The sequence below is a fragment of the Lacerta agilis genome, chromosome 4 (genome assembly GCF_009819535.1).
Source record: "Lacerta agilis isolate rLacAgi1 chromosome 4, rLacAgi1.pri, whole genome shotgun sequence".
Lineage (NCBI taxonomy): Eukaryota > Metazoa > Chordata > Lepidosauria > Squamata > Lacertidae > Lacerta > Lacerta agilis.
The window spans coordinates 61,227,672-61,352,525 of record NC_046315.1 but is presented as its reverse complement, the minus strand read 5'-3'; the positions used below and the strand labels follow the sequence as shown (position 1 = coordinate 61,352,525).

General features: G+C 40.6%; 4 protein-coding genes and 2 long non-coding RNA genes across 7 annotated transcripts in view; 3 read left to right on the top strand and 3 right to left on the bottom strand.

The window, feature by feature from the left end:
* The first annotated feature begins 3,925 nt into the window (after positions 1-3,925).
* ZFX (zinc finger protein X-linked) lies at positions 3,926-18,088 on the top strand. Its single transcript, XM_033147232.1, has 8 exons — positions 3,926-4,312; positions 8,203-8,292; positions 8,998-9,567; positions 11,843-11,992; positions 12,413-12,556; positions 12,641-12,775; positions 13,195-13,335; positions 16,088-18,088. The coding sequence occupies exons 2-8, from the start codon at positions 8,232-8,234 to the stop codon at positions 17,272-17,274; spliced, it is 2,388 nt and encodes a 795-aa protein (XP_033003123.1). The 5' UTR covers positions 3,926-4,312; positions 8,203-8,231; the 3' UTR covers positions 17,275-18,088.
* A 14,517-nt stretch (positions 18,089-32,605) lies between these two features.
* Positions 32,606-47,097, top strand: LOC117045810 (organic solute transporter subunit alpha-like). The gene is made up of 9 exons (XM_033147231.1): positions 32,606-33,005; positions 34,966-35,117; positions 36,335-36,408; positions 37,632-37,790; positions 39,879-39,990; positions 40,872-41,018; positions 42,901-43,006; positions 43,276-43,444; positions 46,432-47,097. The coding sequence occupies exons 1-8, from the start codon at positions 32,924-32,926 to the stop codon at positions 43,440-43,442; spliced, it is 999 nt and encodes a 332-aa protein (XP_033003122.1). The 5' UTR covers positions 32,606-32,923; the 3' UTR covers positions 43,443-43,444; positions 46,432-47,097.
* On the bottom strand, positions 36,901-52,145 carry LOC117045811. The gene is made up of 5 exons (XR_004426472.1): positions 51,491-52,145; positions 48,290-48,396; positions 43,217-43,389; positions 38,051-38,195; positions 36,901-36,942 (listed from the first exon to the last, which is right to left on the bottom strand). It is a non-coding gene; the product is annotated as an uncharacterized LOC117045811 (long non-coding RNA).
* Positions 52,146-62,177: 10,032 nt separating this feature from the next.
* On the top strand, positions 62,178-103,620 carry PDK3 (pyruvate dehydrogenase kinase 3). The gene is made up of 11 exons (XM_033147230.1): positions 62,178-62,342; positions 79,968-80,109; positions 81,530-81,601; positions 90,437-90,621; positions 93,477-93,566; positions 94,952-95,029; positions 95,862-95,938; positions 97,179-97,280; positions 98,099-98,209; positions 100,803-100,916; positions 101,953-103,620. Exons 1-11 carry the CDS (start codon positions 62,237-62,239, stop codon positions 102,094-102,096), a joined length of 1,221 nt encoding a protein of 406 aa, XP_033003121.1. The 5' UTR covers positions 62,178-62,236; the 3' UTR covers positions 102,097-103,620.
* Positions 91,773-96,169, bottom strand: LOC117045809. The gene is made up of 3 exons (XR_004426471.1): positions 96,070-96,169; positions 95,673-95,744; positions 91,773-91,922 (listed from the first exon to the last, which is right to left on the bottom strand). It is a non-coding gene; the product is annotated as an uncharacterized LOC117045809 (long non-coding RNA).
* Positions 103,621-115,800: 12,180 nt separating the features above from the next.
* Positions 115,801-124,854, bottom strand: part of PCYT1B (phosphate cytidylyltransferase 1, choline, beta) — a 23,575-nt gene continuing 14,521 nt past the window's right edge. For both annotated transcript variants that reach the window (XM_033147228.1, XM_033147227.1), the window contains exons 2-8: positions 124,737-124,836; positions 123,599-123,715; positions 122,132-122,283; positions 120,615-120,693; positions 119,804-119,946; positions 118,645-118,833; positions 115,801-117,004 (exon numbers count right to left, since the gene is read on the bottom strand). In XM_033147228.1, the coding sequence (XP_033003119.1) occupies positions 116,792-117,004; positions 118,645-118,833; positions 119,804-119,946; positions 120,615-120,693; positions 122,132-122,283; positions 123,599-123,715; positions 124,737-124,836 (993 nt within the window). In that variant the 3' untranslated portion in view covers positions 115,801-116,791. The remainder of the gene's footprint in view (positions 117,005-118,644; positions 118,834-119,803; positions 119,947-120,614; positions 120,694-122,131; positions 122,284-123,598; positions 123,716-124,736; positions 124,837-124,854) is intronic.

Here is a 124,854-nt window from a genome sequence, read left to right as displayed (position 1 = left end):
GGGTTTGCCACGTTCGTAAGCTGAAAGTCCGTAACGAGCGGAACACAACACAAGGTATGACTATTAAAATTAAAATACATGGTACTTAGAAATCCATGTTTAGAATTGTCATATGAATATGTTTCCATCTACAATGGATCATCTGAGTTGGAAGAGCATGTGAATATCAGGGTTCACTTAAGAAATTGTGTTGTGGATAGAATTTGAACCCACTTACTGGTACAAAATTCATATAGCTCAATAGTTTGATCCTAAATTGTAGCAGGGAAAACCCTTAAGAATAAATTAACTATGCCATTGCATGTTGATTTTATTCCTGTTGTCTGCAGTGTTCCAAAGTGGATAGGACAAAGAATGGAAAGTTATTCTAACTTATGCTGTTTGGAGGCACAAAATCACCTAGGATTGTAGATGTTTGCTGTTGCTTTCCATTGTCCACACCCACAATCTTAGAGGATTTTGTGCCTCCAAACTCTCCTGTGCACAGAGATTTGAAATGCCTTTCCCTGATCCTTATCCTAAACTACATGTGCTAGAGTCTTCCCGCAGGAGGAAAATATATAAAGAACTCAAATTGCATTCTCGTGTGACTATTTTAAGCGCTTGATTCTTGTATTCTCCAGAACATCTAACACTGCAACAGCAAATAGTATTTTATACCCTATAGCAGGCACCAGTACTTTGGCCACCTCATGAGAAGAGAAGACTCCCTAGAAAAGACCCTGATGTTGGGAAAGATGGAGGGCACAAGGAGAAGGGGACGACAGAAGATGAGATGGTTGGACAGTGTTCTCAAAGCTACTAACATGAGTTTGGCCAAACTGCGAGAGGCAGTGAAGGATAGGTGTGCCTGGCGTGTTCTGGTCCATGGGGTCACGAAGAGTCGGACACGACTGAACAACAAGCAGGCACCCCCAAACTCGCCCCTCTGTATGTTTTGGGACTACAATTCCCATCATCCCTAGCTAACAGGACCAGTGGTCAAGGATTATGGGAATTGTAGTCCGAAAACATCTGGAGGACCGAGTTGGGGGATGCCTGCTCTAGAGCCTATAGACCCAGCATGAAATGAAATTTAAGCTCTCAGCCTTGCTTCCTGGGCAAAGCCCATTCTGTGCTCCTCTGATAGTGGTAAGGATACTCCCTCCCACTTTTAAACTACGGTATGTAGTGCAACTGGCAGCCCACAGCACAAAGCCCATGGCCCCAGGGTAAGACAGTTGGCAAGCCTACCAAATTTTAAACAAATTATAGTAACGTACCTTGACTCAAGCGACAGATTTAAAGGTTAGGCAAAACAATAAAAAAACCCTTCCAGTAGCACCTTAGAGACCAACTAAATTGGTTCTTGGTATGAGCTTTCGTGTGCATGCACACTTCTTCACAAACCAGGAAGCAGGGCAACTGTTTTAAGACTGGCTAAAAGTTGCATGATTAAGAGTTTGACTACTACAAAAGGGAATTGTTTCTGCAGCTAAATATGTTTATGGTCCTGAGAGCAGAGTCTGGAGCATAAAGTACCTTGGAAAATCAAGGTCTTGGCCATTCCTGCTCTTAACAAAACCAGAGAGAACAAAAAAGTGCACGAACAACTTTTTTTATATTATGCACACTATTAGCTAAGTTGGTTATTGTGGAATATAACATAGGTTGATGTACCACATTGGACTAAAAGCTCTACAACTTCCCCATTTTGTTGTTCTCCAGCTCAGGAATCTCAATAGCACTGATACACTGTATCTCCACAAATCCATCTAATCTTTAAAGATGGAGAGTTTCATAAATTATGTGGTATTTGAAACAGCACTTTAGACCAGGCCCATGCAGAGCTTATCTGAAGCCCAGGGCAAGATTCCCTGGTTGACTGGGGAGGCCTGGGACATTCTTGGCATAACAGCACTAGTCTGGCAGGCCCCTAGCACCCCATCCCACTAGCTTAGCCCTCCAAGGCCCGGGGCAAGTGTACCAGTCTGCCCCCTCCTGCACAGGGCAACTTTAGACAGAAAAGTACTTATCATTAAGTACAGTGAAAAATCCAATTCACAAAATAGTTTATTCAAACAAGAGCAATCCTGACAGGGCAGAAAGCTGCATCGGGACAGTGTGTAAACCTTCACCTTCTATCTTACCATTTACTCCTGTGGAGTGAAATTAGTTTCATCTGTGTTTTTGGTGGTGTGAAATAGGCAAAATTCCATGGGTGGGACCAGCAGATGGAGGTTTCAGGGTGCAGTGTAACTTCTTCCTTTATTCTGCCCTTGACATGCCCTGTTTTTTTACTTTTACACTAGCATAATTTCTGCATCTTAACTTACCCCAGCAGCAGAGCTCTCCCTCAGCTGGCAGGTGGGGAAATACTCTAGTTGGGAGGTTACTACGTGATGTAACTGGGGGCTAGGATTGCACTTTAGTACAGAAAAGCCCATAACAGTTGTGAAATACATTGCTAGTTAAGACTGAGGATTGTATGCTAAAATACTTCTCTGTTGAAATTAAGGTTTCTGATGGAAATAAGTGCATACTGAATATCTGCATAAATCTTTGGCGATCACTCGTAGCCGAGTAAGATTATCTTCCATAAACACGGTTTTAACAAAGACTCCGTGATTGTGGAGGCCAATTCTGGATCTAAAAGTCCTTCCACAGTGGGGACACTGGTTTCCGGGCAGGAGTTGATCACAGTGTGGATTTGCTAAGCGTGCCTTCCTCTTAGCACGTTTCTCCCTTGCGTACTATAGTATGAGCCGCACCAGCTTCGCTAATACCACCAAATCCCATAAAAAGGGTGGAATAAGTATTTTTTATTGTCTACAAGTAAAGGAAATGGACAAACACTGCTGTTAGACATGAGTATTTCTCAAAACAAAATATTGTATATACAGCACTGCACGCAGAGGTCCACTTACACAGTGGAACCACCTCTCCTTACACCCCCAAAATCTGTCCCAGACACCCACCCACCCACCCAACCCTTGAATCAGATTTTAAGAGGGGGGGGTGCAGGGGAGAGGAGAGGAAGTTTTGTTCCACAAGAGGATGTGTGTTGCACAAGTGGAATGACAGCGTCAACTAGAACTCTGCATTTAAAAGGAAGGAAAATGTTGTTTCTAAGAAGCACATATGGCATCACTGTCTAACCATGCGGTATACTATGGCTGGGGAGCTAGCCCTAATTGTGACAGACCAGCAACCCTCCATATCATGATCATTATTTCTTGTGTCTGAAAAGATACACACACTGGAAAACTAGTGTAACATATCTTCCTTCAAATTTTAAATAATTATAACATTTAATTAAGTTGTAGAGGTGCTTTACAACTTAAACCTGCAAGTGGGGAAATTATAAATTTATAACCTAATTTTTCCAACTGCTACAACAGAACACAAGCTATGGTGATACCTGAAATGCCCAATTATCACAAGAATTACATTGGCTGGCTAAACTCGTATTTATTTGAATCTTTTAAAACAACATTTTTAAAGAAAAACGGCACCATGGTTTTGTTTTGTTTTTTAGATTATGACCTTTAACAAACCGATTCTTGGTAAGTTTCTTGCATTTCCCGCATTGTATAGTTCAATATTTCTGGGCGATGCACACTTAAAAAGTCTCTCTTCATACCAAAACATGTACTGTTCGTGGGGTGCGGAGAGAAAAACGGGGCCTGGATAAGTAAATATTTTAATTCAAAAATGTCGTCATGCAATAAACGCTTTCTTTTTAACAAGGCGGTGAGCAGAATAAACTTCGGCGATCGAGGGGGGTAAAAGAGAAATCCGGGAGGCGGGGGTGCCCCCGGCAGTGCCTGCGGGGAAGCCACCCCAAAAAGTTGGGGATTTTCCAGGCCTAAACAACCCTCCGCTCCCCGGCGCCAAGTCTGAGCCCGGAGCGGAATTTTACCGCCGAGCTGGAACGGAGGCGGCGGCAGGAGCGGCAGCTGCAGCGGGAGGGGCTGGCAGAAATCCGCCGCCCTTGCACTTCCATCTTCCCGTCCCTGGCCCGGTTCTTTCTCCTCCGCCCGCCCGCTCGGCCCGGCCCGGCCCGGCCCGGCTCCTGGCCTGAAGAGCAGGCGGCTCAGGAGGCAGCAGTGCCGGCTTCTCCCTTCCGCATTTCCCTGGGTCTCTCTCGGGCAGTGACGTGACGTGCTGACGGCGGCCCGGCCCGGGGAGCTTGGCCGCTTCCACTCAGCTCCGAGCTCGGCCCCTCCCTCCCCTCCGCTCCCGCCCGCCCCGCCGCTGCGGCTCTACCACCGAGATCGGCCCAGCTACGCGCAGAAAGGCCGCGCAGAGGCCGCCGCCGCCGCCCCGCCCGGTAAGCAGCACGGGACAGGCCCCAGCTAGGCCCTTACCCCGCGCGGGACCAGGCCTCGGCGCCCGCCGACGTGCAGGCCCCGAGAAGGCCGCAGCTAGGCCGCGGGCCCGGGCTCCGTCCTGCAGGAGTGGGCCGTGAGGCCCTGCTCCGGGCCCTAGGCGGCCGCAGCTCCGCTTCCAGAAAGGGAAGAGGCGGCGGGATGGCGCGAGGCGCGCGGGGAGCAGGTCTGAGGCGCGGGGCTGAGGGGGCGAGAGGGGCCGGGGCGAGTCGGAGGGAGACGGTCTGCAAGGAGGAGGCAAGATGGCGGCGGCAAGGAAGGCTGAGGGAGAGTGCCGGCCGCCATCTTGAATTCTTCGCTCCTGGCCCCAGACAGTCCCCATTACGGGCAGGGCAGGGCGGAGACGGCGCCAGTGGGGGAGGCTCGCCCCTCCCCTCCTTCCCTTTTGTTGTGCCCAGTTGTCCTGCTCGGCTGCTCGTGGGCCAGCTCCAGCCCCGCAGCCTCCCGCTTTTGACGGACTGAGCGGCTTTTCCAGGCCGTTCCGCTTCCAACGATGCGGTTAAACGATGTCCCGTCTCCGCGGGGCACGAGCAGCGCACATAACCGCCCCCAGGCTCCTCTGCAAAGGGGGCCATGTTGCATTTAGCGCCAGAGTTTATTCAAGGGACTCTTTTTTTGTGGGAGTGGGAGGGGAACTATATATATATCTGTGTGTGTGTGTGTGTGTGTGTGTGTGTATAGTCCACCCCCCCACTCCCTAAAAAAAAAGATAATATATAAAAATACTTCATGCCAGGGAATATAGATGCCTGTCTCTGCATGCTGGGGAAGACCAACTGGCTTCATTGTGAAGGGGATGCAGGATCGCTTGACATCTTTCATGGGGTGTTAACACTTTCGCGGGGTAGAGGTGGCGCAACGCTAGAAACCAAATTAAAAATGCCACACTAGGCAGGCTTACTACATTTCTGCAGTCCAGCTCAAGCTCACCCAATTAAATAGGAAAAGGCAGTTTTCTCTAGGTAACCCACAGTGCAGCCTCTGGGAGTTTCACTCACATGTTAGGATGTCAGATGAAGTGCCCCAAGGTGTGGGATTAGTGGTTTTTGTATTTCTTAACTGTAGTATGTGAAGTACACAGGTTGGGTTACTGTGAATCGGGAAGGCCACTGAACGTCATCAGTATATCCGCTGAGTCTGAAACAATAAAAAGCTATTGCCAAATGAACGTCTGAAAAGCTAATGGGGATTGCATAAGGACAGCTTTCAGTTTTACAGACAATGGAAAAGGGCTTCTAATGTTGTACAACTTGCTTTAGGAAGGAAAAAAACATAATTTACTAAAGTCTCCTATGAAGTGCATATGAAACAATCAGGCAGGGAGATGAGACTAAAAAATGATTTTCTAGAGTATATTTGTGTGTGTGTGTGTGTGTGTGTGTGTCCACTTCCTGTGGAGTGAGTAGAAGCAGAAAATAATGTACGTGATAATTTCCTTAGATGCTTTAGTAATAAATTTCAGCTTATTTTGGACTCAACAGCATTTGTGCAATGAGCAAATCAAAAGCTTTTAACTGTCCCGAACTTCTGTGGGTATTTAAATGCATGTAGAGTAGTTTTGCTTGCGACTAAGGATGCAGTTCGAAAAACACAGTTTCTCTTTATTCCTTGCACATTAGCATCTCAATATTTAAAATTTTCATTATGAATAAATCATGGATTTACTTTAAAAAAGCAACTTATTGCTCATTAGTATCAAGAAATTTGCTAATGCTGCTACTCAGCTGCTTTTCATACCATTAATTACTATGACATACTTCTGCCCCTCCTGTCTGAGTTGGGGACACCATAGGTCCACTTCTTCCTGAATGGTCCAAGAAGGTGGTTTCTGCTCTACTTCATGACATACAAAATGCCTCAGGGTTCTATTTTATCTCAGTATTATCTTCAGTATTTAGAAGCCATGGGAGACAGTTGGGAGAAACCATTGGGAGGTCTGAGTCACAATATTTACAGTTGTCATGGACTGGCTGGATGCAGAGGAGTGGTGGGAGGCACCAGCTGGAAAACCACCCAGGGAAAGAAGGATCAGAGTCAGGGAATTGGTGGTGGGATAACGGGTGGTCAGAGGGAGAAGGCTGGGAGGAGGAGGTGTTGGAAGCTGAACAGGTAAGAGGGTTTGGTGAGCAGGAAGAGTCTGGCAGAGTCCAGAACCAGAGGCAGACGAGGAGGCTGGAGAGGAGAGGGGCCAAGAGTCAGAGATGAGTCTGGCTGCTGAAGAAGGCAAGGAATTTCCCCCTGCTGTGGCAAGCTCTTCCCCACCCCCCAGAACCCAACGAAGTGTGAAGAGGGAGGAGCAAAGACCGGCAAGCCGAAGAAGTCTCAGGTTGCTTGGGAAGGACCCTGAGGGGAAGAGACTACTTAGGGAGTTGTGGGAATGCCTCACAGCTGCCTCTTTGGGGCAAGACCTACTGGGAAGAGTTGCTGTGCTCACTACGCCTAAGCTGCTTTTATTTATTTCAATAAAGAGTTAAATTCACTGACACCTTCTGAGTTATTGCTGACCTGCTCCCAACTCCTGTCTTGACATCAGTATGCAGATGACACTCAGCTCAGTCTCTCTTTTCCACCTAAGTATCCCAAGAAGGCTGACCAGATATCGGGATGCATATTGGAAGGGATGAAATCGGGTGGGGAAGGCTGAAACCTAATTCAGATAAGAGGTTCTGTGGGTTGAGAAGTTGGCTGATCTAAATAGAGGTGTGAGACTTGTTCCAAATGGGGTTGCACTTTTGTTGAAAGAGCAGTTGTGCAGCTTGGGGGTGCTCTTGGATTCATTCCTGTCCAGAGATGCATATATAGTGGCAGTGGCCAGAAGTGCCTTCTACCAGCTCAGGATGGGTCAAACCCATGCACTCGTGACCTCCAAAGTGGACTACTGCAATGTTGTTTACATGGGGACTGCCTTTGATGATGGGTCAGAAAATTTAGTTGGTGCAAAATGTGGTATATAGATACAGATAGAGGTCATAAAGTTTTCTCATCTAACACTGTTTCTACACCAGCTGCAATAATTACCAGTATGGTTCTGGGCCCAATTCAAAGTGCTGTGTTTATCTTCCAGGTTTGCTTAAGGATTGCCTTTATCTGTACAGCCCAGCCTGTGCCCTAAAACACGAGGGGGAAAACTTTGGTTCTTCAGATGTTACTGGATTACAGCACCCATTATCCATGATTATTCAGCATGCTTGCCTTGGGGCCAATAGCCATTGTAGTTCTGAGGCATCAGGAGGGCAACAGGTTCCCCACCCTTGTCCTAAGATCTTTTTCAGAGGTCCTGTTTGTTTGTCTGCCAGTAAGATAAACTTGGCTATGGGGCACAAAAAACAAGACCTTCTTGGTGATGCCCCCACATTTTCAGTGTAATTGACCTTTTCAATTTTTTAAAATAGTTTTGAAAACCTCCTCAACACTGTCATTTCTTAAGATTGTAAATGAGCAGCTTTCTAATGCTAATGCAAACCTCTCTAATCTATCTCATACAGCTTTGTGTCATTCTTTTTCATATATGTTGCTTTCTGAGTGTCACAAAGATATTTTGAATGAACAGATATGAGGTAGGAGTCTTTTGCCCTGATCCAGCTGTGTCTTCCTGCCCCCACTGGATATGGCAAGCAGTGAGGGGATCAGCACAGCATATCAGCTGTGTCCCCCTTGTGAATGACAGGATGCTTCTCACTTTGCAGTCTTGGGGGCAGGTCCTGAGGAATTGACTCTTTACTTGACAATATTTTTCCCTGTTGGGATTTTTTCATCCATGAACTGAGTTCAATATGCATGCCACATAAATATTGGAAGACTAATCAAGAGCTTCTTCATTTTGATTTTATAGACATTTCTGACTGATGAGAGTTAAAGGCCATGGATGAAGATGGGCTTGAGCTACAGCCACATGACCCACATGCGTTTTTTGATCCTACAGGTATGACAATCTAAAATGGATTTATCTAAATGCAATTGGCATGATGTAGCCTATTTGGTCTTTACTGAATAACAACAGACTGGGTTTAAAAAAATAAAAATTCTCTACTCCCCTGCCTGAAAGTCTAAATTCATTCTGTTACATAGTTAACATGTTTTGAGAAGTACCTTGATGCTAAAACAACTACCAGCCACCACTAAAAATGCACTATATAATCTTTTAAGTATTTCTGTACTAATATTGTTGTTTACCATTTCTCTAGAATAGGACAAAAATAATTATTATTTTCTTTGGATACCAAGTATAATGTGGGTTGCGTAGGAGGTTGTTACAGAATGCTTGGGAAGGCCGAGATCGCTGACAACTGGGTTAGCACTTCCTAACCTTTACACACATTTTCAGTTTTCTGTTCTTTTTATCAGTTTTAACGTCTTCCAATACTTTCCATAAAGTCCTACCCACCTGACACTTTTTCTCAGTGAATTCTAGGTCTTTTCAACCCTCTTTGATTTAGAAGGCACAATAAGACCAGCAGGAGCTAACAATAAGCTTGTAAACTTTTTAACTGTATGGAATGTGACACATAGGGAATAATCCAAGAACTTGCATATGATGTGCGGGGAAAGAAGTCATAAATAGGTCTCATTTTCATGAAACCTGAAACTATACTGTCACAGTAAATTTGATTATTTTTATGTATTTCAGGAACTGATGGAACGCATTTGAATGGAAATGAGATTGTTGTTGAAATACAGGAAACAGTCTATGTCTCAGATGTGGAGGATTCTGACATAACAGTTCATAACTTTGTCCCAGAGGATCCTGATTCTGTAGTAATCCAGGATGTAATTGAGGACGTTGTTATAGAAGATGTTGAGTGTCCAGATATCATGGAAGATACTGATGTATCTCAAACTGTTATTATGCCTGAACCAGTGCTGGACACTGATGTCACTGAGGAAGTGTCTTTAGCACACTGCACTGTTCCAGAAGATGTTTTATCCTCTGAGATCACAGCTTCAGCAATGTCGATACCTGAGCATGTGCTCACAAGTGCGTCAATGCACGTACCTGATGTTGGACAATTGGAACATGTTGTTCATGATCATAGTAATGTTGTAGAAGCAGAAATTGCCACAGGTTCTCTGGGAGAAGATGTAGTTTCTGAAGTTTTGGTAGCAGATTGTGCCTCTGAAGCTGTAATTGATGCCAGTGGAATACCTGTGGAACATGATAATGACAAGGGCAACTGTGAAGACTACCTTATGATTTCCTGTAAGTGTCTGGGTGAAGTATTTCAAAAGCCACAAATTTATTTACAAATTCCTTAATCCAGAGTACTTCCATTGCTTCACTTTTAATCCCTTGGACTTCTGTGGTGTTAATCTATGCTGAGTACATTTGTAGTAATTTAAGTAGCCGCTGGTGAGTTGGGGGAGAGAGAATATGGTAACCATCATATTACTCAGTGGTCGTGAGTCTTGATTCCTCCCCACCACCACTCTGTTAAGAAGAACCGAGGACGAGCTGGACAAGAAGGGGTTGCAGGGTTTAGGATGGTTGCTGTAACATGAACTGACCCTGTATGTTAATGTCAGCACAGCACTATACCTTGGCAGTACTATGCTGACAAATGGCATTCATTTGTCAAATGCAACATAGCAGCAATGCACAAAGTCATTTGAAGGCGTGGCACTGAGCAGAGAAAGCATGTGGTGGGAATTGTTTGGGGAGAACTCTCAATTGTCAGGCTATTTAGCCAACATGATTCCACCAGTGTAATCCTGTATGATGCATAGTAGAATTTTTAGAACTTTCTAGAAGCATAGTAGGATGGGTGGGTTTGTTTATAGCCTAGGCACAGGATATCAATATAGTGCACTAGCATAGCTATAATATGCAACCTTATGTTACTCAGCTATAAAGATATAGATCCCACCTCTGTATCAATATTCTAAATTCTTCGTTCTAAAACTATATATACTTTTTATTCTCTTCAAAACAAAATATAAATCCACACCCTTTATAATTTGATGAGAATGCTTATACAATAATTGTGCTAAGTGAAAGTTTCCCTATTACCTCATACTTTGCTTTCAGCCTCCCAAACAAGCTCTACCAGTTTTTAAGTCATGAGTTTGATGCCTAATTTGGTGTTGCCTTGGCCAGTCTGTAGCAGTTTATCAAGCAAAATGAAAACATGCTTCTAAATTCAAATCTCCACTTTTTACATACGGTAATTCATGTATCTGTTCAATGTGCCATGTGACAAACTGTAGAAGGAGTGTTCTGAGGCTTCAGACTCACAGTGTCTCCATCCCATTCCCAGTAAAGTTGCAACCTAGTATTAGCAAAAACAAAAGATGTAGCAAGCAGGGTGGAATGAAAATGGATGAGACAGGCTGCATGAGCTTGCCTTGCATAGAATTCCATTTCAGCTGTTGTGGCACAAATAGAGGTGTGCACCACCTCATATATAGTTCTAGGTAGGATTGTGCTGTGCTGCATCATCGTCAGCATTTTCACTGTCTGTTGATAGATCATGAGAGCACAATTTATTCATTTTATTTCATAAAAATTATATACTGCTTGATTGTAGCAAAAACCTCAAATCATTTTTTTCTATTTATAATCACCCCGCTTTCCTCAAGGCAATTGCAGATTTATTGTTTCACAATTTGCTATTACCAAGGCAAACTACAAAGAAACTTGCATTTTACCTTTAACACGGCTATTCTGTGACTTTGGCATGTGGGAAGGGATCCTCCAGCCCCCAGGCCTAATTAGGCCCACCAGGCTTATCCATTTGACTTGCAAGACCAGTTTGGACAAGCTACAGTCACCTACTACCCTACTCCTGATTTTATCGGGTGTGGGGCAGATGAAGGCACAAGCCAAAAGGGCTTTGCATGCACATTGATCAGCTGATGTGTAAAGAGGGATTTGCAAGCACCCACAGTCAGCTGATTGGTGGGTCTTGCGAAGCCCATTGTATAGCGCTCACAAGGTTCTGACAATCAGGTTGTTGGGAATTGTGAGTACTATGCATATAAGTCTGCAGAATTCCCACAGTCAGCTGGTTGATTGGTCTAGTCCATAAACTGCAATCACTCAGCTGGTTGTTCAGGTCTTGTGAAATCCAATGTACGTGACTGAGCCAGCTAAGGATCCAACTCCAGTATGAGAACTTCTATGAAATGCTTGGTCCACCAGGGGTGGAAGAGATAATGATCCAGCCCACCAGCCTGTTCCAGTTCCCCACCCCGTGTTGCTTCCCTGATTTATTGCCATTTTTCAAGTTTGGTCACATGCTAATTAAGAGGAATGTTTTATTTCAGTTAGGCAGTGCAGAAGAGCATTTTGAATTTATCTTCTTAACATATCTCACTACTTTTCATGTAACTAGAATAACGAATTATAGAAACATTTCTTTCACTGTCATTTATAATTTTACCGCATTTTAAAATATTTGTACAATTGAAATGATAAACATTTGTCTTACTGCAATCAGTTTATGTTGGATTGACCATTTTATTGTTTTTCTCTGTAGTGGATGATGCTGTCAAGGCAGAAACTGATGATTCTGTTGACCTTACAAGAAAAACTCTGTCAGAAAATGATCCTTGTAAAATGGATGGCATTTGCCCAGAAGTCATCAAGGTGTATATTTTCAAAGCTGATCCAGGGGAAGATGACTTAGGTACAGCATTCTATTTTATTTTATTTTATTTTATAACTTAATCTAAACACCAGTAATTGGAGGTTGAAGGACCAAAGATGTGCTCTGGAGAGCTATCATTAAGACTCCTCCTTTCCCTCTAGTTGCCAAACTAGAAATAAAAATGGTGGAGAATGTGGCCTTTCTGACATGTTGGCTGGTAGCAATAGAAAGTGGAAGTTAAGGTTTAGGCCCACTCTCCCTTGTTCTTCTCAAAGTATCTCCAGGAAATTAGTTGCTGAGTCTTAACCTTTCATAGTATCTCCCTTTATTTGACTCAGGCTTCTTTCAGATGTTGTGTGGGGAAGGTGTAGATTATTTTCTATTGCTTATATTTAAACCATAATGTAGTAGAAACTTGCTTTTACAAAATACTTTGACCAACTTTTTTCCCCCACCCAGGAGGCACAGTAGATATTGTGGAAAGTGAATCTGAAAATGACAATGGAGACACATTAATGAATCAAAATAGCAGTGTTCGCATTCCAAGAGAAAAAATGGTTTATATGACAGTAAATGATTCCCAGCATGAAGATGAGGATTTAAGTAAGTATTTGACCTTTATTTAGGGTTAAGAATTTGTTTAAAATGATACAAAATTTGTATTATATTGTTTTTTTCTTTTCTTAGATGTTGCAGAAATTGCTGATGAGGTATATATGGAGGTAATTGTAGGAGAGGAAGATGCAGCAGCTGTTCACGAACAGCAAATTGATGAGAATGATATTAAAAGCTTTATGCCGATAGCTTGGGCAGCAGCTTATGGTATGTTGTAAATCAAAATACACTTCCCTGTAGTGTTAGCTCATGCCACATGAAATTGGCTCCCACTCCTATTTTGTGCAAACAAGCAGCCACATGGTGGCTGCTGGGTCGTGAGCAGTTTATGGGTAATGTTTGCTTTGGGCATCTTTTTATTATCCAACCATGTTGTTGGTTTGTGATAGGGTGATGAAATCCATAGTATGAGTCACGAACAAGTGTAGCAAGAGGCTCACTGTGTGGAGCAGCATTCAAAGGTTTCTATTTGAGTGTGAATATTATTTCATTCAGTGCCCAGGTTGACTGCAAAAAGGCATAGAACAACCATTTACTAACTTAATAATTTTATTACCATGTATAGATTCCGTATTTTGAATATTCCTTAGAGTGCTGATGATATGTAACCTTCCATCCTCCATTAGGTAATAACACAGATGCAGTTGAAAACCGAAATGGAACGGCTAGTGCTCTCTTGCACATAGATGAGTCTTCTGGTCTTGGAAGGCTAGCAAAACAAAAACCAAAGAAAAGGAGGAGGTTGGAATCCAGACAATATCAAACAGGTAAGTACCCAGCAACTCTAGTGACTCTTTCAAGAGAAAGAGAATAGAAATGCATTTTCCTTGAGCATTTTAAAGGTTTTAAAAGCACTACCATTTTGATGCATTCTTTTTGTGGTTTTGTGCTTTAACAATATCACAAGCTCACAAATTTAGAACTGTTAACAAAAAAAATGAATAAATTACATGAATAGTCAGGTTTCGGCAGAAAATTATTCATGGACACAGTGTACACCTGTTATATACTAATAGCAATGTAAATCACCAAGTACCAGTCTTTATATATAGCCCAAACAGCACTATTCACACACAAGAGGGAGATATCAGTAGGTTTTGGGAAACCCTGAAGTTTGTAAAACTATACACCCCCCCAAAAAAACAAACCTTTAAGGGGGGGAAAGCTTGAGTGGGCCAGAGCAAAAAACATCGCAGTGAGAACTGAACTAGAATGCTAACTAACTTTTGGTGGTGGAGTGCAGGGTGAACTGGAGTATCCTGGAAGACAACTTGGTTGGTTGGAACCTCAAAGGAGAGTAACCTGCACTCACTTAATTATAGTGGGAGATTATGTAGATTGCATATGTGGCTATGCTCTGTACAGGTGTAAATTACTTCAATACAGAGTACATTTTACCAAAAGAATGTTCAGTTTCTGGCATTTTGTTTTGGGGTGAGGATAAGGGTTAGACAAAAAGCTTGTAATTTTTAGAAACATCTCTAATGGACCCAGTGTAATGAATTACATCAACTTATAAATTACTTATAAATCCTCAAGATGTGACTCACTTCATTGTAAAGATGGGTTAACACAAGTGTTTTTGTCTTTAAGAATGCAAAAGTCCCTAGTAACCAAAATGCAAAGGAAATGAAATTGCACTAAGATACAGCACGTGGAGTCACTGAGGAAGGCAACAGTTAAAGTAAACCCTACCCAACACCTCCTATGAAGTCGTACTGATGCAAACATACCCCCAGCATTTTTAGGGAGAAAAGAAATTGTTAGATACATTATTCTCTTGCAACTACTGCCAGTGACTGATACATAAAATGTGAGAGGATATATGCATCTGTAAGGGTTCTGCTGTGGTTTCTCGCGAGTAAAGAGGCTCGACTCAGGTCCTGTATATTTACAGGTTTTATTGTGCAGATATGGACAGTGCAGAGCTCAAAAGTCCATGACCAGCTTAGTCACTTTCAGATCCTGGAAGTGGCGCTTTTCAGAAGTGCCCCTAACATAATAATTTGGGCACCCCCCTCCTCCTACCCTCCTTACGTTTTACACCCCCTACGTAATTGGGGTGACGGAACTGTCGTTGCTCCCTCTTGTCTGTGCCCGCTGAGTGGGTGTTGGGTCTCTGGAGCATCCCCCAGCCCCCTCTCCGTTGGGCTGCTTTCCTGCCTCTCGCTCCCACTGGAGATTCCCCTGCTATCCCCGCGGTGCTGAGGCTCTCTATCCCCTGACAGCCCCTGCACCACCCCACTGGGCGCTGCCTGTTCCCTGACGCATCTATTGTGCTCCCATTGCAAGCACAGACCTATTATAGCAGCTATGAGCACTGCCTTCCTGGCAGCCCCAACAGTTATGTAATACGCAAGCATGGTTCATAAGGAGGGGAGGGGAGGGATTACTACAACAGTTCTGCCCTTTTGGCATAGCTCCGGTGGTGGAAGCATGTTGTTGTTGTTGTTGTTGTATGCCACTGTTCAAAGATCACAGGATGGTTCACAACATAAAAATACAAAATGAAAATACATAATAAAACATTTCATCAAGATCCATGTATTCTGTGTCTGGATTAACTTGCTTCTCATATTTGTTTTGATTGCACAATGATTATATATAATTCTTATCTCATGCTACCTGTTTGCAACTGTTATTTTGGATTATAGTTAATATTAATATTTCTGGTAGCTTACTCACTTATCTGAGAGCCGTACAAAGCAACAGAGAACAAATAATTATCTTCAGTTTTAAAATTAGAAATTCCTGTACTGGTGGACTCTTTTGGAAACAGTTGTCCTAAAACCTGACAAACCTGATTCATTCACTGCAAAGACTCCTATTATTACAATGCACCTTTAAGAGATCTTGGGTTATGCAGTTACTGACATGTCAAGGTATTCCTTTAGGCAGGTTTAATTTGCTTAATTAAAGGATGTGTTAGCACTTGACATTGCTACCAAATACTGAAGTGCTGCAAGTCTTCTCCCATTTGTGTTGAATGATTTTGCTTTAGTTCTGACACATTATTGTGGCTAATTTAATTTAACAGAGCTATTATTGCCAGCCAATATTTAAATCCTATGGATTTCAGCGAGTGGGGCTGCAATCCTTTACCTACTTATCTGGGTATATGCCTTGTTAACTCAGTCAGACATATGTGCTTGACTGTGTCATTGAAATGAATAAGATTTTGAAGTGCATAACTTCAACTTACATAGCTGTTAATACATATACAGTGGTGCCCCGCTAGACGAAAAACTCGCTAGACGAAGGCATTCGTCTAGCGGAAGGCAGCCCCGCTAGACGAAAAAGTCTATGGGGCTGCCTCGCAAGACGAAAAATTTTCGTCTTTTTTTTTCGTCTAGCGGAAGTGCAGCTTGCATTGCTGCTTCGCTAGACAAAAAACCCGCTAGACGAAAATTTTCGCAGGACGAATTATTTTCGTCTAGCGGGGCACCACTGTATCAGCATATTTCCTTTCTGTTTAAGGAGTGCCATTTTCATGATCTGGTTTTTGCTTTTATTTTACAGCAATAATAATTGGACCCGATGGCCATCCTTTGACAGTCTACCCCTGTATGATTTGTGGGAAGAAGTTTAAATCTAGAGGCTTCTTGAAAAGGCACATGAAAAACCACCCTGAGCACCTTCTTGCTAAGAAAAAATATCGATGTACTGATTGTGATTACACTACAAATAAAAAGTTAAGTTTGCATAACCATCTAGAGAGCCACAAGCTTACTACCAAGACCGAGAAGCTAATTGAATGTGACGAATGTGGGAAAAGTTTCTCTCATGCAGGGGCTTTGTTTACACACAAGATGGTGCACAGGGACAAGGCAGCAAACAAAATGCACAAGTGCAAATTCTGCGAGTATGAGACAGCAGAGCAGGGATTACTGAATCGTCACCTTCTAGCTGTGCACAGCAAGAACTTTCCACACATTTGCGTGGAATGTGGCAAAGGATTTCGGCATCCGTCAGAGCTCAAGAAACACATGCGAATCCACACCGGTGAAAAGCCCTACCAGTGCCAATATTGTGAGTATAGATCGGCTGACTCTTCCAACCTGAAAACTCACGTAAAGACTAGACACAGTAAGGAAATGCCCTTCAAATGTGACATTTGTTTTCAGATATTTTCAGATACCAAAGAGCTGCAACAGCACCTCATTATGCATCAAGAAAGCAAAACACATCAGTGTCTGCACTGTGACCACAAAAGTTCAAACTCGAGTGATTTAAAGCGACACATAATTTCCGTTCACACAAAGGATTACCCCCATAAGTGTGACATGTGTGACAAAGGCTTTCACAGGCCCTCAGAACTGAAAAAACATGTTGCAGTGCACAAAGGCAAAAAATTGCACCAGTGTAGACATTGTGACTTTAAGATTGCAGATCCGTTTGTTCTAAGTCGCCATATTCTCTCAGTTCACACAAAGGATCTTCCGTTCAGGTGCAAGAGATGTAAGAAGGGCTTCAAGCTGCAAATGGAACTCAAAAAGCACATGAAAACACACAGTGGTAGAAAAGTTTATCAGTGTGAGTACTGTGAGTATAGCACTACAGATGCCTCAGGTTTCAAACGGCATGTTATTTCCATTCATACAAAAGACTACCCTCACCGTTGTGAGTTCTGCAAGAAAGGCTTCAGAAGGCCTTCAGAGAAGAACCAACACATTATGCGACATCATAAAGACATTGGGCTGCCTTGAGGACTCCTTATTCTGTGGATTTGAGAAGGGTGTGTGTAAAAGATTCGCTTTCTAGGCAGTCATTGTATTATAAAGCAGATCACACAAACAAACTAGCGTGCATTTGATTTAGTGCTGTATACAGATAGGATTATTGCTTCTAGTTGACTTTTATACATTTTGTTCATTAGTGTGTTCTGAATTCTCTTCCGTTTAATAAATGAGGAAGGATAGCAACAATAAAGTTGCATTTAATAAAGTAAACCCTGTCTCAAACTGAATTTTTCAACCACATTAGTTCTCTGAAATATTTACCTTAATGACATGGTTCATATTCAGTGACCATATTAACAGTTTTGTCATGAGTTAAAGATATATTTTTAATTTGCTCTTAATAAAGCAGTCATAAAGAGATTGTATAAAATAAACTGGAGGAAATTAATGTCAGAAGATAACATTGTACCATAGGACCCACTTATTGTTTCATCTGATATTTAAAGAATTTGTGACACAATCTTCATTTGAGTAGTTACTCATTACTATTCTCCATTATTTGGAGTTCTTTTTACATAATGTTTAATTCTTCCATGATAAGTAATAGTTGGTTGCTGGGAGCATTTATTTTCAGGAAGTGTGAATTTAAAACTTCAGGTATTTGTTCATACATATTAACTATCTGCTTCTCTGCCTTTTGGTTCTGTATTACAAATGCATTTGTGTTTTGAAACTTATTGCTGATTCATAGTGCATATGGATACATTTGTTTCAGTTGTTGGCAGGATCAATTGACTGTTGTTAAGGTTACCCCAAATTAAAAATCATTTTTGTTGCAAGACTCCATGAAATATTTGGTCCAATCATATTTTTAACTATCTACCAGCAGCCTTGGACAGCTTTTCAAAGAGTATAAACTGTATAAAGGGAGCACATTAGATGGAGCAATAAAGAATAGAAACAGATGCCATCTTCATGAAGAACTTGTTTTCCAGCAACTTTTTGTATATTTTCTCTATTATAAGGCAGTTTTTAGTGATGCCTCCTCCCCATTGCAGCCCCTCCAAAATCTACTGTGGAGAGTCCTCAAACTTCCAGTGCAGGTTTTGATGGAGCACAGAGAGCTGCAAGGAGGAGTAATTGTCTCCTTCCCCCTGTGAAACATTAGATGTCACAGCTTTTCTTAACAGAAGCGTTTCAGTAACAAGTGTGTAGTGGTCTTCAAATCAGTTTATTAAGTAGTAATTATCTAGAGTTCGTCTAGTTCTTCCTTACCTGTTTATACCCTTCTGGATAGATGTTGCAATGATCACCTGTGCTCTGCAAGCTAAGGCTGCCATAACCTGCTTCAAGGCAAACAATGTGCTCTTACAAATTTTCAAGTGCAGTAAAACGGGGTGGGGTGGGGACTCCAAAGCATGCTGTAAGGGATGACATAGTCTGGTGTGTCTGGCTTGTTGGCTTCTTCAACCCCTTCCCTTCTGTTTGGTCCCAAAAGTACACTGGTCAAATATAATGAGATGAGACGGAAGTTCCAAATGAACTGTTTTTGCCCTATGCTTCCTTCACCTCTCATCAGAAACACAATATCCCTATGGTATGTGGTCAGAAAATATGTCTGTACATTTCTTCAAATAGATACCTCAGTATTGCTGGGTTGATTGGTTTTGCTTAATGGAAACAAGAATTACTTGAGACAGCCATATGTAAACATGAACACTTGATGTGCTAACATAAAACGTTTTGTTTTATACAAACCTAAGTGTGTTTGATTTATGTGCAGCTATGTTTGTTTCTGACCTTTTGTGTTTGGACTGTTGCAATTGCATGTTCACCAAACTCCTGGAATAGATAGTGGGGACCTCTAGTAATCAGGCGCACACATGACTTTTGCTCCAAGATGCACATGGCTATTTCTTTATCTTTTAGTAGATTTAAGCAGCGCTTGTGTATAATACTGTAAAGATTCTAGGTGGTTTCTTTACTGTGGGATTTCGGCCTGAAAGCCTGGTCCTAAAAGCACTAGTACTCATTGATTCAGTGGAAACTTAGGTGCCTCAATTTTCATTGAAGTCCTGCCCAAATTTCCAAATAATTTGCAAACGTTATTTTCAAGCCTGTTAAAAAGCTATTAAATCTCAAATTCTCAGTCTGCTGCTGAAAAGTATTATCCATATTGAAAAACACTTTTCTTGGACAATTACTCAAATTAGGAACAAAAAAGTGACCCACTTCCTATTTTTTAAAAAACATCATCTGGAATCATAAATACTTGTTTTGAAGCATAATTTTGAAAACGTACGCAATTAAGAGTTTAGTGAAGTGGATTTTGTACAATGTATCTGTAAAAAGAGCAAATCAAAACTAGTTATTGTTAATGTAATAATAGTTACAGGCTAGTTTTATTTGATTAGCGAATGCTATAAAATTGATGTTTCAGTTCCATGTTTTAAATGGTACATTTAAAAAAACCAACTGAGAACATAATATAAATAATTGTTCTGTAAAAATGCTTGTTAAATACTATATGTCCCTCCCTGTGTACACTTTGTAAAAAAAGAAAAAGAAAAGAAATAGAGTCCTATATAGGGATGTGTAACGTTGTATTGTGTACTTGATGATAATGTGAAAAAAAATAAAAATCAGACTATTTTCCTGTTAATGAATATTCATTTGATAAGCTAACTCTTTCACATATTGCCACCAAAATTCATGTTGCTTCCTCTTACAATAAACTTGTTAGCTGAGCAGAACATTACTTCCCTGGAACATTCAGAGATGTCAGGGACTAAATCTGGGACATTCTTCAAGGGTACTGTGTACTATATGATGAAACTGATGTTGACACTAGGATTCCACCAGTTCCTTTCTCTAAATAGTGAATTTTGTTTTGTGAATTTTGTGTATTCCTTTTTTTAACTATTTTTCTAAAGCTCTTGATGTAAAGATAAGCTTAAAAGTGCCTAGGGACTGCCTCCAAAGTTGCAGAATTGGCAAAATTATGATTACATTGTCTACAGAATGGGATATTATTTAATGCTACAGTACTGCAGAGCCTGGAAGAGCTTGCAAAATCAAATAAAAACATAACTGAAATAGCCATGAAACATTAGAAACTAGCAGCCTTGTACCCAGTGTTGCTCAGAAATTCTAAAAAAAACAACACCCACAAATAATTGGTGAAATTTTGAAAGTCCACCCTCTTGATTTAAAATGGTGCCTAATTGCATCTAAACATACACAAAAACCTGCTCCTTGATCTCAAATTTTGGTGATGGTACCCTAAGAGGTGTCCAAATGCATAGTAGATTATAAATAAATACTGTAAGACAAAACAGAAAAATACGGGATTTTACTTTTTACTTCACCTTTAAAGTATAGGTTGGCAGTTCTCATACAAGGAAAAAACTAGCACAGCATCTGCAAAGATTTCTCAGGGGCAAAGTTCTAGTTACAACTGAAGGGGACCACTTCAGAATGATATGGAAAATAGGGAAGTTAAGAACATGCATTGGAAGAGACCCTCAAGTGCTGAGCACACTGGCCATTTCTGAAGCAGAGCTATAGGAGCCTTTACCAATCTGAGGCCTTCAGATCATGTTCTCAAATCACTGACTTGGCTCTTACAGGTTTATTGATGTTTTATTTATCTAGTTTTGATCTTCAACTGCATTGCAGTGGGCTATAGCATGCAGTGTTGAATGTTGCAGAATATGAATAACCAAGAAAATATAAAAGATAACGGTCCAGATCATCTGTACAGTAGGTTTCATCATTGTGGACTGAAACCTTCGCCAATAGGTGGCAATAAAGGATAAAAACTGAAGTAACATCTCTCCCACACCACTATTAAAAATAAAAGAAGTTTTCCAACTAATCCTAGCCAAAAACATAAGATACAGACAATATAATCTCTGTACTATAGGGCTGTGATGGGGCTGCTATTCATCACTTGTTTGTTTTTGTCTGGAAAGGCAGATATTGTCATAAGGCTATTTAAAGAGTTCCTTTCTACTTCATAACATTTTCACATGTCTCTGAACACAATGCAGTGTGTATCGGCACAGAAATGCGCACCAAGGGCCCTTTGCTCTTGTGCCAGATTCCTTTTATTTATTTATTTTTAAGTCATTGTGGACATTTTAGCATGCCCCTATCAAAACCTGCCCATTTCAGCTGCTGTTTGTGTGAAGAAGACTCGTTTGGCCTTCCCTGATGCCATTTATTTGAAACACGCTCCCAAATAACTGTTAGGATAATAGCATTTTATTATATAAAACCTAGGAGAGATTTCCATTTAACGATAGGGCATGCAGCAGAACCCTGTAGAAATAAATCCCATGGACTTAAATGGGACTTGCTGTATGTAGGGTGGCCATGCCGTAGCGAGCATGTTCTTCAGTGAAGGAATCTTCTGTTTGTAGGCCTGTCTGTCCAAGGTCTAGTTTAAAGCTAAAGAACCATACGAAGGGAGAACAAGAGGGGTGTTGAAGTTGCCCATCAACACAACACCACAGACTGAGGAGGCACACAGGGCCATTTTCCCCACAATGGTGTTTTTACATGAGTAGAATGTGTCTTTTTATTTAACATGCATCTCTGGGTTATTTGTGGGGCATAGGAATTTGTTCATTTCCCCCCCCCCCCAAAAAAATATATAGTCTGTCGTCTGCCCCCAAGGTCTGAGGGACAGTGGACCAGCCTCCTGCTGAAAACGTTTGCTGACTCCTGTCCTAGGTGATCTTGACTGTGCTGAGCTTTGACTATTTTCATGAGTGTGGCAGTAATTATCTTACTTGAGTCAGAAAATGTGGTCTGATGTGGACTGTGAATTATTGTGGCCAGTATTGGGCGGGAAAGTCCAGATTTGAAAACTAGTGCAGAAATAGCCAGCTCTTCTTTTTAAAAAAAGCATATATAAATCTTCCATGGCTACAGATAAAATTTGGGCATGGTCTAAAGAGATCTGAGCAGAGTTGGGAATGGGCAGGAAATCAAAGATAGAAGTGGGGATTTGTTGACTGTTCTGCATTATAATCTAACCACAGTAACCATTCCCCTTTGTTCCCTACTAAGTATTTGTTGCTTCTCAAATACCGGTATCTGATATAAATTCCAGTTTCTTTTAAAGCCTGTATACTGTTAGCACATTAAATTGATCAAACCACATGCAGTATATTCAAATATTGAATATGCATAATTGATTCTGAACACTTATTTTTTACCGGTAGCATTAATTAAATAAAATAGATGTGCAAATTGGATTTAAAGAACAGTTTTGTCTATGCCTATCCTGTGCCTTTCATTGCCCGTTATATGTTAATTTTCCTGACCTTGTTCATAGGATTCAGGCACATTACCCGTGTACCTAAAAAAATTATTGGATGCCTGATGGTTTCAGCTCATTCCAGGTCCACATGAAGTGGACTGTGCTGCCCGGCACAAGCATGGTAGTTAGCAAGGTGTCTGTGCTGTTCAGCAATCATAAAGGCCACAGTTGTACCACATATATATATATTTCGGTAGTTCCTGTAATATATATAACTACTGAAATATATCCAAGCTTGATACCAGAGCAAAATCTCAAGCTTGAGGGGACAGACACTATTTTTCTTAAGAGCTAAAAGTTCTACAGTGGAGCTCATTCCAACAGATGTGGTTGACATGTAGGAAGCTAGCTAAACTTTGGGATGAATGTTTAATGAAATCCACAAAATTGCTGGACTAAAGGTGGCTAAATTCCCAAAATTGGCTTTCTTAAATCTTTTTGGTGGGGAAAATGCAGGTGAGCGCTTTAAACCACCATCTTATTTTTTCACAGCAAAGATCCTTGTAACTAGGCACCGGAAATATATATGGAAGGAGCCTCCTTGACAAATTGGTATAATAAGGTCTGGAAATTGGCACTTGTTGAGAAACTCACCAATAAGTGCAGAATGGTACAAGGTATAAACGAAATGAATCCGTTACGGCAGAGTAGCATAGCTTCATTATGCATACAGTGAAGAACGGCTATAAAGGACTTCATACTTCATATAAGCATTTCTGATTGCTTTGGCAGCCAGCAGCAAAAATTCTGATGTGCTTGCACTGACTGCCTCTGCAAGAAGACAATGTTTCCTTGCACACCCTACTACTGTAAGACTTTTTCTGAAAATATAAACTATCTTGTGCCCCCATCTTACATTTCCTGCCATCCTGAATGGGAAATAGCAGGAGTGCCAACAAGTCTTTTAACAGTAGCTAAGCCAGACCTCAAGCAAATAAATGGCACAAACTGATACTACGGTATTTTATGTGCCAAGAAAAGGGGAGGGGTGAGAGAGCAATCCACTGAAAGGGAAAGCATGGGGCGGGGGTGGGAAAGTGCTGGCCAATGATCAGGTCTCCTCGCCCAAGAGTTAACTAGCCCAGAGCTACAATGGAATTAACAGTACAAGCAAATGAGTTCATCTTTGACTAATGGTATTATAGTCAAGAACAAAGGAATGACTAATTATTCATCGCTTAATTGCCCACTCCCACCTACCTTTTTCTTGAGCGTTAACAAACTGGTCTGGAGCCAACTGTAGCATCAGCTAGTAATAGTTTTAAGCACCATTAGGCCACTGTCATGGCAATTTAAATTGTCACTTTCTATTAAAAGGTCTAAACTCCAACGGGTTTCGGCGGAAAATGTGCTGTTCTTCCAGTGCTATTAAACAAAGACACCCTCTTCGTGCAATGTCAGTGGAACACATTTTAAATAAGGGTTCAGCTGCACCACACTAATTTAAACTACAGTATTGCTTTCTGCCAAAGAATAGAACCCTGATTTGGGCAAACACCCCCCTTAAGCTCTGTGACAGTTTCCGTGATTACCCTTAACACATTTAAGCCTGTGTGCGTGTGTGTGTGTGTGTGTGTGTGTGTGTGTGTTACAGTATCTCTAGGACTTTCACAGTAAAAGAGAATTGCATTTTAAAAGAATTTTTTAAAAAAATAATCTTGTGATTATGTTCTGTATTTAATGATCTTTTATTAATTGTAGAGTGTATGTGTGTGTATACAAACACATGCACACACACACACAATATGTTTGGCAAATTAAGGGGTGGACAAGGACAAAAAGCTGCAAAAGAGAGAGACACTGAGAGTTTGGGTGTGGCAGAACTAACTGAAACAGGTGATTAAACCAAAAGCAGTCCAATCTGGGGCTTTTCGAAATTGAAAAGCAGGACAACACTTTGGGCTTTTCCACAGGGACCAGGGAGAATCAGTCCTGTGAAGATGCTGAGGAGCTCACCAACAGAGCATCCTTAGGATCCTATGAGTTTAAAACCATTAACCTGAGCTGGAGGTTCAAGATGCAAGCACAGTAAGATGACTGAGAGCTGAGTTAATGGCTTCGATATGAAGGTGGCTTACCTTGCCAAGCCATCTCACCCCTTGCCTTTTCCTGTAAGACCAACTGCAGTCGTTTACAGTCATCAACAGGTTTTCCACACCCATCAGCCAATCACCCATTCCCACCACCCTTCTGAGCAATACCCCTTCCCCACCCTCTCACTATATATAAGGGTCTGGTGACTTCTGTTTCAGTGTAACTGAAGAAGTGTGCATGCACACGAAAGCTCATACCAAGAACAAACTTAGTTGGTCTCTAAGGTGCTACTGGAAGGAATTTTTTTTATTTTTTTATTTTGTCTTGCCAAGCAGAGTTAGCTTACATTGCCAGAGAAGGCACCATAGCTCAGTGGTAGAGCACCTACGATTTGCATGCAGAAACCCCCAGGTCCGATCTATGACATCTCCAGGTAGAAGGACCAAAAAGAAAGTGATGGGAAGGCTTTTTGCCTAAGACTCTGGGACAAGGGTCAGCAACCTTTTTCAGCCGTGGGCTGGTCCACCGTCCCTCAGACCATGTGATGGGCCGGGCTATATTTTGAAGGGGGGGAAATGAACAAATTCCTATGCCCCACAAATAACCCAGAGATGCATTTTAAATAAAAGCACACATGCTACTCATGTAAAAAACACACTGATTCCCAGACTGTCCATGGGCCGGACTAAGAAGGCGATTAGGCCAGATCCGGCCCCCGGGCCTTAGGTTGCCTACCCCTGCTCTGGGGAGAGCCACTGCGGGTAGCCAAACCAGACAATACTGGAGTACAAGGGCAAATCACCTGACCTCCATTAAGGCTGCTTTCTGTGTCCATTGCTGCTGTTTGGTTGTGTCCAGGGTGACCGCCGGTGGATGACACACCTGGGAGTATTGCACCTATTTCCAAGTACATACTGTAGTGAGAAAGAGAGAGACCCCCAATTTTAGGTTAATTAAGCTGTGTACCCTCTTCTGATTACTCTTCATCCAGTGCACTCCCACCACTGGTTTGGGAAGCGGAGTACATATGACATTAGCCCCAATCCATATCTATCAATGCTGCATTTTTGATGTGTTTCCCCCCAAAACCAGCTTTGATCCAAATTGAGAAAAAGAACAACCTATGCCGCCAATGTGTACACAGCATTAATTGTCCACCGCCTCCCCATTCACAAAGACATTCTGCACTGCGTCCTGAACGCCTTCCTCTGAATTCCCTCTGTCATAGTCAGAGGAAGCCATTACAGATATTTTTATGCATTTAAAGTGTGAACATTTTAACATCTTAAATGATATTGCAATAGTAATGTTGCACATGACAATAAAAAATAACATGTTTTATCAGCCTGGTTTATCTACCTCACTCCTCCTGGACAAAAGAGTGTGCAAAACATAGACATTTCTCTGAGCGACAAGGAATCAGAAAGAATAACGCAATTACAATCTTTGGTATTGGTGGCCTAATTTAGACACTGAAGAATATTTGAGCAGTAGTAATGGCTGGTATTTTATTTCAATGGCCTTTGAAGCTTGTTCCAGTATATCAGAGAGTCCCTTATGTCATGTGCAATACGTTTTCACTGAAGTGTATTAGACTTGTTAGAAGTAAATGAGTCATAACATTTCAGCTCCCTCTGTTATGTTCTCGGCTGTTGCAGTTATTGCTCTGAAGGACACTGAGACAGTCATCTTGAGATAAATATCTCTGTGATGGCTATAGATACAATTTTTATGTCTCCACAATTACATTTCTAACTTCAAAGCACTCCACATTTTACCACTTTACAGCCATGAAAAAAACCCACGTCAGAAATCGATTCACATCTGACCCTCACGAGAATAATATGCAAGGGAGGGGGATCGAAAGTCATTTTCTTGACAGAATTAGGAACACTTTCTGCTTCCAATTTTTTTTACAAGGGAGAAAAGAAGATACCTGCACTTATCAGATAGCATGTGAATTCAGTGGTAATCGGGGAACAAGTAAGCAGGAGAAGGACAACATTATGACTGAGAGGGTACAGATAAAGCAAAGAGGTTATTATAGGTGCCCCTGGAAAGAAAAGGCAATGGAAGACAGACAGAACAGGGCTTTTATCCCAGACACATTATGGGAGAGGGAACAAGGCACATATACACAAGCAGAAACCAAGGGTCATTGGGAATCTGCAAAGTGTTTAAATCAATGGGATATTTGCATTCACAACAGTGTTTTATGACCATGATAACAGCATGGAGCAAGTCACCCCAAGGGGCAAAATGATCAGGCAACAAAGCCATTTATTTATCTGCTCGTTCAGTTGCTAAACTGCCCTTCAGCGTAGAGATCCCATTGACATTTTTTGGATTTCAAATGTTCTGGCACTCTGGCAGAGTATAAGGCACTCATTTCCGCCACAGAGTAGAGTCAACCGTCACTGGCATCTCTGTTGTTTTCTGGCTTGCCTGAAGAGTCTACTGTAGGAAGCCACTCCAGAGGTAAAGCCAAGACAGAATGGCAATGGCAAGCGGCCTCCTTTTTGCATGGCCAGATGTCTAAATGAAGCCAACTAGATGCTCCAAAGCAATCACACAGTACCAAAGGTGGGGGGGGGGCTTTAATTTTTGTGGTTTCTGGCGAAACATCTCTACAATGTGTCTAGGAGAATAAAGCTGGAAGATTCAGGACAGACAAAAGGAACTACTTCTTTATGCAAAACGTAAAGGTAAAGGACCCCTGGATGTTTAAGTCCAGTTGAATTTGACTATGGGGTGCAGATTTCATCTCCATTTTCAGGCCAAGGGAGCCGGCATTTGTCAGCAAACAGCTTTTCTGGGGCATATGGCCAGCATGACTAAACTGTGGCAGCCCCGCAAGCCGCCTTTTCACTCTGCGGCTTGAAAGGTTGCCGTGGAAGCAGCAGCGGCTGTCCAGATAGAGTGCACCTGCGCAAAATGTCACGCGTGCACACTCCATCGTCGGGCCACTGCTGCTTCCGCGGTGACCTTTTGAGCTGCAGAGCTAAAAGGCAGCCCCACGAGCTGCCTTTTCGCTCTGCGGCTCGCAAGGTCGCGGCAGAAGCAGCGGCCCAGCACCAGAGTGCGCACACGCAACATTTCGCGCGGGCGCACTCCGTCTGGGTCGGCGCTGATGCTTCTGCGGCGACCTTGCAAGCCACAGAGCGAAAAGCAGCAGGGGCGGGGCATCCCCACGAGCCGCGGTGCCAGTGGGCAGGCCCCGGGCCGGAGCAACCTTGTTCCGCAGCTTGCTCGCAGGCCGCGGAGCAGGTTTGCAAGCAGGCTGCGGGGCGAGGCTGCCTCGCTCCATGGCTTGCCCGGGGCCCGCTGGTGGGGCCTGCTCAAGTGTCACCCCCTCCCCTTGAAACCGGGACAGACCACCCCCATCACGACACCACTGGGCTCTGCACACCTAACCTATTGGTTTCATACTTCTTTCTCATCCATTATTGCTGAAGAACAATTGCTTGCAACTCTGTGCATGACAGTTTTTCCGTCTTCCCATTCCAATTGCATGGTGTGATCTTCCAAAACAGCACATGACAATTTCCAGCAGATAATAAAATTTGAAAATTTCCTTCACATGTAAATTTCCTTCACATGTATAGAAATGCTATGCATGTGCTCACACGCCTTTGTGTATCTTGCAACAGGCACTGGCCTCATGCTAAAAGTCTGTTTTGCCTCCAGTTTGAGGGGCCAAGTCCCATGCTTAATGCATTTCTACATAATATTTTTGACAATGAGCATTTCAAGAAGATGAAATATTTTGAATGGCAACAAACAGAATAACTGAATGTAGTAGAAAATAGCTGCTTTGAGATACAATGGAATCTCAAAGGCTGATATGAAGGTCAATGCTTTTTCCAATTCAAATGATTTCCCATTACTTACTTTGTGGATTTCTACCCAGTTTACTTAATGCATCACTTTGGAGGGACCTTGTACATTAACGCTGCTGGCAGCATAATGGCAGTGTTCTAAGATTTACATTAGGATAAGGTAGAACTTATGCATTTGAAACCACTGCTATTAAGAGTCCTATTACAGGGTTGTGTGCATAGCCAGACACATAAGAAACACACAACTACAGATGTTGTATTTTGTGCAGTAAAAGTATTATGTATATTTTTTATAAAAAATACATGTGAAGTTGCTTATCGGGTATTAATCTTTTTATTTCTTGGTCCTGGAACTCCTATATTAATTCTCATTATTTCATGCTAAAATACAGACGTCTCCTATGGAATCCAGATTCCTAGGGTTTGATATGTTGATTAAAAACATTCCATTTGACATTAATGCATACCCTTTAAAATGAGTTAAGGGACTCAGATAGGCATTTGTGGCAATTTCCAGATAGAAGGGGAAAATACATTATCCATTAGGTAAAAATTAGGAACCAAAGGGTGGTATTCAACTAAGTTTTACTCAGAATAAACCCACTGAAATAATGAACATGACTAAGTCGGCCCATAAATTTCATTAAGTCTGCTGTGAGTAATACTTGGTTGACTACCATCCAAATAATGTCAAAACAGAGTTCCAATCAACTGAGGAACCAGTCACTTTGCTACTGTGTAAACAATACCTACTTCCCTCATTTTGACTAATTCAGTTTGAATAGAAGCATTTGGAAAATTCAGTCCTGCAGCTGTCTACCTGATGATGCCACCATAATTATCCATCACTACTCCTTGGAGTGATGGAACTCTGATTCGCCTCTTCAAAGGCCCTTTAAGCAGCCAAAATATTCTCTCCATGGCATATATTTCCCAGCCTGGAGAATTCCACAAGGACATAGATGCACTTCATAAGAGGCACCCGGAAATCTTTGATACAGAAAGAAAAATATTGAACTTATCTAAAGCTGGATTACTATCTAGAGACTGTACTTTGCTACATCAGATATGAGGACCATATAAATACCTAATGCTGCTAAGCACCTAAACCCAATCAGGAAAGGCTGCATAGTTGAAAAGGTCAATCACCACACACCAGAATAGCTTATCTGCTAACAGGTGGGTGGGTGTCTGTGTGTGTGTGTATATATATATATATATATAGGAACTAAAAAACACATCAAGTCAGAAGAAGTCCCTTTGATTCTAGAGGGAATTTTTTAAACGCATGCTTAATTATTTCATAGATCTAAATGAATTCTAATGTGGAAATCTTATAATCACTTGGTTGGAAGTCCCATTGAACACAATGGAGCATGCTTCAGAATACTTCCTCAAAGTAAGTCGCATTGAGTCCAATGGGACATACTCCGAGCCAGGTTTGTGTGTATACCATTGCAGCCTTATTTAGGCTTATTTGCCTCCTGTATTTATTTATTTTGTTCTTTATCTCATAAAAAATAAACTCCACTTGATTGTAGAAAACCTCAAAGCCTTTAACAAAAGATAAAACAGTAAAAACAAGAAAAATTCACAACCCTACTTTAAAAATACAAAAGTTAAAATACTAAAATAGATTCAAATTACCTCAACTTTCTAAGTAATATTCTAAGCATAGATGAAATTTGATGCTGGGTGCTAGATGAAAGGAATCATCTTATTCAGGCCTATGTGATCATGCATTGAAGTGGAACGTTTCTCTGTTATTGCTCTTCTATACAGAAATTTCACTATATAAGCCTTCTTTTTGTGTTTAGGTTTTACATGATAAGGGCATGATTCTCATGGAACATCTTATGCTCAGGTATGCCTGTCATGGATGAAGGGTGCACAGAGGTGTAGGAAGGTCAGGTGGTACCCGGCGCGGAATTTTTTTTTTGCAAACACCCCCCCACACACACATTTATTTATTTGCCTGCAAAAATGGTTTTACGTTATTTCATATTTTCTTACAAAGGAATAATAATAAACTTTTATTTATATCCCGCCCTTCCTGGCCGAATTCGGGCTTAGGGCGGCTAACATCAGATACATAACACTGGTATAAAAACAAACAATAATTAAATTACCTCCTAAAAACATGTCAAAATCAAATTAAAGTCTAATTAGATGGCTTTCCACAGGGTTAGGGTTGGGAACAGTAAGTGCTCCACTGAATTGAAATTTCAACCTTCACGACATAGGAAAACGGCCAAGTAAATAGCTATTTTCATGGAGGAGGGACAAGATATTAACTGATATGCATGAAATTTCATATATAGCTATATAATCCCTAGTGTAGTTTTTTTATGAACCACCCTAGTAGGGCAGTAATTGTTCCTTGATAATTTGTCACCCCCCTCCATGATGGCACCCAGGGCGACCCGCCCCCCTTCCTATGCCCCTGAGGGTGCATACCGGTACACACAAAACACTTATAAATCAAGACTTTCCCCTTCATAATACAGGCAGCAACTGTTTTAGGCATGTCTGATGGATAGTTGGGAATATAAATGCCAAAGAATTACAAATAAATGGGCATTATACAGGAATTGGATAGAAAGGGGTGAAGCCAAGCCAAACATACAAGCTCGAATGAACAGACTGTGTACATGGATAAAGATCTGAAGAACGAAGGTCTGTCCAGAGGGGAGGGTGGGAGGGCAGGGGGAAGGGGGGGAAAAGTCTCCTAAAAGCTTGGTTGTTTACTCAGGCCTACTGGAGATGTTTCAGAGCGCTACCTTGTTCAGTGGCTGTTTTAAATGTTGCATTTGAAATGTATTAATTGTATTCTGAACTTTGTTCCTATCTTATTGTACTTTGATTCTTTTTCTGTAAATCAGCAGCAGATTTTTGTTAAGCGGTATATACATTTTCTGAATAAATAGTAAGTGGCAAAAAAGGGGGGGGGAGAATGCCAGCTATTTATATGCTAGGAAAGTGAGTGCATGTGTGTCTAGTGCACCTTAGAAACTGCTGTAACATGCTTTTGTCAATAAAGATGCTTTTGTCAATTAAAAAAAAAAGGCATGTCTGATATGTGCGTGATTGCACACGTGCATATTGCACTGAACCCAGAAGTGACCTAAAAAACATCACAAAAAGTGGTGGAATAGGAGCGGGGCAGGATCAGAATGGGGTGTTTGCAGGCTTTTCCAGGTGTTTCAAATATATGCGATTTCACTTAAACATTTGGTGCCTTGGAACGTAACCCCCGCCCCCGTGTAAATTGGAAGTTGCCTGTGCTCACAGGCAGTGGCTGCGAAGAGTTAGGGTGGCGTGTATACAAACATTTTGATTTGACAAGTGGCCCTATTATGAATAGCTTGCTGTAGCAGGAAAGCTTCTCCACAAATGAACAGGCTGCCTTGCACATCAGGTGTACAACAGCCAAATCACTTTATCCATTTCCTTTAGCAAGAATTTGAACATTAAATTTATAGTGGCTAAAACAGTGCTTTTCAAACTGTGTTCTGGGGAAACCGCTGTGGTCCCTTATTGTTTCTCAGTGAAAAGAGCTATAATGGTGCGCAACTTTCCCTAAAATGCAACTTGTCTGACATTAGCCATTTCTCCCCTGGCACTGCATAGCTGGAGAAATGTTTAGGTGCATTCCAGTAAGAATGGAATATGGAACATATTCTAAGATTAGGGTCCTCTGCAATGTATCGGGATTATATTGTAGATGCGCAGGGATCCTATGGCAGACGTGCAGAAGGGTTGATGTGAAAAAGTGGGTTTCCTGGGCAGAGATTATCTGAAAACCACTTAATACACCTTTGATTTATTGCTCAGTCTTTCCCACTTACAACAACAAATAATGAAATAGTATCACTTGCAAAAACAACAACCAGCAACACCCTTCTGCATGGTACAGTATATTGTTCAATTGTTAAGGCTCAGCAAAAGGAAACGTTAGTAAAACAACAAAGGACAATGTCATCTTTTATACAGAACCATTTCACATGTTACTGTGTACCATGAGAACAGGTTGCGGTTTACAACTTTGCACCCTGCTGAGGGCAATGAAGCTGGTAACAGTTGGTGGAAAAGGTGTGGCATACCAAACATCCTGGCCAGAAGAGACAGCCCTTTCAGTCTCAGATCACCCTGTCTCTTTCTCTATTTGACCTCTTAGGACTTGGCTGCTATGCCAGATCTCTGTGTCTCACCTGACTATTGTTTTGCCGCTTCTTATCTTGTGGAACTATAGAAGCAAAGTAGCAGAGCATTTGGACAGTCAATGTTTCACTGTTTTAAGACGTGCCTGTCACAGACCTCAGCCAGCAGAGCTTGACTGGAAGAACAAAAGGGAACTAGCAGAAAGCTGGTCCCAGTCTTCCTTACAGCTGCTGCACTCAGAGAAAGAAAAGAATCTGAACAGGGAGGGCTAGAGAGAAAAGAAGGGAAAGTGTCCCTGAAGAAAGTTCCTAAAATGGAAGAAGCGGGAAATAATGGGACATTGGATCCTGTCTGTTCTGCAAATGAACGTCCACACTCCCAAGTAATATTAGAAAGTAAGTTTATTCACTGTTGAGAAAAACCTAAATCTGTGTGAATAAATCTTTTTGGGTTTTTTTTTTAAACCAGATTAATCAAGCTCGTGTGTGGGTGGGTGTGTTAATGAGAAGCTTTTTCTTTCACTGTTGTTCTGGACTGACCTACTTTTTAAATGGCATTTGAAATGAGGAGGAATCGTTAATGTTAATCAGAAAGGGTTAAAGGCAAACTTAATCTAGTGTTGATGAATGCTTAACGACTTTGAATGGCAAATACCATTCACCTGTAACTTTTAAATTAAAAAGAGTTTTAACCACAAAGACAGAAAGATGCACCTATTCAGCAGGGCTCGTGTGGGAAGAATTCCAAACAGATATATGATTGTTGTTGATGATTATGATGATGGTATTTATTTATTTATTTATTTAATTTAATTTCATAAAATGTATATACTGCTTGATAGTAAACAAAAAACCACCACTCAAAGCGATTTACAAAATGATAAAAGGATAAAATAAAATAAAAATTACAACCATACTTTAAAACATAAAACAAAAGTTAAAATACTAGAAGAGATTAAAATCACTTCAACTTTCTAAGCATCTGGGTAAGCTAGTTTAAACAGGAATATTTTTAGCAGGCACAAAAAAGTACAGTGAAGGTGCTTGATTGATTTCAACAGGCAAGGAGTTCCAGAGTGCAGGTGCTGCCGTACGAAACAAATGAGGAATGGGCAATATGTGTGATAACGCTATCTATTAGTCACTGTTCTCATGCAACTGACACAATACCCACTGATTAGAAATGGGGAACTTTAGGTGTGTGGATCAAAACAGGCACTTCCCACAGTGCCTCTGCCTTTGCATTGTATGAGCAGTTCCACCTGCTAGAAATTAAGTGTCAAAGCTTTCCTGCTGTTCTCAAGTATGGGGTCATGTGGACACAGAGAATGGCAAGGGAAAGGGAAAGTTTAAAACTTCTTGAACTATGATATAACAGTAGTACAGAAATGAATGTGTAGTTGTGTATAAATACCAAAGGCGCAACTAGCCTCAGTGCGGGACACCTGCACTTACTCGCCCACTTATTTATTTATTTATTTATGAGCTGAACTTATTAGGTTCTGCAATGCTGTGAGCAACACTGGGGTGGTGTCTGGGAGGGCTGCATTTGCCCAGGAAACAGTCCCCGCAGTTACAGCACTTGGTCTGTTTATCTGGAATCACAGTCACAGTTTACTGCCAATTAATCAGTATCAAAGCATTCTTTTTTTTAAAAGAAAAAAAGGTCATTCACAAAGCGTCGTATTAAAAAGATGTGGGATTGCCCTTTGGTTCTATTGCAATCTTGATGGGTGTTACTGACTAGGAAGAGATATCACAGATTAGGAGAGAGCCAATAGCTCATATTTTAGTGGTAGCAAAGTTCCAAACTGCAGCAAAATGGAAAAATAGAAAGCCCCTAGCAATGAAGGAAGAAGGTATGATTCGATTGATGCAAAAGCTTACCATGGATAAGAATTTGCATCAATGAATTTACAGATATCATACAGCAAATACCAGATATAATTATGACTGTGGATTCTAGATGTAATTGACACAGCTAACTAGCAATACAAGAGAACTATGATTCTCTTTGATAGCAGTTTATTGCATTCATCTCTTTCTGTCTTGCACACACACACACTGCCACTGTCTCTCAATTTCAAAATCCCAAACTATTTTTTTCTGCTCAACCTTAAGTCCCAGTGATGAAACTGACTGATCCAAGTAATTAACTAGCAATCGGTCTACTAAGGGAATACAGTAGTTAACTTGTAGCCACACCAATATGGATTCTAAGGCCCTGGATTGTGAATTAAGGATATGCTTACTTTATATTAAGCATACTTGGTTGCTTTTACTAGGCTTAAGTAGTACATTTCTTTATGTGCTGCAGCTTGTTGCTTAAATTTGCCACAACTCTTTATCCTTTCAGGCCTTGATTTGACAGGAATATTGCTCTTTGCTATCCTGACTTTAATGACACTGACTGCTGACCTGGTGTTTGTGGAGGAAGTCTTCTATATCTACCGCAAAATCCCACCCTCCAAAAGATCCATTTTTATTTGGATAAATGCAGCTGCTCCAGTAAGTTGAATAAATAAATTAGTATGGTTGGGGCAGCTGGCTAAAATGTTTTAAAATGTTTTAGAGTTCTAATTTTGGTTCCTCTGTTTTGTTTTTGTCGGGTTGGTGTGGGTTATATGTATAGCTGGGGTTGGCGGTTATTTCAATTTGAGTATAACAGCAAGCTGTTTGTTGTTTTTGTTATTGTTGTTTTCTATTGATTTATTGGTTTGTTTTTTGATTGTATAGGATATTTTGTTTTTTAATATTTAATGTTACGTTGTGTTTTTATATATGTTGTAAGCCACCCAGAGTGGCTGGGGAAACCCGGCCAGATGGGCAGGATATACATAATAATAATAATAATAATAATAATAATAATAATAATAATAATAATAATTATATTACACTAAGCATGGAAAACCCTCTTAGTACTCATGTAAGGGCATCCAGAGATGACCCTATTACTGGGTCTCTGGCTATGCCTTCCTCTTAGGGCCAGACAGTAGCATACGTTATTTGCATGCAGAAATTATCAGGTCCAATCCCTGGCATCTTTAGCTAAAACTGGAGTGGGGAACCATCAGACCCAGGGGCCAAATGTGACCCTCTACCCAGCTGTTAAGACTCTGCCCAAGCGACACACACCTAGGCAATATCTCTCACTGGAGCTGCTCTCAGCTCTCTTCCAGTGATTTCATGTGGCTGCAAAGTGTTCTTGAAGTGTGTTAGTATCTCTTGCTTGCTTGTCTGGATGGAAGATAGAGAATGGTGTGTCTGGCCACATCTACTTTTACCACACCCAACACTGGCATGCAGCACTCAGAAGCTTGCGCACATGGGAAGGTGGCCCTCAGGCTGAAATAGGCTTCCCACCCCTGAGTTAAAACAATGAGTAGCCAATGACTCTGGATTACTGCTGCCAGTCAGAGTAGACAATACTGGCCTACTTGGACAAATAGTACAATAACTTACAATGCCGCTTCGTATGATGCTACTTGGATACTGGACTACCCCAGGTAGGGCTTCTCTATCTGATGTTTTCTAAAGGAAAAGTTCTTTAGAAAGAGTTCTAATCTGATGTTCTGATTTGATGCCTAACTCGAGACTAGATAATATTGAATTGTGTCTAAATCTGAACTGAAGGGATATTCATTTAGAAGATAATAGATTCCCTCACCCCTGATCTACTTAGTTAATAAATAGGTTTTGCCCTGAATGTTCCTCTCTCTTTCCAGGTGATTGCCACTACATCATGTATTGGGATGTGGATTCCTCGTTCAACAATGTTTACAGATTTTACTGCAGCAGTGTATGTTTTCTCTATCTTTTTAGATATGCATTTACCCGTCTGTTTCCATTTTTAGGCAAAATGTTTCCAGCATTAAGGAAACAAATAGTTGTATATGTAGGAACAGCCCTTTGGTTAAAATAGAATCCTTTATCAGCTTTTTTGCATAAGGAGAATATACTGTTAACTCAGACTTTGATGATAGTGTAGAAACTAATAATGGCACCAACTAGATAAAAGAATGGAATGTTAAACGTGTGTGTGGGGGGGTGTATTCTTTAGTTTGTGCACTTTTGAAGTCCACAGACTCCTTTGGCTGGCAACTGGATTGAAACAGCAGAGCCCCTTTGATTTCTCAAACGTATTCTTTAGAGCAAGATTCTGACCTGTGAGTGGCATTTCATCAGTCTTTTCTAAATGGCATATTGCAGTTTCTATACACACACACACACACACACACACACACACACAAACTGCTGAAAAGAAGTACACCAATATAGGAAAATAACCTAAGCTGGAGATCTGTGTGATGAGGCTTGTCAGCTGTAGAACATACTGTAAAGGAAGAGAAAATAATTTGCATCCTTTGGCTTTTTGTTCTTTTTTTGAAGAAAACAACAACAACCCAAAAGCAGCTGTGGGGGATGCAAATTAGACTGATGCAGTGGCACTGAGGAAGGGGGTATTTAAATTGCCCTCCCCTTGCTATGTCTCCTAAAACAAAGTTGTCTCACCCCTTCAAAAACAAGCTAGGTTTTTCAGGGAATGGTAATTCAAGGCACCCCTGTAGTTACTGCACCATGGATAGCTCCAGGTGAACAACAACTTGTGCCAACAAAGGCTGGAGGTGAACTGAGGTCTTGTGAGTCCACCTCTTCCAGGCCCCACCCTTTAGGCCTGAAGACTGTGGCTCTTGAAGGGCAACTCTCTCTGTCTGTAACCTCCTGAGTGTTGCCCTCTTGAGCAGCTATGGTACTGTGAGAAGCACTGAATTCCCCTGGCAAGTCAAAACTGGGGGACAGCCCCTGTGAGGGTCCCTGCTCAGGCTCAGGCTCCGATCCACCAGCGTCAGCAGCCTTCTCCAATTCCTCAGCTAGCAGAAAAGCAGACCCGGGCTCAGCCAGCTCTTCCTCTTCTGAGCTCAAGCCTGCGGCCATGACAGTCATGTGTGACAAATGCATAAACAGGAGAGCAGCCGTGTAAATCTTAACATGTGGGTGCCTTTCCCTCCTTCCCTACCATAGATTTTTTGCTATCGTCATCCACAAGTTCCTGCTCATGATGATTAAAGAATGTGGGGGTCAAAAACTATTCCTCAGGCACTTCGAGAACGACCACTTCAAGATAAGCACAGGCCCTTGCTGCTGCTGCTGCCTTTGCCTCCCACATATACGCATCAATAGGTGAGTTTCTCTATATAACCTACCAGTTCTGAAGGTGAAGGGAGGGAAATCTGCAAAACATTTGAGTTGGAAAGGCTTTGGTATAATCAGAGTGTTGTTATTTAAGGGAAAAGGTGTGGTTTAAAGTCAGCACATTCATATCAGTTTTCTTACACCGACATACCACCTTCCTTCCACCCTGGAACCCAAGGTAGCATACCTCATTGGGCAGTGTTTTGGTTTCAATCATATACTTAAAGAAAGCTCAAAGCCAAATATACCTGCATATCTGGACCGATTGCTGCCTTGGAATTCTTCTAAGATGCAGAGATTGGACAGCCATCTTTTGCAGATGCTCTAGCTCTGGATTCTCTGCACTGAGCATGGGTTTGGAGTAGATGGACTGCAACATCCACTCTGTTGATCCTAAAACAAGAACAGACATTTGCAATAAGTTAGTGGAACCGGGGGGGGGGGGCAATAGACAGAAAGGCAACCTATCCTTCCCTCACTGATTACTTCTGTTTCCTCTCCATGTTTTTAGTCAGCATGAGTTAACATGTGACCGTGCTAACATATTGACTTCATATGGGCCACATGCAAAACCTTTGCTTAGAATGGAGGATCTAGACTGTGAAAAAAGATGTGGGAAGTAGGTGGAAAGTCAGCTTCAGCCCAAGGGCGGCATTCCCTTCTGGGCAACCTTCTGAGGGCCACATGCCAGCGGTGGGTGGAGCCAGAGTCAAATGTGGGCATGGCAATTAATGTAAATTGTACCTTTGTACAGCAGGCTAGTTTCTGCACACACCCACACACCCCTCTCTATCATCCATCCAGACCAACAAGAGGCACCATCAGAATTCAAGAACACATTTCAGTGAGGCAGAAACACCCAGGGTGTGATGCGGGGCCAGGGAGTGGGGTGGCCAGGGAAGAGCACTAGGTAGAAAGAACTGGAGGACCACATTTAGGCCCCAAGGCCTGAGGTTCCCCATCCCTCTTTTAGAACCACTTCCTTACTCTGATTCACCGTCTTTGCGCCTCAGGATGATTAAAATTTGAATAATCCATGGGAGATCTGATGACAGAAACCAAGCCTTATGAGCAATGGTGGACTTTGAGCTCTCAAATTTCTGACACTAAAATTCGGTGCTCCACTCTACAGTATTGTTGTGACACCCCTTGCAGTGTGGCACCCAGTGTGGCCGAACTGGTTACACTACACTAAATCTGTCTCTGAGGTAGCTGGGTATGTTTAGCCTAGAGGAGACTGAGAAGAGATACGATAGCCATCTTCAAATAGCTAAACAGCTGTCAAATGGAGAATGGAGCAAGCTTGTTTCCTCCTGCTCCAGAGGGTAGGATGAGAATCAATGGCTTCAAGTTACAAGAAAGGAGATTCAGACTAAACATTCTGATTGTAAGAACTTTCTGACAGTATGAGCTGTTTGACAATGAAACAGACTCCCACAAGAGGTGGTGGACTCTCCTTCCTTGGAGGTTTTTAAGCAGAGGTTGGATGGCCAACTGTCATGCATGATCTACTTGAGATTCCTGCATTGCAGGGGATTGGACTAGATTGGTCCCTTCCAACTCTACAATTCTATGATTCTATTTATTATTTGGTCCTTAGATTGACAGAGGGTAGAGATGTCACTGAAGCTTGCATGTTCTCAAACAGTTCTTTTGCTTCTTCAAGAAAGCAAAAAGAGGTGATCTGCCAGCTCATTTGTACACTCGTTTGTACTGTTTATAGTTCTGTAATTATTTGCAGGAGTAAAATTGCCACTATAATTATATCATTATTATGCAATTATGGCTGTATTAATTGAGCAATTATATTAAACCAAAGTTCATTAATATAGCACAGAGTACATTAAATAGCAGCTTGTCTTCATTAATGAGAGTGTCTGAGGTGGAAAGAGAAGGAGGTTGGATATCTGAATAAAGAGAGGAAGGAAAGATGTAATGGGGGGGCAGCGTCGGGTAGGGATATTTACTACTCAGATTGTCCAAGGCAAAAGCCCAATACGTGTCAATGGATCAAGATTACTACCTCAATCTCCTTTGAGATTATGAAATTGTCCTTCCCCCTTTTTTATTTGGCAGGCAAACACTATTTTTACTGAAGCTGGGGACTTTCCAGTTTGCATTCCTCCGCCCCGTGCTAATGTTTCTATCAATAGTACTTTGGACCAATGGAAACTACAGTCCCTCTGATGTAAGCAAAGGTTTGAAGAATTTATTGAAACTTAAAGGATGATAAGAAATATCTGTACACCTAAAACTGTTTGGAACTAAAAAGTAGCAGCCAGAATGTAGGCATAAATACACCATGGTCTTGCTATGCTATGACACAGAATACAAACATAGAATAAAAAGAACTAAAAAGCTGTAATAACAGTAGAAAACCAACTAAATATAGTTTTTTTAATAATTCAAAATAAATACCTAGGGCAGAGACCTTTCCATTCCACTGGAAAAGCTAATTGAAACAAACACGTATTTAGTTGACCTGCTTAGTTACTGGCAGACGCATGGAACAGAGCCAAACTACTGCAGGCAATGTTACATGTGCGATGGCATTTAATTGGGGGAAACCTCCAGGAGGCAAATGTGGCCTTCCTAGCTTCTCTCTCTGGCCCTTGGAACTCTCCTAAGGCACATCCCCTCTCCCAAGCCACACCCCTCACTGGCCTTGTGTGTGTTTTGGCTGGAATTGAACTCTGATAAAGCCTCTTGCTTGTCTGAACAGAGCACAGAGAGTGGTGCATGTGTCAAAACTACTTTACAAAGGTAAAATTTGTATTTGTTGCCATACCCACCTTTGCCCCCAGCCCCACTCACCACTCATATGTGAGCCCCAGAAGGTTCCCTACTCCAGAAATAGCAGCAGGGAGGAGGGAATTGGAGATGAAAGGTTTTTTAACCTTCCCCACCAACTTGAATGTATTGATTTCAATAGGTTTGGTCTGAGGGTGGTGTGGGTACTTTTGGTGCTGCTGAGTGTGCATATGAGTTATACAAATAAGTTTGTTCTGGAAGCAGAAAAGGAACTGCTGTGGAATATAATCTGTGTATCTGTTCAATGTATCTTTACAGTTATCTCCCAACGGAGCTGCCATATGGATTAACTGCTTCATAGGTGTCCTTACTATCATTGCCCTGTGGCCAATCGGAATCATGTTTCAACGAGTCCGCACTCTCCTTAACTGCAAGAAGATTATCCCTAAATTTGCACTTTATCAGGTGAGATAGTTAAGACTACATTGCAGGCCTTAATTTGAAATGCTTCTGGAAGACAGCTCTATAGTCAGGTGTTGCAAACCTAAAAGAGGAATTAAAGATCAAAGACTTTATTACTTAAAGCCTTTGAAGTATGAAAGGTTTTCTTTGTGGCTTACTCCTAATTTGTGATAGCTTCTTTCAACATTTGTGGGTGACAATGGAGAACTGAGCAATCTTTAGAGTTTTCAGTCTTCCTGAAATTTTGGATGGTAAAAATGCAGCGCACCAAGTTCCTTTTCCCTGTATGTAAGGAAGTGGTGTAGAACAAAGACATATCCTGTGATACAAGACTAAAGCCCAGGGCGTACTTCTAAAGACTATGGTAGGTACTGGTAAAAATGTGATTGTTTAAATGGTTTCAAAGCACCACAGTTTATTTTGTGCTGTTTCTCCTATATATGTCAACTTCAAACAGAGTAAATTCCACTGAGTTATATGGATCTACTCCCATGTCAGAGTGTGTAGGGATACTAATTTGTCCCATTGATGGAACCTAAATTCAACTTAGTTGGATCCAACCCACAATTTATTTTTAATTGGCCCAATATGCGAAGGAAAGAGCTGGTGTAAAGGGGTGGATTGGCGAGAAGGAGTTCAGATTCCTACTCTACTATAATACTTTCTGGGTGACCTGGTTTTAAGGCAATCAGTATCTTACTTCCCAAGAATGTTGGAATGATAAAACAAGCAGCAGGAAAGTCACGCATGCTGTCTTGAGCCACTAGGAGGAAGAACTGGGGAAGCAGGGGAACGTAACCAATAAATAAAAAACCTCTCTCTCTCTCACACACACACACACCTGTTTCATTGGCTCCTGACACTGTCTGTAGCATCCCAAACTGATCCATGCCCCATGCCCCATGGCTCTGACTCTGTTGGCTTTAAGCCTGGGCAGTCCATTGCTGAGTGTGCTCTTATAAGGGACTTTAGTTCTCCTTCTAGTCTACCCTTTTCCACTGCAAGGTGACCGCCATGGCAATCAGCCACACCTCCTCCTCCAGTGCCCCACCCAATAACATGGTGGACACAGGAGATGGCAGTTTCTGGGCTGCCTCTCTGCCTCTCAAGACAAATCTTCACAATTTGAATCAAATCCATAAAATTTGATAAGTGCAAGTACGTTCTTCCCACCAAGGTGGAAGAAGTCTACGCTGAGGGCATAATGCAGCTTTCTACAATCAGGTAGCCTTCAGATGTTTTGGTCCAACACATCTGGAAGGCACCCTATTAGGGAAGGCTGGAGAAACAACAAAACATTACATATAGGAATGTGCAACTTGCCCCTCTCTTGGCCCATCTATTCTCTAGTTCACTCTTCAGGATTCTTCTCCATGGGCACTATGTTCTTTCACCAAGAGAAAACACACAGTATGAGTACAGTAGTACCTTGCAAGATGAATGCCTTGCTAGACAAAAAACTCGCTAGACGAAAGGTATTTGCTAACGAAAGGGTGACTCACAAGACAAATTTTCCTATGGCCGCGACTCGCAAAACGAAAACATTTTGCGGTTCTTTTTCTTCATAAAACCGCGCTTCCTCCGACTGTGCTTCGCAAGATGAAATTTCCGCTATACGACAACACTCGCGGAACGAATTAATTTCGTCTTGCGAGGCACCACTGTATTCAACTTTCAACATCAGCCTAAATGCACAGCACCCTCCCCCTCATGCTACTTCCAAACAGAGAACCTTCTGTGGTATCATCCCCCTCATGGGGATTTACCTCTTTATTTTAATTTAAGGTGGAAAATGTATATAGTTTTTATTGAATCACATTCACTCTGCACTAAAATGGCATTTTTGTTTAGCATGGCAATTTTCTTTTTCTGTGTGTTTATATAGTTTGCCCTCATTTTGAGTCAGCTCCAGGCAACCATCATCAACATATTGGCTATGCAAGGGGTAATTGCTTGTGTGCCTCCACTTTCTTCTTCAGCAAGAGGAGCATGTAAGTTGCTTGAATTTCAGTTTCTATGACAGGCTGAAAAGGGTTCATTTCTACATTCACTTATAACATATTCCCTCTGTAAATTATGTATTCTGCCTCTGCAGGGCCACTGTAAAAGTCCAACTGTCCCTGAGATCATGCTCCAAGTAGCATTACCCATTCTAACAGTTGTCCACTACAAAGGTTTAATGAAAGCAGGTTTGAGCCCACCTTATTTTCATTCCTGGTCCTTAAACCTCTTGCTCTTTTGTTCTCTTTCGATTTACCAGATATGGACCAACAGCTGCTCATTATGGAAATGTTTCTCATAACTCTGATCTCACGAGTCGTCTACAGGAAAAGAAACGATGACCTGGAGCTTCCAGTGGTTTCAGACCAGGAAACTAAGGGAAACAAACAGGACAGCAGGATCAGTGTGGAGGGCAACATTTTTTAAAAGTAAGCACCAGTAATTTAAGGGCTGATCAGATATTAATTTGGACAGCTAAGATTCTGACCAATACATTTTCCATGGCAATGTAATATTGGCACTAGTGGAATAAATCCACGAGCTGGGCATTCAGGGCTGGGAAGTGGGTGTCCAGAACTAAACTGATGCATTGCACATTAGCTACAGGAATCATCCAGTGATGCCATGTTATGCTTTGACATAATGAGGACTATTATAAGGAGAGCTCACAAGTGCCAACTTTAGCTAACTTTCCATTGTGATTTCCCATAATCGTCGGGTGTTGTAAAAAAAGAAAAGAAAAAAGTTTGTGATAAGTGTAGCTATTACTCATGATGGTTAAAGCTAATTGAGCCTTAAAATGTAGAAAAGTAAAACAAAAATTGGACTGGAGAACAACTTATCTCCAAGTAGCATGGTTTAATTTTTACACAGGTGTCATAAAATGATGTAGCTTAATCTGCCGGGAAATTGTGCATTTTATGTTCCAAATTCCAAGCTGTTGCATTAGAAATAAGAAAAACAAAAACGTATTTTCTGTTGCCTTTATGATGGGTAGAAGTAATGATTCAGACTATCTCAACAACTGTCATCCAAGTTTTACTACACACTGATCCTGATCCTGTAGTTGTGCATTGCTGTGGTGGAGCAGAGAATGGCATATGACTAATATTGGATGCCGAAGCAGCACTAGGATGTGGCAGAGAATAGGCAAGGGAAAAGAAGGGGCCAGGAGGTCAGCATCCACTTCTTAGGTGCCACCAATGCTATGATGAGGAGCAGGAGAGTAAGCCAAAGAGCTGAGAACAGGCAGAGTTGCCCTAGGACAAATATCAGTTTATTGAACTGTGTTTAGTATCTATATCCTTGAGTGTATAACAATAAAAGAAAAACACATGCATCATAGTTTAAGTTCCTTTGTTCCTGGTTCCGTTTTGTCAGCCAGTAACATGGGAAAGGATGCGGGTGGCGCTGTGGGTTAAACCACAGAGCCTAGGGCTTGCCGATTAGAAGGTCGGCGGTTCGAATCCCCGCAATGGGGTGAGCTCCCGTTGCTCAGTCCCAGCTCCTGCCAACCTAGCAGTTCAAAAGTACGTCAAAGTGCAAGTAGATAAATAGGTACCGCTCCGGCGGGAAGATAAACGGTGTTTCCGTGTGCTGCTCTGGTTCACCAGAAGCAGCTTAGTCATGCTGGCCACATGACCCGGAAGCTGTACACCGGCTCCCTTGGCCAGTAAAGTGAGATGAACACTGTAACCCCAGAGTCGTCCACGACTGGACCTAATGGTCAGGGGTCCCTTTACCTTTACATTTAACATGGGAAAACCAAAGGTCTCACAAATCCTAGAGCTTCAAGGAACAAAGGGTGTGCATGAGTGTGTTAGTTCTGGTTCCCCCATTTCCATGTTGCACTCTGCATCATCCAGGGTAACTGACTGTGCTGGGGAAGCCTACTCTATAGAGGGTGGTTTCTGTGCATTTTAACACCCTGGGAAATCAGGGTTATGAAACCCTGGTTTTCCTCCACATACAGAGGTGGTTTTCCTCCTGGAGACAGGTGCTGATGATGGAGGGCAGAGCCCGTGTGCTTATGCATCCGCACCACCCCACACATGTTGCTTTAAGTGCTATTCTGAATGCCTTCTCGTAATTTAACTCCTGGGCTCAAGAGGCAAGATCTGATTTATACATACAATTACTGACGTAGCCACTTGAAAATGCAAGCTCTCATGCAAGGGATCTGTGTGAAAAAGGTCATTGCATCGTTCTGGCAAGTCTTCCAGACCTTGTTAAATCATAGTTTCCCATTATATCTGATCCAGGTTTAATCTCATGGGTACAAACATGAACTATGATTAAACTGTTTCATTAGATTCATTGGTTTATAAGATTATTCTATTTTATTTATTGGCAAATTTCTGTACACTTCCAACATGTCATGGCAGTGAACAGCATAAAATTAACAATAAAATGTCATTCATAAAACAAGTAAAAAGGACTTTTACATCTTGCTCCCTTAATCCCTAACCGTTGGTCATGCTGGTTAGAGCAGATGGAAGTTGTATTCTAACAACATCTGGGTGGCAGGTGCACAAGGTTCCCACTCCTGATGAGGGAGAATGAATAAAGATGAAGTAGAACAATCCTTGTTCTTCATCCAACAAATATGGTTTATTGGACTGTGCCCACACTAGGCCAAAGCTTGCCACTTATTTTCAAGTATCTAACACACAGCACTGGCTGCTCTGTTAAATTAGGCTTACAAAGAAATCCTATGCACACTTATTTGGTAGCGGGCCCCTTTGGAACTTTCTTCTGCATAAACAAGCATAAGATTGGACTGTTAAAGACATCATGTAGGGGGGCCAGATGTGAGAGAGAAAACAGATCCTACATCTATAACGTTTGTGTAGAAATGCAAATGCCAGCAGGTTTAGTTTGCCACGCAAGTTATACTTGCTGAAATTCACTTCTTCACACAACTCTTAAAAGTGCAGGAGTCCCTTCCTCTCTTCCTCTTTTGCCTCTTGCTAGGTAGACACATATTTTTTTCCCTGTCCCACACAAGCTTTTTTTGTAGCACTTGAAATGCCTGTAAAACCTGTGTGGCCAGCTACTGTTAGTGGGACTCACTTCTCCCCCCAAAAAAGAATATCTGCACCCACAGACAACTGTACATCTATTATAGAGAAGGGAGAGAAACTTGAGTCAGTTTGCATTTTAATGCAAATCTACCTACCGGTAAACACTGTTAGCTTTCAAAATCCACACTTTCCAAATTATGCAATGCAGTTCTCCAGCCAAAAAATGTGTATATTAGGGGAAGGTATGCATAATAATGTATGTATTAGTGGTGGTGGTGGGGAGCACTGAAATGCATTATAGTTGGGAAGATTGCATTCAAATGTGTATATTAGGGGAAATGCACCTTAAAATGCTGGCAATTTACGGTGATGACTTTTTTTATATTTTTAAGACAGAAACTGATACAAAAATGTGGTGGACTGAATTTAAGACTGTGAAAACGAGAAACAGAGAAAGTGAGACTGGCAGATCCATCCATCCTTATTCTGTTCTATCATCTTCAAGTCTGAAGAATGATCAGCTATACACCTCCTTTTAAAATCACAGTCTTGGCTGCTCCATAATAGCACTGGAGGAATAGAAGTATTGAGTATTGAGTTTTTCTGCAGCTGGATCCTAAGTATGGATACTCAGAAATAGGTCCCATTAAGTTCAGTGGCACTTACTCCCAAGTAAGTGTGTGTAAGATTACAACCTTGATCCCCTCCCTTCGCTTTTTGGCTGAAATCACTTAGATGAATATTTGATCTCTTCCACATAACCCTATCACATTCAGCTAGCAAAGGGAGTGAGCTAATTGTTAAATTCAGTTCAACAAGTTCCTCATTAAGAACAAATTACCCGAGTTTGAAATCTGCTAATTTTCCAATCAGGGTGAGTGTTTGCACTTGTGATTTGGAAATAATTACCACAATGTATAACATCTGAACCTATGTGGAGGCTAATGAGAGAGGGATTCATTTCTTTGGGATTAGAAAAAGAGCTGAAGTGATTTAGGTTGCTGTATAGCTTCTTTCATGAAATACACATGTGAGCCTCTCGTATGCTCGAGAACTTTCAGAGACTGTCCCAGTGATTGCTTCAACTTACCTTGATTCTGTATTTAGTTCTGTTCCCATACTAAAACGACTGATTTCAAGAAGGTGGTAAAATGTTAAAAAGCATTCAAGATATTCAGGCCTATTTTAGATGCTCTATCTGGTTTGCCTTATTGCGATTCCAAATATGGAGATGCTCATTTGTATTATACCTATAATGCAAATGAGACCGCATGCACTTCCTTTACAGGAAACTAACATTTGTTATGCTCTTAGTTTCAATCACAGATTTTTATGAGTGCAAACCAGGGCATTGTATATATGAAACACAAGCCACAGCATGGTAATAGGTTGATGGTACCAGTGCTGCTGTTTAGAGTGCTGCCATTAGGTAAATTTTAGACTCTGGACTTTATGGTGTCGTAGGGGGAGGTCACTCTTACATGGCGATGTGTATTACTTAACTTAATTGCCTCTGAAGTTCCCTGCAAGGCTCCCCCCCAAGTTGATTGGCACTGCCATTCAAATGGTGTGCAAGTGCCACATCATGTGATTATGTGGGTGGGGCTTAGTCCCACCCCCACCCCCCAAAAATTTAATCAAGTTGACATCCCTGCTTAATAGCATTACTGGTAATTTACAGTCTTCCAAGGAGTTTCATAGAGAAAAACCCACAAGGTGCAGGTTTGGCTCCCCACACCCCCAGCCACCCAAATTCTCCACCACGGCATAGTGATGTACTGCTGAGCTGGTGTGGGAAGGCTCATGCCTTTGCCCCCAGTTATCGACTTCCGGGAAACGTGTGGCTGTGTCACTGTGGACAAACAGGCTGCTGGACTGAGTGGACCTTCAGTCTGGTGACTGGTCCAGCTTCAATACTCTTCTTGAGTTCACAGAGTGTTAACATAAATAAATGCAGAGAAACGTTATACAGCCATTCAAGGTAACAAACGTATTGCTGAGGGAAAAGGCTACCATTGCCTGAAGCTCCTTTCTAAAACAGAAGAGGAATGTGCTAGGCTTAGGCAGTTTCTTTCCTGTTGCAAAGCTAGTACCCACTGAATGAGGACCCAACACCAGCAATCTGTCTCCCGAAGTCATACCAAGATCCAAACATCAGCAGTGCAGTTAGATAATTTTTTACTCTGGACTTACCGGTAATTATCTGGGGTAGGGGGCTCTTTAGATAGTAATGTATATTGTCTCACTTACTTCTAAATATGCTGTGTTTGGGGGTCCTCTTGCTCATTCTGCTGAGTGTGGCCCTGGATGTTGATCCTAAAACTCTCCTCCTGGTAGTATCATGGCCAAGCATCCATCTAGAGATAAAAGAGGGCAGGGGAACAGTAAAGTAACTTTGGCATAACTAAAAGCTGGCAGCGTTATTATTATTTATACCATGGCATATGAAAAAAACAGCCTTTAACAGGGTTGGAAGCATTATCATTACTGACCTCATACCAGAATTTTCAGGAAATTTAAAACCTAGCAAATTTGTGTTGTACCTGATGGACCGTTTATAGTCAGGCTGACAGAAACAGTGTTGTGGTTTCATTAAAAGAATTTGTTCTACTCAACACGGCACTGCGATTGCGCAATTGCCACAGAAACGCCAGGACGTATTTTTGCCCAGTGCTTCAGAAAAAGGAACCCCTTTCCTAAAAGTTCATCTCCTTCTCTAGTCTTGCCACTTATCATAAGTAGCAGACAATTACTTGGTAAAAAGGAAAATGTCAGATGTAATATTTTTATTATATTTAAATTAATTATCAATCTAATATTTTAAAATAAAACATGATACACAGGTGGAATTTTGGTGTGGGATGAGGTGGTAAAGATAATATCTGATGTTTATTATCTATGTTTTTGTGATTTGTAATAAATGCTATAACCAAATGAAGCTAGGTTTGTTTGTTTTTTAACTGCATTATAAAATACAGTAGTTTGGATCCAAAGATCTTCTGATAGAAGCAGCTTCTTTCCGTGGAAGTTCTCCTTCACTGGATGGAGGAAGATTCCTTCTCTCAAAGGAAAGGAACCTTTGGCTCCAGACCAACGGGCGATCTTTGTTCTATAGAATGCGACAGATCACAGCTATGCTTTGTACCTAACAAAGAGATGAGACGCCTGTGAAGCTGAGCCTTGATAATTTTGTCGTGCTGATTGTAAATGGAATATCAATATCATAGGGAACACAATTACCAATCGTACACGTGCAGGCCTGTCAAGCAGCAATAGTGCTGTACGAGCAGCAACTCTGAGCTAGCCTATATAGTCATGGAGATTTCTCTTGCAATTTCCACCGACCCTCAGTTTTCCTCACTCATTATCTCTGGATTGTTTGTTGCTCCTTGGATTCAGCATTCCAGTTCCATTATCTTTTGTCTATTGCCCTGTTACCATGAGCCTACCTGCTGTTGTCAATGGCACTAGCAGCCACTACCCCTGTACTATGTACAATAGAAATCTTTCATATGTGATTTGGTTGCTCTGGATACAGGCAGTTTGCTATGTGCTGGGTCCTTTAGAGCAATAAATTAAAGTGCTTCTTTGCAACCTTTTCCCTTTCCTATTTTTTTTGAGAAGAGTAAACATTCTCTCTGTGGCTTTATATGGACAATCTAGCTTCAGCAAACCCCCTGCACTGGCTATATAGCTCAGATTACAAATATAAGCTTCACAGATGAATGAGCTGCAATACAATTCAGGGTGCAAGGAGGGCTTCTTACTCCTTTTCATCCAGAGGGGAAGATTTGGGCGCAACAGGTGAGGAGAACCAATGGCAATTATCCCCATAAGACAATTCAGAATTCTGTGATTAGTTAATGAGCCCAGCCCATTTCCTGTTGAAGCATATTCATATTGTAGATGTGTATATTGAACATACAGTCCAATCCTATGGGTGTCTACTCAGAAATAAGTCCCGCTGTGTCATTGTAACAGCAGTCTCTGCTGCAGTTCTGTCTTCTCAGAGAGGAACAGAACTGTCATTGAGAGCTGAAAAGAACTGCAGTTTGTGACAATGGAGACAGAAGGTTGATTTCAGGTCTTTCTTCTTCTTGACCATGCAGGGCATTCTGAAGTTTAGTCTGGAGATGCAAGAATATAAGAAGAGCCCTCTGGGTCAGATGAAAGGCCCATCTAGCTCAGCATCCCATGCTCACAGTGGCCAACCAGATGCCCAATAATTTCTGTACTGTATCTCTGGCAGAGCCGTTTCAAGAGTTTTTGGTACCTGAGGCAGACCCTAAAATGGTGCCCCCCCCCCCTGCCACTTGGAACAAGCAGGGAAAGAGAGATTGAAATCAGGATCTGCTGACCCGGTAGACCTTGCTGCCTGAGGTGGTCACCTCACCTTGCCTCATGGGTGAGCTGGCCCTGATCTCTGGTCTAAGACCAACAACTTTTCTTAACTACAGGAGAAATGTATGTGGTTCCTGCAGCAAAATAAATGGTCACTAGATGGCACACTAAATTCACCGTTATGGATTTCTTGACATTCCTACCTGCTCAGTGTTCCATCTGTTAATAAGGTTTAAAGGCAGAAAGGGGAAGGAAGTGAACAGACTTTATGCTTTGTTTTGCTTTAACTGATCGTTTGATGGTTTCTGATCAATACACAGTTTTATTAATCCTGGATGTGGGAAATCAACTGCCACCCCTGTTTAAGATTTTTCAACAATTCGTTTTCAGTACTGTCTGGCTCAGAAGAACGTCTCATTCTTTACAATAGGGTTCCCACCCAATTAAGCATGTATAGAATTGCAACCTTTGTTGCTTTTTATATTGTAGGGCAGTTTGTAACTGTGGCTTAAGGAATCTCTGAATCAGTGACAGGTCCAAATCTTCCCACTTGGTACTAGAATCTAGAATCTGTTTAACTCACTTTTGGACTACAGAATAGGATATAGCATGAAAATCCCACCCCTTTATGGGGTGGGATGTAAGTTTTGAGCAAAAATCAAAACAAAATCTAACTCAAGTTTTGTAGAATGATGAAAAGACACCCACACACTCATAAAGATTCCAGAAGAAAAATATTAGCGAAGTTGTTTTCCCCCATAAAAGGTTTGTTTCAAATATGTCACATTAAATGATTTTCTATCTAATAACAAAATTTTGCAGAGAAGACATAGTAATCTTAGACTTTTGGAGTTCACAATACTAACTTATTTCAAATCAAATTAATACATGCCAAATATGAAAATACAGCACATTCAACTTATAACCAACATCTTATAAAAATTCGCGTAAAACCTCAAAAAATGTTAATATTAAAACCATAGCTGCTTAGGACACAAAAGTATAGGACATCACACTATTGGGAAAATTGGCATTTAAACTCAGAGGCCAATGTGAAAAAACACACGTTTATTTGGATGTGATTTATTTTGGTACAATTTTGTAACTTACGTTAATACTCAGGGACAATGGAGCTTTCCACCTCCAGCTTTTTAATGGATCTAGTTGATCTGAGTTTCTTAAATTCTTGTTTTCCTTTGGTCATTTCTCCTCCTTATGTGCCTCTACATCCTGGAACTGTAATATGAAACAGAATTATTATTTAATTTTGTTAGAGACATTTTAATTATCATACATCTGAAATGATCCCAAAAAGATAAATTCTTACTTTAATCTGCACTGCAATTGTTTTTCTTTTATTATGTTAATATTTTTCAGTTCATTTTTAGCACTCTATGTATTATGGACCTGATATAATATTATAACTCAATAAAAAGAATTACACAACCCCCTTCCAAACCCACAGCTGCTTAATTAACTCTCTTCTTTATGCCTTAAAAAATAGTAACAGTAAAGAATCTTGGCAGATTTAAGATGACAAAGCCCCTTCAAATTCATATTACAAAATGTGCATTTTAAAACAGTAGACAGCTATTATTACAACATGACTGTGAACATTTCCCCCGTCAACTCTTCTTTTCAGTTACAAAAAGAAATATGTAAAGCTACAAGCTTTAAAGACGTATTAACAGTTAACTTAAACATGAAAGCATGTCTCTCATGCAGCTTGACAATTCAATCCTACACGTCTACTCAAAGGAAAGTCCCATCAAGATCAATTTGAGATAGTTCCGGGTAACTGAGTATAGGATTGTAGCCTAAATTTGTTTTGAGGCAGACAATTGCCACTGGTAAGATATTTAACATACAAGGCATATACAGTGCTTTTTTTACGGGAAAAAGGTGCCAGTACTGCATCCCTTTGATTACCCCCAGAAAAAGTACTGTATGTATGTGAATAAATTTGTTGCAATGCTAATATTGTATGATGTTTTTGTAGGACATGGTATTCACCTCTGTTTTTGGGCCTGAAGCAACATAATGTACCATTTAAATCCACATGGGGACAAAATCATCACCATTTTTGGAGAAAATGTGGGAAGGCTTCCTTTGCTATTTGTAAAAAGGTGTACAAGGAGCTGATCATAAAACAAGCCCTGAGCTAAGGGAGAACACAGAGCAGAGATCCCTAACCTTTGAGACTGGGAGCACATTTGGAAATCTAAGAAAGTGTTGTGGGAACCACAAAATGCCCATTTCATTGAAGAAAGACTGGCAATGCAATCACCGTCCCACAAAATATATAACAGGAAAATATATTTACACTCTCCCCTAAGGAAAATAAAACACAGTTTTATCAGTTTCCTAAATGAGCTTCTCAGAGACCCAGTAAGCTTTTTCCATCTCAATTTCATCTAGTGGACCTCCAGCCTCTCATGTACAGAAATAACTAAATGTCTGTCTCATCATAGGACTTCTGGCATGGCTCTTTCCATTTTTATAAGTTTTGGGTTGCCTCTGGACTTCTTGACCAGATGTCCTTAATAGAATTTCCACTCCATGTCTTTTTGCCATGTCTGTCTCCTGTCCCTTTGGTTTTTCTCCCCAGACTTGCCTCTGCCTTCTTCCAACCAATTCAAAATGGCTGGCCATTCAAAAGCATATAGTTTGGTGAAGGACAGGCTTATTTGGCAATAATATAATGGGACTATTTAATAAAGGGTGGCTCATCTGTGGCCCTTCAGATGTTGGACTCCAATTCCCTTCTGTCACAGTCATCATGGCCAATTATCAGGGATGTTAATCTTCCTCCTGATTGTAGAACCTGTAACCTTTAAGGGGTTCCTCGGTAATAAAAAAAGCAGCTGGAAGTCAGCTTGCCCAGCACTGCCACAGCTTCTTCAAGTCTGTGCACCAGTATAATCTTTAGTGGAACTCCAAGTTAGCATCCTGCATCAGCTTGGCTCCAGTTGTAGACAAGAAATTGGTATCTCTCATGAGACAGAAAAAGAGGCAATATCAATGCCAGTAAGAGAGACATGGGTCCCATTAGTTCTGGCTGGTGCCATTGGGACTGGTAGGTTGGAAGGCAGGGAGACCAACAATGGATGGAGTCAGAGTCAATGATAGGTAGAGCCAGCTATTTCTAATTTTGTCCTTATCATTCTCCCTGTTGAGTTTTACCAGAGGCAACATTGAGACCAAGGAATAGGAGGATGCTGACATACAGTGACCCCCACCCCCGACTGAATGTAACTAAGAACAGAAAGAAAGCAGGGCTGGCTGAGAGCACAAAGAGGTTGGTGGGGGTAGTGCCCCATTTGCCCTAATGGAGCAGCCTCCACCAGGTACAAAGTCAGATGTATATGGTCACTTCAGAATCACCTGCTTGGTAAGCATTCATTCCGATTTATTTGCAGGGAGGTATATGACGCTATATCAGGCCATCGTCGTGTCACTTACCAGCACATTTCCTTAATACTTTCCTTATCACAAAAAGGAAGTGGCTTTGCTGCACAAGAGTGTCAAATCAACTTTAATTGTACAACCTGAATGTGCCAGTATTGGATTGAGCCCCACCTGAAAACAGGAACAGCCTGGAAGCAATGTGTGCGTCCTTGTTGGTGTGGGAAAAGGTATACCAATAGCTATATTCCAGTTCTTCATCTTTCCAGACTTTGAGTACCACTTACCACTTAGCCACACACAAGAACAGTAGGCAGAAAATGAGAGGTGTCTGGCAGTGGTCACCCTCCTCCTAGCACACATGCAGAATAAGGAGAAGTTTATGCCTCTGTTTCCACCCCTTTGCAGTATTCACTATATTTTTCATGTTTCCTTGCAAGGAGTACACCAACATGGTTGTGAGCATCCTTTTTCCTCTCCTTAGTGTTGTACTAAATTTGGTCTTTACTGTGAAAGTGGAAAAGCCATAAATAAACACAAGCTATCAGCCATCTGAGCTACTTTAGATTTGCTCATTTTCAAACAAACACCACATCTTCCCACCTTTAATCCTGTTTTGTTTGGAATAGAGAGACTTCTAAGCTTTCCTTAGCCTGAGAGGCAAAACGGTTTGAAGTTGTATGTCAGCTGGATGTTTCAGCTTGGAGTCTGGAGCACGGTGATTAAAAAACACTTCCATGTTGTGTAGCCATTGAAAAGATGGCAGGAGGTGCATTTAAATTATACTGCTTAAAGGCTCTGCAGCTCTTCTGCCTCTCCATAATGCTAATATTTATATTCCTGATGACTTTTCCCTTTTCTAGCAATTCAGTTCTTAGATAGAAATAATGCAAATCACTTAGCCAAATTATGCTTTTTAGTTAAGAAAGTGAAAGAGGAAACAAAAGGGAGTGGACAGAGGATGCTTTAATGTGGCAGGTTGAACAGTGAAGCTGTCTTCAGCAACTGAGGGTGAAATCTACAGGTGGCACACAGCCAGCAGAGCTTCTGGCAAATAGTAGGGCATATATGACTTAAATAAAGGGAACTTTGGGGGATCAAGCTTCCACAGGATAGTTGGATAATGAACAAAAATATTAATTATTTTCATTTAGGGTAGACACAGTGTGATGGTCTCAATTATATCAAACTTGTTCAGAGCAAGAAAAAGGAAACTGGATATGAACTTTCACCTCCTGCTTCAAGACGAATAGTATTTGCACTATGTGTCTGTCTGTCCAGAAAAGAGCAAAATTAAGGAACCTCACTCATTTTTAATAAATATTTGCATTTTGCTGCATATCCCAGAAGAGCTACATGCTCCTGACTTTACTAATTTGGCAGGAAGCCCCAGATCCATGGCAGAGTATCAGCAAAACAGATTTTAGATGCAAGCATTTGGAGAAGAAAAAGTCACTAGGTGTTAAGCAAGCCAAATGAATTAAAGTCATACCTAAATATGGATTTAGTAGCTCAAGAAGCTCCATCAGATAATGGTATTCCAACTTCCTCCCCTCCTTAATTATTCATGCATTGTAAATATTTTATATCACCCTTCAATTACATTCCCGAGGTAGAAACAAAATAAAAAAATAAAAATAAAATCCTTCCAGTAGCACCTTAAAGACCAACTAAGTTTGTTCTTGGTAGGAGCTTTCGTGTGCATGCACACTTCTTCAGATACACTGAAACAGAAGTCCTCGGAAACTTATATATAGTGAGAGGGTGGGGAGGGGAATTACTCAGAAGGGTGGTGGGAATGGGTAGTTTGCAAAGAAAAAAGAAAAAAGCACAGAACAGTTGAAATGTAAATTTTCTATCTATATTTCTGTGCAAAGCAAAGCTAACTCTCTGTGTCTTTCACAGAGGTGATTCTAGGCTCCCTTGTGCCCTTAGCAAGGAGCTGTATGGGTGACACCTTCCTGTATTTCTTGTGCTCCTCTGTAAATGTGCCCACAGGAGGCAGAATGGCATATCTAGCCACCCAGAGCAGCAGAGGAGCAGCCTGCCCCGGGGAGCAAGTGCCAGGCAGACAGGACCCCCCAAGCCAGAGTGGAGAGCCATGCTTTTTTGCACCCTCTTGGGCCTGTGCCCTTTTTGGGGGTCAACCTGGTCAACTCCTGGATACACCCCTGCCCTTTAAGAATCACCTCTCCATCAGAGAGAAGCCAGAAAAGCAAATAAGCTGAAACCATGCTGAATACTGTACACAGAAGGAATTGTCAGGAAGTGAAGAGAGATTTATCCTCATGTTTACTCGTCCTAAAAGCTATTTCCCTATTAAGAAAGGTCACCCTTCATACGTGCTGGATCTGGAAAATCCCAGGATCATATCCGATTGGATATTCACATCACCTCAGTTGTGGGTAACTAAACTACTCCCCCCCCCCCCGAGAAAATTACTGTTTGCATGCACTCTTGTACATGCACGCGTGGATTGAAGTGCAAATTTATTCACTTTGAAAATCTCCTTTAGCATGAAAACTGATTTGGGATAAAAGGCATTAAATCATAGAAAGAAATAGCATACGTTTAGATTGGGGTTGTGGTTATTTGTACAACACAGAAACAACCAGCATATGGAGTGCACTGAATGCACACTAAACTGCAGTGTGTACACATTCTTTAGTAACAGAGTGAGGATGGTGGCAGTGTTTGTTGTCCATAAATTACACAACCTGTACCTCTCAGCGCTCCTACACCTTGCAAGGAAGGCAAGAGTGTCCGCTCATTACATAAGCTAAAGCCATAAAGTCACACAAGCAGCATAAAATAGGTCGTAAGATTATAATTGCATCTAAAAAGGCCAGAAATATAGCTAGGCCTGGCACCAAAAGATCAATAGGATCCTACCATTAGAACAGAGTGAACACTTAGGGCACGGGTGTCAAACACAAGGCCCGCAGGCCGAATCCAGCCCGCCAGACCTCGTCATGTGGCCTGTGTAGCCGCTGCTGGCCGCAGGGGCGGAGGGAGGCTCCGCGCCGCCCGGGGCGGCAGCGCGGAGGAGGCACCCCCCTGGGGGCGGGGCGTCGTGATGTCACGACGCAATGTCAGGACTGAGTGCGCACGTGCAAAATGTCGCACGTGTGCACTCCGTCGCTGGGCTCCCGCTGCTGCTGCTTCCGCAGCGACTTTGCGAGCCCTCTGAGTGAAAAAGCGGCTGGGGGGGGCTGCCGCGCACGATCGGCAGCTGCCCCCAAGCCGCCTTTTCATCCGGTGGGCTCGCAAAGTCGCTGCGGAAGCGGCAGCAGCAGCGGGAGCCCAGCGACGGAGTGCGCATGCACAGTCACATGGCAGTGGTGGGCGGAGCCAGAAGCAAAAGTGGGCGGAGTAGCGCCCGGTGCCTTCTTCCTGCTCCTGCTCCTCGGCAGCTGGAGGCTCGGCTTGGCGCTGGCTGACGCACACCAGCCCCGGGCCGCAACGAGTGCCCCGCGCCCCTCCGCACTGCTCGTCCTCGGCGCTGCTCTCCTCCCCCCTGCTTTGAATGCAGTGACAATAATTTATGATAATAAAGAGTGAACACATAGTCCTACAGATACAACCGGCCCTTTGAGGGTGACCAAACTGCTGATGCGGCCCCCGATGAATTTGAGTTTGACACCCCTGACTTAGGGCATTGGGTGGAGGGTGGAAAGCAGTGGTGGGATGTTAGAGGTCAGCTCTCTGTGTGATGATGAAGCTTGCCCTCAGGAGGCTACTGTCCTGTCACCAGTGTTTACGTAAGATTCAACTGCCAATCATCTTTTGTATGTAGAATCCTATTATTCTCCTGTGTCACCAAACTGTATTGGGTTCAGGCCAATCTCTCTGGGGAAAGTGTTCCATAACTGGAAAGCCACTACCCAAAAGGCTTTCTAATAGCTTCTCATATGTACCGGTACTTGCCTCACCCCAGAAAGTAGAGGAAGTCTTCCAGTGAAGATTCTAGTTTAAAAAAAGAGGCACAGAAAGATCCAGGAAACAACAGATCACTGACTTGGATACCAGGGGAATTAGTAGATCAAGGTTTCCGTTTGTAAGCATATTGGTAACAATGCAGTGATTAGTAGAAGCCAGCATAGATTTGTCAATAGTAAAACCTGCCGGACTGTGGGAATGATGTGGATGTAATTTATCTTAATTTTCGTTATTTAGATGAAGGGCTAGAGGAGATCCTTGCCAACTTTGCAGATGACACAAAAAGAGGAAGGATGAGAATAAACTTCAAATTGATATTGATAGAAATGGAAAACCGGTCCAAAATCAACAAAACAAAATTCAACACATAACCTGGGATGAGGTGAGTTAGTTTATGTATAAAGTACAGACATACTGGTAGGCCTAAATCAGGCCTAAAATGAGAATGGTTTTTTTTACTGTGTATTTATTATTTTAGCTGAAGTTTCTTCTCAGCAGCATCCTGCCTATCTTTCAAGCACCATAGGCAAAAGGATAAGTGATTGAAAACAGTGATGGGTTTTTAAGTTGGGGGAGCGTGAATGTTGGCATTGTCTCCTCTCTTCAGAAAATGGGCAAGAAGTGATCTCCTGGTGGCTCTTATACCTTTTGACCATCTATTGCTATAATCCAGCTGAAAAGAACTGTACTTTTCCTAGCAGTTTTTCTTAGAATATTGTTGAGAAAAATGAACACTGTGAAAATATAATTTGTAAGAGACAGATGCTCCAGATGGGCAACTGTATAATTCCCTGGTATCTTGTTTCTCTATCTCTTTTTCTGTAATTTTGTAAAATGCAGTTTCAGACCGCAATTCTTTCTTATTGGTCTGACTCTACTCCTTACACGCTCCACCACCACCACCACCCCGGTTATTGGTCAGTATTGTTAACTTTTCAAATGTATTTTCTATTCTCAATATTTGAGAGTCTGAACTTGATGGTTCTCAAGGGGAATTACAATAATTCTAAGAACAACCTTTTCGTCAAGATGTTATGAACTAAATGTTTTGACAAGAACTGGAGTAAAATGTTCAGCACTTGTTCCTTGTTTTGTGATCTAACCTACAATTCAACCACTTTGACACCACCCTAAAATTTATTACTCAAAGTTTATTACAACAAATGGCCACTGTCAGCTTGCAAGGCCACCAAGTGCTTTATTAGAAATAAGAAAATGTTTTCTTAAGAGCTTACAGATGGCAAGCTGACATCCTGAATGTTTGGTTCCGAAAATCATTAAATAATCCTGATTATTTAACTACAAAAAAGCATGACAAGAAACTTTGTGCCTACCTAGCATACATTTGTATATAAATTATCATAGTTATGAAATGCTATGTTTGGGGGCAGGAATAGCACAAGAATAACGCAATATATGCTGGAAAATCTGTATCGCACAATAATTTTAACTCACCAATAACATGAACTAGGAAGACTGTGACTGCAACCCTATAAAAACTGACTTAAAAATAACCCTCACTGAAATCAGTGAGATGCACTTACGAGTAACCATTTGAAACTGGATTTTTCTTCTAATTTTTCTTTTTAAATAAAGCCATTCTATGATTCTATTATGCCAGAGTGCCTTGTGCAAGAGTAAATACCAGTGTAGTGTAAGCATGTTCTTAGCAACAGTTCAACAAGAGCCACAGAAACATCAGTGAGCGATAGCTCTGCACAGAGCCTCTTCAGATTTTTATGGTGGAGCATGTCATGGGCTAGGTCTAGGAAGACTAGATGGGCTCTATTATGTGTCTCCCTTCCATCTGTTGGCAGGATGAGGGTGTAGTTCTTTGAAGAAGGAGACGTAGGTTCTTGTCCTGCCAATTCTTATTTTTCCACTCGAATTTATCATTGGTGGCATGACATCCAGAACCTGTGCTCTGTTTGTGGAGGTAATCTCACCATCTCCTAGTAGTGGGACTTGCATTCAAATTACCTGCTTCCTACTGTACACTGGGCTCTCCAAGAACTACCAGGCATCTCACTGTGTGCAGTCTTGTGAGATTGCTGTTGGAGTTTATATTATTCTTTGTCCATATTATTATTATTTATTATTATTATTATTATTTATTGAATTTATATCCTACCCTTCCTCCTCAAGGAGCCCAGGGCAGCAAACGGATATACAATTTAAAAACAAAAACAAAATAGAAACAGATCAAAACATTCTAAAAAACAAATGCACTTAAAAACATACTTCATCCAATGACCTCGATTTTGTCAGGAACATTATTCATTGATTACTGAATATGACTCAGGACTGAACCTAAGCCCAAAGTGGCTTGGGAAACCCAGTCGCATGGGTGGGGTATAAGTAATAACTTTATTATTATTATTAACCATTTTTTGATTAAACTCTTCATCAGTCAAATTGGTTCATTCCCATTGTGTAGGTGTGTTTCCCTTGTGCAGTCTCGCGGTTGTGTTGCTCAAAAATTTTCCAGTTGTTCTCCCACACCATTCTCCAGTGTTATTCTTCCTCTAGGGAGTATTCTTTAGAATGTGTGATCTTCCATTGGCTCCAAGCTTCATCCAAGGCTAGATCCATTGTTGCAAACCAAGTCCTCAGCAACAGCAGCCCAATCAGTCCCACAATGGAGATCCAAAGCTTGTATTTATCACTCTTCTGAATTGAAAGATTTGGAAATGGATCTTGTCAGTTTGTCTGCCTAACTTTCTGCAAGAAAACATATGACTCAAGCTGCGTGCTGAGTGGGGTAATTGGTGCCACAGCAGGACTCAAATGCTTCTTCTGGGGATTGTATGAGCTATAGATTTCATGTATTACCAAGAAGCTCAATTTCACTGGAATTCTACACATGCCTCAGATCCATTTAAATATTCTTCACTGTGTGCACTGGGGTACTCGGAAGCAACAGAGGAGGCAACATTGTTTTCAGCTGAATGACCTCCCACAGCACCAGCAAGAGCAAGGTGAATAGGCAGATACCTAATTAGTCCCCAGAACCTTGGCTATATCTAATGCAAGTATATATCCTTATTCAGCCATTAATTTCCCCTGGAGGTTTCCTCCAGCAAGCATCTTTCATCAGTAATTAGACTGAGTTTGCTAGGAAAGTGCCACTGCCTTTCCCCACAATGGATACCTTAGTCAGCTGGTATCGTCAGTTCTCATTGGCTTGGAACCCATCATGACTACCCTGCCATTCTGTGGAGGGAACGTTGTATTGATACACCTTGCTACAGTTTACTTGAGTTCATTTGCACTTCATGTCCCTTCTGTCCAGCCCTGTACTTAAGGTGGATGGATCTAGGAAACTCCTTTCTTATAACTGTGCACCTTGCAGATGCCCAAATTGTTAAGTCTTTCTCCCATGAGATTGCTCCATGCATCACCTCTCTTCTTTAAGCCTGCTTTACACCAGGTGGATGTGTACCAGAGCGGAATCATCTTTGACTTAGCTAAATTCCTTTTGCTTTCATTCTCTGCCTGTTTCCATGCCTATCTTCTATATTAAGACAGTCCAGAAATGGACAATAATATTTAAGATAGTTAAAGGTGTGTGATATGATGGAGATCATGGTTTCCGTAGTGTACATGATGATTCCAGTTCTGGTCATAGGTTTGGACTACCATCATCCCTGACTGCTGCCCCTGCTGGCAATGGATGATGGGAGTTGTAGTTCAACAACATGTGGGACACCCCACCACCAGGTTTAGAAAGACTGATCTGGAAGGCAACAAATCCTTCATCCCTGCTCTTAAGCATTGTGTGTGGTGGTGGGGTGTGTGGGTGAAGAAGCAGGGCAAACTCTTGGAGAATAAAGAAAAGCAGAAGGGCATCTTGCCCTCAGTCAGCGATCCGTGTTATGTGTCTGAAACCACACGTGCCCCGGTCTCCTCACTTTCAAATCGAGCTGTAGGCCCGGAAACCAAAAGGCGATCATCGGCGTGTGCGCATGCCTTTGGGCGTCATGGTGATGGCAGGCGGCGCTTACTCGGGCTACCGAGAAAGGGAAAGGAAGGCGGCAGCGGCAATGCTGGTTGCTCGTCGCCAAGTCAGAAGGCCGCGTAAGGTCGGAAGGCGGGCGCTCGTCGTCGCTGCCGGGCCGGGCCGGGGGGATACCAAACAGCCGGCGGACACCAGCCAGGTCGAGCTGCAGCGGGAAGAAGGCGCGGTACGCCCGGCCCCTTGATACACAAGGGGGCGGCCGTGTGGAGGACAAGGAGGCCGATACCGCTGCCTCCCGCTAGGCCGGCAGCGAGGAGCTGCTGGGCCGGCGTGACAGTTGCAAGCGCCTTCGCCTTCCCCCCTCCCGCGCACCCGCGGTGTTTTGCGTGCGTGAGTCTCCGCACGCGCCGCCAGGCAGTTGCTCGGCCGGTTCGTCCAGGGGCCCCGCAGGCGCTGCTGTTGCTGTGCGCGCGCACGCGCCTTTCCCTCTCCTTCCTCCTGTCTCCTTCACCCACCGACCGACCTGCCGGCCGGCCGACCGACCCAGCAGCGCCATGCGGCTGTGTGGGGCGCTCCTGAAGAGCCCCATCCCCAAACAGATCGAGTACTACTCACGCTTCTCCCCGTCGCCGCTCTCTATCAAGCAGTTCCTGGACTTCGGTGAGTGACGACGGAGCGGCACCTGCACGCCAAGCCAAACCAAAGAACAAGCGCGGGCGGGCGCCTCCTCCTGCTGCTCTTTCGCTCCTAGCCGTGAGGAACGCGGGGTGGGAGGTGGGGGCGGGGGAGGGGGCAGGAGAAGGAAGCCCGCTGCGCTGCCCCGGTGTGTTTGTGTGACGTCACTGAATTGCCTTTTGCAAGGCCGGAGGTGGGGCGGGGGGTGTTGTGGACGGGGCTCCAAAACAAGCGGAAGAATCCGGGTAACTTGAGGACTTGAGAGTGGCCGGGGTTCGGGGTGGGGTGGCTTCTGAGGAGCTTCCCCAAAAGGTCAAGTGCCAGTGGAGAAGGACTGGTATATAAAACTTCTTAGTCGACTGCATTTCAGGAGGAGGGGTGTGTGTGTGTGTTTTAGGGGTGTATTGAGTTTGTAAATATGGTTAGGAAAGTTAGGGTTCAGCTGTTGGGCAGGCAGAAGCTCAACAGATGGAGCTCCCCACACACACAAGGATGTGAGAAGGAGGAAACCACACCTCTTCATTTCTGTGTGTGGTGCAGCTGTTGCAGGCAAGTTCCCTACCAGGAAAACAAGGGGAGGATCCAGGGAAAAGTTGACCAGTGTCAGTGCGTCAGTCTAAGCATTCCTTATATTCTCCCAGCAGCTCAAGGTGGCATACATAAAGTATGCTGATGGTTTCCTGCCCAGGTACTGAACAGCAGCTGCATTGCCTGTCTTCAGGCCATTCCTTGGGCCAATTCAGATCTTCTGAATTAATTTGCCAAACCATGGCTTATTGGGAGCAGGCCCAAAGGCTCATGCTCCAGCCCACTGAAATTTCCAGGTTTGTCTAATCACAGTTTGCCATGCCATCCTATCTAGACATCTTAATGCTAACTTTGGAACAATAATGCTCACTTCAAAACAAGGTTTCATGATTTTGCAATTTATTTATCTGTATGCTTACCAGTATATCCTGCCTTTTTTCTATCATTGAGCCAAAGGCGATGTATAATGTTGTTTTGAGGGCTGTCATCTGTTCAGGCACTGACTGAACCCAGGCCTCCTTAACTTCAGCAAGGTGGTACCGGTAACTCTTGTGGTCCCTTCCAACTCTGCAGTTCTGTGATTCTACACCTGTAGTGGGTCACTTTGGCATGTGGCAGGAGTCAGTCACCTGATGTCACCATGATTCCGTTAAAAAAGGAAGAATTGGGAGTGTATTCTAAGTGCATTTCCTATTCTTCCTTTGCTGGTGTGGTTTACATCCAGGCTAGGCCTGCAAATGAACTTTTTTCCTTGATAGCTGTGGCTTGAATTCTTTTGTAGATGCAGCCTGAACTTAAACCACACCTGCAAAAGAATATGAAAAATGTTTCTTTGCAGGCCTGGCTTGAATTCAGGATGTGGCTGCAAAGGAAAAATTGAGAGCATACTCTTAAGTGTTCTTCCAGTTCTTAATTTTTATCAAAAAAAACAACAACAAGTTGGCACTTCTTTAGTTTGGCACCTTCCTCTGTTGCAGTACACTTACGAATCTGATACTTCTTCCTATTAGCTGCAGCTTGAACTTCCCCATGTCTGACATTGTATATGATGAAACATGGGCATGGTTTGCCCGGAACAGCCTGGCAGTCATAATTAGGCCCATGAGCTGGAAGTTCCCCACCAGTGCCTTATTGGGAGTTTTCTGAAAGGGAATATATTCTGAGAGGAAGGAAGTGTTCTATTGGGCTCCACAGGAAAACTACAATGGGGCAGGGCTGTTGTTTTTTTAGTTCTTGCTGCAGTGATAATAGTGGACAGTCCCATCAACAGCAAGTTCTGTGTGACTTTGACTTAGTACGCAAAATGTGAGCCTCCGTTTTGCAAGGCACTACCCAGTGTGGGCAAAGGCATTTTTTGTTAAAATTTTCCCCAAATCTAATTCCAAATGCATTTTGTGTCCTTGCCTAGTTTGTTATTTTTCTTTGTTTTCTCATTTTTATTATTTACTCTTTTGTTCAGAGCATCACCAAAACATTATGCTTGGCTGACAGATCAGTATCAGGGAGACACGCAGCAGGCGTCAGTCACTAAGGGTTTTGAAGGTTAAGCAAATTCTTCCCAGAAAGCAATAGTAATGTGAAAACTCTGGGGTCTTATATCCCTCTTCTTGGCCATGTATGCACTTTGTGTTTTTGTATTGCTGTGGTTAGAAGTGTTTGTGTCTTGAGAATACTGAGCTTTTTTGAAAAGCAAGGGCTTGCAACTAAATGGTTTTCACTTCCTGGCATCTTCATGGTGTGGAACTCCAAACACTTCACCATAGCATGTTAAAACAATTACAGCTTTTTCCTACTACTTGGTAAGTAGGTACTGAGGCACAGGTGGCAGGTGTGGGTGGTGCTGTGGTGTAAACCGCAGAGCCTCTTGGGCTTGCTGATTGGAAGGTCGGTGGTTCGAATCTGCTCAGCGGTGGTGAGCTCCCGTTGCTCTGTCCCAGCTCCTGCCAACCTCGCAGTTCAAAAGCACACCAGTGCAAGTAGATAAATAGGTACCAACTGTGGCAGAAAGGTAAACAGTGTTTCTGTGCGCTCTGGTTTCCGTCACAGTGTTCTGTTCTGCCAGAAGCAGTTTAGTCATGCTGGTCACATGACCCAGAAAGCTGTCTGTGGACAAATGATGCTGGCTCCCTCAGCCTGAAGCGAGATGAGCGCCACATCCCATAGTCGCCTTTGTCTGGACTTAACCATCCAGGGGTCCTTTACCTTTATCTACTCAGGCAGAGGGAAGTGGATATGTGCCATTGCTTGATCACCTGCAAGGAGCAGCACCTAAGACCCAGCCTCACAGCCTTATTAGACAGAAAGAAAGTCTTATTAGGGGTTGTCAGTTTAGCATGGCAAAAGTTTTCCAGACGTCTTGTCCATGAAGTTGCCAAACAGCCCCCAACGTATTGCACAGCTGCAAATGTGTTGCTGCTCAACTACTGAGGCAATCTGTGCCTCTCTCTGCATCTTCAAAGTTGTGGGTGATACTAGCCGTTTGTCATGCTTGCTAAAGAGCAGCCCTGTATTAGCTATGGGGAGTGGAACTGTTGAAGGCTGGCCATAGCAACTGGACAGCATATCGTCAGAGGTGGGGAACCTGTGACCCTGCAGGTGTTGTAGACAAATGCCTATAAACCCCAACCAGCATGGCCAGTGGTCAGGTTTTCTATATCCTCTCTTCTATGGGAAGCCAGCTTGAGCCCTTGCATGACTAGATTTTTTTTGAGGGGATATAGTAAGGTTTTGTTTGGCTGAGTGAGATGTTGATTTTCTTGGCATTGCTTCTTTTTCCTTGAGAGGTGGTTTTATGAATTCCTGTGGTCCTGTTTTATCTTTAGTGTGTTAAATTGTTTCATATGTTGTGTTGCCTTTTTATATAAAGTGTAAAGTTTTTGCAGAAGACTAGATATAATTTTAAGTGTCTGATACAACATTTTCATTATATACCTGCATCAGATTTTGTAGCAAACTTAAACAATTCAGTATGGTTAGGATCAAATTTCAAGGAACTGGCTCTCCTAGAGTTGTAAAATACTTTTGAAAAAATATGTGAAATATTTAGGGACATGAATTTCTTTCTCTTTCTTTATATCTTCCTTTCACCCTTGAAGAAGTATTAATCATAATAATCAAAACAAAATAAAATAAAAAAAATCCTTCCAGTAGCACTTTAGAGACCAACTAAGTTTGTTCTTGGTATGAGCTTTCGTGTAGTGTGCATGCACACGAAAGCTCATACCAAGAACAAACTTAGTTGATCTCTAAGGTGCTACTGGAAGGATTTTTTTATTTTATTTTGTTTTGACTATGGCAGACCAACACGGCTACCTACCTGTAACTAATCATAATAAGGTTTTGGTCAGTGAAAAATAGTCTAGAGAACACTTATGTAAATTAAACTGAAGCTCAACAGCAGCTGATAAATGGAAAATTCAGCCAAAAAAAATCTTATTTCTACTTCTAAGTGTTCCTTTATAAGTGAAAAAGCTGACTTTGCAAGTTTGATAAAAGCTTTGTGGTAAGTTTGTTTGGAATAGGAGATAATGCTAGAATAGTGCTTTCCACATTATGCAAACCACTGAATGAAGGATACATGAGGTTCTCAGGAGTGTGTTAAATATTAGCACAGAGCTAAATTATAAATGTTTAAAGAATGGCACAGTATAAGGATTTGAATCTTAATAGAATGAAATGGAAAGCATTATTGAAATGATTGATTGAAATGAGAGTTTTGCTACAACAACTGAGTAAAAGCCAAAACAAAATAAAAAAATAAAAGAATCCTTCCAGTAGCACCTTAGAGACCAACTAAGTTTGTTCTTGGGTATGAGCTTTTGTGTGCATGAGTAAAAGCCATTTTTCAGATTGGGGGGTGGGTGGACAAAGCATTCCTATGTTCTGGATCCCCCCTCCATTTATGTAATTCTATTGTGATTAATAGATCAATACCAGCTATTTATGTATATGTTCATTTAGGGGCAAAAGGACCTCTCTGAATTTAGAGGGCATTAAATGGCTCGGGAATTTTATATGATCAGGTAACAAGAATAATAAACCAATAATAAACTCGGTTTTTGTTGCCCAGAATGGCTGGGCAACCCAGTCAGATGGGTGGGGTGCAAAATTATTATTATTATTATTATTATTATTATTATTATTATTATTGAAATTAATCATGTAATCAATCAATAGTGATGGTATGTGGCCAAGACAGACATCACAAAATTGAAAAAACTAATACCTCAGGTCCAGAGAAGTAATGGTTTGAGAAAAAGGGATTTGGAAATAGTAATCCCTGAAGATTTATTTTGTTCAATGTGGAATAGTTCCCTACAAATGTCTAAGACTAATGCCATCACATCTAAAAGAGAACCATATATTTATCACTTAAAAACTTATTGTTGGTGTTACAGTATATATACCTCCATGTGGGTTACATGCATATTTCCCAGTGCAGAATGTAATTTGAAGATACTTTGAATAAATGACAGGATAACAAATTCTGAGTAATCAGTTTTGAGTCATGTGCGTAGAATATTTGGAGCTAGCAAAGATGTCTTGTTGTGGTTTTGATTTCTGGAGGAAAAGGGGGACTCTTGTAGGCATATTGATAAAGTGATTTATTAATCACATAATGAAGCAAGATGCTTATCTGTATTCATATAGTTTGCAATGACTTAGCTTGGTATGGTCCATAAGGAATGCTGAATTGTGTCTGTATTTATTAGGCATTTTTATGTGCTTGTTGATGATGCCCCCACCATTTATTATTTTCAAGTATATTTTGATTTTATGTTTAGTGTAAATGCATATAAGTAAAGGACAAAACAATCTAAAATACATATTTTATGACCTAAAACATTACATTAATGTTGATTGTCATAGTGGTCCGTGCCTTTGAAACCCTTTAAAATTTGAAATCCAAGTGTGGTCTGTCTTCATTATCTAAATTGGGTGCAATTATGGCAAAAAGATAGTGAAAACTGTTTGTAAAGGCTTCAAGTTCTAACATTCTAGTGCTAACACAATCTGAGTTTCAAGACTAGATTAGGTTATCTGAACATTAACTTGTCATTTACCCTTTTTGAGTTCCTAAACTCTGAAAGCATGGTAAGGAGGCAAGTTAGTAACTAGATAAAATTGTTCTGCAATAAATGTAACTTTAAATAATTCTGCAAATCAGTGTCAGTAGCACTTAAGCCCCTTGTATACTGAAAAATTGTGATTAAAAATTTGAGATAAAATTAATGGTTTAACATTGATGCAGCAACACCTGTGGCCTGTAGTTCTGCAAAATTTAACCATTGAGCCTCTGTTTACTTAATTAACCATTAAATTAGGTGCGGCAGACTGGTTGCTAATGGGCCAGATGCAGCGGGTTGGACCTCCCTGCCTAGCCCTCAGTATCACCTCCTCACTTGCAGGTTTTAGGCTTGAAACAAAAGTTTCTGTTGTTGTGAGTGACAGCAAGTGTGTTTGTATGTGCGTAAGTGTAGGTGGCCGCCTCCCACACTTTGGCCACACTCACTGTTGGCATATGGTCCCTGAATGATTGTCCAAGAGGAAATGCAGCCTTTGGACTGGAAAAATGCTCCCCACTCAAATTAAAATACAAAAAAGAAAAGATACGCATTATATTTTTTTCAAACCAAAACAAAAAACTTGAATACAGTATATCATCCTTAGGGCTTTAGGCAGATTATGTTTAAAACACTCATAAAATGTCAGAAGAGCAGACAAAGTTGAAAAATGTGTTCAATAATATTACACCATCTAAGCTGCCTTAAAAAATCAGCCAGCCAACCTTTCCAATTTATTTTTTAAAACTTATGGGAAAATATTGAAGTCATGTCACTTAGGGCTTGGACTTCCTTCTCCAGTTTTATTAAGTGTTAAGTTAAACATTTATTGGAGATAAGAAAGTTGACTGCAAAAACATTTTCTAAATATATCTTGCTGCTTCTCATTGCTGGGCTTTGCTGTTACCATTTTAAAACATTTTAATTATTAATGCTATATTAACAGGGAAGTTGGGGTTTTAAATGAAAGATTTAGAATTCAAGGAACCCCTTAGATAGGTGTATTGTCTAGGCCGGGGGTCAGCAACCTGCGGCTCCGGAGCCGCATGCGGCTCTCTGACAGGTCTCCCGCGGCTCCGGCATGCCCCCTTTCAATGCCCTTTCAATAATAATTAAATGGTTATCGGCAAAAAAAGGGCCAAAAAAACCATGAATAATCCGCATCAACATTGAACAGCTGGGCGGTCTTTCTCAGCCCTCTCGGGGTTCCCGAGGACAGACCCAAGATTGATGTCCACCTTGACCACTCCCAGAGAGAGGAAGCGACTTCTTCACACCAATAAGCGTGTGGGGAGGGCTGAGCTTTTACCACCTCGGCGTGCCGAATGGCAGGACAGATCGCCCGCCTTGGCGCATAGGCTCGGAGCCGGGGCCTTACCGCCGAGGTAGCCACTGAGGATGAAGGCGGGAGGCGGGCACGGGAGAGCGACGCTTCGTCCGGCCAATGAGCCGCCGGGATGCCTGTTCCTGTTTGAGGGGAACGTGCCAATGAGGGCGGCGTTAGGGCGGGGAGAAGAAGGAGCTGGGCTTTGCGAGTTATCGAGAGAGAGAGAGAAAAGAGTTGGGATAATAAAGGCGGCGGGAAGTGGCGGCGGCGATTGGAGCGGCCCCTGTCGGGCGGAATCCTTTTCAAAGCGGCCGCGCGGAGGGCGGAGCAGGCGGGCCAGGCGTCGCCATGACGGGAGGGCGGTGATGGTCGCCGACAGGATGAAGTAGAGCTGCTTGGGGGGGGGGTGGCGGCGAAAACGTCCGGGCTGCTTCTGAAACCTCCGCCAACCGGTGCTTCGCCAGCGCTCGCTGCGGGCGGTGTACATGCTCAACGACGGCCCCAAGGGCAGCTCGGGGGTCCGGAGCCCTGAGGCCGGCGCGCTGCAGTGCCTGGCGCGATTCCCACCCCAAAAAACCTGTTTTTTGCTTTTTTGCTTTTTGGCTTGCTCTCCCACCCCCCCTCTCTTTTTCTTCCTCCCCTCCTTTTTTAATCCAAGGGGAGAAATCCCATTTTTAAAACAAACAAACAAACAAACAAACGAAAAACAAACAAACACCCCCCACAGCTGCTGCAGCCACTCTATTTGAATTTTTATTATTACCCCTTTCTCCCTCTATCCCCCCTTTTTCTTTTCTCTTCCCCTTTTGTTTTCAAAAAAAGGAAAAAGAAGAAAAAGATTTCCCCCCCTTTATTTTTATTTTTTAAACTACTACATATTTTTAATAGATATCCTCCCCACCCACCCCACCCCCAATTTATATTTTTCCACCCCACTTTTCCATTCCCACCACCCCCTTTTTCTTTCTTTATTAGTTCGCTTGCCAACCTATCTTAGAGGGGGAAGCCCTTTCTCCCACCCACCACACCCCCCCAAACAACTTTGAGGTGAACCCCCAAAAACTGGGGTAGATCACTGCTGAAAGTAGATCACAGTTTCTTGGGAGTTGGCCACCCCTTGTATAAGACATGTAACTAGAATAAAATTTTTAAAAAAACCAAGCAAATAATTGTAATAACTACTGTAATAAAGCACTGCTATAATTATATATAATTTCCCTAAAATTTTGGTTTCATTCACCTTTCCGTGCTGAAATGTCACAACCTGAACGACCATGGCTTGCCCCCCCCCCCCAGTTTTGATCCTGGGTACGCCCCTGAGTCAATGCAAAAAAGTAAGAACTTATTCTTGTTGTTTTTACTAATTATACTTTGCATTGGCTCCTATACGTTATTTATTATTATTGCATTAAGGTAAGAAACAATATATGCAGCATTATATTTGTTTTAAATGTCGCAATGGTTTTGCGGCTCCCAGTTGTTGTTTTTTCCTTTGGAAACGGGTCCAAGTGGCTCTTTGTGTCTTAAAGGTTGCAGACCCCTGGTCTAGGCTTCCCTGTTTGATTTTCTTACTTGCTGCTCCTCAAACTGCACTGAAATTCACTCTTGAAGTTTGCCCAAGCTTCTGGGATAGATAGGCATTGCTTAGAAAGGTGGTACTTGGTGACCTTGTAGCACAATTGGAACCTTCCACGTGGTTCTTTGGATCCCAGCCTAAGACTGAAAAATACAGTAGTACAGATAATATTGCACTGGAAGGCCTATTTCTAGCTAATGGGGTGTGGATGAAGAAGATACATTGTATCATGTTTATTTGTTTCAAAATATATTAATGCTCATTCAGAATTTTTAGCAGGCTCAATTATATATTCACATAACTTAATATTTTAAAAAGGTTTCTTGGATAATAGCAATTTTTGTATCGGGTGATTATTACTGATGCAGTTAGATTTGGTCCCCTCTTGAGTATTGGAAGGAATTTCCTTCCTGGATTATTGCCTGAGATTTGTCCTTTTTCAAGATCACTGAGCAGAGGTTATACATGTAAGATTAGGTGCATGCTCTCATTCAGTTTCTTGTTTTCAGCAGAGATAAACTGAGCTAAGTAGTTGTTTTCCTTCCCTTTAAAATCAGCTTTGTAACAAATTGGCAGCCAGAGTAGAGGTCTCTTATGTAACCATTTTTCTTTGGATTTTGCCAGCAACTGTGCCAGTCTGCTTTCTGCCTTAGCAATAGTCTCATGAGATGATGCCCAGTAGTTTTCAGAATGCTTTGACAGTAATCACTTCCCCCTTTGAAATCAATGGGATTTCAGCATGGCAGTGTTAATGAATTGCATTTGGTATAATTTACCTACTTCACAATATACGTTAAATTCAATAGGGCTTGCATACATTTCCTCTCACAATTTCAGATTAAATGATTACGTCATACACCCAAATACTACCTGTTAGACTGCAGAAGCCAGTAGCAATTTTCTTCCTGTACCAGAGGTTTTCGACCTTTTTGAATCCACTGCTCCCTTGACCAACTACAGGTGAAATTTGAAAAATTAGAATATCGTGGAAAAGTTCATTTATTTCAGTAATTCAACTTAAAAGGTGAAACTAATATGAGATAGACTCGTGACATGCAAAGCAAGATATGTCAAGCCTTTATTTGTTATAATTGTGATGATTATAGCGTATAGCTGATGAAAACCCCAAATTCACAATCTGCATCAATTACTGCCTCAGTGCAGCGTGGCATGGATGCTGTCAGCCTGTGGCACTGCTGAGGTGTTGTGGAAGACCAGGATGCTTCAATAGTGGCCTTCAGCTCTTCTGCATTGCTCAGTCTCATGTCTCTCGGCAATGCCCCATAGGTTCTCTATGGGGTTCAGGTCAGGCGAGTTTTCTGGCCAATCAAGTGCAGTAATCCTATGGGCATTGAACCAGGTTTTGGTACTTTTGGCAGTGTGGGCAGGTGCCAAGTCCTGCTGGAAAATGAAGTCAGCATCCCCATAAAGCTCGTCTGTGGAAGGAAGCATGAAGTGCTCCAAAATCTCCTGGTAGACAGCTGCGTTGACCCTGGACTAAATGAAGCACAATGGACCAACACCAGCAGATGACATGGCTCCCCAAATCAACACAGACTGTGGAAACTTCACACTGGACTTCAAGCATCTGGTATTGTGTGCCTCCCCATTCTTCCTCCAGACTCTGGGTCCTTGGTTTCTAAATGAGATGCAAAAGTTGCTCTCATCAGAAAAGAGGACTTGGGACCACTGAGCAACAGACCAGTTCTTTTTTTCTTTAGCCTAGGTAAGACGCTTCTGACGTTTCTTGTTCAGGAGCGGCTTGACAAGAGGAATACGACAATTGAAGCCCATCTCCAGGATCCGTCTGTGTGTGGTGGCTCTTGATGCACTAACTGCAGCCTCAGTCCACTGCTTGTGAAAGTCCCCAACACGTTTGAATGGTCCTTTCCTGACAATCCTCTCCAGGCTGCGGTCATCCCTGCTGCTTGTGCACCCTTTTCTTCCACACTTTCCTCTTCCGCATAACTTTCCATTAATGTCCTTTGATACAGCACTTTGGGAACATCCAACTTCTTCTGCAATTACCTTTTGAGGCTTTCCCTCCTTATGAAGGGTCTCATTGATGGTTTTCTGCACAACTGTCAGGTCAGCAGCCTTTCCCATGATTGTGATTCCTACTGAACCAGACTGAGAGACCATTTAAAGGCTCAGGAACCCTTTGCAGGTGTTATGGATTGAGTAGCTACTGCACCTTTTCACAATATTCTAATTTTCTGAGATTGTGAATTTGGGGTTTTCATCAGCTGTATGCCATAATCATCACAATTATAACAAATAAAGGCTTGACATATGTCGCTTTGCATGTCATGAGTCTATCTCATATATTAGTTTCACCTTTTAAGTTGAATTACTGAAATAAATGAACTTTTCCACGATATTCTAATTTTTCGAGTTTCACCTGTACATTCTTTCTGCAGCACAACTGTGGGGCTCAGGAGCCCAGTTATGTTACCCCTTGCCTGTAGAGCTGGCAGCCTCGGACACCCTCCCTTGTGGAGTGTTCCCTCAGCCTCCTCTCCTCTCTCTTCACCTTGGGAGTCCTTTGGACAGCCGCTGCTGCCGTCCCTCAAGGAGTTGCCCCCCCCGCTCCAAAAAGAGGTGCCTCCTTACACTGCCCCACAGGGGCATGGGACTTTTCCGTCCATTCCCAGAAGCAAGGCCTAGTGGACTGGCTGGCTGGGGCCCCTCACCCACTTGCCTGCTTACTCCGAGGCCACCTCAGCTCCTGGCAACCAGTACCCCCTGGCCAGCCCCAGAGGCACCACTTGCCTGCAGAGCTTGTCGTCAGGGCTACTGCAATAAACAGCTGTGAAGCCTTTGGGAGGCAGAGATGCGAGACAACATCAGAGGAGGGAGGGAAGGAAAGAGGGACAGAGGCCAGCGTAGCCCGTGTCACCTCTGACTATCATTCAAGGCATCCCAGGGTGCCATGGCACACTGGTTGAAAACCCCCTATGCAAATTGCAGTTTCAGAGGAGAGGGTTTTTTGTCATTATCATAGCAGGAGACAGGTTATATCCCCCCACCCTCTGAGATTCCTATAATTATAAGCCATTCCCCCAGGAACTTATATTTGCAGTTTTTGTAAAGTGCATGTTAAATGCCAAGACACATTTATAATCACATCTACCTTTGCCCTATACTGAGACTTGTTCTGTTCTGTCAATTTCAGCTGTTACCCTCAAACTAGTCTTAGATGATTTTAGTTCTGTTAGTTTTCTTCTAAAGCTATGGGAGAAAATCAGTCCAGAATTCTCCTGAGATAACCAATTTGTGCAGGACATCTGAAAAAACTCACAAATATTTTGCTTGCACTTTTAACAACATATGTGAATACTTCATTGCTAATGATACCATTGAGTTGTTTTCAATGTAGTGATAAGCAGATTGTTCCATCAGGGCAAGGATTTCTCTCCCTCAACTAGTGTTTCATTCAATCCTTAAGTGCTGTCATGAGAACTTGAATAGGCACACATTCTATATAATTAATGAATTTTTAAAGATACATTAGTTATGTGCATGCATTCAATGTTTTAACTATCTCTTTAAAATGTAATGTGTGTGAAGTGGTTTTTATTCACTGGCTGGTTAATGCTGCAGATTACTGGATACGTAGAAGCAGAAAACTATTTACTGTAAATGCATATGCTACTTTTTCACCTATTGGTGCTGAAAACAAACAGTCCAGAGATAGGTCAGTCTTAGTCCATTTAAATCAATGGGCTTTAGCACGCTTAACACTGGGCTGGATCATTTTATTGGTGTCTTAATCCTCTTTGCTATTTACCTTTTTCAAGATGTGTTAAGATAAAGGAATTAACATGTTTCATTTGTCTTGTCATGTGCAACATGCATTATTGTAATGTTTGGTATACAGTACTACTCAAATGAGACTGCCCTGACTAATCAGAAGCAAACACTCCACGTAACTACACTGTTGTAGAGTTTCACATGTACTTTTAAAAGATAATATAAGCATTTTTACTGATATTTGTTCCATTTCATGTGCCCTTGACTTGTATCATAACTGAACAATCCTTGTCCAATGCTGATAACTGTTCTCCTAACAATATTATTCCTTATGGATCATAAATAAAGAAAGCTTTGCAAATTAACAAACATAAGTGGCTGCTTGATTTATAATATTTTTAATTGGCCAGTTTAGCTTTACTTAAAACGTATGGTGAGATAGCCAATATTAATTAGAGCAAACCCATTGATTTTAGTGGATCTACTGTGAGTATGAAAAACAGACAAACCATAAGTGAAACTGAAAATGTGAGCATATTTATGTAAGAGAGGTTGAAGAATGCACTGTCTATACTTGTCTTGCTGTGGTTAGTAGCTTTGAATTAAACACATTAATTATGGAAGATCAGTTCTCACAAGAACATCAAATTGCTTTACATTTGTTTTTTAATCAAAAATTATAAAATGGATTTAAGTATAAAACTGACAGTTTATATTGTCCTGTTACTGTGACTTGCTTGTTTTATATGACAGTAATCTCTTGAACACCTTGTCACATGAATGAATTCTTTGTGAAAAATATTCATGATTGTAGGCATGTTTTGCGTTTAGTTGTCAAGCAATAAACATGTATGTGTGAGTAAAAATGCTTTCCTTCCTTTTTATTTACTTCTGAAGACATTGGTATTGGCTATAGAGTAAAGAATGTGTTTTTTACATAAGCACATATTCATTGTGTGGCAGAATTTTGCATCTTCATAAGTTCTGGGAAGGGCAGAAAGTTCAAGGATGCTGTTCATGTACATTAAAATCAGTAGGAGCTTGGTTAAATATTCCAAGAGAGTGTTGGGTAACTAGACAAAAGCAAAACTCAAGCCTTGTGAATAAGAAGAGTTTCAACACTATTCCCTCCTATTAATTATGGGGTAAGGACTTGGACTTCATGTTCTTTTTGCCTGTAGAAATATACGATGGCAAAAGAGAGTAGTAGGAAACAAGTAATTTCCACAGTGATCTGTTTGTACCCTCTTATATAGATGCCAAACCCTGTCTACAGTGCTACTTATATATGTGAGAATTGCACTGAATTTTTTTTATCATATGTTTTTCAATAGTATTATCTAGATCAGGCTTCCTCAAACTCGGCCCTCCAGATGTTTTTGGCCTACAACTCCCATGATCCCTAGCTAGCAGGACCAGTGGTCAAGGATGATGGGAATTGTAGCATGTGAGACAATTTATTGTTAGGAATGAGTTACACTTTAAGAAGGATCTCTGTGGCTGGATCACTGAAGTTCTTTATTTTTGCTTTTATCTGGGGCAAAATTTGATCAGAGAGGTAAAGGAGTGATTTTTTTCTTTCCCATCCACAGTTTTCCTGATTTAAAATTTTGCTCCCTCCTCTGAAGTTGCTATGTTTCCATTTGAAGGCTTCCCTCCATGGCTCCTTCAGAGTTAAAATAACAGTATTGGATGATCCAGTCATAGAGCTCATTGATAACATGTAGTTAAGCCTCAAGTACATGCAGGATGGTAGATAACATTCCACCCCATTGTGTACTGCTTAGTAGGAAGGCAGACGGGGCAGAAATGTTGTGCCATCTCACATCTTGCTCCAGGTTAAAAAGGTAAAGGGACCCCTGACCATTAGGTCTAGTCATGGACGACTCTGGGGTTGCGGCACTCATCTTGCTTTACTGGCCGAGGGAGCCGGCATACAGCTTCTGGGTCATGGGGCCAGCATGACTAAGCCGCTTTCTGGCGAACCAGAGCAGTGCACATAAACACCGTTTAACTTCCCGCCGGAGCGGTACCTATTTATCTACTTGCACTTTGATGTGCTTTCAAACTGCTAGATTGGTAGGAGCTGGGACCCAGCAAAGGGAGCTCACACCGTCGCAGGGATTCAAACTGCCAACCTTCTGATCGCCAAGCCCTAGGCTCTGTGGTTTAACCCACAGCGCCACCCACATCCCATTTGCTCCAGGTTACTTTAGGTTATATTTTTACTTGGTTTCTTTTGAACAGCTTAAAAAAATGAACCACCTGCAACTGGTTAATTGAATCTGTAACTACAGGGCGTAAGTTCTCACATTGAAGGGTGTAAACTGGCTGTTTAATAGAATTCAGCTGGGGGCTATTTTTGACCCTGTTTATTTTAATTAGGAGTCTACCTGTAAGTCACTCACTGTTACATTAAGCTCATATGTTATTGAGAGCAGTTCCATTTAATGTCCAGAACTCTATAGCAAAGGCTAAATAGAAAAGATGAACAAAATAAAAATAAGTTTTATGTAACTAGAATACATCTGTAACTAGAATAATTTGCCCAGCAATCTTCCTTTTTTATACCAGTGTTTTAGTGTCGTCTTAATCACTTTGGACTAGTGCAGGCTTATCAGCTTGGATTCCTTAACCACAGTGAAATTAAGCAGAAGTGGAAGGGGTCATATAGCTCCTTTCAGGAGCAAAGTCCCCCTATATTTCCCCATGGATCCTAACAACAGCAGAGCATTATATCATAGCTGTCAACTTTTCCCTTTTTTTTAAGGGAAATTCCCTTATTCCGAATAGGATTCCTCGCAAGAAAAGGGAAAAAGTTGACAGCTATGCATTACATTAGTATTAACTAGTTCCCTCTTAACAAGGGTTTGGTAACCAATTTTAATCCATGGGTTCAAATCCTTGTTAAGAGGAAAGACAGGTTAGTATTAACTGCCCTTAACATTGGTACTGGTGTGATGCTTTTAGACAGTTAAGGAAGCAAGGGGAGATTCACTTTTGCAAGTGATTCCATGAGTCATTTCCTGGCTATTGTAGAGAGTAGTGGTTGCCAGCAGATATTAATGGGTACTGTTTGTGATGCGCACACAGTCTGAGCCAACCTTGATGATTTGGTGCCCGTGTCTCGTGTTTCCTCAACAGTGATTTTGCCTTGGTGGTGGTAGACTGCTTCTTGAAGTTTGGAAGACTTAAAATTATGGTAGAGAAGAATCAGCATCTTCTGACCTATGTCTTGTAATAACAAATAGAATGAAAATTTGACACTTTGTGGTAGCCAGAAATGGTCAGTCTAACCCAGGGGTCCCCAAACTAAGGCCCAGGGGCCGGATGCGGCCCAATCGCCTTCTAAATCCGGCCCGTGGATGATCCAGGAATCAGCGTGTTTTTATATGAGTAGAATGTGTCCTTTTATTTAAAATGCATCTCTGGGTTATTTGTGGGGCCTGCCTGGTTTTTTTACATGAGTAGCATGTGTGCTTTTACCAGTATTTAAAATATATCTCTGGGTTATTTGTGGGGCATAGGAATTCGTTCATATTTTCCCCCCAAAATATATTCTGGCCCCCCACAAGGTCTGAGGGACAGTGGACTGGCCCCCTGCTGAAAAAGTTTGCTGACCCCTGGTCTAACCAGATGAATATCTGATTGAGTCCCAAGTCAGTTGTGCTAGTAAAGCAAAAATAAATGATTGCAGATTGTTCTAGTGGTCCTAAACTGTTTTTACAGATTAATTAGGTGACAGATAATGGCTGTCATTTTCCAATTCTTGACAAAAATACATCTACCAAAAAAAAGTACCGAGTACATGCATGCAGATGCACAGGCAAAGACATACGTCGATAAATACTTGCAGGATCATATCTAAAACAAAAAATTACTAAGCTATAACAAGCCATTGTCAGGCGTGCCTTAAAGGAGAGAGAAAAACTAAGTACTTAAGGGGGGTAGAATCTGATTGGGCTGTATCCTGCCAATGTACATTATCTGCGAATAGATGCTGAATGATGTGCTGTTGAACTGATTATAATGGGACTGCCTTAAAAAGTATGACCTTGATTGTGCCAGTTGCACTACACTTAAGGATTTTTCAAATTGCAAATCTTAGTTATTATATGCATAGCAATGCTTTTAACATTATTTCCTGGGCTGCATGAACATAACTTAATCAGTACCTTGCAGCACTTGTTCATTTTTCAGGCGGTTGTCTTTTGTGACCATGACTAACACATTTGCAATCTTTCTCTTGCCTAAAGTGGAATACTGACAGCTCATTACAGGTAAAACACAGGTCTGTGAGTTTACCTGGCCTTTTTGAATATTACTGTGGAGTTGTCTGCTCTTAGGGAGGGGGTGAGAGGAATGAAAATATGTATAGTCTCTAGTCTGAAGCCTTGATGTCTGGCTGTTGGCTACTGTCTAGAACATCCAAGTTGCTCTAAACTAAGTGACAATGAATAAACCTTTACCAACTTTCTGCTAATTTGAAAGTGTTTATAGATTTAAGGTTGCAATCCCGTCTCACCTATCGGAGCATAAGCCCCATTTATGAGTATGTCTGCATAGGATTATACTGTAAGGGTGCAATGAGGTCAAAGTTGAGCACACCAAAGTCCCAATAAAAACACTGAGCATAAAGGTCACAGTTAAGCCCATCAGTTTCATACATTTTAATTGGACCAGTGTGCCTAAACGTACCAGGACAGTGCCCAGTCTTTCCTTTTCTCTGCCATGCTCACCCTCGAACTCAGCACAAAACATCTATTCTATACCAGAGCATGCAGGGATACATATGCAAACTCATGTATTGTGACACTAACTCACCACTGTGTTGGAAAGGTGAGTGGAACAAGATAGGTCTGCCTCTTCCTAATATGATCCAAATCCCAAAGAGAATTGAATCAAATAAATGTTTAAGAATAATAAAAATACTAATGCATCATTTAAAACACCCCCTTTTAAAAAAGAACATTAATCAAAAGTATTGGATTCATTCTCGTTACTCAGTTTACTCGTTCTAGATGCAAAAGTATTTTGAAAAGATGTATATATGATTGTTAAATGTGCTTCCATCTTTAGGTCTTTTGACATGGTTTAGCTTACAGTTAGGTAAATAATAAGCAGATAGATACAAGTATGCACTTCGATTAGTGCAATCAGGCTGGTGTTGGCGGTTACTGTGGGTGTTAAGTAGTTTGTGTATGAATTCAGATTTAGTAAACATGAAGGAAACTTGCACTCAAAACCTAGCGTCTGGCTAAATAAAGGATTTTTTTTCCTTTACATCATGTTTACATTTTCTAAGAAAGTCTGAAGAATGAGGGAGTGGGGAAACTAAATTATGTTTGTCTTTTCAACCATAGGGCGTGATAATGCATGTGAGAAAACATCATATATGTTCCTGAGGAAAGAACTTCCTGTGCGGCTTGCTAACACTATGAGAGAAGTCAACTTGCTGCCGGACAACTTGCTGAATAGACCTTCAGTTAAGCTAGTCCAAAGCTGGTAGGTATAGAGAACAGGCAACAAAGCTATATGAAACCAACATGGTGAATTTTACAAGCAAAATAATCTAGCTGTCCAGCTCAGGCAACTGTATCAAGCTTACATATAAGAATTAAATGATTGGGTTTCTGCTCCATATTCTACTTGTCTGGGCTCTTCCTCTACCTTGTACATTCCAGTTCTTCCTTACCCACAAGCTCTAATTTCTCTTCCCTTCATTTCCCCCACTCCATCTGCATGCACCAAATTCTCTTCCTTTCTCTCAATTCACGTTCCACCTCCGTTTTCACCAGTTGTTCTGGGATAGCAAAAATGACATCCTTAAGAATAAATTTAAATTTGGTGTGTTTGTGTGTGTAAGTATATTTTTGAGTATGGTAAGTTGTTTTTGCAGTACATGAAGTTCTTTGGGTCATGAAGAAGACCTATGGTGGCAGGGGGAAGTGTTGTTAATAAGCTACATCTAAAAGACTAGAGAGAAGGGAGAAATGGGTGAAACATTAATGGGGATTAATGTGAACAAATGTGGTTTCACCTACTTAGGCACCAGTCCTATGCACATTTAACTGAAAGTAAGTTTCACTAAACTTGATGGAACTTTCTTCTAAGTAGACATGTATAGATAGGATTGTACCAGTGCTTCTTTTTGGTTAGAGATGGTATTAAAAGTCATGCGCTGAAAACCTAGTGCATTTTAGGTTACTTTGATGCTAGACATGGTCTGTTTCTTACATGGGATTTGATCTCTTGCAGAGATGCTATAAAAATATGTAAAATGTTTTCCCTTTACTGAGAAGAGTGGAAAATTATAAGCTTATTTTTATTGCAATAGATTCTTTGTTTTGTAACAATAATGGCTTACAAATCAAATCTCAAAAGTAAGATAAAACATGTCTTAGAAACCCAAAGAATCTAGGATAAAAGCAGCAGAAATCAATTATAAAAAGTCTTGCAGAACAGTAAGTTTCAAAGCTCTGATAAAAGAGGAGAGATGGGACTTGGAGGACCATTCCAGGTTTAGAAGATTTGAATTAACTAGAATTTCCTGTGATATAAAACAATATCTACAATTGTAATTGTAAATAGTTGTTTTCTACACAGCACATATGTTATAAATAACTCTACAGTTTTCCAATTTCAAATGATTTCTGGTGTTAGGGGCTAATTAATTGAAATCTGAATCAATTGGTTCAAGTATTTAAATAGTAATCCTTTAATATACTTAATTTTTGCTGGACAAAATTTACAATATCTGCATCATATTTCAAAGATATTTTAACCTTACATTCTTTAATTGACCATTTTTGTAGGTTCTAATGCCTTCCAGTGTTTCAAGTCATTATTAGTTAAGATTCTAGCTTATCTCTTGCTTTTTCGCTAGGTGTTTTTTTGTTAATTTTGTTCTTCCTGTGTGTTTCAGGTATATGCAGAGCTTTCTTGAACTTTTAGAATATGAAAATAAAAGTCCTGAAGATCCACATATTTTAGATAAGTAAGTGACTGCTGTTTCAAACAAGTCAATTATGTGGAAACAGTATAATGATCTTCTGCCGTAATGTAGATAAAATCAGAATTTTAGTTCACAAAGTTTGCTGTTGTTTCATGAAAACTTCTTTTTATTGGAACAAATTACTTTTATTAGAACAAATAACTATATTGAAAAAGACTTTTAGTTTCTTAATAATGCTGTACTGTATATACTAATGAACTGATCAGGTATCTGTTTGTTATTTCCAGCCTGCTGTAGTTTAAGGTGAAGGTGAAATGTTAAGTTGTAACCTCCCCTTAATTAAAAAAAAGAGAGAAATGCTGCCATTGTTTCTAAAGGAAATGCACTGTATATGCAGCCGGATGCATCTTGGAAGTCATCTTCTGCAATTGCTTGTACAGCTAAATTGGCAAAGTGACTTTAAGAGAGAGAGAGAGAGAATTTCCTGTGATAAATTAGATTACACTAGGAGTCCCATAAGAAATGGATTTGTATCTTTGAAAAGCAGTGAAAAATATTGGTTTTATTTTGTGGAGATGATGAGAGTATTAGCTTTGGGGCTCTGAACAAGTGCAGAATCAGGACTGGATTTAGGTTTGATGAGGCCCTAAACTACTGAAGGTAATGGGGCCCTTTATATGTCCAGCTGTCCTTTGTCAACAATAAATTGTTGCTGTTTTTTGTGTTGAATATATGCTATATGGTGATTTATGAAACTAATAGGTATCTAAAGCCATTTGCACATGTTGCCATGAAAGCAGTCCATGCAGAATGTAGGCACCCTTTATATAGAAATGAGCAAACCAGTAATATTTCAGGGAGCAGGCTAGCAGGCGGGGCCCATTACTTACATCATAGGAGCCTACACAACACAAAACACTGTTGCTGTATGTAGTTTTTACTTTGTTTTTTTATCTTACATTTTGAAATGAACATCCAGGTTTTTTTCTTTAATTTTTTTGGAGGCCCCCCAAGAGTGTGGGGCCCTAAGCTATAGCTTGTTTAGCTTATACGTAAATCCGGCATTGTGCAGAATCCATATTTCAGAGTATATATAGTTCACAAATAATATTTTATTTTCTTCTCTGTCATCTAACATCAGATATGACGAACTTCAGAGTCATCCCCTGTTATTTATTTGGGCAGGTATGGTTCACAAAATAACCAAAAGGTCAAGGTAAACAATAAGGTTATGTTTAGAGACAGTGTGACACCCAGGCAGATCATATGTGGACATGTAGGAATAAAATGGCACAAATTCACATTGATGATACTTGAAGTTGAAATGGAGTCCTGAAAATAAACCCATTTTTTTCCTCTACTAAAAGAGAGTGTTTTTCATAGCCCTTCTTAGAAGATAGTCTATATAATACAGAGCAAGAATCAAGAAAGCCAACTTTATTTCTTTATATTGTATCTTTATTTGCCACTTCTCTACATGTTAGAGGAATAGGATGTCCTTTAATACTTAGATCTTATGTACAAAAAAAGGGAATTCTTTTTTCATTTGAAGCAGCGAAGTAGAGAAATGGACTTCTCCTGGCCTTAACTCTCAGATCCTCATAGAATCAGCAGGATCTAATCTAGCTGAAGCTTTTAAGCATTAAATAATTTTCAAGAAGGAGTGCTTGTCCAATCAGCAAGGCAGGTGAGTAGGTTAAAACCCTCCTTGTGCAATTTGAAGGTTTTGAGGTTTGGGATTAGGTTGTTACTGTTCAGATTTCTCAGTTATTATTTTTAGAGTAATGGATCATTTGAAAACTGCATGAGGAATTTGCGGAGGTACTTAAGCATTGCTGATTAGACACGGAAATGGCAAGTAAGATACCTTTTAAAAAGGGGCACTCTTTCACAATCAGAAATGTATGTTAGAAAAGTACCTGCAAGGAAAATGGACATGATTTTATTACTTGATAAGAAAGGTTATATTTACATCATGGCAGCCCTCTAGGCTAGCAAAACTTCCCAATACAAGAAAAATGGGGAAAACTGGTAAAAATGTGGGGGGGAATTTGCATAGTTAATGGAAGTAACTTAGATAATAGACTTTAAGCATTTCTTCTTCTTCTTCTTCGGCGATCACTCATAGCCTAGTAAGATTGTCTTCCATAAACACGGTTTTAGCAATGAGTCCGTAAGTGACTGTGGAGGCCAATTCTGGATCCACACATCCTTCCACAGTGGGGACATTGGTTTCCGGGCGGGAGTTGATCACAGTGTGGATTTGCCAAGCGTGCCTTCCTCCTAGCACGTTTCTCCCTTGCGTCCTGAGTTTGAGTGTCTTCAAAGCCCATTACACCTTTGGTAAAGGCTGTTCTCCAACTGGAGCGCTCACAGGCCAGTGTTTCCCAGTTGTCAGTGTTTATACTACATTTTTTAAGATTTGCCTTGAGACAGTCTTTAAACCTATTTTGTTGACCACCAGCATTACGCTTTCCATTTTTAAGTTTGGAATAGAGTAGTTGCTTTGGAAGACGATCATCAGGCATCTGCGCAACATGACCAGTCCAGCAAGGTTGATGTTGAAGAATAATTGCTTCAACACTGGTGATCTTTGCTTCTTCCAGTAAACTGATATTAGTTCGCCTGTATTCCCAAGTGATGTGTAAAATTTTTCAGAGACACAGTTGATGGAATCTTTCGAGGAGAGAGGAGTTGGAGATGGCGTTTATAAGTGGTCCATGTTTCACAAGCATATAGTAAAGTTGGTAGTACAATAGCTTTGTAAACAATCATTTTGGTTTCCCTGTGAATGTCCCGGTCCTCAAACACTCTGCACTTCAATTGGGAGAAAGCTGTACTCGTAGAGCTCAAGCTATGCTGGATTTCGGCATCAATGTTGGCCCTTGTGGAAAGATAACTGCCTAGGTAGGAGAAGTGATCAACATTTTCCAACGTTACACCATTGAGTTGGATTTGTGGCACTGCAGAGGGGTTGTTTTGTACTTGTTGGTGGAGCACTTTGGTTTTTTGGATGTTGAGTGATAGGTCAAGCTTTTCATAAGCTTCTGCAAAGATATTTAGGATGGTTTGGATGCATGCACACGCTATGTTGTCATCAGCTACTGAAGCTCTATGATGGAAGTTACGGTAACCTTACTCTTTGCTTTCAGCCTGCTCAGATTGAAGAGCTTTCCATCTGTTTGATACATGATTTCTACTCTGGTGGGGAGTTTCTCTTCGACAAAGTGTAGGATCATGGCAATGAAAATAATGAATAGAGTAGGGGCAATAACACAGCCCTGTTTAACACTTGATCCCACTGTGAATGGTTCACTTTGAGAGCCATTGTTACCTGTGATTGCTGCTGTCATATTATCATGGAGGAGCCAAATGATGTTTACAAATTTATCTGGGCAGCCAATTTTCAGAAGGACAGTCCACAGGGCATTACGATTTACAGTGTCAAAAGCCTTAGTCAGGTCAATAAACGCAATATACAGGGGTTGGTTTTGCTCTCTGCATTTTTCTTGAAGCTGTGGAGTGGTGAAAATCATGTCCACCATCCCACCAGAAGGCCGAAAACCATTTTGGGATTCAGGAAGGGTCACCTCAGATATTGTTACGAGACGGTTTGCTAAGATCCTTGCAATAATTTTGCCAGCCGCAGCTAATAGAGAGATGCCTCAGTAGTTTCCACAATCAGTTCTGTCACCTTTTAAAAAAGAGATTGATAATTTTGGCATCTCTAAAGTCTGCTGGGATTTCTTCTCTTTCCCAGATTTTTTTTTATGAGCTTGTGAAGTTGTTGTGTAAGTTCAATTCCGCCCACTTTGAAGATTTTGGCAGGTATCCCATCAGGTCCACTGGCTTTGTTGTTTTTCATTTGGTTAATGGCTGTACACAACTCTCCCAGATTTGGAGATACTGAAGCTCATCTCTAATTTGGTTTTGCGGAATTTTTGAGAGGACCTCAGCAGCTACAGGGGAGTTGCAGTTAAGGAGATGTTGGTAATGTTCTTTCCAGCGCTGTGCAATAGCTTCTTTATCTTTTAGAAGTGTGATACCATCTTCTGAGTGTGGGGGGCATATGCCATGATTTATTGGCCCATAGGTGGTCTTTGTGGCTTTAAAGAAACTGTGCATCATGAGTGCTGGCTAAGTGCTGGATCTCTTGAGCTTTTTTTTTTATCCACCAGGTGTTTTTTAGTTCTCTGGTTCTTCTTTGAACCTCAGCCTTAGCGTTGGCATAGGTTTTTTTCTTAGTGGCACAATTTCTATCTCTTTGCCAGATCTGAAAGGCTTCCTTTTCTTGTCAATCATGCGTTCAATCTCACTGTCATTCTCATCAAACCAGTCCTGGTGTTTCTTGGTTTGGTATCCAATAATTTGTTCACAGGCTGCAATAGTGGATGTTTTTAGCTTGGTCCAGTGTTCCTCGATGTTATCAGGGAATTCTGAAAACAGATGGTCCTTAAGAGTCGCTTGGAAGCAATCCCGCTTAATGGGATCTTGAAGGGCTTGAGTGTTCATTTTCTCCTTGGTTTCCTTCCTTAAAGCCTGCGTTGAGGTATAATCTTGATAGCCATCATGGACTGTATTAGTTGGTGATCTGTCCAGCAGTTGTTGGCGCTCATCGTAGCTCTGGTAAGGAGCACATCACGGTGATCTTTAGCACGGACAATAACATAGTCTTAAGAGGTGCCAGTGGTTTGACCGAGGATGCCTCCATGAAGTTTTAAATTTATTTTTCTGTCGAAAGTGTGTGTTGGTAATAACAAGGTTGTGTGCTGCACATATCGTCAAAAGTAAGATTCCATTCTGGTTGCTGTTGCCAACTCCTTCTTTCCCAGTAGTCCCAGACCACAGATCAAAATCTCACCCAACTGTTGCATTAAAATCACCCAGGAGGATAATTTTATCTTCCTTAGGCATCTCTGATAGGACGGTATCCAGCTGAGAGTAATTTTTTTCCTTAATGTCTTCATCGGCATCCAGTGCTAGTGCATAAGCGCTTATACTGTAATAGGAGCCTGTTGGTTTTTGGTGAGCTTTATTCGAAGGGTTGAGAGTCGCTCATTAATGCCGGTAGGGACTTCTGACAGGAGCTTCACAAGGTCATTTTTGATAGCGAAGCCTACCCCATGTATTCAATGTTCTTGTTCAGATAGACCTTTCCAGAAGAATGTGTAGCCTCCTTTTTCTTCCTTCAGTTGTCCCTCCCCTGCTCTTTGAGTCTCTTGAAGCGCTGCAATATCGATGTTAAAACATTGCAGCGATGGCAGTTCTGTGTTCAGGATGCTCGCTGTCTGTGTTATCTGACAAAGTCTGTATATTCCATGTTCCAAAGTTCAATTGTCTTTTACGACTGCTAGATGGTGACCCCACTGGGCGCGGCAATCCAGTCAGGGAAAAAGGGAGGCAGACTATGTTTAGGGCACCTTTTCTAGCCCCTCCCCTTTTTCGGGGTGAGCAGAGTGGATCCTAAAAAGGGCTGCCAAGCTGCTCGACTGCCTCGTTCCTTGAGTCAGAACGACTGTATCCACCGCCCATGTGCCAGTTCATGACTAGGGCTTCTAGATTTCACAATCCTGCCCCCGTTACCATTTGCCAATCACCATGGGACTTTTGGGGTTTGGGTCGAGTTTTTGGAAGACACCTGTGTGTGAATTTGTTTTATGTGTGTAGATCAGTGCACGCTGACCAATGCACTGTCTTCACAGTAGGGCTCTGTTCCGATGGCATGAAGTAGTCACGACAAACCTCCATTGCCAAATATTTACTGTAGTATTGTCACCAGAATATTCAAACTTCTAATTATTGGAAATGAGGGTAGCACTGCCCAGTTGGACCTGCAAAAGGAAACCATGTTGTTTCACTTGGGAGGCTAGATTTCATGTATTCTTGCTGAGAAGACCTATGAATTTAAGTAGATTTGCACAGATTTGGATTTTTTTGCACCTTCCTGTTTTTCTTTGGTAACAGGAATACATAGCACACAATCTCTGCCCCACTTTCAACTCTGGTTCCTATGCTAAAAGGTTACAGACCAGTTTAAAAAGAAAAAGGCTGAGATTCTATTGCTGATTGCTTAGCCAAGGATTGGATTGTGTAGCACAAGCAATGAATCTTGTGTCTATTATTACTGTCTTGGGTATTTGAAAATATAGTAAAATGTGGTACCTATTTAACTCTCCCTCCTTTTTTTAGTCATTATGTGCTCATTAATCCCTCTTGTCCCCCTTCACCATAATTATGGATTAGATGAACAGCCAAACCTTCAGTAGTTTTATAATCTGTGTCGTACAACTTCTAACAGTACCAGTACTGAATGAATGTGTACAGCCATAGATAGTTTTAGATGTGAGTTCACTATGATAGTGCGTGTACCACATGTTGGCTAGATGTTTAGTCTTCTCCCCTGGAGCAGTTTTGGATGAAACTTGTTTTCTAGTTTGTAACAGAAGTTGGATTTGTGCAATGCTAATTGACACTTCTTTCAGTCCTGAAGACATTTTCCAATTTCCTTGGAGCAGGGCTATGCACAGTGCTGGTTGGCTGGCTCATGGATCCAACCTTTGTCACCAGAGTATTATTTTGAAATGTATAACAGCTGTTTGAACAGTGTGAATTTTATACTTTATAATTGCAAAAAGTGGGAAACAAAAGTTTGACACCACTCCATAAACATGGAAAGCACTTAAGAAAGAAACTAAAGCAGACAGCCCACCTGATTCAACTTGCGGGGGGAGTGGGCGAGTGATGAAGAGGAAAAGGCAATCAGCACTGGATTCACAAGCTATGTGTTTGACCTTTAATGTGCTGGTGGGAGGAAGAAATAAATAAAACTTGCACCTGCTGCTGTTTACAGGTATATTTGTATGGAACCTTAAGTAGTAATAGCAGTTAAATATGCTTGTATGCACATTAACTAAAAAAAAATGAATATTTTTATGGTACTTGGAAACAGCATGTTTCTGTTTTCAGATCCCTTCTTCTTGAAGGAGTTCCATGCTAGTTTTTACTAATTGATCACCTGCTATCTTTATATAGATGGCCTAATGTTCTATGTATTTCCTCCCTAAATGAGCTACGTATGTTCTACTGTGATCAATTTAATATGTAAAACAGTGTCCTTCTGTTCTTTTTTATGTTTCCAATAAAAAGGTTGGCTTAGTATTATAGATGGAATTGAACAAAACTCTCTCCTCCTGTTGTTCTTTTTCTCGTGCATTTATCATGTTAAGTAAATAGTTGTGTTGCCAATTATAAAAGTGGAAGAAAACATGAATTTCTGATGCTTCAAATATCAACTGGTGTTTTGTTTTCAGCTGTTTATGTTCAATTAGTTACAGCTCAAACAATTGCTTTAGGGTTGTATATAAACAGTAGTTAATGTTTATCCAGTATATTTAATCTTTCACCCATTTTTATGGCACGAATAAGTGTTATTTATTTGACAGTCACCATTTATTTAGGAATCAAATGTAGAGCTTCAAAAGCCCAGTGCAAAATCCTAACGCTGCCTTACTGCAGGCCCTTCATTTTTGCATGTTATTTTTATACCGCCTTCCATTTTCAAAGCTAACTATAATGTCTGAGCTAGTATTTTCACTAGTCATGGTTAAAGCCAAACCACAGTTTGTTGCCCTGGTTAGAAGTACAGTAGATGGTTTGAGCTAATGGTGATTAGCAAGCATTGCTGGGGCAGAAAGATTGCAAGCCATGGTTAGCTCTGAAAATGGAAGGTAGATTTATGAGGTGTGAGAGATCATTGAGGTAATTAGACTGAGAGTGTATGACTATTACAAGCAGCTAAGTAGCATTTTATGACCAACCAGGGATTTGAATCCACCCTGACCTGGACCACTCTAGTTCCATACCACTGCACAGCACTGCAGAGTGTGATGCACTTGAGGGGCCCAGCCTCCTAGTGTAAGTTTAGTTGGTATAGAAGATCAGGCAGAATTACTTCTGCACCAAACCCAAACTTGACGGCCTCCAATAGTTTCAAGAAAATGAAGACCCCGCCCCCCCCAACTGTAATGATTTAAAAGAAATTCATGCTTCATTTGTCCCTTGCTCTTAAACATAACCATCATAACTTTATTGTAATTGATGCTGCCAAATTTGGAAACATTCAAACTTCAGCAGCTGCTCTTTTGGAGTCCTTCTGGATCTGGGAGGTTTAATCAGATTACATGTTTTGAAGCATCTCTCTCCCATTTTCCCAGCTCCTAACACAAAGTAAGAATGTTGGTGGTGCAACTATGAGGCATGAATAGCTTTTTTATTTTGTTTTGACTTGCATGAGCAAAACATTTAGCAGCAACACAATTTAAAATATGCACATGTGGCTCTAAATAGGTCTTGATGAACAGATTAGCTTTCTTGGAATACAGAAAACTTTCTGGCATGTTATCTGCAATGTGGTGTACTAAGGTTTATGTTAGTAAAGGCTCTGGTAGTGATTGGACAAACTGTCCTAATGTTATAGAGGGGCAGGGCAGACGAAAAGTCTCTGCCTGCAGAAGGGCTTAAGAAAGAAGTAGGTAAAGGGGAATGAGAAGGCCTTAAAACCCAGAAAAGCATAGGGGCCTAAGGATGCAGATTGGAACAGGGAGTAGTTCAAAAGAATATGAATGCAAGAGATGATTTTAAAAAGGGCAGATTGGAAGGAAAGTGGACAGGAGATTGAGGCCATGGGTTGCAGAGGTGAGGAAGGCAGATGTTCAAATCATGATATGAAATAGCCAATCTAATTCATCTGCAGCCAAATATTTTAGTACAATGTGATGGTACTGAAAGTTTTGTATTATGAATGAATTTTAATGGTGTCATCTAGGATGCAGATTTTGTAGTTAACTGTCACATCTTGTTTCTGATTTCTCTCTCCAGCTTTTTAGATGTCTTAATTAAAGTCAGGAACAGACACAATGATGTTGTTCCTACCATGGCCCAAGGAGTGATTGAATACAAAGAAAAATATGGCTTTGACCCTTTTGTCAGCAGTAACATCCAGTATTTCCTAGATAGGTTCTACACCAACCGCATCTCGTTCCGCATGCTGATTAACCAGCACAGTAAGTATCTGCTCTCCATTTAATCTTGGACAGACTATTGGCATTCTTGCTTGTGAAGCAAAAGAGACCGCACCAGTTTGGGTTATGCTATAGCAGTACAGTGGTACCTCAGGTTAAGAACTTAATTCGTTCTGGAGGTCCGTTCTTAACCTGAAACTGTTCTTAACCTGAAGGACCACTTTAGCTAATGGGACCTCCCGCTCCCGCTGCGCCGCCAGAGCACAATTTCTGTTCTTATCCTGAAGCAAAGTTCTTAACCTGAAGCGTTATTTCTGGGTTAGTGGAGTATGTAACCTGAAGCGTATGTAACCTGAGGTACCACTGTAGCTAGTTGTAAAGCATAGGAAGAATGTTATTTTAAATAGTATACAGTACTTAAAAAAAACAAAAACACCAAACACATTTCAATCCTTGATTCTCAAACTCACTCTCTCTAGTTTTCAGTATCCCTTTATCCCAACATTCCTCCAAGGATAATTTTATAAAAGTTGGTCTTCCTCCGACCCCTTCCTTTATCCTCACAATAGTTCTGTGAAGTAGTTTAGGTTGAGAGACTGGGACTGGGGCAAACTCAACCAATGAGCTTTGTGACTGTGGGGATTTGAACCTAGATTTCCAAAGTCCAAGCTAATCTCTATTAACTCAAGGGCAGCTAACTCCCATCATTCCTGACCATTGGATATTCTGGTTAAAGCTAATGGGAGACCAAAAACATCTGGATGGCCACTGGTTAGTTCCTCTTTCTCTAACTACTACACCACTCTGTCTGATGTAAGGCAAACATTAGGCTAGCAAATAGACCTAAGAAGTTGGAATGACTTTACACAATTTGTGTCATTCATCGTGTTGTGTGCTGCATTTCATGCTGTTCTGCTACTCGAGCTGCTTAAGTTTTTAAAACGATCTGGGTATGAAGGAGCTCAGATATAAGTGGGGGATGGGAGAAAGAACCGGGGTTTTATTTGGCATAAGGAGAAAGACAGTGTTGGAGCAAGGGAAAAAGAAACATCCTGTCTCAAGCAGGCTTTTCCTGAATATTTTGTTATTAGCTTCTTGACACTGGGGTGGGGTGAGGGAGTCTGGAAAACAGTTTCCTCAGAAAATAACACAGGTTATGGATTTTTAAAAAATGATACAAGGCAGGTTTCTGCACCCGTTATCTGGCGAAGTCAGAAAGGGACACTTAATGGATGTCTGTGCTTGCTTTGGCATGAAATAGTATTGCAGCCTGTGCATCAGTCAGAGAGCAGTGCCATGCAGGGTGTCTCCAAGAGCTGAGTGCCAAGTCAGTTCTCAGCAGGCTGTGAAAAAAACAAACCACAGGTTGCATCTGACTGCCTATCAGTTAAGGAAATCTAGCCTTCATTGTTTTGTCAGTGTGACTATACTAACTCCCACCCGCAGTCTAGTTAGCAAACACACAGAAGGAACATTTTTTTTGCAGCTATAAAAGTTGCATTTGCTTAATATCAGTCTGTTCAAATGCATTAAGGACTTGACCTCAACTGCTGAAGTTATTCTGTGCAAATCATTCCCCTTATCAGTATTGCTGTGGTGATTGCAAATAGCTTTTGTTTGCTGATGTTTGAACAGCTGTAAATGTTTCCAATCAATTGACCCTGCTTTCGCCAACCTGGCACCCTCCTGCTGTTTTGGACTGCAGCTCCCATCAGCACCAGTCAGCACTATCCCACTTAGTGCTGAGCCTGTTCCTTTGCTTTCAAATGGAAAGCAAGAAGGTTAAATATGGAGGAAGGTCTCACAGAAAATTATGACTAGCCTTGATCTGAAATGCATATGGCTAGCTGGAACAGTCCCTAGAGCCATTTGGCAGCAAATGGCAGCCAGAAATTAGTGAGACATAGGGCCAGTGAAGAGTGACAGGTCCTATTGCAGCAGGCCTGGTAAGAGTTGTGCATTTGGGGGCTAGATTAATAATTTTAATATCCTTCCATAAGTGCTGAATTGCACAAAGCTAACCCTGCTTTCCAAATACTAAAATAATTTTGAGTCTGATGGAGGCAGACTATCACAGAGAATAGTAATTTTCTTGTAATAATATACAAGAAAACTTTAAAGCACATGTTGCCATTCCAGATTGTATATTTTGTTGTATTCTTAAATACACTGCAGTTCACATTCAGTTTACTGAATAATGTTCAGATAATTCCTTTACCCTTTGTCTCTCTTTGGCTGTGTATAGCTTATAACACAAGGCTATACATGAGTCCAATAGGGGTTATTCTCAGATAAGTGGATATAGGACTGCAGCCGTTGTCTGTTAGCAATGTTAAGCAAGATGTTCCCAAATAATTATTGCTAGAACTTTCTCCGCTTCCAAGACTTGGATTGCAGCAACTGTCAGTTAATATTTTCTAGAGTTGAGCCGAGGGAAAGACCCAAGTTTTGTGAATGCTTTTACACCCTTCCATTTTTGTTCATGCAGTGGAGACAAGGCGATAATCGCTGTTGAACCCAAAAACCAGTTCAACTTGTTATGTTTTGCTACACTGTGTGGCAGTAATAAAATACAATAAAATAATGTAAGTTACACATTTATTTTAAATTAAATTAAATATAATTAAATAATTAAAAATAATTACTGCTTATCAGTATGAAAGAAAAGGGAACCAGGAAACATGGCCATGTGGACATCTTGCCTATCTATGTTAGGTGGTGATGGGTTTTTTATATCCATCTCACACCCATCAAAAGCGATCAAAATGCAGCACAGCAGTAGTACTTTTTGCCTTTTGAAAGGCTTTAAGAAGTGTTACTCGCCATTAGATTCCATTACCCTTTAACTGTTTACAAAATGTTATTTCAATTAATGTCCACCTTTCCTCTCATTTTAGCACTACTTTTTGGTGGGGTCACTAATCCTGCTCATCCCAAACATATTGGAAGTATTGATCCTACGTGTAATGTAGCTGATGTAGTGGACGGTAAGAGTAAACGCAAGTTGTTTTTGGAACTTTGATTGCAAGGTGTATGTGTAATGCCTTGAACCATTTCTAATGGTAAATCCCTCATCTATCAGTCAGTAGCCTCTCCTTTTCCTTGTAAGCTTTATATATGCACTGATGCCACCCATGGTTAAGTGTAATCAGCTTCTCCCAAAGTAAGTTATGCAAATTCACTTAAAATTCTGGTTAATTTGGGGGTCCCAGTCAGTGGTGATGCAGGTGTAACACTGAGTCATGGTTAAAACTAACAAGCGAAGGGAAAGAATTGGTTCCAGAAAGGGAGGGAGCATGAAATTCCAGAAGGAGACGTGTTATTTATTTATGTTAAAAAACATAAATCAAATAAATAGCACAGTCCCATTGGTATTGAAGAGAGCTGGTTCTGTAGTGTATTGATATTTCTTGTCACTAGATGGAGGTATAGCATAGTTAAGTTACGGAAAATATATCTTCAAGACATTTCTGAAGTTACTTCAATTTTCTGTTTATATTTTGTTCCAATGTGATATATTTATGGGAGCCAAGAAACCCAATTATTTGCAGTTTTATTATTATCATTCACTGAGCGCTGGAAAAAAGCTGGGTATGCATTTGCTTGCTCAAATAGGTTTGTCAACTTTGAAGCTGTACTTGAAATGCTTAATATCATACAACTCTCTTTCTCAAATCATCTCCCTAAATTCTACTTCCAGATAGTGAAAGATGCCAATTACATTTTTGTGCACAGTCTCTAAAATTGTTAACAAGTGCTGGAGTAGGTTTTTTAAAAAATAGATGGCATGGTTAACCATTACTTTTTGGGAATGGGTGAAAGATCTGAATTTGAAAGTACTTCCTTAAATCTAGTGAATACATTACATGCTTTGCTTTGTGCATGCCTTCTATGTGGAACTGGCAAAACATATGAAAATAAAATTTATTGTAGTTTTAAAACAAAGACTTAAAGCTACAGAGCAAAAGTAGAGCCTCACTTCTGGCATGGATTAGTTCATGTTGCTGTTCGCTTATCCTTGGGTAAATAAAGTGGAACGAATGTGTTTTTAAAAAATGTGTGGTTAAGGTGAATGGGGCATGTATTTTTCCTCTCATGGAGCTAATAGTAGCTTTGGGGGCAGAATTTTGATCTGAGAAATAACACAGAGGGAGGATGTATAACTTCCCATTCTTCATTCCTGCTTCTCCATTTAAGTTAGAAACCTGTTTTAACATCAGGGGATCTGATTACTTACATGTAGTTTGGTCCTAATAGGACCAAAATAAGAAATCTAAAAAATAAGAAAAAATTATAGCTTCTTGAGGTACAGAATATACGTATATTGACATTACTTCATAATTCTATAAGTTTTTGTTTTCTTCACTCACAGATGCCTTTGCAACAGCTAAGATGTTGTGTGAACAGTATTATCTGGTATCACCTGAGTTGGAAATTGAAGAATTCAATGGTAACACTGAAGTTCATTGCTTTTTAGCATTCTTATAACTATCTGGGCTTTGTGCATTCTAAGGATATTTTATTTTATTTTATAAAATTTAATCACAACATTCATTTTGACTTAAGAGCTGTGCCAAAGTTATGGGTATAGCCAAAGCAAGGGAAAGTTGAAAAGAAACTCTGCATTCTGTTTTCTAACTTTTTTTTGACCACATTTTTTTAAAGTAGCTAGTAAGACTACAGCAGGTGCATTTTTAAAAATACATCTCAGAGTTTAAGATCCAAAGAGGTTTTAGAGCATTGAACATGCCCAAATGAATGTTTTGCTTTTTGCTTTTCGGTGACAAATCCCTTTACCATATTACAAACTGCTTTTCAAGCTTTCCCCCTTATTAAAATATAATTTACCATGCAACATGGAAGCTTCAGTTCAGAAAACACAAGTGTAAAGCTCTCTTGCATTTGTGGATTTTGTTATCTGCAGCTTTATATTCCGGTAATTGAGTCTACAGTCATGTAGACACATGATTTTCTTAAACCACAAAATGTAGCTAACAAAAATATGATGATACCACAGTTATTTTAAACATGGAAAATCTGAGCTAAGTGTGCTAGTGAAGGCTATTGTATAGGGCAGAATTCTCAGTTCATACTAGAATTCTTGAAGGTGCTCTGTCTTGATTACCAATTCTGCACTGGCTTGACATATTTGGTGTTTCATATTTCTAGGAATCAGAAAGGAAAGGAAGTAAAAAAAAGTATGCTATCTTATACTAGAAAATGGTAATTAAAAGACATCATAAATTGAATTTTCAGTTATATAAATGGTTTCTGTTTTCTAGCTAAAGCACCGGGCAAGCCTATTCAAGTAGTCTATGTACCCTCACATCTGTTTCACATGCTTTTCGAATTGTTCAAGGTAAGTAGAATTGTCTCATGGGAAGGAGGCTAATTTTGCTTGCCTCCTCTTTGAGTGCACTGGAAAAAATACTGAGATCAAGCATAGTTATAAAGATTGATGCATCTGCCCATTTTTGTGTGAAATGTTACCTGTGATCCTTGTGTGCACAAATGGCCTTGATTTAGAAGAATAACATGTCATTCTTCCTTGTACTCTTCCACAGAGTGTTCCTGTGTTAGGCAAAATCTGTAATTGAATAAAGGAAATTTGTGTAATACATTATGGGTCTCTTCTTTCATAGAGAAGGTGAAGATTTAGAAAGTGAAGGTGTAAACAGGTAAAATTAGTGATAGAAGACTGACACAGTTCTTTGGTGGCAAGTGTTTTATTCTCCGAAGCAGTCAATTTTTAAGTGACAACTGTGGCTACATATGAAACCTACTGCGTATCTATTCATAGGGAGGATATTCTTTATTGTACATTGTTACCATTTGTGATAATTAGGTAGGGTCTGCTGGGATGAGGCGAACAGTTTTAACAGTTCTAGCTAATTTTAGTTTCTGCCACTTAATAGAGATTCTTACTATCTATATTTTACATTAATCAACTGATCTCAAATGAAAATACCCAATAAAAGAACACACTTTGAAGCCATTGCAGGGCTCTGCGAGTCCACTGATAGGCAGCGTAGGTTTTGCCATTCAGTACAGTGTTGAGGCAGCTTGCTTTGTACATGGGCCAACAGTTGATGTCGCACTGATAAGAAAAGGCTGTGCTTCCTGTGCATACTGGTGATCCTTTACCCACAAGAAGCTTTGCTATAAAAGCTTTCTCAACTTCTTTGTTAAATGTTATTTTTTTATTAATCCTATGTGTAAATTTTATGTGGATTTAGTCATATTTTTAAATAAAGAAATTTAAAAGTGGTGCTCATAGGTTTGTACATCTTCTAATATTATTGCTTAATGCTAATTAAATATTGTTGCTTAATGCTATTTAAAAGCTTCAGAATTGTTAATAGTAATAATTTTATTGTTTATACTCCGCCCATCTGGCTGGGTTTGCCCAGCCACTCGGGGCAGCTTCCAGCAAAATACAAAAAATAACAAAATGTCAGACATTAAAAACTTCCCTGAACAAGGCTGCCTTCAGATGTTTTCTAAAAGTTGTGCAATTCTCCCCCCCCCCGACATCTGATGGGAGGGTGCCACTGCTGAGAAGTTAACATGCCTGGTTAACATTTCTTTTCCTTTTTCAGAACTCAATGCGAGCTACAGTGGAGTTATATGAGGGTAAAAGCGAAGGCTATCCACCAGTTAAAACCTTAGTCACTTTGGGTAAAGAAGATCTATCAATAAAGGTACAAATTTGCTAAACAATTTTTGCTGTAAGATCTTGGGGGGAAACAGCTTTATGCAGTGCTTTTTTTCTTTAAAAATAAATAAAATGTTTAGGGGTACTCTCATTTTCCTACTCATATTGAAATATGCTTCTCAATGAGGCTAAATTTAGATTCACAAAATGTTTAAGGGTATGCGTCCCCCCCAGGAAAAAAGCACTGGTTTTATGTGGTAATGGGATAAGAGCTGTGTGTTTGTTTGCTGTGTTCAGAATTACTCTGTCAGAGGCCTAGTTTACAAAGAAGGAGAGAACTTCAAAGATTATTATGATTCTAGTTGCAGATAGTAATTAAGTAGGCTACAGAGAGGTGGTGGGGAGATTTTCCCTCTTGGAAAGGAATCCATCCTCTCCACTCCAATCCTTCTGACTAGAAGTTCAGAGTAACTTTCACATTTCCTTATAGTGTTTAGCTACTCTGTGAATTGAGCAGGCACCTCTTGCATGGGTCATATTGTTCATTCCTACTCTGTGCTTTCAACTCGGTAGTCAGGAGAATGTTTACTAATCTAAGGAAACTTAATTTTGGTGTAGTTTAAAGCAAGGAGGAGCTAACCTTTTAGATTTGGAACAGCTGATCCTGAATTCACTTTGAGCCCTAGGGCTCTATTCTGTACATCTGATGTCAGCCCATAGTTTACATGGTGAATGCTGCTTGTGGACAGACAGTTACTTTGGTATTTATGCAAGTGTTAAGTAACTACTTCTCTATTATTACTAGTATAAACAGTGTCCTTGGGGGGCATTTTGTCTTAATGAAACTTTGATTTTCTTCTATAGATAAGTGATAAAGGTGGTGGTGTGCCACTGAGAAAAATAGATCGCCTATTTAACTATATGTATTCAACTGCCCCCAGGCCTAGTTTGGAGCCATCAAGAGCTGTACCTTTGGTAAGTTCTGTCCTGTAGGCTAATGTTTCCCAGAAAATACTTCTCATAGCTTCATGTTATTTTTGCCTTTTCCTGACACAAACTTTGTCTGAAAAACATAGGAGTCAACACAAGCTATTGTTTGATTGTCAACTGATGCAGTATATCTGTAGTAGATCCTAGATGAAATAATAATGATGGTCAACTAAAAACAGCCCCATCTATGAGGTGCAGAATATTTATGATTTCTTTTGATGTATTATGTGATTTTATACACTGTATACTAGATGTTTCCTATGATAACTGAATACATTTATAGTGGGATGGCTTTCTCTCAAACTTCAGTTTGTTATTTACAGATTCTGCATATTTTTAAACAATAAAAAGTTGATATTTAATTTGGTGTCCTCTGTTAGTTTGAATTCTGATATGAAACATAATCAGGGTGGAATAGCTTAGCACAAATGAAGAAATGTGCAATCTCCCAGAAGGAAAATCACAGCCACTTTACTCCTCCTGTTGTTCTGCTACTGTGTTGTACTGACATAAGTTATAGCTGTCCTGACACTGTCCCCAGACAAACCATGAACTGTAATCAAAGCTTGTCCTATGGTTTACTTCTTGTGGCCTGGTTGGAAGAGAAATATTCTCAGACATGATGGGATTGGTAAAAAAGAAAAGCTAAGAGGGTCAAATCTTTCCAGAATGCTTCAGGATTATTTATTTAGCTGTTTGTTTTACCATATCACAAGGTTGGAAAGACTCCTCAGGATTTTGTTTCATGAGTAAAGTTCTCATGGATGAGGAATGCCTTTTTGCTGTATTTTTGTATTGTATTTTAATATTTATTGATTGAATGACTTTTATTAATTACTTGTTGCTGTGTTCCTATCTTTCTTTTATTGTGTTAGATATTTGATAAAGTCCTAGCCTTAAAGGCAACCTAACTTTTTTAGAAAAACAAAATACCATGAAGCTTTACAATGACTTTGGGTTGGTCACTCTTTTGTAGTAAAGCAAAACTCTCAGAATTGTTTCAAGAATAAAATGGGTGGGGGGAGAGGGAGAGAGAATCTTACATGGCACCTGAGCTCCTTAGAGAACAGAAGGGTGGCAGTAGGTGGTATTCAGCTAAGTTTTAGTCAGTGTAGACCTAACTTAGTCATGTTAATTAATTTCAGTTTTTATACTCAGAGTTAAATTTAGTTGAATACTAATACAATGTAATAAAGGTAAATAAAATGAAACTTTTAAAATTACAATATTTAAACAATTGTAGTATTATGTTGGAAACCTAAATTGATAGGGTTTCACTCTTGGGTACTGAAATGAAGACAGAGCCATATTAAAGGATTGATGCCTGTCAGTTTTGTGTGCAATTACATGGCATGGATTTGGGGTTATATCAAAAAAGTTTTATTCATCAGCTCTGACTCCAAGCATAGAGATGGAAGATGGCTCTTTATATGAGCTGAGGGTGTGAGGGAGAATCTCTGTGATATACTGCACACTTTTAGGTCATGAGGTGGCCATGTCCCAGTTGCCTTGTGGACCATACTATGAGAAAAGAATCCTTTGAAAATAATTGCTTCAGTTCCTTTGCAAGTAGTCTATATGGTAGCTATTTTTTGTTGATTTGAAAGGCATTGTGTTCTATCAAACATACTTGGAACACAGTTAGGATGTTATATATCTAGAAATACTTTTTCTGTTGACAAAATTGCAAGTCTTATTTTCTCTACAACTTTCTTCTTTCATTGCTTCATGCTATCAACAATAATTGATCTAGTAGAGTAGACTGACCAAAGAATGCAGTTCCAACTCTTGCTTTTTTCGCATCTCCTATGTGTAGAGACTGCTGTGAATAACAATCTCAAGTAATAAACTACCATCAGAATCTCAGTACCACTGAGCAGTGACTGGGATATTGCAGCACTAACTGCTACTGTAGAGATTCATGAAAGACTATCAACTTGCCTGGGTGGCTTATAGATCACTGTCAGTTCCGCTAATGTAACTGCATCCTTGGGAGCCGGACAAAATCCACATCCTCCTAAAGTCTCTGCAATCAGATTTGCTGTTCATTAGTGCATGTTGTCAAAATGGCTTTGTACTATTGTGATTTTTCACTGTCTCCCAAATTCAAAAAACTTTTCTATGACCTGAAAGCTTACTGATGTTCAAGTAATCTAAACTTTGAAAGGAAAAAAATGGCATTCTAATATATATTTATTTACTATATTTTTGGTTCACTTCCTGTTGAATAGAATCTAAAACATTTATTAAGAAAATGACAAATCAAGCATGCAGTAAAATAATCATATTTAAAGCCAATACATATTAAAAGTATAACAACCTGGAAATGTGTTCAGAAATCAAAGAAAAGTCTTTGCCCTCCAGTGAAACATAATGAATGTCAAAGAAAGCTGCCCTTGAAATGCTATTCTGTAGAACAGGAGGCAAATCTTTTGTCCCTTGTGCTACTTTGTTGACAGCATTCAGAGCGGGGTGTCATTCACAGTTATTAGAGACCAGAGAGAAGTATTTTAGCAAAGGCATTCTGTAAGTATAATTGTTTCATTTTTAAATCTTACATTATCCATTTTTTCTTTAGGCTGGATATGGTTATGGTCTGCCAATCTCTCGTCTTTATGCTAGATACTTTCAAGGAGATCTCAAACTTTACTCAATGGAAGGTGTGGGTACTGATGCTGTAATTTATTTGAAGGTAAATACAATGACTCCTTTAAAGGGAGTGTTATTAGCAAAGCTGTATTTACTTCTGCTGACCATAAAAGCTTCATGGCTAACACAGTGCCGGATTTAGGACAGTGTGTGTGGTTCTCCCATACAGGGTGCCGAGCCATGGGGGCACTAATCATCATCATCATCAATAAAGCCAACCCTATATATGTGTACCTACTGAAAGTTTGGCCCCCAGTCAGGAGGGCAATTGAGTTGCATCAACTATGCCATAGTGCATTTGAGAGCATGCACAGAACAGAAAGTGAGAGCCCCCCTCCCCGCCATCCGTTCTGTACCTGTTCTCAAGTGCACTAACTTTATGAAAATTTAAGGGGAGGAGAGGAGAGTGGTGATCAAGCTCTTGTGAGGAAGTAGTTCATGATTCTGCCACCAGCTGATTGTAGATGGTGCTTTGATAGATGAGTCTTGGGACAGTGTGTTGCAAGTCGCAATTCAGAAATAAATATTCAGTAATCAGTAACAACTGTCCAAAAGGAATTATTGTGAAAATAAGAAATATTTGGTGTTGGGGCAAAATTAGTCTTCGCTCAAGGTGTCGTGTTACCAAAGTCTGCCCCTGGCTAACTAGGAACTCAGCTGCTGTGCTTCATGCTTTGACTATATGTATTAGAAGTCATAAAGAGGGTTTTAGCTTAACATAATTGGTCTTGCATTATTCAACAGTAGGTAAAGCTGTATGTTGCCTTTGATTTCATAAAACTAAACATTTCTACACAATTCTTGGAATATTTTCCTAGGTAAGTATTAGACCCTTGAAACTAGATATGCAATATCCTTTTCGTGGCAAAGTTCACTCATCCTTTGTTTAATTAAACTCTTCTTTATAGTAACTCCAAGGCAGGTAGCAAAATGTTTCCAAATGGAAGCACCAGCAGAGGAAACAGCATCGCCAATTAACAAATATTGGGATATTGTATCCTGGATGTAAACTCCAGGTTTGTCCTCCTTGTAAGTCTGTTCCTGAAACTTGATCGTGTTACTTTTTACCCTTTCTTTAGGCTCTTTCCAGTGAATCATTTGAAAGACTTCCAGTTTTCAATAAGTCAGCCTGGCGACATTACAAGACCACCCCTGAAGCTGATGACTGGAGCAACCCTAGCAGTGAACCCAGGGATGCTTCCAAATATAAAGCGAATCGATAACTCACCAGTGTTTTCTACCTGGATGGCAACACTTACATTCAGAAATGAGTCTCTGCTTTGTTCCAAATCCCAAAGTCCTCTAATCCACAGTAGTCAATATTTCCCTAGAAAGAGCTGTTATGGGTCTGAAATAGCAAGAACATAGGAGATTTTCAAAGACTGACATCATGCATTTTTGGTGTGAATAATTATAAATACTTTGCCAAAACATGCTTGGTTAGTTGAGTCACGAGTGACAAAATGGATTGCACTGTGACTGCAGTTAGATTATACAATTGTATAGTTAAAGGGGTACTATTTTTTTAAAGGTCAGTTTCTAGTCCTTTGTAAGAATTGGCAAAATTGTTTTGACTCCCTATTTGACAGTAGTGTCTTACACAGCAATATAATGTAACACGCATATTCTACTGTAGTTGAATGTGTGCTTAAACTCACATTGCTGCATTTTTATATGGTACAGTGTAATCCTACATTTAGAAAACAACTATGGGAGCTCTTCTGGTCTTGTCACCAAAACCAGTATACATGCTTAGTTCTTTCAAAAGTTATTGTACTTTAAAGTGATTCTTTCCACAATTCTAAAAGTTCATTTCTTTAGTGTTTACCAAACTTTCTTGTGTAGCACTGAAACTTTGCAATAGCTATCCTGAGGTGCTTTCTTTTTTAAATACCATAAAGAAAAGTAGCATGCTCATCAGTTTTGGGTACCTGAAACAATTCCTACTGACCAAGAAGAGAGAATTAATTTGGAATGTGGGATTCAGCACAACAAATATACTTTGTTGTAGGGAAGCACATCAAGAATCAAGCCAGGAAGCAATTGGGGATCCAGCTAGATATTAAAAGGAGGTTGGCTTTAATGCATTGGTTGTTTCAAACCCATTTAATAGTAAAACTAAAATAATTTGTAAAAGGATTTCAAAAATGATGTGAAACCTTAGTAGACTAAACATTTGAAACACTGAAATAACATTTTTAAAAAATGTTTCTTTCAAGAAAGGGCGTTATGCTGAAAGCTGAAGACCTGCTTGAACGAGTCATTGTCAACCACTGCATCTGATACTAAGGCTCTAAAGAGAGTAGAAGCATGGGTTCTGGCAACACCTTTTCACAGGAGCAAAGCTAGAGTGAGGAGTGAGGATATCAAAACACCAAAATACATTCCTCAGTGTCTGTGTATTGTATTTGTATGTGAATTGTTTTGACAGAATATGAAACAGAATTTCTAATTAAATGCAGTTTGGTCTGTAAGAAAGACAAAGAGAAAGTTATGTTTTCAAGTAGCTTGTAAAAGCTTCTATACTATTCTTTATTCAAACACAGTAGAATGCTTAATTGGCAATTAAATCTGAGTACCCCAATTCCAACTGAGACATCTGAAAAGCATTACTTTTAAACTTACTGGGTTTGCATACCTTTGCATCAGTGGCTATTATATGCATGAATTTTAACCATGTTTATGACTGTTTGCAGTGTTTGCACTTATATGTCTTTCTGAGCTATATGTTCAATCTTTAAACTCTGGGGAAAAAAATCTCATACATGAGATCTATGTACATTTTCAGTGACTCAAAATTCAATTAAAGGGAAATCACCTTTAGTATGATTGTCAAACTGATAAAATTACAAAATATAATAACTGCATACAAATATGACCAGCATATAGATCTCACAGTTTATTAGTGTGTAAAGACTGCCACTCTTATTTTTAAGTCATATCATGTTACCTTAATCTAACAATAAGATGGATAGGATTTGCCATCAATAAGATGTCTGTTATTTCTTAGCTTTTAACTTGGGCAACATAGGAATGGTATAGTCATTAGAAGGTATATTCGGGGGGGGAATCAATTCAGTAATGAATACAATTAGATTAGAATCAATTATTGCAAAAAAATCCAAAACACCAAGCAACAGCAGTAATAATACTTAAGCACATTTTGAGTGTTCACAATGCTTTGCATACTTGATTTCAGTAAAATGTGGCCATGTAGTTACAGTAACTCAAGCAGTACTTATACCATCCTTATTACCACTGTGTCTTACCCTTGGTAAATGAGACAAGCCTATTTGAAAGCCCAGGCTAGCCCATTCTTACCAAGCCTGCGGCTAATCCAGTGGTGCATTATCTGTTTCTTGATTACAGGATCAAAAAGACCTATTGGATCCCAGATAATGGGACCAGCTTCTTCCTCCCAATGTTACATTTGCAAAATGGTGTATCAGAGATGATGCCTGGGGCCCTTGGTGGCTAAGGAGACTTGCTTCTCTATCACTGCTCAGTTGTAGACACTCTATGTTGCCCCCAACAGTGAACACTAGTGTCTAATTCTATGCTCTTGTGTGCTGATGCAACAGCTAATAAGGTAGGTCTGTAAATCACATTGACTTTGCATAATAAGCTAGCACATTGATTAAAAGAGAGGGGCAAATTCCATGGATGTCTGGGGGAAATAAGGGGGGTAGAAACGGTTACAGTACAATAAATCAACCCACATTGAATTCAAAGGGATTGAAGAATGGAGTGAGTCCGCTGATAACTTTTTCTTTTTACTAATTATGATTTAAAAGTTACTTTAGAGTGAAATAAACTGAGAGGATCACTAACACTGAAAGCTTTTAAAGCAGGAAATGTATCCCTTAACTCTATATCATATATATTCCCTTAGGAAGCCACAGAAATACTGGTGGCTTTATCAGTTTTAAGTAGGCACCTTCTGCTCTTCCCTGACTTCACTACACTGTGAAGTATATTGGAATATATTGACTGTGAAGAAACCTTACAGAGAGGTTTCTGGGGAGGAATAAAAGGGAGCTATTGTCTCAAAGAGATTTAAACACACAAGTATGTTTTTCTCCTGAACAGTTAATTGAAGGATTTAGATTAATCCAGCAACCACGTCAAAATTGAGCTTTGCCACAGCTGTGTAAAAGACGCACTGAAACATATACAGTAGTTGCAAATGACTTACAAACTACAAAAAAACTTTAAAAAATGAGAGATAAATATTGTGCCCATTTTATTGCTAACAAATAAATAAGGCTGCCTTAAACTTCAAAATATACCTGTGAGGTAAGCAATAAAACTGGTTCTCCCATCCAGCTTCTTTGTAGAATACAGTATGCATTTTTTCAGTAATATAATACTCAAATTTTGATACCTTTTTTTTACTGCTTGCCTTTTGCTGTTAATTTATTTAAAATCATTTGGATACAAGGCCCTGAAAGGTGCTGGACTGATGATGCATTTTCACAGAGTATACAAAAAGTTGGTAGTAGAGGTTAATTTCGGTAATATCCCCAAACTCGTGCCCTAATTTTTTTATATACCTTCTGCACTATAACCCAACACTAGTCCACTCTTGTGTGAACATGCTTAAGACAATTCAACAAATTGTGTGTATGCAGCCTGCTTCTAAATGCAAGATTGTATTGGGCCACTAATTTATTACTGGCAATATAGCAGGGCCTTTTCAATCCCCTTCTAAAACCACACAGACATGTTGGAAGCAGTCACTCTTGAATTTCATTTTTCCTGTATTAGGCCCGCTAAGACAATGTGTCAGTGAAGCTGCACCCCATCCAAATCTAGGGTCCTTGGGGGGGGTGTTCAACTCACCCAGTCCTCAAAAAGCAGCACATAAATCATGATCTCTTATTGTTCTTCTCTTCCCTCCTTACATGTGTTTTTATGGGAAGTCTTATGGTAGATGTGGGTGCACCATATAGCTCATCTCCTTGAACTCTGGCATTTTCTATCCAAACAGAATTGGAGAAAGTTATCTGCTGCTCACTGGGTGTTGGGAGCAAAGACACAGCATCTGGAAGTATGTCTGAGACAGAAAATATTTTCCATATAGGAAAGGTTTTATAGGAAATGGAGCTGGCAGTGGTTGGAATACTAAGCTTCAGCTGCCAAAGAAACAGGATGCTGCAGGATTATCATGCCCATCTATGGTCTGTTTATCAAGAGTTAACACTTTCTTCCTTATGGGCAGCAGCAATAGCAGTGCCAAACCTTGGCAAGTATGGGAGGAGGGTTTACCTGTCTTGGAACTCTCCCCTCTGGGGACATTGCCCTCTCCACAATAGTATGAGACCCTAGGATTTAGAAGTATCACAAAGTACCTTCCATTATTGCCTTCCCAGCTGAAACTGGTTTCCCAAGTGCACAATTTGTTGGTTATCCCATAGAACCCAGAGTTTACATCTGCTTTATAAACCACTTCCTTTAACTCTGGAGTAGGCCTGCTGAAATAAAGAGAAGTTTGTTTTAATGCAATTACCTTGTAGTGAAGTCAGTTGAGGATGATTGCGTACAAAAGCCATTTATACGGTATTTTAGTTTTATTAGAACCAGACTTGGAGAAGAAAAACAATTTGCTGCATATTTATTCAGGTAGAATGGCTCGAAAAGTTCATAGCAATGGTTGAACAGGAAGAGAGAGGAGCATGGCTCAACATGTATGCACTGCATGCTGAACTTCCTGGGTTCAGTCACTGGAATCTCCAGCTACAAAGGTCACGGGAAAAAGTGATGTGAATGACCTCTCCTTAGGAAATTTACTGCCAGAAAACTGAACTGAAATGGACCAATGCTCTGACTCTATGTAAGGGAAGTTCATTTGAACTTGATTGGGTTACAGTATAAAAGAAGGGAATTCTCAAAAAGTCACTTTTTGATGTGTTCTAAGCAGATGGATTTCTTAATTGCTTCCTGTAGCTAATGTTAGAATTCCAGATCTGCAGTATGCATCATTTAATTGTAAACGTTGCTTCCTTGTTTTTCACTGTGCAATAAAAAAATAAAATGAGATTCTTTGTCAGTTTTATGTATAGCTCTTTTTTGGCTGCAACAGGAAGCAAATTTGCTTTGAAGCTAACCGACTGAAAACTGGACTTCCAAGTAAACATTTTATGATCGAGATGGCTCACATTGTTATTAACAGCTAAATTGGCTATATATAAAATTATGCATATTGTATAAATTTGACCTATATATCTGAGTTTTCTGTCAAGATCCTTGGGATTTTGGTTAAATAAAATGAGACATACAGTCAAATACCAATACTGAAATACAGTGGCGGCTCTTCATGCTCTGGCACCAGGGGTGGAGAGCAGGCAAGGGCAAGGCTGGCGCGCGTTCTGAGGGAGGGGCGCGCCGCCTGAGGGGACAGGGCACCCAGCTCGGGTGGGGGACAACTGCAATGGAGCCCCACCAGGATTGCGCTGCCAGGGGCGGGGCGCTCCCACCGCCCCCCTCTTCCTCCGCCAGTGCCGAAATACAAAATACTTGAAACCTTCCCATAGGCATCTGATTGGCCACAATGAGAGCAGACTCTTCTTACATTATGAAAGGCACATGTGTGTATAAATTCTGACTTCTTTCAAACACAAGTGGGGTCTAGTCCCCTGCCACCCTTTGAAAAGCTGCAATTTATAAATGTCTTCATCCTTTATAACTGATGAAATCTGTAAGTATTTTCTGCTTCAGTATCTACCCCCAGAACAATAAAATGTTTGGTTGTTGGAAGCAGCCCTGAAGTAAGTTTGTTACAATGTGAACAAACTTTGTTATGAAAGGTGCTGTGATTGTAAGGCAAAAGCAGAGTAATGCTAAGTTTTTTCCCCTCATGCCTGCAAACATTGGAATCTCGCACATATTTAAAAGACAGTAGTTTTTTGTGAAAACATTTGAAAGCCCCTTATCTCAATACATGCCAAAAAGAAGCTGCAGATTTAGGTGTTGTGCTCCCTCAGTTCTGTCAGCCATTTTGTTAACGGACAGCAAAGGAGCTGCCATCTGGACAATTCCCAAAGAAATTTTCTTTGTTCTGCAAACAGGAAGAAGAAGCGGGCAGATCAGACAAGAAGCCAACATACAATCGATCACAGGTGAGCAAAAACAATATCCTTAATGAGAGAGTTGCAACCTGGCTAGGTATACCTGCTATCTTCAAAGAACACTTTCTCAGCTAATTGCCTCAGTTTTTTTTAAGTATTATGAGATTGTCTGTGAGCTCTCCTAACTACATGGGTTGAACCATACACCAAACCAATACATCTGGCTGACTGTAAGAGAGTAGCCGACAGTTTGGTGTCCTTTGAATCACTACCACTCAGCAACTGTTACTCTCTAGATAAAATAATTGGGAGAACTGGATCCCTCCGCCAGTTAATGGAGAATTCACTGTTTTGGATTGGCACTGTGGCTGTGGAAAGCTCATGTGCCCTGCCTGTGTCCTTCTGAAGCAGTGTTGTTTACTATGACAGTCCTAGAGTCACAAGTGCGTGTGACATTACTGGAGACAGAAGCTGTACTTCATCCCATCTTGAAAAGGCCTACATCATTCTGAGGCTTTCTGTTTTGCAGGGTTCATTATTACTGCTCCTGGGGCCAAGCACCATCTAGTCCATTAAGTATGCTCATGTAAACTTAACTTCTGGGGTCCGTGCTATAATGATCTACGCTCCTCCTGGCAGCCCCCACAGTTTAGTTCACTTTTCCTATTGAAATTTGATAGTTGTGTGCTCCTTTCTTTCTGGCACTGGAGCCCATAGCATTTCTGTTTTTTTAAAAAAATGAACACAATTCTTGTGCAACACCAGGGCCAGCCCTCTGATGAGGCAGAGTGAGGAAGCTGTCTTAGGCGGCAAGTGCTCAGAGACGGGGAGTGCTGAGAGCTGTGAGAGCCATGTGGCCTGCCTTGTATCCCCTATACAGTACTAGCTTGCTGTCCTCAAGTGCAGTGAAAGATAACTTTCCTTTCACCAGTATTGGAGTAAGATTCAACTGCCAATCCAATTGACTTCTGTATGTGCCTTGGACGATGGTGCCGTCATGTCCTTTGCCTCAGTCAGCAAAATGTCTTGAGCCAGCCCTGGTTAGGATAACTTAGAACAGTACTAGTTCATGGATGGGCGCGTGCCTTACACACACACACACACACACCCCTTGGCTGGATAACTCCCAGTTTCTAACTTGGTCTTTGTGTTAGTTTACTGGCCATTATCACCACCTTAGCAGTGTCAAAGCTGTGATCTAAAATAAATGTTTCCTTGTGTGTCTAAGGCTGCAATCCTAGCCCACTGGGATGAGCCCCACTGAATTCAATAGGGCTTTCTTCTGAGTAAATCCATAAAAATTGCACTTCTCTAGTAGAAGAAAACCTGCAATGAAAAACTATATGTGTCATAAGTCTACCTTTTTAGGTTTGTTTGTTTTTAATTTATGTAATGCCTGGAGAATTTAAGGCTGCAATCCTATACCTACATATCTGGGAATAGACCCTGTTGAACCCAATAAGCCATGCTTCTGAGCAGACATGGCTTGGATTACACTGTAAATTTATTTCTTAAAAAAAATCTAAGGATGTTCAAATGTCTGTGGAGGCAAAACTAAATTAGAAAATGCTTTTCCTGCACAATTCATTTTCCAATAGGTTAATCAACCTTAATTAGACATAGTTAGACTTTTGCCAGATACTGTAAATCAGAATAAGATTTAACTTCACAGAGAGTAATATATTCTGATGGAATGTTTATTAAGCAATTCTGTTAAGAAATAATTATAATTCAACCTCAGGAAGCTAAATTGCTATGAGTGTTTAGTGGATTGTTTTTCATGTCTAAATTATTTTTGTTTTGATAATTGGATTTGAATAGAGATGCATTTTGTCTTCCTGGAGTTTGCTGTTTTTAATGAGGTGAGGGGCTGCAATGCATATGAAAATGATATATAGTTTGATTAAAAAAAACATTACAAATAGTCTAGCTGATCAGTTAACTTTTAAAGAACAGACTATGCTTATTTTCATAGTTTATTGGTTGCCATGGTGCCCTGAGCAGTAAATAAAAACTATATGTAGGAAGTTTCTAGCTATGCTGGTCCTATGGAATCAAAGGCATTAAAATGCAATACCTCGACAGTAGATACCTTTTTATTGCTGCAAATCAGCACAGCTTCCCACAAGGTAGCACTTCTGTTTCTTGGGATATCCCATTTTCCTAGCACCCATAACAGGAATGCATCGTAACTGGAGAAACAAACATTCCCCCCCCCCCAAGCTGGTGCATTTGCTACCACTATGCGTACTATGAGAAATGTGGTTGCATGACTGTCAGGCGACGGCATCTACAGGATTGTGCTTGTAAAATTACTGTTAGTTATAAGCACAGATGCAAACAAAACTGCCTAATAATCATGTTGTGGACTTTTATCAAAATGGCTTACTTGAGGCTTGAATTCCTTAGCATCAGTTTATCTAGAATTAATAACATTTTATAATATATGCTGATGATTTCTGCTACTGAATAATCTTTCAAACTTTAAACATAGTTCAGCTGCATTCATTACCAATTTATTATAGGAGTAGTATTCAAATGGACCATAGTTAGACATTTAAGCTAGATAACATGCAAAGCAACGCACATGAAATTGGTTTATTGTTCACTTCTCTGACAGCCTGTTCTAGGTTCAGGTAGTAATGGACAGCACAGAAGCCAGACCAAGGTAAGTAAACTACAAAGTGTGCCTTGTCCTGCGATCTCTTGTATAAGAAGTGGTCCCTTTTGAATCAATAGCTACTATTTCTACGCATTAACTACTTGGGCAAAGATTGTACTGTGATTAGCATTCGCTTGACTTACAAAGAGCCTGATTAAGCTAATGATCATCCTTATGCAAGAAATATTTTTTGCAGCTCTTTATTCATATCTGTGGTACAGTATGAATATTAAAAAAACCTCCCCTTATTGGTTCTATTCTGAATAACATTATGCACACCTGAGGCCCTTCAGACAGCCAAATCAGAAAAGTCAACTCAGCATAAATCACCTCCGTAATGATGAATAGCTTTACATCTTAAAATAAGTATCAGATCACATTTGTTGCCGATTTGCATAAATAGGATTTTGTTGACACTTGACTTACTTAATCGTAAATTGCAGTGCTCCGATTTCTGGAATGTCTGTAAAAACTGAAACTCCTTGACTTGTAAATTTGTGGACAGCAAACATTCTGACAGTCCTGGAATGTTATTAAAAGGGTGTGCTCTCATTGTCTTCTTCCATATTGTGGGATTTGAGAAAAGCCCCTTAGGACGCAATATAGGTTATTCAACTAAATTCTCTTGTTAGTGTTCCAACCCATCAGCATTTTAGTGATCGGAAGCATGTGATAATGAATCTACTTTTCATAAGTGGATGATAGCTTTTATCACTAGCATTTAATTTGTTACATTGACTTTTTAATGAAAGAATTTGGGGAACGTGATCAGAGATTTATATAGCAGTGATAAAAGTTTTCCCTTTGTAAATTGCTCTTCGGCATTTTGCAACATTTATAAATTAAATATCTGGTTGTCTTTCTATTCTCTTTGGAAAACTATTTGCACTTGAAGAGGAAATAGTGAGGTAGACAAGGCTAATACATTAGGAATCAATGTATAAAAGTCAAGCTCACATCCACCTTGAGCTTTGGCTTTGGGAAATTCACTGGTTCCAGAAGCCTAAGAGTGTTTTTGTGCGACATTGGTTGATAGTTCGGCTTTGAGAAAGGGTTTGATAGAAAATTTAAACACTTAAACATTGGATTTGTAATTAGGTGGACACATTGGTTCCATGCTACCTTTTACATGCTTCTTAGATGATTTTGATTCTATATTCTGCCTTCTATCATGTGGTTGTTGGTATCTTTTATGTGAAAAAACATATTCCTCACTTTACTATGCAGTGAGGTATTCCAGGGGCAATTCCACAAGAAGTTTCCATTTCAGTGAAAGAGTGTCTGGAGACTTAAGGGACCTTGGTGGAATTTGCTTTATTTATAAATACACATACAGAACATGGTGATCGCAAGTACACTCCTCTAATTAGGTAGTGTAGTTGCTGTCCTGTATCAGATTCCCAATAATTCCTGCAGCCATGTTGGCCAACTGCAGCTAGATTTCCCAGCTCACCCACTCTTCTCTGATTCTTTGGTGTCTATTTATCACTCACTATGCAATTTTTTTTATTTTTTAATAATGCTGCAATTTAGCTTCTGCAGCCCATTCATTGAAAATTGTGTGGGGTGAGGAGAGCTGATTGTGATGGATTGTTGTTGGTAGCCTTGCAAAATGAATTGACAGCTAAGTAAAATATCTCCATCCTTCCGGAAACTTCCTGGCTGAAAAGAACACTATGTGCGCTCTGATTTAGAAGAGAGAGCAGCTTCAGGATAAAATTTAAAGATTTTGGTGTTTCTTGTCTGTAGCTGTAATCCAATAAAGAATTTTGGAATCTCCATGTGTTTTAAGAAACATCTCTCCATTGCCAACAGAAATTAAAGGAATTGGAAAAATAATCGCTTTAAATGTATGGTGTGTATGCAGCCGAAATGTATGGTGTGTATGCACCACCAGCTTTTTACCATGTACACACTATGCATTAAAAGCACATGTGAAGCACATGACTCCCCCCCCCCAAAAAAAAAGAATCATGGAAACTAATTTAAGGGTGCTGGGAACTGCAGCTCTGTAAAAGGAAAAGGACCCCTGGGCGGTTAAGTCTAGTCGAATTAGACTTTGGGGTATGGCACTCATCTCTGCTTTCTGGCCAAGGGAGCTGGTACTTCTCTGCAAACAGCTTTCCTGCAGCTTGGTATATGATGGGGTCTGTGTGTGTTAAACCATAGTTACCAGGATAATTTGGAGAAAGTCATGTGCTTTAAATGTATGTGTGTAAGCAGCCTAAATGGTAAAAAGTGAGAGATGCTAAAGACATTAGGCAACACAGGTGCTTGGGCTCTGTCGACTGAAGCTACAGCTTGCCAAGCATAAAATGGGCTGACTCCAGCTTAATGATCTTGTAGCTCCCTCTTAAGCCATTGACATATTGGTCCAATTCTGGTGTGTGTGCATGCACATTAGTTAAGGATCAGTCAGAGCAACAGTAAAATAAAGTAAATACACTTCTCATTGTACTTCATTTACTTTCACATGGAGCTTTGGGCACATAAACAGCCTGGAACATATTCAAGTCAATATTAGTTAAAATTTAAAAAATAAAAAAGCCAACAATGCCACTCCCCTCCCCCCCAAGTTTTAAAACCCTTCTTGGTGGCTGAATATAAGATTGTATACACTGCCGTAGCTGGGAATTGCTTACTGAAGTTTTTGTAATGGCAACAGAAATTCCTGCTCATCTACCAACTAAATACATTATGTACATATATACATATACAGTATAAGGCTTTGCTGCTGGGCAAATCAATGGCATTCGTAAGGTGCAGCATAAATTAAATGGTGGTTCTGGTTGGCTTTTCCCTTTGAGAATTAAGATCCACAACTGTACATTCTTCCCACATCTCTTCCACTAACCCTCCCATCCTGCTAAAGTAAATATCCTTACATTTCAACATTTCCTTTCTCATGTAAGCAGAGCTCTTGGTGAGTGACGCCAGTGAGGATATAACTGACCATAGTTTGATTTATTTCTGATAGAAAAACTTGAATTTGTAGAGAGATGAAATAGAAACAAGTGCCCCCACAAGGCATGAAAGTAAGCACCTTGGATGCCTGTTGAAAGTTTTTAACCAGACCACCTTCTCATGCATTGATGTCTGTTAGCACACAGGCTTTGGCATTGCTAATAATTATGTAACACATGTGGTGACTTACGTATCTAGTTTGTTGTTAATAGAAGCAGACTGGATTTGTCTCCAGAAGATAAATATACAGAAATAGCTTCCCTTGTGTTCTTTTGGCAGAAAGCAAACCACTTACAGTTGCTTTAGTGTTTGGGTTTTTTAGCTTCACCATCTACGTAGAAACAGCTCACGGTGCCTGGAGAGTTCTTATACAGAACTCTGAGTTGGAAATTGAGAGGGACAAGCCTCCTGCTAGCCACAAAGGCATGCCTAGGTTGCTAATTTGGAGGTGTAGGGAGCAGGTATTCAGAGATGGACAAAGATCGCAAAATCAGCCCTAGTTACATATCAGACTACTCCAAGCTAGTTTTATGATATGTGAAAACACCTCTTTACTAAGTGTTGAAAGGCATGATGGGAGTAGATTTACAAGAGCTATTCCAGCATCAAATGGGCTGCTTTTGTAAACCACAGAGCCTAGGGCTTGCTGATCAGAAGGCTGGCGGTTTGAATCCCCGCAACGGGATGAGGTCCCGTTGTTCGGTCCCAGCTCCTGCCCACCTAGCAGTTGGAAAGCACGTCAAAGTGCAAGTAGATAAATAGGTACCGCTGCTCTGGGAAGGTAAACGGTGTTTCTGTGCACTGCTCTGGTTCACCAGAAGCGGCTTAAGTCATGCTGGCCACATGACCCGGAAGCTGTCTGCAGACAAACGCCGGCTTCCTTGGCATATAGAGCGAGATGAGCGCTGCAACCCCAGAGTCGTCCGCGACTGGACCTAACCGTCAGAGGTACCTTTACCTTTACCTCTATGACCTTTTTTAGTTTCTATATTCTGTCTTGGATCCACACTGGAAATTCTTTGCTTTAGAGAGTTCAACAAACAAGTATGGCTTTTTATGACATGACTTCAAATAGTTGTTGGGGTTGTTCAACCTTGGATGTTGCTGGACTACAACTGCTCTCATCCATAATAATTGGTTAAGCTGGCTTGGTATGATAGAATTTGTAGCCCTACAACATCTAGAGACGCACGGCTGAAGTGCACTGCACCTACACAGCTCATCATTTCAGTGTGGACATTTGCATATAGTCAGATAAAAACTGCAACTATTTGTCATACATGCCAGTGACTGTGGTTGAACATCTACATTATCTTGTATGGGAGAGAGACATAAAACTAATATCTGATATTTGATTCCACGAGTAAATTTTACAACTGTTCACAACTGGTGTGTATTTTCTGACATATATTGTTCCTTGGTGCAGCAAGGTTATTTTATTCTTCTTGTCCTATAGATCTATTGTGTAGATAAATCCTGAGAGAATGATGGGTTGGACTATTTGTTGTTCTTCATTCTAGTTACTGAAAGCTTAAACTTGCAATAGAATATATATATATATATATATATATATATATATATATATATATATCTCAAGTCTAGAAAGCTTGGTACCTAACATAATCATTATCTGGATGTTTGACAGATAGCAATGAAAAGGGAGGGGGTTAGTGTGTAGCAACTTCCCTGGAAAGGTCAGCCAGTTCATTTATCTGTAGGGCACAACCTGAACATAACCAGCTACATACTGTTATTTGTCACCTGCCTAATAATTCCCTGCATTCCAGAGACAGGAAGCAAACCCAGGAAGTTTACAGAAGATTTGATACGTGGTCGGTAGACTAAATTCAGCTTAATGGGTCACAGATTATGTAGGCCTGCTGTAGGATCACAAACCACGTCATTCTCTTTGTAATATCACTTTTTAACAAGGGAGGAACTCAGAAAGGCTGGTGGCAGATGTTTCAGAAATTATTGTAGGGAGGTTATAAAAGGTATGGGTTGGCTTTATATAGGAAATATATATATATATGTTCTTCTGAACACCTATTTGCTGAATAAATCTTGAGCATATAATAGGGGGCATGTTTTATTTTCTTTTAAAAACCAATTCATGCATAGGATAGAATAAAACGTAGTTGTATGCATAATTCACTGTGGAACTGTTAAAACCTTCCAATTTTACAAAGGTCTGTAATGAAGAGGCAGTTCTAATGTAATCTCCCCCCCCCCCAATAGGATTCCCATGGGTATTTATACATTAAAACATTTAACCAGAATGAAAAAGCATTTGAGTCAATCCCATGTGGCTGACCTCTTAACAGTTAACTTGTTCAGTTTCTACTCACAGTCTTATTTGAGAAAATAATTTTAAAATTAACCCTATGGATACAAGATGACTGGGGGCTAGCCTGGACATTGGCCTTTTTTATAGAGTAATCAAAAATAAATAAAATTCCCCAGGTATGAAATAGCTTTCTTAACAACATCAGGGAGGAAACTCTTACAAAAGAGAAAATAAAATTAGTTCTGGGTGCATTAGTAAAACATAGTAAGAGATGACCAAACAATTTGTGTTCACGTTAAAATAAACTGGCCCTACAGAAAAGCCTGCTCAACAAGCAACATTCAACAAACTTAAAAGATTTGAAGTATGTCCATTGTGAAAGACAGGTTAAGTTCTATAAACATGGTTTGATTGGGGAGTTTCTTGTTCTCCCTTGTTTGCATTGTGGGAGCTTATGCAGTTTCCAGACAGTACTTCATTTTCAAAAGTTCAGCTTTTAGCAAATGCGCAATGGAGTTCAAATGTAGATGCATCTTGTGTAGCCAAAGGGAATGCCTCTTAATACCATATACCAGCTTGGTTTGTCTGAAATGACACATGGTTCCCCTTCAGTGCAGGATTTCTCATAACTCTTCAAGGTGCTCAATCAACAACAACTGCAACAGCACAATAAAGTGTTGATAATTGTTAAGAAATGAGTCAAATGTTTGCGTATCCTTTCATTGTGTGCTGTTGGTCTGGCAATTTCCTCTTCAGCAAATATCTGTGCTGTAGCTGAGATCTTCTGTGCTCTATTATCTGTGTGGTGCCGCATCCCTTTCAAGAAACATCTCATACCTCATTTACCCCCTTTATTCTTTCCACTTGGCTTCTGAATTAGTGGGACCAATTGTGGTTCCTCCCTCCTCTTTTTACTCATTACCTTGCTCTTTCCTTTTTTACTTTTCATCTTCATCTCCTTCACTCATGCTGCTAATGGATGCTGAGGCGGCTTTTGGAGAGGAAGGAGGTGAAGCCTTTCTGAAGAGCCAGGGGGAAGGGGGAGATGGAGACCGCGATGGGGAACGCCCTCGTGTTGGACTGCTTGTGGGGCTTTGCCTTGGAGACAAGGCTTGAAGCATGCGCCCACTCCGCTCTTGAAACATCTGCTTCTGGAAGGCAAACAGAGAGGAAAATAGGTATTTTATTTATTTATTTATTTATTTATTTATTTATTTATTTCAGCACACAAGCAGTCTCAGCAGCAGATTGGTGTGTTCTTGCACAAAGCTTGGGAATTACTGCTATAGTGGCTACTACGAACTAATTTGGGAAAAGAGAAGCAAAACAGTACTGGAACAATTTATAGGCATTTTTATATTAAGTGGACTGTGCACTCCTTGCCCTAACTTCTAGAAATTGTATGTGGGTACAAAATGTATTATTTCGCAAATAGTTATTATAATAATAGCATATTAATGGATGCACGTTGCTGGTCTGAGAAGTTAGCATGCTTGGAACTATTCCTGTACATGCAATGTCAACACTGAAAGCAATGTCTGATATGGAAAATTAATGTTAATAACAATTTTGACAGTAATAGCAAGTTATCATGAAAAAGCTCACCTTTTGCCGTTGCTGACATGGACTTAATTCCCCCCCCTCCCCCAGGACACATGGGCTTTACTGTCATCAAGCTTTTCTTTAGAACAATGCCACCTCTGATTTCACTCTTCAGTGGATAATTTTATGTGGCTTGGCACTACAAAGGCCTTCATGTAAAATTGCTTCTAGTTCCTTGCTCTGTTGTTGCTGCCACTCACAATCACACAAGAAACAAAAATTGTTTCCTCTTTGAACTTTCACTCTATAAGTCAGTGTGCAGTCATACACAGCAACTGCACCTCCTTAGGACCAGTCTTACTATTAGTGCTTTACATAGCAGCTTTTAGTGTGCAATGTGCTTTTCAAATCCTAACCTGTGGTTAAATATATATATATATATATATATATATATATATATATATATATATATATATATGGCAAAGGGCATGCTTTGCAGAAGTAGGATCCCAGGTTTAATTTCTTGTATCCCATTAAAAGGATATTGGGTAAAAGGCCCAAGACTTTAAAAAGTCATAGCTAAGCAGAATAGATGCTGGACTTCATGGTTTCTTGCACATCACCAAAAAAGAAGACACAACACGAAGCCTATCTGCATAAAATGTGCATATATAATGCAAATGTAAAATGAATTACTTAATTTAAATATATCTCATCATAGTGAGGAAGACTGACTGGGTGAGCTGTGCCCCTTCTCGGTCTGCTGTGCTAACTGATGAAGGGCAATTTCAGTGCCCCTGTTCTCATGGTTCATTATCATTACACTGGACTTGGGAGTGGGCACCCTTTCAAGCAGGGGACTGTCCTCGATAAAGTCAGAAACTTGGTCAACCTAGCCAGACTAGATTGATCAATGGTCTGGCAACACAAAGTAGCTTCAAATGTTCATACGATTTAATGGGTCCCACTTTACTCATTTACAAGCTGGGGCTAAAACACTGTGGCTTATCTATGGCTATGATATTATTCAAATCTTCCAAGTCCAAATTAACTACACACTGCCTCTGAAAAAGACTATAAATGTTTCCTAAATAATATTTTGTATCAGGTATGTTTTCCTAATATTAATATTTACAATGCACAGAATTTACAAAACCAGTCTGTTGTAAATCCTGCTGCGACTTATTGTAGCCTCCACTGATATTAACAGAGATGGAAGTAAATAAAAAGCACAGTTTAGAGTATGTACCCAAGCTCCATCTGGCCCAAACAGCTCTAAAAAGTTCCCAATAAATTCTCTAGACTTCTCTTCCCATTTCTGAATGAGATCATGACTTCTTTCTTCCACTCGGTTCACAAACTCTTTCGACTTTTCTTCCACATTCTTCACTTTTTCTTTCATTTTGTCCACCTGGTTCTGAAAGCGGTATTTCTTCTCCTGGTAAACATGAAAATAAAATAATTTTGTTCCAGGTCCTGCTAGTTCAAGACTATATCGCTTCAGATTATAGAGGCTGGCATTGGGTAGATGGCTAGTACTGTATAGCAGAGGCATGATGGGGTGGCTAGTACAACATAGTACTTTAAGTAAGACTCTTAACCTGAGTCAACCTGCTGACTTTAGGTGTAGTGGAGGATGCTGTCATGGACAGTATTGAACTACAGTCTTTTGGGTGTCTCCACATGGAATGGAGGACTACCATCTTTTGCTATCCCAGATGCTCACCCAAAGGCATAAGGCAAGAGAAGCTGGGAAACAAACTGAACTTTGTAAAAACAAGCTATGATTCATTTATTAGTCTGTGGGACAACTTGTGGCTACGCAAACCACTGCTTAATTTTATGCGTGAACCAGGCTACTGTTTATCTTTGATACCAGGTTTTACATTCTGTTCACTGCTGCTGTGCTCTTTTTAATCCTTTGTACTTATTAAACACACGTGACTTGAGTTTTTTGCATATACTTTGCACATACTTCCGAGTATTTTAATAGCAAAGCTGTTTGGAAACACTATAGATAATTTCAACTTTTATTAAGCAACAGTTGCCAGCCAAATATGCCTGAGAAGCTTGCATGATGGGCATGAGGGCAACAGCATGCTGTTTCCTACCAGAATCAGGTATTCAGAGGCATACTGATTCTGAACATGGAGGTTCCATTTAGCTATCTTGGCCGATAGGAAAGGCAGAACTGTATGAGGAGCTTTGGGTAGGTGGAGCCAATGGAAGGTGTTGTGTCTTGGTTTAGTGGATAGAATTCAGTTTTCTCAGTCTAGAATGACGTGAGTGTATATATATATGGGCTTCCTAGACCTTGTCCCTGTCCTGGCATGTCCCTCTTCTGGGCAGAAGGTGGGTTATAATCCAATATCGATGTTGAACATGACTTAAGAGACCAATGTACTTACATTAATAAAACTGACATTCAACTCTTTAGCAGTGTATCCCCTCTGGAGGTTGCGACGGGCATAAACATCATAATCACGTACAATTCTCGTAATAATATCTGAAGTTGATATGCCCTCAGTTCTCTGAGTTGGTACAAACATTCCTGATTAGAAAGGGAAAAGGAAAAGAGCAATGATTAACCTCCAACTTTCATGTAAGAATCATTTATTTAAGAACAGCCTCAATGTGGCCCTTGATTTTTTATTTTATTTAAATATTTGTCAAACTATCTGCCCAATTCAGGACTATTTTATTTTATTTTATTTTATTTATTAAATTTCCTTGAATGCTTGCACAATCAAAAGGACAAGCAATAATTTGCTTATTTCTAATCTTCTGTTCTCCAGTAAGGCAAATATTGGAACAACCTGAGCGGTAACCTCTACAAAGCTCAGGGATGGAACTTAAATTACTTTGTTATTTGGCACTGTTAATTGTGCTAATAACAACATAAATTAAAGAGATTTCTGTCATCACACAGGAACTTAATTTGTTCTCTTGGGATCAATATTGAGCCCAATAAAGATAGTGGAAAGATTTCAATTCTCCTTAAGCGGATGTAGTGTGAGTTCACTGTCTCAAACAAAATTCAGAAGACTGTGTAGAAACTAGCTTACTGTTCAAGGGCAAAATTTACACTTGTTGTTCTACCCACTTTATCCTCTAGCCTCTGTAGCCACTGGAATGTGGCCCAGAAGGGAATGTGGTCCTCAGTCTAAAAAAGGTTGCCCTCTTTAAAAACACGTAGTGAAAGTATAAATTGGCACCCACCTGCTTCCTTTATATGCTTGTAAACATCATCTGAACCAGCAGAAGAATATGGAATGTCATCATGGGCTACAAAATCAATCTGGAATACAGGGAAAAATGAAGAAATGAAATTAAGTTGACCCTTGATGAAGGCTTGGTTGTTAATTTTAAAGCATAACTTATTTACTTGCTTTTACCAGCTTTCCTATGAACTTAAAGAAATATTTATTGCAGTAATAACCTAAGACATTTTAGGCTATTGTTAATTAGTGGTTGTGATTGAATTGTAGCACATGAGATTATGGTTTAATTCTGAACCTTTCTATTAAAAAAATGCTTTATATTTGTGTAAGCGATACCAATAAGGAACCTGAATCTGGCTACAGTCACTTCCACACATCCTATCACTTGCACAGATTAGCTCAGCAATGAGACACGTTTCACCCTCCAGGTGGGTGTTGGACTGCAACTCCCATCAGCCCCAACCAGCATGGCCAGTGGTCAGGGGTGATGGGGGTTGTAGTCGAACAACACTTGGAAGGCCACAGGTTTCCCATGTCTGAGTTAGCTATTATGTTAAAATCAGTGAACCTGCTGAAGGAAAAGTATTTCATAATACAGTATCAGAGAGTGCTTGCTTTAAAACACAAAGCAGCCACTAAATTGGGGCTATTCCAAAAACGTGGAGTGACCACCTACAGTAAGATTATTGGCCATGATCTATGGTTATTGTTGAGCAGTGGTTTTAGTGCAAAAGCATTCTGTATTAGTTAAGGCCAGGTAGTTAGTCTTGTCATTCCAACTGTGTAGTATAAATTTTATTGGATGTGGTACAGTAGGAGAAACATTTAAGCCTGTGCACTAGGTAACTTTGCACATCAAGCTCTTGAGTCATTAGACTACACTGTTTGAAGCAACCCCAAAGTTATGTACTACAATACCTACAGCAAATCAATTTTAATAACCCCATGACTTTAAATAGATCAGAAGTTTTAAACGCATGCATGTTTAAATTTGTGCCGAACACTGCTCCTTGTAAAACAAGGGAGTGTGGTGGGGTCTCAATTGCTTTTCCAGCCCCCAATGAGCCCTCAATCCACTTATCTATCTGCTTCTGCTTCTTTCTCTTTCTTCATTTTTTTCTTTCTTTCTTTGTTTGGTGGTGACATTTCCTGCTCCCTTCACATGCACTTGAAATGCCCCCTGGGAAAATGAGGATTTATCCCAACCTTAGCACCTGCATCACAACCATTGTAGCATCTCAAGGAAAGTAGAGGGGAGGAAAGACACCCCTTCCTGCTGCTGCCATTGCCACAGCCAAGTGTGGGAGGTCAAAGAGGAATGGGGATTGGGAGTTAATTTCTAGCTTGGATTACAGTTTGAGTCAGAAAGGAACTAAGAGAAAGAGGGAAATGGCCCAGTTCAGAAGAGTGGCATGCTTTATATGTATGCCAGATTCATATTCTAAACAAAAGTCAACAACCGCATTAAGCTGTGTCCCCCCCTTCCTCATCTGTTGAACAAGGAGAGAAAGGCACCTTATGTTTTTCCAGAAACTCCGGTGTGAGTGTCCACGGAGCATCTCTGATTACTTCATCAACGTAGCGGCAGTGTCTGAGGGCCTCATACCTCTCTGCTTCATTCATTACAGTGAAGCCTTTAAACTCGTGGGTTAGATCATCACTGCAAACTGACACACACACACACACATGAAAAAATCAGAGCAGAACAACACAGGCTCTGTAAAATGCAGTACACCTGTTTGGTTAGAAATTCTTCAAAGCTATATTTTCTCTGTTAAATTGTCAAACTAAATCATACTCACTCATGACTGTGAAATTAAAACAAAACAACCCCCCCAATAGATGTTACAAACAAGATGTAACAAGCAATGGTTGCATCAACTCTGTGCCTTGATACAGGCTAATCAAAGGCGATTGGGCTGCAGTTCAAATTATCTGGCAGCAAAACTGGAAAAGAATCAGATTCTCTGATTACATGCACCATGTACAGTAGGCCAGCATGCTTAAGTGCATTTAACTTGTGCTCATTCAGCTTTAAGCGCTTCGCAAAATAAATAAAAATGGGGCAGAAGGGGGGGCGGCATCCGGGGGGGACTTGGGCAATCCCACCCACCCACCATTGCACTAAGTGTGTTTTGACTATATTTGAATTTGGTTTCCCAGGAATGTAATCCCTGCTTAAGCAGCAGGTCTATTGTAATTTTATTACGATATTGTATTTTAATATTTTGTTGGAAGCCACACAGAGTGGCTGGGGAAACCCAGCCAGATGGGTGGGGTATTATTATTATTATTATTATTATTAATAATAATAATAATAATAATAATAATAATAATAATAATAATAATTACTATTATTTGCTATCAGCAATAGCTCCATGTGTCTTTGCTGCCATAATTAGACTTTTATAAAACTCACTTAGCCATCTGAGGCTCAGTTTGAGATATATTTATGGGTCTCTTAGCTTCCTTTCCACTACAAGTACTGCTGTCCTTCAATGCCAGCAACTGGTGAACAAAGTGGTATTATGCCCCAGCACAGAAACCTGGATAAGATGGTTTTCAGTGCACCTCATGCTATCATGATAGTTCTATAAGATTTATGAAAGAAGTATCAGAAACTGAGCCTTGATTAAATCTTAATTTAAAATTCTTCCTGATTTCGTTCCCATCAGATCTGAGATTAGCTACCATACATCCACAGCCAATAATGTACTTGCATTGGGGAGGAATTCAATACACATTATATGGAGATCAGATCAAAGGCATAAGGTTCAAGATCCCATTTCTCACAGTGGCTAAACAGATGCCTAAGGGAAGCTCAAAAGCGCAACATGTGGGCAGTAGCTTCCTCCTCCTGCTGTTTCACAGTGTTTTGCCTCTGGGTGGGTTCAAACTAGCAACCTCCTGAGCATGCTCGTAAAGACTGCACCGCAGATATGATCAACCCAATGATAATATTTGTTCAAATGCTGGCCTTACCTCCTACCAACAAGTAGCTATTAGGAAACAGAGTTTTGGCTTGCATAAGAGCTCTAGCATGGCCAGCATGGAAGAGGTCGAATATTCCATCTGCATAGACTCTGACAGGTCTGTCCACTGTGGGGGCAAGGAAACAATGTCCAGGTCAAAGCAGAACCTTAAATCTGTGTCGGACTACTGTGAGGTATTGTTTGCTACATATATTCAAAATAAAAAATGGCTACATTCAAGTACCCCTACTCCCAAATTTGGTGAATTAGTCCAGATTAGGACAAAAGAACAGAAGGAATGTAGAAATAAGCTACCAGTCTAAAGAATTTACGTAAGTTATGTGTACATCATTGGACCATTTGTGTATAGCAGAGCTAAAATGCAGAACTCTCCTAAGATGTGAAGCATATACAGATTTTTTTTAAAACTAACAATAATACTTCATTGTAGAAAATTTCAGATATTTGGTGGTTTGCTTTAGTATCAGCATTTCATTGCTGCTTAGTGAGTTTCTAGCTAGGATAGAAGTTGCTCCCTTTCACCCTAGGGTAAAATTTTATTCCCCACTGTCCATATGCTCCGTCTATACAAATGTACTCTCCCTAATCTATGAACGGACAAATGCATACATTATAATGACTATCTCAGATTATATTAATGTCAACATTCACACACTGACAATTCCAGTATTGTGACTGTCAGTTTTCACTGGTACAAGTTGGAAGCATGGGAAATACACCTATATTTAATATATGTGATCTACGAGTAGCAAACTTTCTTCCTTGTCCATGAAAAGAAAACTGTGCTTACAGAAAGACTCATTCTCTAAACTTAACTCTCCTGAGAATATAATGGACTGGAAAATATTGGATCCAAACCTCTTTTTCTACCTAAAGACAGTCACAAAATTCAGCTGAGGTTGTTAGCACTTACATATATATCACCTTTCACTCTTTTTTTATTACTTTAACATAGGTACAATAAAAAGCATGTGCAGCAATTAACTAAACAATTAAATAAACAACTAAGCAATTAAATAAACATCTTTTATATTTTTCCTGTAAAACTCTTAATCTACCTGCAAGGAAAAGTATCGAAGCCATATTCCATTAAATTGATTTATATTTCATAAATCAACAAGACTCACCTGGTGTTCCAAGGCGGGCCTGAGCAATAGTTAGCTTCTCATGGGGAGCTTTGCACTGGCAGCTTGTATCACCTGCAAATGGAGCAGGTGCAGACAAAGTCTAGAGACAGGGAAGGGC

Excerpts from the sequence above, each read along its gene's own strand:
- PDK3 (XM_033147230.1), top strand. The coding sequence starts at position 62,237 with ATGCGGCTGTGTGGGGCGCTCCTGAAGAGCCCCATCCCCAAACAGATC. Across the intron at positions 81,602-90,436 it reads GATCCACATATTTTAGATAA|CTTTTTAGATGTCTTAATTA; the intron begins GTAAGTGACTGC and ends TTCTCTCTCCAG. Across the intron at positions 97,281-98,098 it reads AAGAAGATCTATCAATAAAG|ATAAGTGATAAAGGTGGTGG; the intron begins GTACAAATTTGC and ends TTTCTTCTATAG.
- LOC117045810 (XM_033147231.1), top strand. The coding sequence starts at position 32,924 with ATGGAAGAAGCGGGAAATAATGGGACATTGGATCCTGTCTGTTCTGCA. Across the intron at positions 33,006-34,965 it reads CTCCCAAGTAATATTAGAAA|GCCTTGATTTGACAGGAATA; the intron begins GTAAGTTTATTC and ends TTATCCTTTCAG. Across the intron at positions 39,991-40,871 it reads GAAACTACAGTCCCTCTGAT|TTATCTCCCAACGGAGCTGC; the intron begins GTAAGCAAAGGT and ends GTATCTTTACAG.
- ZFX (XM_033147232.1), top strand. The coding sequence starts at position 8,232 with ATGGATGAAGATGGGCTTGAGCTACAGCCACATGACCCACATGCGTTT. Across the intron at positions 12,557-12,640 it reads GCATGAAGATGAGGATTTAA|ATGTTGCAGAAATTGCTGAT; the intron begins GTAAGTATTTGA and ends TTCTTTTCTTAG. Across the intron at positions 13,336-16,087 it reads ATCCAGACAATATCAAACAG|CAATAATAATTGGACCCGAT; the intron begins GTAAGTACCCAG and ends TTTATTTTACAG.